At 44.8% G+C, this 141919-nt stretch overlaps 1 protein-coding gene across 1 annotated transcript; it reads right to left on the reverse strand.

Moving 5' to 3' along the window:
• Positions 1-58744: 58744 nt before the first annotated feature.
• On the reverse strand, positions 58745-103159 carry LOC137561998 (olfactory receptor 10R2-like). Its single transcript, XM_068273341.1, has 2 exons — positions 102774-103159; positions 58745-59704 (listed from the first exon to the last, which is right to left on the reverse strand). Exon 2 carries the CDS (start codon positions 59666-59668, stop codon positions 58745-58747), a length of 924 nt encoding a protein of 307 aa, XP_068129442.1. The 5' UTR covers positions 59669-59704; positions 102774-103159.
• Positions 103160-141919: the final 38760 nt, after the last annotated feature.

Genomic DNA, 141919 nt, shown 5'->3' on the forward strand with positions numbered 1-141919 from the left:
TGCAGAGTCAGCATCTGCGCACTACTTCTGAACCCGGAAGAGCCTGAAGGGGCATTTGGGTGAGAGTGGGGGGGGGGGAGGGGGAGAATGGGGGGAGCCGCGTGCATGAGGCCTGCTCCCGGTTTGTAAAATTTTGGTCAGCCCTGGTATCCTTTAAAGGGTCTCATTTATATATTTATGTATGCGTGTGCTTTTTGTAACAAATAAGAGAAAGGATTGGTGTGATGTCCATACTCTGCTCTGTTCCAGTAGTTTACAATGGCTATACCTAAAGCAGGGGCGTAACTAAGCCCCACCGGGCCCCCCTGCATAATTTCATTGCGGGCCCCCCCCCTCCCTGGGGCCTGCTCAGGGTCGTTTTGTGGGGGCTGGAGGGGTGGCAGCATGAGGGGAAAGCCTTGGCCGCAGTCGGCGGGGAGAGGGGAAGTTCCCCCCCTCTCCCTCACCTCGGGGCTCTCCCCTCTGCGCTCCCCTCCAGCTAGTTACAGTTTGGGCAGCGAGCAGCGGCAGGCAGATACATACCTTCTTCCTTGCGTTCCACCGCATACTCCTCGCTCTAGCGTCTGTTGTCACTTCCGGAAGTGACGTCAGCCGCTAGAGCGAAAAGTATGCGGTGGAACGCAAGGAAGAAGATATGTATCTGCCTGCCGCTGCTCGCTGCCCAAACTGTAACTAGCTGGAGGGGAGCGCAGAGGGGAGAGCCCCGAGGTGAGGGAGAGGGGGGGAACTTCCCCTCTCCCCGCTGACTGTGGCCAAGGCTTTCCCCTCATGCTGCCATCCCTCCAGCCCCCACAAAACGGCCCCAAGCGGGCCCCAGGGGGGGGCCCGGGCCCCCCCGCAGGAGCAGGGGCTGCAGGGCCTATTGTTATGCCCATGACCTAAAGACAAGGATCAAGGCGTTTGACATCCCTAAGAAAAGAGAAGTCTCACAGCCGACATTAACACCAACACTTTGAAGTCAATTATAGAAAAACTTGCAATCTTGGGAGTAAGATTGTTCTTTTTACAATACAGATATTACCCATATTTGAAGGGTAAATTAATACATGTACCTGAAAGTCAACTTACAGTACATCTCCGCCTAATCTGAGGCCTGGGGCCACCCGCAATTCAAGGTGATATGAAGCTCAAAGGGCTTGATTCACAAAGCCGTGATAACTTTCATCACGGTCGTGCTAGCGTTTTGCGCGCGCTACAACACCCGTATAGTTTTTTGTGTGCAAACATGAATTTGCGCGTGAAATCGCGGCCGTTTTCACGGCTTTGTGAATCAGTTATCACGGCTTTGTGAATCAAGCCCAAAGTGTGCAAGCTTCTTATCACCTTACATTGCTCAGGATTTAGGCTCGGTCCACGCTTGTCAGGTTGCAGATCGGAATGCATTGTAAATGGATCCATTTTTCTAAAAACTGATCTGTTTTTCAAAATGTTGTGCTTTTGCAGCAAACGTTTCCAGTCCTTTTAAACATATGTCAAAAACCGTGTCCTTCCTTCCTGTGTGTTTCTATTGGATAAAGAGGTCCACAGTGATGACGCTGAGGGGAGGAGCAAGCAGTAGGCAATCTGCTTTGGCATCCGTTCTGTGTGCAAAGTTCTCTGTGTAGAGGGAGATCAGTTTTTGTGTTGCCCTTCATTGCCTCCGCGGGGATCCGCTCTCTGGGAAAATCTGCAAAATCCGGACTCCCCATTCAGTTTTCTAAAATAGAGCCCAAGGATCAATTTTTTGAAGTGTGTGAAGACGGACACTATTTTTAACATTAACACAATTATCAAAGCGCTATAGCCGATCCAATCACATAGGGTGCGCTATCACCAGGTGCAGGTTATCCTTTTTGTGCAGTTTACAAATGTTCAGCGCACACCCTCATTAATCCAACTCCATATGGTCCTATATATTGTCCATATTCTTATTCCAGCATTAATGCCTCCAAGGTCAGCAACACCTCCACCGTAGACACCCACTAGTGATACACTCACCAGATGCCTTGGCCACTGTTAGACTGGCCAACCACGCTCAATTCCAGTGATCCCAGGCTCCTCAGGATGCAGGGATCCTGAGGAGCCTGGGATCACTGGAATTGAGCGTGGTTGGCCAGTCTAACAGTGGCCAAGGCATCTGGTGAGTGTATCACTAGTGGGTGTCTACGGTGGAGGTGTTGCTGACCTTGGAGGCATTAATGCTGGAATAAGAATATGGACAATATATAGGACCATATGGAGTTGGATTAATGAGGGTGTGCGCTGAACATTTGTAAACTGCACTACTATTTTTAACATTGGTGTCCGGGGCTCAGTTTTTGTCCAGGGCAAAAGAACGGAGCCACGGATACAGTTTTAAAACAAGTGTGAACCGACTCTTACTGGCAAATTCATTTGCCGGCTTCACCTGACCGATATCTGAGCATAAAGAGCATAGCTCAGACGAGTACTAGCTATTTGCCTGGGCGGAACTTCTGAATGCCAAGTGATGGGATGTGAGGTATTTTTGCTGTGGAGCTGTTCTTCAGCACCGCAGCACTGGAAATGCACATGCACCACCCGCTGTTACTTGAAGTTTGTCACTACAGCCAGCATTCTCCCAAGCTACTTACCCCACATCACTCTCCTGGCACCATCCCCTCCCATTCCTCCTGGGACCCTCTGTGACTGCCACTGATGCCATCCTCTTCTCCTTCTTCACTGGAACACCGGCAAAAGCATCTTTAAAGTTCCTAGCGGGGCTCCCCATTCATCCACTAGGTGGACCAGTGAGAATCATCCTTATTTTTACTGGACTAATGAGAATCAGGATGGTCAACTGGTCCACCTAGTGGATGAATGGGGAGCCCGGTGGGAACTTTTGCTTTTGCTGGTGCTCCAGTGAAAAAAAAAAAAAGGTGGCTTTGTTGGCTGAAGGTGTAATAGTATTTTAAAGTACCACTGTCGCAAAAATGTTAAAAATTTAAATATATGTAAACACATATAAATAAGACGTACATTTCTTCCAGAGTAAAATGAGCCATAAATTACTTTTCTCCTATGTTGCTGTCACTTACAGTAGGCAGTAGAAATATGACAGAACCTACAGGTTTTGGGTTAGTCCATCTCTTCATGGGGGGCTCTCAGCATGCCCTTTATTCTTCATAAAGACACTCCCTGAAAAAGATTTATATATAGATGCTGACCAGCCCCCCTGCTCGCAGCACACTTTTTTGGCAATTGTACAGAGCAACTGTCACTCATGGCATACTGACACGTGGAATGGACTGGTATGGTTAGTATGGCAGAGCCCCACAGGTAACAAGATGAAAGTTGATGAAATTCTAAGGGGAGGGGCTATGGAAGAACATATCCCCCTACCCTCCAAAGCTTTCATTAACCCCTTGTCACCCATGCAGGGTGGTATAGCCAGGATAGCGAGTCAACCTGCGTGGGGCTCTGCATATATGAGCCATACCACTCCCCATGGTACATGATATGGGGGCTCTGTAATAGGAGGGTAACAAATTCTCCTCCTTGCCTACAAAGCTCTTGTGGGGAAGGGGGCTTACATTGAAGGGCTTATGTAGGAATCTGGGACTCCCCTTTAATATGGTGAACCCCAGATAGTCTGCACCCTTCAGGTAAAAATATACAGATTATTGAACTTTATTGCTTTATTGTGGGGGTTGTATTTTTTTTTCTACTGGTTTTTTGTTTCTGTCACTTCTTTCCCCTTTTATTTCTTTATTCTCCATAAAGGGACACTTAAGAAAGAAAAAAAATGAGTTTTACTCACCTGGGGCTTCTACCAGCCCCCTGCAGCAGTCCTGTGCCCTTGCAGCCACTCACTAACCCTCTGGTCCCCCGCTGCCAGCTAGATTTGTTTTTGCCGACAGGCCCGACAGGGCTGGCCATGCGTAGTTTTCCCAGCATTCCTGAATGCAATTAGCGCTATTGCGAGCTGCAACGCGTACAAAGATACGTGTTGCCGCATCACCAACGCATAGATATGCGTATTTTTGTACGCATTGCGGCCCGCAATAGCGCTAATTACAGTCGGGAATGCGGAGAAGGCTCTGTGTGGCCAGTCCTGTCGGGCCGGTCGGCAAAAAACTAGCTGGCAGCGGGGGACCAGAGGATTAGTGAGTGGCTGCGAGGGCACAGGACTGCTGCAGGGGGCTGGTAGAAGCCTCAGGTGAGTAAAACTCTTTTTTTTTTCCTGGCTTAAGTGTCCCTTTTTAATATCTTGATTAAAGAGGCCTCCCCAGCGCTGGGAGGCACAGATGCACACTGCTTCTTCTGCTAGCACTTTGGCTACACTGTTCACCCCTACTGTTTGTTCATCCCACATGACATACTTAGGCAGCATGCTCTCCGAAATAGAATTAGATTTCTGTTTCGATTCTCGCTTTATGTGTGAGGCTGAGGCACACTCCAGGGGTCCCAGTCTGTATAGGAATATGACTCCACATTGATTCAGAAATAATACTCCAAGTATAATCCGAAGTATCTTTGCTTGCATTTAAAGCATACAGGGATGTTTTTTTTAGAGCATTTCCATAGGTAAAACGACAATGCGACTGCAAGGTGCATATAGGATTTCCTCACCAACTGACTCCATTCTATAACAAAATGATCTTGAAAGTGGCTTCTGAGCAGGGAGTGACAGTTGGGATAACCTAACTAGCTAAATCTAGGGGGGAACTGGAATATACTATTGTAGAAAAATATAAACCATGTTAAATAACACAAAGAGAGGCTGTTGTGACAGCACAATTAGTATTCCTTCATAACAACACGATTAGGCAGAATATACAACCATTATCATGTGCAGAGTGGAGCCGGTATCAGTTTGGTTTGTATCTGGAGAATAGTGAGGACATGTATGTGGGGATTGTGGAGAGCTTTGTAGGTTAACCACTTGATGCCCAGATTGTACAGTTGTACAGAGGCGCCAAAAGTATCAAAGTAGGATCAAATCTTATAAAAGAGAACAATGGGGGGTTAGTGGTGGACTTACCTCCCCAAAATAGACACAGAAAAATGTTGCTTAATTCAGCAAAAGCGATTTATTTACATACTCTGGATACATGCAATGCTTTTCGTGGGCACATCCCACTTCATCAGGCAAAAAATTGGAGTAAAATCGACTCGTACATTCTCAATACAAGCTTAGCGCATTGGATTTTGTTGAATTCAGCAACATTTTTCTGCGTCTATTTTGTGGAGGTAAGTCTACCACTAACCCCCCATTGTTCTCTTTTAAAACATTTTATCCTACTTTTATACTTTTGGCAACTCTGTACAACTGTACAATAAGTGTGTCCACCCCTGGTGGAGGGGACTTGGTTCCCTTTTTTCCAATCTACAGAGAGCGACTTCTTAATCCTGAGTGGGTACACTGTCAAAGCAGGTGGGGAGATTGTCCTGACCCCACTCAGGATTAAAAAGTCGCTCTCTGTAGTAGAAGAAGGAAGGGTACAAGCCTCCACCAAGGGTGGACTTGATGTAGATAATAGGATAACAGAGGCGCCAACAGGACAAAAAAACACTAAAATAACTTAAAAACCCATCTTGGTAATAGAGGAGGCAGTGGTGGACTCACCCCCTCCAAGCAGAACACACAACTGTGGATTTTCAGTCAAAACTATTTTATTGGATACTCCAAATAAAGTGCAACGCGTTTCACGGGATACAAACCCGCTTCATCAGGCAATAACAGATAGGAGTAAACAGCATCTGCCAGTATCATCAACACTGAGCGCCTCTGTGATGATGATACTGGCAGATGCTGTTTACTTCTATCTGTTATTGCCTGATGAAGCGGGTTTGTATCCCGTGAAATGCGTTGCACTTTATTTGGAGTATCCAATAAAATTGTTTTGACTGAAAATCCACAGTCGTGTGTTCTGCTTGGAGGGGGTGAGTCCACCACCGCCTCCTCTATTACCAAGATGGGTTTTCAAGTTATTTTAGTGTTTTTTTGTCCTGTTGGCGCCTCTGTTATCCTATTATCTACATCAAGTCCACCCTTGGTGGAGGCTTGTACCCTTCCTTCTTCTACTACAGAGAGCGACTTTTTAATCCTGAGTGGGGTCAGGACAATCTCCCCACCTGCTTTGACAGTGGTTGCCTACTTGGTAACCCTGGTTTGTGAGTATTAAATTAATATTATTACTCTTCCAATTATACAGTACCAGTACATACTACACTATATTGGGCTCTTGGTGTTCTCTCTTTTTCTTATTCTTTATCCCAAACAAGTCTCTTCTGCTTGTTGCCTGTCCTTAGCAGTGGTTTCCTAGCAGATATTCTACCATGAAGGCCTGATTCACACAGTCTCCTCTTAACAGTTGTTCTAGAGATGCGTCTGCTGCTAGGACTCTGTGTGACATTGACCTGGTCTCTAATCTGAGCTGCTGTTAACCTGCAATTTCTGAGGCTGGTGACTCGGATGAACTTATCCTCCGCAGCAGAGGTGACTCTTGGTCTTCCTTTCCGCATGTGAGCCAGTTTCTTTGTAGCGTTTGATGGTTTTTTAGACTGCACTTGGGGACACTTTCAAAGTTTTCCCAATTTTTCGGACTGAGTGACCTTCATTTCTTAAAGTAATGATGGCCACTCGTTTTTCTTTACTTAGCTGCTTTTTTCTTGCAATAATACAAATTCTAACAGTCTATTCAGTAGGACTATCAGCTGTGTATCCACCTGACTTCTCCACAACGCAACTGATGGTCCCATCCCCATTTATAAGCCAAGAAATGCCACTTATTAAACCTGACAGGGCACACCTGTGAAGTGAAAACCATTTCAGGTGACTACCTCTTGAAGCTCATCAAGAGAATGCCAAGAGTGTGCAAAGCAGTAATCAAAGCAAAAGGTGGCTACTTTGAAGAACCTAGAATATGACATATTTTCAGTTGTTTCACGCTTTTTGGTTACGTACTATACTTCCACATGTGCTAATTCATAGTTTGGATGTCTTCAGTGTGGATCTACAATGTTCATAGTCATGAAAATAAAGAAAACCCTTTGAATGAGAAGGTGTGTCCAAACTTTTGGTCTGTACTGTATATGTGAGTACACCTTTTGTAGGTATATGTCCTAAAAATGGAGTAGTTTACCAATAGCACTTTTAATTTCTTGGTTCCTCAGACTGTAGACAAGAGGGTTGACTAGTGGAGTCACCAAGGTGTAAAGCAATGAAAGGCTCTTGTTTAAATTAATAGAACTACTGTTAGTTGGGAAAATATATTTGGCTCCTAAACTTCCATAGTAGAGGCCAACAACAATTAGATGAGAGCTACAGGTGGAGAAGGCCTTCTGCCTCCCATTATTGGATGGGATCTTCAAGATGGTGTGAAGGATGGAAATGTAGGTTGATGTGATGAACATAAATGGACAGACAACGAGAGTAAAAAAGACAATGCAGAAGCTACCAACTCAACGGAAGGGTTATGTGAACATGAAAGTTCTACCACTGGAGAGATGTCACAATAGTAATGATCGATGGTATTTGGGCCACAGAATTCTAAATGATTTAAAAAGACATATACTACAAAGGATGCTAAGAAGCCAACCGCCCAACAAGAAGAGACTACTTGAACTTGATGGCCAAAGGCCATGATCGTGGTATAATGCAATGGTTTACATATGGCCACATATCGGTCAAACGACATGGAGGCAAGCATTAAACATTGAGCAATTATAGGAAATGCCAATAAAAAGAATTGAAAAACACAGCTTGCAATAGATACTTTCCCACCGCCAGCCAATATCAGCCATAGCATGTTGGGCACAATATTATTGGTGAAGAGGAGTTCAGACAAGGACAACTGGCTGAGGAAGAAGAACATGGCAGAATGAAGACTCCTATTGACCACAATCAAGATAACCACAAGGCAGTTGCTAACTAAGGCCATGAGGTAAATAGTCAAGAAGCTGATGAAAAGTAGAATTTTGAAGTTTTGAAGGTCTCCAAATCCCAGGAGGAAAAATTCTGTTATAAATGTTCGGTTGTTCTTATTCATCTTTTCGATATTGTACATAAAGGCTCTAAAAAGTTTTGGAAAAATAAGTTAGTAAGCATGTGTACTAAGAAAACTGGGACAAGGTAATTTGAAAATGTTATAATTTAATGAGATTTGAGGTAAGAAGAATATGAAAGTGTTGCATAATAGCTACTAAAGGCATGGCAACTCTCTTAAAGAGGAGCTGTCAGCCATACTGTCTCAGAAAAAACACACATATATATATAAGCAGATAAATACTTGCTCTACTTACATAGCATATGTATTGCACTGTCCACTTTTTGATTTTAGTTATTTTTCTACAGTAAAAAAAAAGAGAAAATCCTTTTTAGCATTTCCTATTTTAGGAGTGGCTATTTTGAAGCCAATCCTGATTTAATTTCCTCCCGTACTCTCCTCTGCCTGATTGTGTATGCATTGCCCGCCCTTCACTATAGAAAGTGCATTGTCTTAGGATGAGAAATATTGGCTAATCAGAGAGGTGTGGGAGGGAAAAACAGGAGGGAAAGAGGCTTCAGTAAATCAGGCTGCATTAGTTAAAGGGAACCAGAGATGAACCTGAGACGGGAAAATGAAAAAGATGTTATACATACCTGGGGCTTCCTCCAGCCCCATACGCTCTGATCGATCCCACGCCGCCGCCTGCATCTACGAGAACCGGGTCCCATCACTATCGTCATTGGAGCCAGCTATGTAGGAGAAGTGCACCCTCAACATATTTCTCCAGCGGCTGCTGCAGAGATACGCAAACAGCGCACTTCCCTTACTCTTGGACTGGTTCCGACTGACGGGGACCCGGTTCTCGTAGCTGCGGGCAGAGGGGGATGGTGGCGTGAGAGCGATCGGAGCATATGGGGCTGGAGGAAGCCCCAGGTATGTATAAAATATTTATTTTTTTCATCTATGGTTCCCTTTAAGTCTGAGGGGAAAGAGAGAAGCAAAAAAGGACAACCCAGCATGCACTGCAACTTCCTTTTTGTGTACCAAATTTTGTGTTTACCAAATAAGAGTCAGGTAAACTGGGGAATGATCATTTATCAACAAGAAAAGTAATAGTGATTTTAACTTTTGAATTGCCTGATTAGCATCCTTATTACTTGTTTACCAGATAAAAATAAAGAATTGATTTTTGATTTTATTCCCGACAGTTACACTTTAAAGGTAGAATGTGTGTGTGCATTTTACTGCTGTTCAAAAATTTTAGCTCTATATGTTGCTTATCCCAAAATTTCAACTCTGGTGTTTGCTGACTATGACTCTTATAAAACTGTGTAACTTTGAACATTGCTTGTTACCCACTTGTTTGAATACCTTACAACACTTAAAATAAAAATTGTAAAAAAAAAATAAAAAAAAATAAATAAAAGTACAGAAGATGCCATCACTGATTTATACTGTACTAAAATATTGGCCATGACTTAAAACAAATATGCAGATCATGTTTCCGGACCTCATTAGCTGCAATTGTATTAGACCAGAATGTCGGCATTACAAAAAGTCAGCATGACAGTCAAGTGATTGGTATTAAAAAATGGGAATAAAGATGACTGGCAACATTTTTATTATTATTTAGCATTTGTATAGTGCCGATATCTTTCGCAGCACTGTACAGAGTATATTGTCTTGTTGTCACTTAACTGTCCCTCAGAGGTGCTCACAATCTAATTCCTACCATAGTCATATGTCTATGTATGTATAATGTAATGTATGTATCGTAGTCTAGGGCCATTTTAGGGGGATAGCCAATTAACTTCTCTGTATGTTTTTTGGGATGTATGAAGAAACCAGAGTGTCCAGAGGAAATCCAGACAGACACTGCGAGAACATACAAACTCCATGCAGATACTGCCCTGACTGGGATTCGAACTGGGGACCCAACGCCGCAAGGCGAGAGTGCTAACCATTACACCACTGTGCTGCCCACAGTATCCATAATTGTCTTATTTCAGGCATCCTTTAACCATTTCTGACACCTGGACGTGAAGCTCAGGTCCAGGCAGCTGTTGCTGTGCGTGTGCGCGCTCCCAAACGCGATCGTGCGCACGCCTGCGCATGCACGTGGTGCCCCCCGTTAGCCCAGCGATCAATGTATGGGAATATAATTCCCATTCATTGATCTAAGTGCCCGCTAGAAAGACCGACCGTCTTTCTGACATAAGAAAAAAATCCTCGTCTTCCTAGTACATCCTGAAAGCGAGCTCTTGCTTTCAGGACAAAAAAAGAGAAAATGCTCACATCTTGTGGCCAAATAGTAATACTACATCTACATCCACTTTTTAATGAAATAAACCTATATTATATTATTTAAAATTAACTGTTTACCTCCCACACCAAAAATTACCAAAATAAAATTTTTAATGAAAAAATAAAAAAAAAATTACAAATAAAAAAACAAAAACAAAACATATATAGTTACCTAAGGGTCTGAACTTTTTATATATGCGTGCGAAGAGAGAATATTTCGAACATTTTTTTATTCATAAGCTTGTAAATAGTGAAGGATGCAAATCTGAGAAAATGCACCTTTATTTCCAAATAAAATACATTGTGAGAGGGACATAATTTAAATGGTGTAATAACCGAGACCAATGGGCAAATACAATACATAGGTTTTAATTATGGTAGCATGTATTGTTTTAAAGCTATAATGGCTGAAAACTGAGAAATAATGAATTTGTTTCCATTATTTCCTTAATATTCCTGTTAAAACGCATTTATAAAAAAATAATTTTAAGCAAAATGTACTACCCAAAGAAAGCCTAATTGGTGGCGGAAAAAACAAGATATAGATCAATTAATTGTGTTAATTAGTGATAAAGTTATTGGCGAATGAATGGGAGGTGAAAATTCCTCTGATGCATAAGGTGAAAAATCCCAGCGGGCTGAAATGGTTAAAGCATAACTTCTAGCTTAGTCCTTGAAAATTAGTGCAAGAGGGAAACAGAGAAATGTGACAGGAAGTGACATTTCTGAGCTCACCATTTCATGAACAAAACACATGAGGCAACACAGCAGTTCCTACCGACTGTAGGCAGGGTATTATTATTATTATTATTGATTTATAAAGCGCCAACATATTCCTGGGTGCCGTACAAAGTAAGAAACAAACATGGGGTACATAATAATACAGACGATGGTGTACACAAATACAGCATTGGTACAAAATATAGGAAGATTTGAATCAGGATGGTACTATTTATTGGCTAACTTAGCCAATAGATGGTATAATTTTGATTCAAAACTTTTTGCTTTTACTGATGGCCATCACCGTACAATTCTCTCCTGCTTCTGCAAAATGCAGAATTGATAATTTCAGAGACAAAAGTAACATGATAAATAAAATGTACTTTATGACAAATTCCAAGACACAAAAGGGTGAAAGAGCCCAGCCCTTGCATGATTAGAATCTAAAGGGATAGGTGGGAAACAAGAGGTGGGGTGGCACACAATATCCATAACTTGAGGAAGTGCGTTTTTTGGTTATCTAGTAATTACAACTTGACCAGTGGTAAAAGGGTGAATGGCCTAAGGCAGAAGGTATGCTTGTCAGGAAAAGTGAGTTTTGAGGGAGTGTTTAAAGATATCATAGGTTGGAGAGTGACGGATGTGTTCTGGAAGATGATTCAAGAGGAGGGGTAACACACGTGAGAAATCTTGAATGCAAGGAGGTGATTCTAGAGGAGGACAACAGAAGGTCACATGCAGATCTGAGATTGCTGTTGGGTTGGTATCTGGAAACTAGTGAGGAGATGTACAGCGGACAGACATTGTGGAGAGCTTTGTAGGTTAGGGTTAGGAGTTTGAACTGGATCCTCTGGTTAATTGGCAGCCAGTGAAGAGCTTGACATAGAGAAGCAGCAGAGGGAGAGCGGGTAGAAAGATGAATGAGACGAGCAGCTGCAGTCAGTACAGATTGGAGTGGTGCCAACCTGTTAGTTGGTAGTCCACAAAGCAGTATATTACAATAGTCCAAATGAGATATTATAAGAGGATGTAGTAACATTTTAGTAGTTTCCTGAGTGAGAAAAGGTCTGATGTGAGATATGTTTTTGAGTTGGAGATGACAGGAGCTGGTTAGGGAGTGAATTTGAGAAACAAAGGAATGAGAGGAGTCAAATATTACCCCTAAGCACAGAGCTTTGGGAAATTAAGCTATAGGGGTGTTATTAACATTTATTGTTACTTCAGGCAGTGAAGTGAACAGAGAAGGTGGAAAAATAATTAGTTCTGTTCACTCATATTAAGTTTTAAGAAGCGAGAGGCCATGAAAGAGCATATTGCAGACAAGCAGTCAGGAACACGTGTGAGGAGAGAGTTAAGGTCTGGGGCCGAGAGGTACAGTTGTGTATTGTCTGCTTATAGGTTGTATTGAAACCCAAATGAGTTAATTAAGTCACCAAGACCGTGCATGTAGAGGGAAAAGAGGAGGGGCCAAGGACAGAGCCTTGAGGAACCCCCACAGACAAAGGATGAGGAGAAGAGATCTGATCTGAGTAAGAGACTGTGAAGGACCTTCCAGAGAGGTAGGAAGATAAGATAACCATGTGAGAGTGACGCCCTTTATTCCTACATTTGAAAGTATTTGTAGGGGTAAGGTGTGGTCGACCGTATCAAATGCTGATGACAGATCAAAGACGATAAGTATGAGCGAAAGCCAGACTAGAACTGATCAAGCAGGGAGTTAGCAGATAAATAATGGCTTAAATCAGCATGTACCGTATATGGCATTCAAATAATTTGGATGCGAATGGAAGTAGCGACACAGAATGGTAGTTGGCGAGTTCAGTGGGATGTAGAGATGATTTTTTAAGTAGTGGTGTCACAAGAGCGTACGTTAAAAAAGGGCGCCGGGAAAAAAGGGCGCAGGGTTTTAAAAGATAATCACGAATAACGTTTAAAAAAAATTGTGTTATATTTCGTTTAAAAATAATGTTTTATAAAGTTATAAATCATTAAATAATGTGTATAAAATCGGCAATTTTAAAAACGTTAATCTTCCCTGTTTAAAAATTGAAATTTATAATAACGTTTTATAAAACATTAATAAGAATTTTACTAAAGCTATACCTAACCCTACTCTCACACAGAACCCTCCCTGTACCTATCCCTAACCCCTAGACCCCCCTGTTGGTGCCTAACCCTAAGACCCCCCTGTTGGTGCCTAACCCTAAGACCCCCCTGGTGGTGCCTAAAACTAAGACCCCCCTGTTGGTGCCTAACCCTAAGACCCCCCTGTTGGTGCCTAACCCTAAGACCCCCCTGTTGGTGCCTAACCCTAAGACCCCCCTGTTGGTGCCTAACCCTAAGACCCCCCTGTTGGTGCCTAACCCTAAGACCCCCCTGTTGGTGCCTAAACCTAAGACCCCCCTGTTGGTGCCTAAACCTAAGACCCCCCTGTGATAAGCATTAATAACGTTTAAAAAAAATATTGTACTGTTTTTCGTTTAAAAATAATGTTTTAAAAATTATAAATCATTAAATAATGTGTAATCATGAGAAACAGTTATAAAACATTAAAAGTCTCCGGGCGCCGCTTTTAAAACGTTATTTTTCTCCGGCGCCCTTTTTTCCTGTTGGGCGCCGATTTAAACGATATTTATTATGGGAGTGAATGGCGGCGCCCTTTTTGTCCACCTGCCTCATGCGCCCAAATTTCCTGCTTCCGTCACAAGAGCCTTTTTGAGTGAGGATGGAAAGATGCCAGTGGAGAGGGATAGGTTAAAAAGTGATGTTATTACAGGCATGAAGGATGAAGATCGCTGCAGAACGAGATGGGAGGGAATAGGATCCAAAGAACAGGTGCTTAGATGGGATTTGGAGATTAGAGAGGAGAGAGAATGTTCAGAGAGTGGAGAAAAGGCAGAGAGAGAGATCAATCAATAAGGGGTGGAGATGGAATATGAGGTCTGCATGGAAAAACCACTTTGTATTTTGTCAGTTCTATCAGTAAAGTATGTTGCAAATTCTTCTGGTGATAAGCATGAAAAAGGCAGAGTTAAAAGTGTATTGTGCCAAACTACCCAGACAGTCATGAAATTGGACCACAGAATGTTGTCTATAATTGGTGTACACCATTGTCTGTATTATCATGTTTGTTTCTTACTTTGTACGGTGCCACAGGATATGTTGGCGCTTTATAAATCAAATGTGTGTGTGTGTGTGTGTGTCTATATGTGTGTGTGTGTGTGTGTGTGTGTGTGTGTGTGTGTGTGTATGGGTATATGTGTGTGTGTGTGTGTGTGTGTGTGTGTGTGTATGGGTGTGTGTGTTTGTGTATGGGTGTGTGTGTGTGTGTGTGTGTGTGTATATAGAATAAATTATTGTTTGTGAGTTGTGAGAAACACAATGGACAAGTCCTTTCTAAGTAATCAGGTCACGTTGAGAATAGATACCTAAGACAAGACATGGAATAATCAAAAATTCAATTTAACCATGTTTTAGCCATTTGCTACAAGATAAGTTACTCACAAGACATGTTCCACATAAATAAAAAATACCCTCATTCTTTTTTCATTCTTCAAATATAATTATCCCACCTATCATAGCAGTAACATTTTACAGTTTTAGAAGGAGAAGAATGACATGAATTCTTCCTGGTCACAGTTGTGTAACAGTTCTCTGCATCACGCAGGCACAGCACAGTGATCAGAGCTTCCCCTCAGCCCTGCTGCTATACATCTTCTCTCCAAATCCTCTGTGATTTCTATAGACAGAAGCAAAATACCAGCGAGAGATAATCAGATCCAGGAGGGTAATGCACAGTAACAGTGTTTAACATCATTTTATGTCCCAAGTGCATTTTCAAGGGAGAATAAACATCAAGGAACAGAGTAGATTAATTATTAGTTTTTATGTATTATCAGTAGACCTGGTAGTCAGCTGTCGTGAAAGGAAATGAAATTGTATTGTTTGCATAATGGTCTAAAAGAGGAATTTTAACCCAGGACTGAACTTCATCCCAATCAATAGCTGGTACCCCCTTTTCCACAAGGCTGATATTGGCTGATATTGTGGTGAAACCCCCTCCCACAGTGTGATGTCATGATGATGGTCATGATCGTTTCCTTTCTGTGAATCTCCTTCAGAAAATTGATTTTTCTAAATGCCAAGCAAGCAGTATCTCCTTCTGTGCATAGAACTTGCAGTAATGAACATTCTGTACAGATCTGTAACGGTTGGGTGTCGCAACTCAGATGTCTGATTATTTGGTGATCTGCAGAATCACCAATAATATAGACGCTATACCTGATTATGTGTGATCTGCAGAATCACCAATAATACCAGTATAGCAACACAAAGAGCTGAGTGTTTACCTGGTGAGGTACTATCGGTACACTGACCGTGTAATAGAGTACAAACTCCAGCAAGCTGGAGATACGATACTGCGGAGACTGGATCCCCAGAGGAGCAGGTGATTCGGAGTGTACTGCAGCCGAGTGGTCACCCAAGGAGCGGGTGACTCAGACCATACTGCAGCCTAGGAGCAGGAGACACAAACAGTACTGCACTAATGATCGCCTGAGAAGCAGGTGATTCAGACTGTACTGCAGCCTAGAAGCAGAAAATGCAAACGATTCTGCACTAAAGAATAACTTCACCAGAGGAGCTGGTGAAGCTAGCACCTCACCAGTGGCGAGGGCCCACTGGTGAGTAGAATGGTCTGACAGGCAAGGTTCGGCAACAGAGAGGTAAGTATCGGTACAGAATCGTGAGGCAGGAGAGTAATCGGTAATCAGGCAGAGGTTCAGCAACTAATAAGGCAGATAGGCAGAAGTACAGAATCAGAAAGCTGGATCAGAGTCAGAGTTTTAGCTAAGAGTCATACACAGGAAATCAATACAATAAGCAATCTCCTAGTCTAGGTGTGAAGTCCTTGGCATCAACACCTGGGATCTAGCCTAAGGTCTGAGCGCTAACACACTTTGTCTGTATGTCTGGGCTTAAGAGCCCGAGGAGATCCTGAGACACGCCCCCCTGCCGCCAGCCAATCAGTAGCAGCGGAGGCCAAATGTGATGTCAGCCGACCCGGAGGTCAGCTGACGCGTCTCCTGGCTGCATAAATCTCATGACGGTGCGCGCGCGCACGCGTCAATGCGGCCCGGAGTGCGACAGTGATACCCGTCCTCGGCGTGCTAGACGCCCGAGGCACGGGGTCGGTAGAGGGTAGGAAGCCGGGGGCAGCTGCAGCAGAGGTGCCGTTCACCACAGCTGCCACAATTGTTACAAGATCACCTGGCAGAACTAAAAATGTCACCACCTGTGGTACATTTCAGAATGTAAATCAGGGAGAGGAAAGATTTTACAATGAGCAAACTCTAACTAAATAATCTATAAATGAATATTGTAAAAAAATAATTATTTTATTAATTATCTTATCTGCAGTTCCTTTTTAAGCATCATGGAAATGTGTGGGAATAAACCATAAATGATAGCGTAAAGAATACTTTTGTGGTTTGCCTCACAAAATAGATTAGGACCATGAACAAATGTATTTGTGCTAAGGAAACGCATATTTTTTTTCAGTATAATGTATTTATGTGCTGTAAAAAAACCAAGTTCATAAAAAAAATGTAAGACCACATACCCTTGCCAGTACCAGGCAGACTTAACCCTTTGGGGACTGGCTGCCTAACTAACGACTGGCTGTTAAGGACCAGGCGATTTTGCATGGGCGGTCGCATTTGGGGGGGTCAGGCAGCTGGCTCCCCAGTGTGGCTGGGTAGGTGTGTGGTCCCCTGTGTGGCCAGGTGTCCCCCCTGTAGCTAGCAGCCTTAACTCACCTCCCATGCTCCAGCGATGAGCAGCTGTGCACCCCTCCGCTCTCGCCGGCATCCCAACTCGTACTACCGCTCAGTTCCGGATCGCGGCTTGATGACGTCATCAAGCTGGGACCCGACACTTAACGCAGAGCAAGCGGGGATGTCGGCTAGAGCGGAGGGGAGCGCCAATCGCTGGGGGAACATCAGGGAGGTGAGTGGATTCTCTTCTTTCCCCCATACCGCCGCATCACTTAACAGTGATCACTAAAACAGTGATCACTATGATCTGCCAGCAATCATAGTGATCACGTGATCAGAAACCATACGTGATAGCTTCTGATCACTGAGGGGAGATGTCATCTGTCATATGACAGCTTAATCTCATCTCTCGGGTGTACACGGATGTGTCGGGAGTGTAAAGGCGGGTGGCGTAGATCCAACGCCGCATCAGGCTAGAACAGTCACAAGTGCGGCGTAGGATCTACATTACGCGGTCCGGAAAAGGTTAATTACCGCCACTCTCTGCCACTCCTGTGGCCATAAATCCTGTAGTTTCACTTTCAGTGACCCCTGTGGTCAGGATGCTGCAGCTCTGTGCTCTGTGGGTCTCATCACGGAGTGCAGGAAGGCAGGGGAACGCAGGGAATAGACGGAGGAGATGCAGAGCTGTCAGCATTTTCAGTTGTCTGCATTTTCTGGGGGTGACAGCGCAGCGCACGGGGGCAGAAAGCAGCGTGGAGGGGGCACAGAGGCATTGCATAGAGCAGAGAATATGCCTCTGTGTCCCATCAGCCCACCTCCCCCCTATGCTGTCTTGAGTACACTTTAAAAAGAAACAACTCTGATAGAGAAGACTCAAAGTAGAGAGTTGGCCATCATTGGACATCCAGATTTGGATGTTTTACTGGAGTCTGGGCTCACTTGCACCCACCCAGCAACTCCCCAACCACGCTGGTATCACTGCATGCCACACAGGCATCAAATGGCTTCTATATTGCCGACAGCTTGTCCAATAAACTGCTTTTGGCTAGTGCCCAGTCATCTGTTTGCTTTCTTAATGCAAGTCTTTCAGGAAGTTGGCCAGTTTCCTTGACTGTAAGCAAATTCTGTGGAGAAGCACGTGGACTAACGGCACTGGGAGTGGTAAGTCTCATAAATGTGCATTTGCTGTTTGCACCTTTTGCACATAGACTGGGAATCCTGAGTGCTGAGTAACCTCCCTTCATTTACATACTGTATGTGTTTAATTGTTCCTTAATGGGTGAGAAAATAAAAGACATTATTTATTAACTCTGAACTACTTTACAGGGGATCCCGGAGTCAACTGGGGTGTTTAGGGAAAAACCACTGATCTCTTTCAGAAAGGCCCCTAAACTGAATGATATATATCATGCCAAGGGAGTTCAAGGAGATAATTGGCTGTAGCAATACATCCCAACTGAAGGCTTTAGGTGTGGCACCTGTAACCACTGTGGTCAGTACAGACCAGGTAAGAGAATCCAATTGATTTTTACATATTAAATAATTTGTGCACTGGAGATCAAAATTTGTTGTATAAATGTGTTCTTGTGAACAACACTATGTGGGTCAAACAAAAAGACAGGCCTGTGATAGATTCCAAGAACATGTGAGATCCACTTTAAGGGCCCGTTTCCACTGTGGTGGAAACCGCCGCGATTCCGCAGAGTTTCCTCGCACATGAACCGCGCGGGGAAACTCTGCCATAGGGGAGAATGGCGCCGCCCACAGAATTTGCAGCGGAGGCTGCGATTCCCATAGCCGTGCATGGCACGGCACATGGGATTCGCCTGCGATCCCGCCCACCCGCAGACGCACGCCGCACAAGTGGAAACGAGCCCTTAATGTAATAAAGTATCCATTCAAGACTGGATATCTTATTTCAATGCTGGGCATTTCCCCGATCCTTAAAGGGAACCAGAGACGAAGCACCCTTGTGTATTTTACCATGTATATCAGTAAGAACATTAGAGAAAACACTTACCATGCTCTCTGTTTCCTCCTCACTGCTAAAAGTGTCTGTTAACAGCAGTCACAAGAATCCCAGACTGAGCAATTAAATCTGGCTTTGCTGGGAATGATTATAGCTGAGTCATTATAGCAAAGCCACAAGGGGGCAGGCTTGGGCTTGAAATAACACCACAGAATACAGATTTAGCTATAATCTTTCTGTAGCAAAGCTAGACGGAGCAGCCTGACTTCTCAGTCGGGGATTCTTATCAGACGTGATAACAGTCAGATTACACAGAGAACAATGAAACAAAGGGCAGATTAGGTGTTTACTGTCATGTTCCCACTGATTTATAAGGTAAAATACAAGAGGGTGCTTCATCTCTGGTTCTCTTTAAACTAAGGAACAGTCAGCTGAAGAAGTTTTGCATCCAGAAATTGGCCCAAAAATGTATGGTGTCTATTTTCGATGACAAAGACGTTATTCTGTTGGTGGGATACCTATCTCAGGGCTCTAGTATCACCAAACAGTATTATGCTAACACCCTGAACCAGCTGAAGGAGGCAATTAAGAAAAAAACTGAAAGTTGATCAAAGGAATCCTATTTTTGCAGGACAGTGCACCTGCACACACGTCCAATGTTGTGGCTGCCATATTGAACCAATTCCCCCAACCCCCCCTACTTACCTGACCTGGCCCATTTAGACTATTATCTGTACCTGAACTTAAAGATACACCTGAAGGGGAAACATTTTGAGTACATTTCTCAAGTCAAACATGCTGCTAAGAGCTGGTTAGAATCCCACACAAAGGACTTTTAATAAAGAGACACTGAAGTGGAAAAAAAATTATGATATAATGATTTGTATGTGTTAGTACAGCTAAGAAATAAAACATGAGCAGCATAGATATACGGTAAGTCTAATATTGTTTCCAGTACAGGAAGAGTTAAGAAACTCCAGTTATCTATGCAAAAGAGCCATTGAGCTCCACGACTTTCAAAGTCGCAGAGAGCTTTGTATTCTGAAGCTTCTTATCTCAAGTGTCAGTCACTGTATTTTCTTTTTCTCTGCAGAGGACAGGTCAAAAGTTCACTAGCCTGCTCTGTAAAATAATTTAGAATGCAGAGTAGTGTGTAAACTGCAAATATTAGAGAATGATGCAATGTTATAAAAAAACACTATATAACTGAAAATAAAAATATAAGAATAATTTCTTTGCTACGAATTTTCTAGTAATTATCCCTACTACGCAACCAATTCATTCTATCATAATTTTTGTTTTGCTTCGGTGTCTCTTTAAATGGTCTAAAAAAGCTGCAACATATGCTGTACCAAGTGCATCAGTCTCAGGGGCAGGGCCGGATTTAGGCCATGGCCTAGGGCACCACAGGAGCAAGGGCACCACAGCAGCAGGCTAAACTGGTGCAGCATTTGCAAGCTTGCAAATGCTGCAATGCAGCGAGATCACATACTGATTGCAGAGAGGAATGACCGCGGTACTCTGCTGCTAGCTGTCTGTGCAGCAGCCACCTTGCTCTCTGTGCACGTTTGCATTGTGGCCTTGACTTTGGCAGCATTGGAGATGGAAAGGAAGAGGAAGCTTCTGCACTGGAGACGAGCTGACAAATGAGTGACACTGATTGTTGCTGTGGTGCGAAGCGAGCTGGCTACCTATACTGAAAGCGGGGGGAAAAGGAGAAATTAAGAGAGTCATTTGGCTACCTATACTGGAGGGAAAGGGGGAGGGGTCATCTGGCTACCTATACTAGAGGGAAGGGGGGCAGTCATCAGGCTATCTATACAGAATGGAGGAAGGTCATCAGGCTACCTATACTATAGGGGAGGGTTCATCTCGCTTCCTATACTAGAGGGAAGGGGGAGGGGTTATTTCGCTACCTATACTGAAGGGGGGCAGCTGGTGACAGTGGCCTTGGGCGGTAAAGAGTACAAATCCGGCCCTGCGCAGGGGGGAATATGGTGAATAACTTCAAGTTTAACACTTGACCCTATAAAAGATAAAACCCGAGAAACTGATCATTTTAGTAGTGGTCTAACACAGGGGGATAAGTCTCAGGTGTTGTTTGGTTTCTGGGACAGGCACAGTATTTTTGGAGCAAACAAGGGCAAACAGATAACTGTTAAGTTAAAGAATAATAAAGACTGCTTACCAAATTTCTTAATTTAAACCTAAGCAGTTGAGGTGTATATGCAAAAAAATGGATGTGCAACGTTAAACCAGGACATTTCCAAATTACAAAAAAACAAACAAAAAAATAATCCTGTCACATCAACACTTTATTTGGAATTACTCTGTTCTCAATATCAGAAGCAAATCTTCATATTAGTTTGCACAGCAACCACAACCTCAGGGTCGGAGTTACCATAAGGCACTGTAGGCACGTGCCTACAGGCGCTTCATGATGGAAAGGCGGCTCACTCCCCTACCAGAGCACCTCCCTCCTTCCTTACCTATGAAGGGTCCTGAGTGGAGTGCAATGAGAGGTTACTCAGATGGGAGTCGGCATTCCACTGATGAGATCTCACTTCAGTAGAGGACAACTTAGTACTGAGGGTACCTCTGGCTACCTAATGCTAAGGGACACCTGTAGCTACCTATGATGGGCAAGGGAAGTAAGAGAGAAGTGACAGCTGGACTAGCCAGCACACTTGTGGTGCAGTTCGGTGGTGGTTTGTAGGTTTGTGGAGGGCAAAGTATAAGGTGCCAGGACATCTGTGCCTATAGGCTCCTGTGATGTAAATCCGAGCTTGCATAACCTAATTGTGTGTTAAAGGGCGGCGACCACTGTATTTAAACAAACATCTACTAATCCAAAATGGCTGGTTACCCACTTGCTCCAATTAATCCATTCCACCTCTACCCACTCAAAAAAGGCAAATAAAGGTATATAGGTGAATTAAATTTGCTGTTATGCCATCTTAGAAAAAGTGTCTGTAGGTTTCCTCTACAATACTCTAAGATTCTTATGACAGCATATTTAAAGATTTGTCTTAAAGAGAAACTATAACCAAGAATTGGACTTTATCCCAATCAGTAGCTGATACCCCCTTTCTCATGAGAAATCTTTACTTTTTCTCAAATGGATCATCAGGGGGCTCTGCATGGCTAATATTGTGGTGAAACCCCTCCCACAGTGTGATGTCAGCACCTCACAGTAGCAGGTCCCCTTTAACCACTTAAGCCCTCGGTCATTTTCACTTTATGCATCCGAGCAATGTTCACCTCCCATTCATTAGCCTATTTATCACTACTTATCACAATTAACTGATCTATATCTTGTTTTTTTCCGCCACCAATTAGGCTTTCTTTGGGTGGTACATTTTGCTAAGAGCTACCTTACTGTAAATGCATTTTAACAGTAAGAATAAAAAAAAAACTGAAAAAAAATCATTATTTCTCAGATTTCGGCCATTATAGTTTTAAAATAATACATGCCTCCATAATTAAAATACACGTATTGTATTTGCCCATTTGTCCCGGTTATTTCACTGTTTAAATTATGTCCCTATCACAATGTATGGCGACAATATTTTATTTGGAAATAAAAGAGGATTTTTTCCGTTTTGCATCCATCACTATTTACAAGCTTATAAAAAAAAAAAAAAAATTGAAATATTTCATCTTTACATAGATATTTAAAAAGTTTAGACCCTTAGGTAAATATTTATGTGTTTGGTTTTTTTCATTGTAATTTTTTTTTTAATTAAACATTTTATGTGGGTATTTTTGGGATGGTGGGATGTAAATAGTGTTTGATTTGGGGAATTATATGTGTATTTTAATTTTTTTTTAACTTTTAGATGTAGTTTTACTTTTTGGCCACCAGACGGCAACCTTAAGTTTGTTTACATGACGTCACTCTAAGCGTACAATGGAGTCATAGGACATAGGAGTCAGAAAAAGCGAAGCTTCCGAGAGAAGCTGACGCTTTTTCTGCGGGGGAGAGGAATCAGTGATCGGGCACCATGGCCCGATTCATTGATTCCTGGGCTAATGAAACCACGGCCAGGAGTGTGCATGCACACGCGTGATCGGCCGCTGGAGCACGCGGGAGCGCACATGTCCTCCTTGACGTAGAACTACGTCAAGGAGGACAAAGTGGTTAAAGTATTAATGTAGCTGACGCCTCTAAAATTACCTGTTTTTATTAGCCAGTCCTTTCCAGCATTAATTGCATAGATGAAAAGCCGCATTCCCGCAGCTAAACGAGGTCTTAATCTCCTTGGCGGTATTGATGAGCTCGGCTCGTCAATGACCGCTGGAGGGCGCCGCACAGGCCCCGCTGGTCCGATTTTGATAATTTTTTTTAACAAAAACACAGCAAGCACTTTGCTTGCTGCGTGTTTCTAATGATCGCCCCTGCTCACCGCTGATGCGCCGCTACCCGATGCAAAAGAGGCCCCCCCCCGCAGACCCCGTGCGTAGCCTGGCCAATCAGTGCCAGGCAGCGCTGAGGGGTGGATCGGGACTCTCGATGACGTCATCACGATCGTCACCACGGCGATGGGGGAAGCCCTAAACGAAATCCCGTTCAGAACTGGATTTCCAGACGAGCTTGATCACCGGCGGCGATCGGAAGGGTGGGAGGGAAGGAGCAGGGAGGGGGGAATCATGTAGCTAGCGCTAGGCTAGCTACATGATTTAAAAAATAAAAAAAAACGCTGCACAGCCACCCTGGGTGGTTAATCACTCCGGAGTCCCTGGGGAAAATTGCGGGGCTCTTTCCAGTTAGAGGCAGAGCTTTGTGCAGTAGCTCTGCCTCTATTCGCGTCAATCCCGGCGGAGCGCTGCCTCCTCCCACCCCTCTCAGTCTTCTTTCACCGAGAGGGGTGGGAGGAGGCGGAGATTCACAGGGATTCACGCAACTGGAGGCGGAGCTACAGCCCAAAGCTCTGCCTACCCTAGGCAGCAAAATCCACGACTTTGAAAGTTGTGGAATTTTGCCCTGGGGATTTTGGGGTGATAAAGGCCTCGGTTAGCTGCATGAATGTGGCGTTTCATCTATGCCATTAATGCTGAAAAGGACTGGCTAATAAAAACAGGTAATTTTCGAGGCTTCAGTGTCTATTTAATTGTGGTGTAGAGATGTCCCGAACGGTTCGCGTTCGCCTGCCAAAGGCGAACTTTCCCGGAAGTTCGATTCGCCCCATAATGCTCTATTGAGCAAAACTTTGACCCTCTACATCACAGTCAGCAGACACATTGTTGCCAATCTGACTGCACTCACTGGTGGAGCCCCACCCTTATACAAGGCAAGGTCCTTGAGCCATTTGACTCACTCGTCTGCCTATACTAATTAGTTAAGGGACAGCTGTTACACACACTCTGCTAGGGAGAGTTTAATTAGCCTCTTGTAGGCTTCTCCTCCCTCCTACCGGAGGGAGGAGGGTCTCTATCTGCCAGGGAATTCCAGTATTTCAAAAGCCAGCTTACATACCGTGGCTGGGAATTGAACCCAGGTCTCAGTGTATGGTAGGTAAATAACATATCCATTATATCACCAACACTACTAGCTAAAACTAGCCTAGCATGTACCATTTATGCTCAATCCAAGTGAAAAATTAGACAAGACAAGTAACATTTATATCACGCTTTTCTCCTGGTGGGCTCAAAGCACCAGAGCTGCAGCCACTAGGGCATGCTCTATAGGCAGTAGCAGCATTAGGAAGACTTGCCTAAGGTTTCCTACTGAATAGGTGCTGGCTTACTGAACAGACAGAGCCGAGATTCGAACCCTGGTCTCCTGTGTCAGAGGCAGAGCCCTTAACCATTACACCATCCAGCCACTGCTTAAGGATATGTAGCCAGGCATGGTCTTGCCTTTTGTGTTCAACATTTGTCCAAAGAGAACCCCAGATAGCCAGGTAGATTCATCTCTCTCTCTCTCTCTCTCATCAACACTACATGCTGAAGCCAGCCTAGCATGTACCATTTATGCTCAATCCATTTATGCTCAAAAATACAATTCCGCGGAAAGCGGTGACCATCCCTACTAGAGAGAGAGAGAGAGAGAGAGAGAGAGGGAGAGAGATGAATCTACCTGGCTATCTGGGGTTCTCTTTGGACAACTGTTGAACACAAAAGGCAAGGCCATGCCTGGCTACAAATCCTCAAGCAGTGGCTGAATGGTGTAATGGTTAAGGGCGGTGCCTCTGACACAGGAGACCAGGGTTTGAATCTCGGTTCTGTCTGTTCAGTAAGCCAGCACCTATTCAGTAGGAGGGAGGAGGGAGGTCCAGGTATTAAAACCCTTGAAACATGTTTTGTATCATTTTTCCAGTAGAAATTTTTCTAAATTTTGAAGTTCGCCTCCCCATTGAAGTGTATTGCGGTTCGCGAACTTTTTCGCGAACCGAACTTTCCGTGGAGGTTCGCGAACAGGATTCGCGAACCGAAAATTGGAGGTTCACAACATCTCTATTGTGGTGATGTCGATGTTAAAAATTATGCTCTTATCAGTCGTGCATTATATTTGTATAATTGATTTTAGCTCTGTTCTAAAATACTTGCAATGTAGCACACTGTTATGGCTCATACACACGGGGCACAACTGTCGCCACAAACACGTGGCATGCGTATGTTGCTGCGACAGGTCCTCCGTGTGTATGAGGCGCGCGCCACGAACCGTCGCCAGTAAGAGCTGTCACCAGGCGATTGACGTGGCCAATCGCCGGCAACAGCTGTCGCCGCAACTGTCGCTAGTCCGCCACGCATACTGCGTGTGTATGCGGACTAGCGACAGCAACCCATACTCCATGAACGGAGCTTCCGGCGGGGGGAGGAACCTTCGGCGACAGCTTCCGACGCATCTTTGTCCCTCTGTGCGCCGTGTGTACGGCTGCTGCACAGAGGGACCTGGCGACGAGCTGGCACTGCTTTTTTTTTTTTTTTTTGTCTCTTGTGAGCCACTGTGCCTCGTGTGTATGAGGCTTAAAAAGGAATCTGAAGTGAAAATAAACTTATGATATAATGATTTGTATGTGTAGTAAAGTTAAGAAAAACAAAAACAAAAGTTTGCTTTCTTAAAACAGAAAGAATTTGTGATAATTCAGGTTGGAGTGAGCTTGAGATGTCTCCCAGTGCAACACTGCTGAATAGAACCGCTGGAATGCAATGATGTGTCCGTTTGTTAATTTGTACAGAGCCATAATAATCCAACATGCATACAGACTGATTGTAGTTAATTTAAGAAATAGAACATTAGTAGCACACATTTGAGTCTCATATTGTTTCCAGAACAGGAATAGTTAAGAAACTTCCCTTGTTATCTATGCAAAAGAGCTTCTCTGAGCTCTTCCACTAATTTCGTCAGAGAGCAGTGCTATTTTCTGAAGCACTTATCTGTCTATACCTGCACTATACCTGTCTCTCACTGTTTCTTGTTTGTTTTACTGCAGAGCTAATGAACTTTCCTGCTCTGTTTCATAGTTTAAAATACAGAGTATAGTTTGTAAACTGCAAATATTAGAGAATGATGCAAGGTTATAAAAATGGCTATATAACTGGAAATAAAAATATGAGACACTTTTCTTTGCTACTGATGTTCTATGAATTACCCGTACTATACATACAATTCATTATATTTTTTTTTTTTATTTTTTTTTTTGCTTCAGTGTCAATTTAACACAAAGAAATAACTAGTGGCATACTACACCACATAGGAGGTTTCTGAGAAGCAAATTTCTCATTTTCGCATGATTACGTATGATTACGAGTATTTTGAGTAATTACAAAATTACAGATCATACAGATCATACAAATTACAGATCATAATTACGGCTACAATCAAACTTATATTAGATTTTGCTGGAAATTTCTCATTACAATTTTGCATCATAATTTCAAATTCTTATACCGGATTGTGATTATGCACAAGTCCAGCTCAACGGTTGTTCTCAAGTATCCAGGACACAGTGTATAAAAAAAAAGTAGGTTACAACTAGACATTTCCGTTTTTGTGTCCTTGAAGATCATTTTACACTAACCAAATGGCTGAATCTGCTCCACTGGAGTAACAAAATACTCATCAATTTCTATGCCTTTTATAGGCATACCTTATAAAGTAATGGAAGTTTGCTTATAGCACCTCTGATTTCTTGGTTCCTTAAACTGTAGACAAGAGGGTTGACAAGCGGAGTCACCAAGGTATAAAGTAATGACAGGCTCATGTTTGAATTAATAGAACTACTATTTGTCGGGCAAATATATTTGGCTCCTAAACTACCGTAGTAGAGGCCAACAACAATTAGATGAGAGCTACAGGTGGAGAAGGCCTTCTGCCTCCCATTATTGAATGGGATCGTCAGGATGGTGTGGAGGATGGAAATGTAGGTTACGGTAATGAACATAAATGGACAGACAACAACAGGGAAAGACAACGTAGAAGCAACCAACTCAACAAAAGGGTTTTTTGAACATGAAAGTTCTACCACTGGAGAGATGTCACAGTAGTAATGATTGATGGTATTCGGACCACAGAATTCTAAACTATGTAAAAAGATATATAACACAACTGAAGCTAGGAAGCCAACTGCCCAGCAACAAGAGACCACTTGAACTTGACTTCCAAAGGCCATGATGATGGTATAGTGCAATGGTTTACATATGGCCACATATCGATCGAAGGACATAGAAGCAAGCATAAAGCATTGAGCAGTTATAGGAAATGCCAATAAAAAGAATTGAAAAATACAGCTAGCAATGGATACTTTCCCACCGCCAGCCAATATGAGCCATAACATGCTGGGCACAACATTATTGGTGAAGAGTAGTTCGGACAAAGACAACTGGCTAAGAAAGAAGTACATGGCAGAATGAAGTTTCTGGTTGACCACAATCAAGACAATCACAAGGCAATTGCAAGCTAAGGTCGTGATGTAAATGATCAGGACACTGGTGAAAAGCAGAATTTTGAACTCATGAAGGTCTCCAAATCCCAATAGAAAAAATTCTGTCACAAAAGTTCGGTTGCTTTTGTTCATTTTTTCGATGATACAAATAAAGTTTCTGAAATATCTAAAACTGTTAGTAAGTATTTGGGCTCAGGAGCTTGTGACAAAAGAAATGTCAATATATCATATTTCATACCCATGTGTCTCCTCCACTAATGTCTCCACCCCACGACCCTCTAGATTGTAAGCTCACAAGGGCAGAGATGGCCTCCCAATGTTTCTTATCCTGCTGTAATTTATCATATAAACATGTACCAGTATTGGTGATGTTTCAAACTACACAACAACTATGTATGTATTTGTAGTTATATTGCTGAAAGTCCTGATTGTAAAGAGTTTTGAACTTCTCGTGTATCTATGCTCCCTACTATTGTTTTTTTTACAGCGCTATGGAAGATGTTGGCACTATCTAAATAAAAAATGAAAACAAAAATAATTGTATTTAAATGACATCTGAAGTAAGAGGAATATAAGATACAGAAGGTGACTTTGCAGACATCTTGTGGAGAATTCCACTTACTAGCTGTTGGGTGGTCCTCTGCTTCTAATACATCCTCAAACTTTGATCAAGAACAAGTGTGCTGACCGTGTGTCTGGAACTCATTAGCTGCATTTTGTTAGGCCAGAATGGGCTACAAAAATTGCTGAAGCTAATAGATCAGCATGACAAGCTGGTGATTGGCGTTTGAAACTGGAGAGGCCTATAATTCATCCCCACACCCATCATCCACTTACTTTGGTATTAACCTCCCTGGTGGTAAGCCCGAGCTGAGCTCGGGCTATGCCACGCAGGAGGATTTCTCTGGGCCGATTTGCATCTTTTTTTTTTTTTTTTGGTACACACAGCTAGCACTTTGCTAGCTGTGTGTACTGCCCGATCTGATTTTCGATAATTTCCGACAGGTCCGATCTGATTTTCGATCATTTTTCTGATCGATTTCTCATACAAGTGAATGGAAATCCATCAGGAAAACGATCTGAGAATCAACTGGACGTTCGAACGGACAGTAAATCTGATGAAAAATCTCATTGTGTATTCCCAGCATAAGGCACGAGAGGAATGTTATGTGAAGTCTGAGATCGCTTTTCTGACCACAGCTTTTCAATAAAAAAAATATATAAACATGGGGAAACATAACAGTCCCTTCCAACTGCAGATACAGTGCTGCGTTACATTCTGCATAAACTCATGATGTCAGACATCAGAACTGTAAGCTACAGGGTAAACTCCAAACATTAGAATATCCTGCAAAACTCCATTCATTTCAGTAATTCAACTTATAAGGTGAAACCAATAAATGAAATAGACTCATTACATGTAAAGCGAGGTATTTGAAGCCTTTTTTTTGTTATAATATTGCTGATTAAGGCTTACAGCTTATAAGAACCCCAAAATCAAAATCTCAGACCACCAGAATATAGTGAAACTGCCCAATACTCTAGGCTCAAAGTATCAGACTCTAATCAGCTAATTCATTCAAAACCCCTGCAAAGGGTTCTTACTGCATATATTATGTAGCAAGGATGGAACAGAGGCATCAATAACAGGGTAAAACCGTTAAAAAAATGTTTAAAAGAGGAGCTAGTGGTGGACTTACCTTCCCAGTAAGTAGACGCCGAATTGGTTGATTTAATAGTCAACAATGAAATTGATAAATACACTCCACAATGCTATATAAATAAATTTCATTGTTGACTATTAAATTAACCAATTTAGTGTCTACTTACTGGGGAGACAAGTCCACTACTACCTCCTCTAAATGTTTTTTAGCGGTTTTAGCCAGTTATTGGTACCTCTGTTCCATCTTTGCTATATTCTTGAGACCTCCCTCGGGGGAGGGGTGTTACCAGGACCGGCCTTAGGTTTCACAGCGCCCTGAGTGTAACCAAATTGCACACACACGCCCATGTGCAAGATCCCCTTTAGTGTATATAGGCAGATCCCTTTTGGTGTATATAGGCAGATCCCCCCCCCCACCTTAGTGTATACAGGCAAAACAGATTCCCTTTTAGTGTATATAGCTCGGCAGATAAATCATGTATAGTATACAAGCAGATCCCCCTTTGGCCTATATAGCCCCCCCCCCCCCCCCCCACACACACACACACACTTCCCCAACCGGGAGGCAGTTGGGGAATCTTGCTCTTCTGCTTGTAGCTGGGGACAAAAGATGGCCAAGAGTCAGGAGTGACATGCAGGTCTCTCTCTGATTAGTGTGCAGTGCAGACATCGCTTGTGAGCGAGGGGGCGGTGCTACTGGCATGCACGGCTCACACAGACTCAGCAAGAGGCAGCAGCAGGTTCCTGGAGCCTTCGCCCCATCACCCCCAGTGGCACCAGGGGGCGGAGCTAACACTCGCAGCAGCCACATACGGACCCGGAGCCCACAGCCAGCAGGTACAAATGCGGCCAGGGCACATCACGTGCACCCCCCTGGAAGCCGGCGCCCTGAGCGACCGCTCCAGTCGCTCAGGTCAAAGGCCGGCCATGGGTGTTACCCCTTGTCTCCTATCTACAGAGAGCATCTTCTTTACCTGAGTGGGGACAGGTCCTGATGCCTTTGAGGTAACCCACACTTGTGAGTATAACAGCACACATCGGCACATATGCAATTACATTTTTCACCTGAGTTTTCTCCTAGGTGAAATTTTTATAACTCGTAAATAAAATGCCCTGTAAACCACCAGCAAGCAAAAAAATACTCCAAATAATTTTGATAGTACCTTCTCATCTATTTTTTAGTACTTTTTCAATCGCAAAGTGCTGAAAAAATATTTTCAATAGAAGATGAAAAATTATCTCCTAGGATAAAACGCAGGTGAAAAAATGAATTGCATATTGGCCATTTTGTCTTTCTCCACCTCCCGGTTATACTACATACTACACTATATTGGGCTCTCGGCGGCCCTTTCTGTTTCCCTCCTAAAAGTGTATTTCATATATTAGTTCCACCTTTTAAGTTGAATTACTGAAATAAACAGTTATTCTACTGTTTCGAGTTTCACCTGTATTTTAAAACACATCTGTGTCCATTATTTTTTCCTGTTGCTATATATAATGGAATCAATAAAGCTTTAGATCAAGAGTTTGATTAAAACATTTCTCAATCCGTTATTGTTAAACTAGTTACCATTAAAGGGGGCACTATGGCGAAGAATTGTAAAATTTAAAATATGTGCAAACATAGACAAATAAGTACATTTTTTCCAGAGTAAAATGAGCCATAAATGACTTTTCTCCTATGTTGCTGTCACTTACAGTAGGTAGTAGAAATGTGACAGAAGTGACAGGTTTTAGACTAATACATCTCTTCATAGGGGATTCACAGCATGGCCTTTATTTTTTATAAAGATATTCTCTAAAAAGGATTTAAACAATGATGCTGGCCAGCCTCCCTGCTCGCTGCACAGTTTTTTGGCAGTTGGAAGGAGAAACTGCCATTCACTAAGTACTTTTGAAAATTAATAAATCCCCCAGAATCCCCTATGAAGAGATTGACTAGTCGCTTCGGTCAGATTTCTACAACCTACTGTAAGTGACAGCAACATAAAAGAAAATTAATGTATAACTCATTTTACTCTGGAAAAAAATGTACTTCTTATTTGTACATATTTGCACTTACATTTTTTTGCCATAGTGCCCCTTTTATTACAGGAAACTATCTTACGAAGCATGATACGTCCCATATAAAATAAATACAAATACTGACATTTTTTTCTGTCCTCCAAATGTAAGCACTAAATCTACTCTTGAGTTATTTAATTTTAAGATTGAAGGAGGAGAAGGATGACAGCAATGGCCACAATCCTGTTTGATTTCTGTAACATCCAGAGAGGGCGCATTGACCAGAGCTTTCACTCAGCTCTGCTTTTATACATCTTTTTCCCAACCTCTTGGTGATTTAGGTAATCAGTTCTAGGATTATTATAAATAATAACACTGTTTAAAATAATTGTATTTCCCAAGTGTGTATTCAACAGAGAATAAATATTGAGGAGCGGAGTGGATTCATTTTGTAATGTCAGGTAGTGAAAGGGAATTAAAGTGTGTGTGTTTTTTTTACTCTCAGTATTTTTGCACAACGGTCTTACAGTGACTTAAGTGAAAACAAAATGAACAGATGAACATTTGTATTTATCCTCCTACTCCTAAAAATGATTTAGATATCCAACAGTTTTATGTTATGTTTAAAAACTAAAAAAAAAACAGATGTATTGTTTTGTCTAAGCTGAATGTAACAGTCTGTGTCTTAGAGTGCCCATTAGAGATGGCCCGAACGGTTCGCCGGCGAACTTCCGGGGGTTCGCGTTCGCCATCTAAAGCAAACTTTTCTGGAAGTTCGGTTCGCCCCCATAGTGCACCATTAGGGTCAACCCTCTACATCACAGTCAGCAGGCACATTGTAGCCAATTAGGCTACACTCTCTCCTGGAGCCACTCCCCCCCCCCCCTTATAAAAGGCAGGCCCTGCCGGTCATTACACTCACTCGTGTGCTTGCATTAATTAGTGAAGGGACAGCTGCATCAGACTCTCTCATAGGGAAAGATTAGTTAGGCTCTTGTAGGCTTGTTAGCTTGCTCCTTGCTGATTCTTATTGCTAAAATAGCACCCCACAACAACTCTTTTGAGAGCTAATCTTGTTCTTGTGATCTATTTTTTTTCTGTGTGTCCCACTGCCACTTGAGTTGCTGTTGCATAGACAGCCTTGCTAATTCATACTGTGTGTGTGCCACTGCCAGGCCAAGCACATTCAGTGACTACCTGTGTGTGTGACAGGTGCACATTGTAATACCCAGTACTGCATATACCTACCTGTTGTGTTCAGTGAACCCACCTCATCACTGCATATACCTAGCTGTTGTGTTTAGTGCACCCACCTCATCACTTCATATACCTACCTGTTGTGTTCAGTGAACCCACCTCATCACTGCATATACCTACCTGTTGTGTTTAGTGCACCCACCTCATCACTTCATATACCTACCTGTTGTGTTCAATGCACTAACCTACCTACGTGAGTGCACGCAGTGTGATATACACCTACCTATGTGAGTGCACGCAGTGTGATATACCACTCCAAGCATACCTGTTAACTGCACCTGTGTGACTGCACATTGTATTAGTCAAGTCAGTGCATACCTTTCACTTCATCCCCCCCAAAATGGACAAAACAAAAGGCAGAGGCAGGCCACCTGGAAGCTCTGTTCGAGGTTGCGCTGTCGTGATTTCTTGCGGCCCTCGACCAAAGTACAGTGTTTAGAAGAAGGCACGTGCCATCAACCCCCAATATTGTCAGGACCTAGTTGACTATTTAACACAGAGCACCTCATCTTTCTCAGCTTCCGCACAGAAGCGTGACATATCTTCCTCCTCCTGCTCTGATTCTGGCACCCCGCTTAACACTGAGTCGGCCGCCACCACCAAAGTGCCATCACCCCACGGCTCGGCGTTGTTGAAATTTTTTTGTGTGTCTGCCTCAGATGAGAGCAATGCCTTCTGTACTCTCTGCCACCGAAAATTGAGCCGTGGAAAGACCAAGACCCACGTAGGGACAACTACCTTACAAAGGCGCATGATTACAAAGCACAAACTGCAATGCGATGACCACCTGAGGAAAAGCAGCACACAAAAGCAAAGCCACACACCGCAGTGGAAGATACCAGGCCGCAATTTTTTCTCAAAAAAGGCGATACCTAAACTGTACCGTGATGTTGAAAGGCAAGTGGTGACATCTCTGGCACACAGCGTTGGGTCAAGGGTCCATCTGACCACGGATGCCTGGTCTGCAAAGCACGCTCAGGCCTGCCTGAAGACTAAGGCTACGTACAGACATGCGATAACAATCGTTCATCTCAAACGACGAACGATCTTAAAGTACAGATCGTCAGATGGTCGTTTGTGCAATGTTGTCTAAACGTACGTTCCTTAACGACCGATCACCGACCGATCGTTGCGCACGCAGCAGGAAATGACTGAACACCACTCGGTCGTTTAAAAACTTTGTATACCAATGGCGTGCTTTCTAATGACTGACGTATATAGTGAGAGTCAATAGAAAAAAGGAAATGACATCTATCAAAGGCCGACATCAGTGGTAGATTTTAGGAAGTAGCGTAATTATGAAATGATCTTTGTGTAACGAACGATCGTTTACGGGAAATGACGTAGCAACACTATAAATGCGTGCAAAACCATTGGGCTACTGTGCAGTAATACTCTCAAACGTCCGTTTCGGAGGTAGCATAACGTTCGTTCGTTGTATTATATGATTTATCTGTTGGCCATGCCTAGGCATCTCTCTAGGCGCAAGAGAGCAGCAGTTGCTTTTTTTTACTTTATTGCAAGTGCATAGGAATATTATGTTGTTTTTTCAAAAGAAAAAAGGTCGTCCTTGGATGAAGAGTTGGCTCCAGAAAAGGGATTTCTTGAGTCATGATAACTTGGTTCGTGAATTGCGGCTTTCATGCCCCGAGGATTTTAAAAATTATTTAAGGATGCCAGACAGTGCCTATGATTTTTTACTTTCGGTAGTGACTGATGACATTAAAAAATGTGATACCTGGATGCGAAAAAGCATCAGCCCCGATCAGCGCCAGTGGTGCTCAAATACCCCTTTTTAAAATTCGAGTTTGGTCGAATTCGAATAGTAAATTATTCGAGGTCAGTCGAATATTCGAGTCGAATAATTTTTACTATTCGATTCGACCTCGGACTTCGAGCTGACTATTCGAGTCGGTATTCGAGCTCATTATTCGAGCTGACTATTCGAATTGGCCTTAAATAGCTTCCAACACTTGTTTTGAGGGTGAATGATGCAAGAAACGTCTTTTTTTCCAAGTAACAACAGCAAGTGATTATGTGGGGATGTTCCTTTAAAAAAAAAAAGGTGGAAAGAGAAGTTGTGTCCAGAATTTTGTTCAGTACTGTATATACTTCTTCTTCTTCTTCTTTATCTTCTATATCTTCTTCTTCTATATCTTCTTCTATATCTTCTTCTTCTATATTGTCTTCTTCTTTTTCTTCTTCTTCATCTTCTTCTTCTTCATCTTCTAATCTTCCTCTTCTTCTTCTTCTTCATCTTCTTCATCTTCTTCTTCTTCTTCATCTTCTTCATCTTCTTCTTCTTCTTCTTCTTCATCTTCTTCTTCTTCTTTATCTTCTTCTTCTTCTTCTTCATCTTCTTCTTCATCTTCATCTTCTTCTTCTTCATCTTCTTCATCTTCTTCTTCTTCATCTTCTTCATCTTCTTCTTCTTCATCTTCTTCATCTTCTTCTTCTTCATCTGCTTCATCTTCTTCTTCTTCTTCATCTTCTTCATCTTCTTCTTCTTCATCTTCTTCTTCTTCATCATCTTCTTCTTCATCATCTTCTTCTTCTTCTTCATCATCTTCTTCTTCATCTTCTTCTTCATCTTCTTCTTCATCTTCTTCTTCATCTTCTTCTTCATCTTCTTCTTCATCTTCATCTTCTTCATCTTCTTCTTCTTCTTCTTCTCCTTCTCCTTTTTCTATATCGTCTTCTTCTTCTTCACTTATTTCTCTTTCCATTTTTTTTTTAAAGAAATGCAGCTATTTTTGAGCGTAACAAATAGCTGGTGGGCGCACGCATGTTGGAAGCGCCATTGTATGTGCTCCCTGGCAGTGGAAACACACAGACAGCAGGAGGTAAATTCAGCAGCAGGAGAAGGAGGATGAGTGTGTGGCAGCAGGCAGTCAATGAGGCAGGCAGCGTGACATAATAGCCCTGGTACCTAGCGGTGATACCAGGGCTGTAAATAAACACAACAGGAGGTCCCAGACAGCGGTCGTGCAGCCCACATCGTGTCCAATACACAACTGGGACAACACAGTTTTCAACCCGGGCACCTCAGAAAAATTAAACCTTTTTTTTTTTAATGGTTTTTTGGTTTTGGTTTTACAACCAATTACACAGATATAGCTATTATTTGACGTAATAGCTGGTGGCAGAGTGGCAGCAGAAGGTAATTCTGTGTACCCTGGCAGTGGGAAACACAGACAGACAGCAGCAGCAGCAGGAGGAATGGAGGAGTAATTATGTGAGCAGCTATTGTTTGACGTAATAGCTGGTGGCAAAGTGGCAGCAGAAGGTAATTCTGTGTACCCTGGCAGTGGGAAACACAGACAGACAGCAGCAGCAGCAGGAGGAGGAATGGAGGAGGAGCAGTGTGAGTGTGGCAGCAGGTAGGCAGCGTGACATAATAGCCCTGGTACCTAGCGGTGATACCAGGGCTGTAAATAAACACAACAGGAGGTCCCAGACAGCGGTTGTGCAGCCCACATCATGTCCAATACACAACTGGGACAACACAGTTTTCAACCCGGGCACCTCAGAAAAATTAAACCTTTTTTTTTTTAATGGTTTTTTTAGTTTTGGTTTTACAACCAATATAGCTATTGTTTGACGTAATAGCTGGTGGCAGAGTGGCAGCAGAAGGTAATTCTGTGTACCCTGGCAGTGGGAAACACAAACAGACAGCAGCAGCAGGAGGAGGAATGGAGGAGGAGCAGTGTGAGTGTGGCAGCAGGTAGGCAGCGTGACATAATAGCCCTGGTTCCTAGCGGTGATACCAGGGCTGTAAATAAACACAACAGGAGGTCCCAGACAGCGGTCGTGCAGCCCACATTGTGTCCAATACACAACTGGGACAACACAGTTTTCAACCCGGGCACCTCAGAAAAATTAAACCTTTTTTTTTTAATGGTTTTTTGGTTTTGGTTTTACAACCAATTACACAGATATAGCTATTATTTGACGTAATAGCTGGTGGCAGAGTGGCAGCAGAAGGTAATTCTGTGTACCCTGGCAGTGGGAAACACAGACAGACAGCAGCAGCAGCAGGAGGAATGGAGGAGTAATTATGTGAGCAGCTATTGTTTGACGTAATAGCTGGTGGCATAGTGGCAGCAGAAGGTAATTCTGTGTACCCTGGCAGTGGGAAACACAGACAGACAGCAGCAGCAGCAGGAGGAGGAATGGAGGAGGAGCAGTGTGAGTGTGGCAGCAGGTAGGCAGCGTGACATAATAGCCCTGGTACCTAGCGGTGATACCAGGGCTGTAAATAAACACAACAGGAGGTCCCAGACAGCGGTCGTGCAGCCCACATCGTGTCCAATACACAACTGGGACAACACAGTTTTCAACCCGGGCACCTCAGAAAAATTAAACCTTTTTTTTTTTTAATGGTTTTTTTAGTTTTGGTTTTACAACCAATATAGCTATTGTTTGACGTAATAGCTGGTGGCATAGTGGCAGCAGAAGGTAATTCTGTGTACCCTGGCATTGGGAAACACAGACAGACAGCAGCAGCAGCAGGAGGAGGAATGGAGGAGGAGCAGTGTGAGTGTGGCAGCAGGTAGGCAGCGTGACATAATAGCCCTGGTACCTAGCGGTGATACCAGGGCTGTAAATAAACACAACAGGAGGTCCCAGACAGCGGTCGTGCAGCCCACATCGTGTCCAATACACAACTGGGACAACACAGTTTTCAACCCGGGCACCTCAGAAAAATTAAACCTTTTTTTTTTTTAATGGTTTTTTTAGTTTTGGTTTTACAACCAATATAGCTATTGTTTGACGTAATAGCTGGTGGCAGAGTGGCAGCAGAAGGTAATTCTGTGTACCCTGGCAGTGGGAAACACAGACAGACAGCAGCAGCAGCAGGAGGAGGAATGGAGGAGGAGCAGTGTGAGTGTGGCAGCAGGTAGGCAGCGTGACATAATAGCCCTGGTACCTAGCGGTGATACCAGGGCTGTAAATAAACACAACAGGAGGTCCCAGACAGCGGTCGTGCAGCCCACATCGTGTCCAATACACAACTGGGACAACACAGTTTTCAACCCGGGCACCTCAGAAAAATTAAACCTTTTTTTTTTTTAATGGTTTTTTTAGTTTTGGTTTTACAACCAATATAGCTATTGTTTGACGTAATAGCTGGTGGCATAGTGGCAGCAGAAGGTAATTCTGTGTACCCTGGCATTGGGAAACACAGACAGACAGCAGCAGCAGCAGGAGGAGGAATGGAGGAGGAGCAGTGTGAGTGTGGCAGCAGGTAGGCAGCGTGACATAATAGCCCTGGTACCTAGCGGTGATACCAGGGCTGTAAATAAACACAACAGGAGGTCCCAGACAGCGGTCGTGCAGCCCACATCGTGTCCAATACACAACTGGGACAACACAGTTTTCAACCCGGGCACCTCAGAAAAATTAAACCTTTTTTTTTTTTAATGGTTTTTTTAGTTTTGGTTTTACAACCAATATAGCTATTGTTTGACGTAATAGCTGGTGGCAGAGTGGCAGCAGAAGGTAATTCTGTGTACCCTGGCAGTGGGAAACACAGACAGACAGCAGCAGCAGCAGGAGGAGGAATGGAGGAGGAGCAGTGTGAGTGTGGCAGCAGGTAGGCAGCGTGACATAATAGCCCTGGTACCTAGCGGTGATACCAGGGCTGTAAATAAACACAACAGGAGGTCCCAGACAGCGGTTGTGCAGCCCACATCATGTCCAATACACAACTGGGACAACACAGTTTTCAACCCGGGCACCTCAGAAAAATTAAACCTTTTTTTTTTTAATGGTTTTTTTAGTTTTGGTTTTACAACCAATATAGCTATTGTTTGACGTAATAGCTGGTGGCAGAGTGGCAGCAGAAGGTAATTCTGTGTACCCTGGCAGTGGGAAACACAGACAGACAGCAGCAGCAGCAGGAGGAGGAATGGAGGAGGAGCAGTGTGAGTGTGGCAGCAGGTAGGCAGCGTGACATAATAGCCCTGGTTCCTAGCGGTGATACCAGGGCTGTAAATAAACACAACAGGAGGTCCCAGACAGCGGTCGTGCAGCCCACATTGTGTCCAATACACAACTGGGACAACACAGTTTTCAACCCGGGCACCTCAGAAAAATTAAACCTTTTTTTTTAATGGTTTTTTTGGTTTTGGTTTTACAACCAATTACACAGATATAGCTATTATTTGACGTAATAGCTGGTGGCAGAGTGGCAGCAGAAGGTAATTCTGTGTACCCTGGCAGTGGGAAACACAGACAGACAGCAGCAGCAGCAGGAGGAATGGAGGAGTAATTATGTGAGCAGCTATTGTTTGACGTAATAGCTGGTGGCATAGTGGCAGCAGAAGGTAATTCTGTGTACCCTGGCAGTGGGAAACACAGACAGACAGCAGCAGCAGCAGGAGGAGGAATGGAGGAGGAGCAGTGTGAGTGTGGCAGCAGGTAGGCAGCGTGACATAATAGCCCTGGTACCTAGCGGTGATACCAGGGCTGTAAATAAACACAACAGGAGGTCCCAGACAGCGGTCGTGCAGCCCACATCGTGTCCAATACACAACTGGGACAACACAGTTTTCAACCCGGGCACCTCAGAAAAATTAAACCTTTTTTTTTTTTAATGGTTTTTTTAGTTTTGGTTTTACAACCAATATAGCTATTGTTTGACGTAATAGCTGGTGGCATAGTGGCAGCAGAAGGTAATTCTGTGTACCCTGGCATTGGGAAACACAGACAGACAGCAGCAGCAGCAGGAGGAGGAATGGAGGAGGAGCAGTGTGAGTGTGGCAGCAGGTAGGCAGCGTGACATAATAGCCCTGGTACCTAGCGGTGATACCAGGGCTGTAAATAAACACAACAGGAGGTCCCAGACAGCGGTCGTGCAGCCCACATCGTGTCCAATACACAACTGGGACAACACAGTTTTCAACCCGGGCACCTCAGAAAAATTAAACCTTTTTTTTTTTTAATGGTTTTTTTAGTTTTGGTTTTACAACCAATATAGCTATTGTTTGACGTAATAGCTGGTGGCAGAGTGGCAGCAGAAGGTAATTCTGTGTACCCTGGCAGTGGGAAACACAGACAGACAGCAGCAGCAGCAGGAGGAGGAATGGAGGAGGAGCAGTGTGAGTGTGGCAGCAGGTAGGCAGCGTGACATAATAGCCCTGGTACCTAGCGGTGATACCAGGGCTGTAAATAAACACAACAGGAGGTCCCAGACAGCGGTCGTGCAGCCCACATCGTGTCCAATACACAACTGGGACAACACAGTTTTCAACCCGGGCACCTCAGAAAAATTAAACCTTTTTTTTTTTTAATGGTTTTTTTAGTTTTGGTTTTACAACCAATATAGCTATTGTTTGACGTAATAGCTGGTGGCATAGTGGCAGCAGAAGGTAATTCTGTGTACCCTGGCAGTGGGAAACACAGACAGACAGCAGAAGGGCAGTACACAGCAGCCCACTGTAGGTGTAAAATGTGTGGCTGCAGGCGACGTAATAGTCAAAGTGAACGAGGCTGGCTTAGTGAGCAGGAGCCAGGAGGTGGTAAAGGGTGGTAAGGCACATTAACGATGGTTCTAAGTTCCGGCAGCCAGTTCATGTCCCCCTATCGCCGACAACAGGGGCCAGGAACTCGCCTTCCACCCACGCCTGGTTCATCTTGAGAAACGTCAGTCTGTCCACAGACTTGTGAGACAGACGTGAGCGTTTCTCGGTGACCACGCCACCAGCTGCACTGAAGCAGCGCTCGGACAGCACGCTGGAAGGGGGGCAGGACAGCACTTCCAGGGCGTACGGCGCCAGCTCGCTCCAGATCTCCAGGCGCTTGACCCAATACTCCATGGGATCAACAGGGGCATCGCTGTCAAGCCCGCTGTAGGACCCCATGTAGTCAGCCACCATGCGGGTCAGGCGCTGGCTGTGACCGGAGGAGGATGCTGCTGCATGCACCTCCTCTCTAGTCACTGCTGCCGGAGCCTCTACAGTCCTGTAGAGCTCGTGGCTGAGAGACAGCAGGTCTGTGGGGCGCTTGCTGCTGGATGCAGGCACCTGCTGCTGCCTCTGTGCTGGCTGCTGGACAGTGGGGGTGGAAGGCTGGGGGAAGGCTTCCTCCAAGCGCTCAACAAGGGCCTGCTGCAAGCTCCTTATTTGTTGCGCTGGGTCTCCTCCTGCAGGCGGCAGGAACTGGCTCAACTTCCCCTTGAGGCGTGGGTCCAACATCATGCTGATCCAGATGGCCTCCCTCTGCTTCATCTGGATCACCCTGGGGTCCCTGCGCAGGCACCTCAGCATGTGCGCTGCCATTGGGAAGAGGCGGGCCACGTCTGCTGGCACATCAACGGCAGTGCTGCTGTCCTCATCCTCCTCCTCCTCCTCTGCCTCGTCAGCCTCATCCTCTCTCCACCCCCGCACCAACTCAGCTGCACTGTGCTGCTCCCCCTCATCAGCAGCAAGGTCAGGGACCTCCACCAAGTCCTCCTCCTCCTCCCCCTCAGAGGTGGACTGTGCAGCTGCTTGCCGCTCCTGCTGGTCCAAGGCTGCCGCTCCCTGTTCCAGCAAAGCATCGAGGGCCCTGTTCAGCAGACAAACCAGGGGCACCCACTCGCAGACCATAGCATGGTCCCTGCTCACCATGTTAGTGGCCTGCAGAAAGGGAGCCAGCACTAAGCACACCTGCTGCATGTGCCTCCAGTCATCATCGGGGACGATGGACGGGATGTTGCTGGTCTTGTTCCTTCTCTGAGCGGCGGAAACAGTGGCCAGGGCAAGGTACTGGTTGACAGCGTGCTTCTGTTCAACCAGACGCTCCAACATCGCCAGGGTGGAGTTCCAGCGAGTCGGAACGTCAAGGATCAGCCGATGGCGTGGCAGCTCCAGCTCCTTTTGCACGTCTTCCAGGCTCGCACAGGCTGCAGCCGAGCGCCGGAAGTGACGCACAACGTTCCTTGCCGTTTCCAGCAGTTCGCCCATCCCCTGGTAGGTGCGCAAGAACTTTTGCACCACCAGGTTCAGCACGTGGGCAAGACAGGGGATGTGGGTCAGGTTTCCCCTGTCTATTGCGGCAACCAGATTGGCCCCATTGTTGTCCACCACCTCTCCGACTCTGAGGCCTCTGGGGGTCAGCCAAATCCTCTCCTGCTCCTGGAGTTTGGCCAACACATGGGTTGCCGTCAGCTTGGTCTTCCCAAGGCTGACCAAGTGCAGCAGCGCTTGGCAGTGGCGGGCCTTCACGCTGCTGCTGAGGCGGGGGGTTTGGCCAGGTGTGCCGGAGGATGGCAGAGGATCGGAGGAACCTGCTGCAGTTCCCCTGACCCTGCGGGGTGGCACCACCCACTGTGTTGCTACTGCTGCTGTGCCCGCTGCTGCTCTCCCATCCTCACCCCCTTCCACCAAGCTGACCCAGTGGACAGTGAAGGACAGGTAGCGGCCTGTCCCGAAGCGGCTGCTCCAGGAGTCCATGGTGACGTGGACCCTTTCACCAACCACGTGCTCCAGCCCTCGCTCCACATTTTCCATCACAAAGCGGTGCAGTGCAGGAATGGCCTTGCGGGAGAAAAAGTGTCTGCTGGGGAGCTGCCAGTCTGGGGCTGCGCAAGCAAGCAGCGCACGAATGTCGCTCCCCTCCTGCACGAGCGTGTACGGCAGGAGTTGGGAGCACATGGCCCGTGCCAGCAAGCCGTTCAGCTGCCGCACGCGACGGCTGCTGGGAGGCAGAGCCCTAACCACCCCCTGGAAGGACTCGCTCAAAAGGCTCTGGCGTGGCCTTTTGCTGGCACGGGAATCAGCAGACACAGCGGAGGAGGCCACTGAGGACTGGCTGCCAGAACAGGCCTCAGTGTCGGCGGGAGGAGTTGCAGAGGGGGGAGGAGCAGTGCGTTTCCGCACTCCTGCTGGTGCTGCTGGAGGAGCAGGAGGGCGGTTGGCTGCTGTTGCTGCTGCTGCTGCTGCTGAAGGCTGTGCAGTGATGGGTGTGGTGCCACTGCCAGCACCAGATGCCTTCAGCCTCTGGAACTCCTCATGCTGGTGGAAATGTTTCGCAGCAAGGTGGTTGATGAGCGAGCTGGTGCTGAACTTTAAGGGGTCTGCACCTCTGCTCAACTTCCGCTGACAGTGGTTGCAAGTGGCGTACTTGCTGTACACAGTGGGCATGGTGAAATATCGCCAGATTGGTGACAGAAACATCCCCCTACGGCATGGAAGCGCTGCTGCCTGTCTTCCTGTGGTGGTTGGGGAGGGGGGCTTGGGTGCGGCTGGTGGTGGTACTGGCAGATGCTGCTGCTGCTGCTGCTGAGCCTGAGACACCAGCAGGCTGTGGGACCTGCCTACTGCTGCCAATGCTTGCAATGATGCGCCTCCTTGCAAGGCCCACAAGAGCATCCTCCTCCTCCTCCTCAGAGCTGCTGAGGACGACATCCCCTGGAGGTGGTGGCACCCAGTCTCTGTCTGTCACCGGGTCATCATCATTCTCCCCCTCCTGAAACATGTCCTGCTGGGATGATGACCCCCCAAACTCCTCTCCTGATGCATGGATGGGCTGCTTGACTGTCGCCACAGTCTTGCTGTCCAATCCCTCATCCCCCAAAGTGCCCATCAGCATCTCCTCCTCAAAATCGCCAACAACAGCAGACAATACCCTGATGGTGCCTGGGGTAAAAAGACTGCTGAGTGACAGGTCGGTGACTGACGGTGAACTGGCCTCCTCCCCAGGCCCTGCTGGGCGGCTGCTGCGAACAGGGGTGGTGGTGGTGGTGGTGGTGGTGGTGAGGGTGGAGGCCTCGGATGCAGAGCTGATGGCGGGCTGCTCATCCTCCGTCATCAGTTGCACCACAGTGTCTGCATGCTTTTCCTCAATGGGACGTTTCCGACCCGGCTGGAGGAAAATCGGAGCAGGTGCTACACGCTGCTGCTGCTGTGTCTCTGCAGCGTGAGTTGCAGATGCTCCTGCTGGGCGGCGCCCAAGGCCCCCACGGCCAGTGGCTATGGGAGGAATGTTAGCCACTGACGCTGCTGCTGCTGCTGCGGAACTGTGCATGGTGGCGCGGCCGCGGCCTGCCACAATGCTGCTCCCTCTCCTCCTGATTCCCATGCTGCCCTTCCCCTTGCTCAAACCGCGCTGGCTGCCACTTCCAGACATCTTCGATGTTTTGGGCGTATAGACAAAAGTTTTTTAAAAGGGCGGGTGAAAAGTGGGGTACTTTAATGGAGTGGGTTGGTGGGTGAGGTGACTGAGTGAGTGTCCCTAGTACAGTAAGTAAGTAGTAACAGTCAGGAAGTACAACTAGCAGTTACAATAATCAGTAGTAATCACAAGTAAATTTAGTGTGTGTACACTACAGACAGTGAGTGCACGCACGCGCAAACACGCGCAGGAGCTAGCCTATGAACAGTGACTGAGTGAGTGTCCCTAGTACAGTAAGTAAGTAGTAACAGTCAGTAAGTACAACTAACTAATTACAATAATCAATCAGTTATCAGAAGGAAATAGAGTGTGTGTAGTGTGTGTACACAGACAGTGAGTGCACACACGCAGGAGCTAGTAGCCTATGAACAGTGACTGAGTGTCCTAGACTCCTAGTACAGTAAGAGTAAGTAGTAACAGTAAGTACAACTAACTAATTACAATAATCAATCAGTTATCAGAAGGAAATAGTGTGTGTAGTGTGTGTACACAGACAGTGAGTGCACACACGCAGGAGCTAGTAGCCTATGAACAGTGACTGAGGGTCCTAGACTCCTAGTACAGTAAGAGTAAGTAGTAACAGTAAGTACAACTAACTAATTACAATAATCAATCAGTTATCAGAAGGAAATAGAGTGTGTGTAGTGTGTGTACACAGACAGTGAGTGCACACACGCAGGAGCTAGTAGCCTATGAACAGTGACTGAGTGTCCTAGACTCCTAGTACAGTAAGAGTAAGTAGTAACAGTAAGTACAACTAACTAATTACAATAATCAATCAGTTATCAGAAGGAAATAGAGTGTGTGTAGTGTGTGTACACAGACAGTGAGTGCACACACGCAGGAGCTAGTAGCCTATGAACAGTGACTGAGTGTCCTAGACTCCTAGTACAGTAAGAGTAAGTAGTAACAGTAAGTACAACTAACTAATTACAATAATCAATCAGTTATCAGAAGGAAATAGAGTGTGTGTAGTGTGTGTACACAGACAGTGAGTGCACACACGCAGGAGCTAGTAGCCTATGAACAGTGACTGAGTGTCCTAGACTCCTAGTACAGTAAGTAGTAACAGTAAGTACAACTAACTAATTACAATAAGCAATCAGTTATCAGAAGGAAATAGAGTGTGTGTAGTGTGTACACACTACACAGACAGTGAGTGCACACACGCAGGAGCAGCTAGTAGCCTATGAACAGTGACAGTGAGTGTCCTAGTACAGTTACAGTATATAACTACAATACTAATACAATCAGTAGTAAAGGACAGCAGAAATACTGGTATAGATGAGAGAAATAAACAGAGGACAGGAGAGAACAGCTGCCCACACAGGCAGGCCCTGAGGCCTAAAGCTGTAAGCGTGCAGCAGCTGTCTGAGTCTCTCTCTATGTAACACAAAAGCTACTAACTAAAATACAATGTCTAACTAACTAACAACAATATAGGTGTGTATAGGAGGTGTATGTGAGCAAAAACGCTAGGTAAATGACCACAATAGAGCTCTTGCTAAGCCAAAGCACAAAGGAGCAACTCTCTCTCTGTACAAGTCTCAGGCAAGCACGGAGAAACCTAACATGGCGGCCGCTATTTATAGGGTAGGGGCTGGCCAGGGTCCCCCTCTGTGATTGGCTGCCGTCAGAGGGCCTGGGAGCCCTCTGATTGGCTCTAAGGACATCAATCTGGGCTATGACGCTATTCGAGCTCGGTACCGAGCTCGAATAGCGCCGGTTTGCTCGAATAGCTCGAATAGTGAATGGGCTATTCGAGTGTACTCGAATAGCCCATTCGAATAGCTACAGCTATTCCGAGCTCGAATACCGAGCTCGAATAGCTGAAAAAGAGCTCGAATATTCGAGCTACTCGAATATTCGAGCTCTGCTGAGCACCACTGATCAGCGCTTGTGTGCCACTCTGCGCTATTTAGCAACGGGAAGATCGTTACAGGATCTCAAGTTTACTGTTGGCATTTCCGCCCAATCTCTCGGAATTATTATCCCAGAAACTTGCCAGGCGTTAATAGATGGATTAAGAGAGGAATATCTTAAGGTCAGTATCAAACTTTTTAATGTTTAGTTACATGTAATATGTATTTTTAGAGTAATTTGTATAAATGCCATCATATTTAGTGGCATCATCATTTCAGTGCATATGCTAACAAACCATCTTAGCGGTATGGACGAGCTCAGCTCGTCCATCCCCGCCGATGGCTGCCGCTCAGGCCCTGCTGGGCCGATTTTTACGAAATAAAAAGCAGCACACGCAGCCGGCACTTTGCCAGCCGCGTGTGCTGCCTGATCGCCGCCGCTCTGCGGCGATCCGCCGCGAGCAGCGGCGAAAGAGGGTCCCCCCAGCCGCCTGAGCCCTGCGCAGCCGGAACAAATAGTTCCGGCCAGCGCTAAGGGCTGGATCGGAGGCGGCTGACGTCAGGACGTCGGCTGACGTCCATGACGTCACTCCGCTCGTCGCCATGGCGACGAAGTAAGCAAAACACGGAAGGCCGCTCATTGCGGCCTTCCGTGTTACTTTTGGCCGCCGGAGGCGATCAGAAGAACGCCTCCGGAGCGCCATCTAGTGGGCTTTCATGCAGCCAACTTTCAGTTGGCTGCATGAAATAGTTTTTTTTTTATTAAAAAAAAACCCTCCCGCAGCCGCCCCTGCGATCTTAATAGAACGCCAGGGTGGTTAATGTAACTGTTTCCTCTGCTCCTAGTTTCCACAATCATCAGAAGAGTGGATGGCAATTGCCGAAGATTTCTTTACCTTATGGGATTTTCCCAACTGTGGGGGAGCAATCGATGGCAAGCACATTCGGATTCGGCCACCAGCAAAATCTGGATCGTACTATTATAACTATAAAGGTTTTTTTAGTATAATTTTTTTTTTTTCTTTTTTTTTTTTTTTTTCTTTTTCTGTTTTTTTTAAAAAAATTTTTAGACTCAGCGTATTATCATGCCCGGACTTCCATCAACATGACTTCACAGCCGTGCTCCTGTGTCCCTGGGCGCATCTTCACATCATAGTCTGAATCCACTTATATAGACATAACACAACAGCAACAACAACAACAACAACAAAAAGAAGAAAAATCACACGAGGAAAAATATTATAGTAGAATAGAATAAAATAAAAATAAATAAAAAAAAACAAACAAAAAAAAAAAACAACAACCACCAAAAAAAAAAAAAAAAAAAAAAAGAATGCCCTCACCGGTCTTATAGGTATATGAGAGGAAAAGCTACTAGGAATGGGTGCAAATCCAGCCGCTGAGTGTGAATCCCTGAAAGATTGATGCATTACACCACTTATAGTATCTCACAATATTTGCAGGGAAAATCGGAACCATAAATCGGAATCAGAATCGGAAACCGGATCTGCAGTGTGCAGGGGAACCCCACACTCAGGGCTGGGCCGAGGCATAGGCTGGAGAGGCTCCAGCCTCAGGGCGCAGTATAGCAGGGGGCGCACAATTCATTCAGCTGTCATTCCTAATTGTGTTTTAAGCAGAAATAAATAAGAAAAGGGGATACATAGCAGTGACTGCAAGCCAGATACCTAGATATTAAGGTGTTGGGGAGGTTGTGGGCCCTGTGGCACCTCTTAGTCTAATAGCAATCAGTGTGTGACGGCTGGGGTGGCATGGATGGAGGGGCGCACTTTGGTGTCTCAGCCTTGGGTGCTGGAGGACCTTGTCCCGCCTCTGCCCACACTGCAGCCGCTACTACAACAGCTCTAAAATATCAATGCTGCACTGTGAGTACCTCCTTTCCCCTTTCTTTTTCCCTTCTCTTCTCCTTTGTAATTAACACCATTGTGATATAAGCCTTAGATAGGGCTGCACAGTTTTTCGGTTTAAAACCCAAACCGCGGTTCGCGACAAGACGACCCAGCAATCGCCAACATCCTCGGCCCTTGCCCGGCTCGCCGCCCGCACCCGGCCAGAAGCAGCGAACATGCACTAGTGCCAATGAGCGGGGGGCGGACCCACCTGAGCGAGCGGCCGGGCACACACAGCCCCCCCAAACCGCCAGACAGCGACGGAACGACGGCAGGCGGAGCCGCACACTCTGTACAGCCCCGCCCCCCGCCGCCCCACCGCCACCCAGCAGCCGGCAAGCCGCGCGGACCCCCCCCGCCCACCAACACACCCCCACCGCTCCCGGCCAACCCGCACACAGCGGGGCTATACACAAGCGCACAGACAGCGGACCAGGCAGTGCGGGCACTATGAAAACTGCAAACACCAGATCGTCCCAACACGAACCGCCCTCCCTCCGCCCCCACATGACCACCCCCCGCCCAGGGTAATGCACACACAGCTAAATGGTCTGACAGAGCCCACCACAGCTGGGCTCCACCCCCCCTCACCACCATCACACATTCCCTGTTGAATGTTCAGACCCCTGCCAACAACCCGACAGACCCTGACCCCGCCCTCCCCTCATACATACATATATATATATATGAATTTGGGGAAGAAAAAAAAATTGGAATCGCCGAGAGAAAAAGAAAATCGCAACTTCAATCTTTCCCCCAAAAACGTGCAGCCACAGCGTTGGATATTAAAAACCCGATAGTGGTAGCTGTTACTATAACTACTAAACAGCTGTGCCGCACCCAATTTTACATTTCGCGCTCAGCAAGTAACACTTAAGAGAGGAAAAAACAAACAATAACACAACAGGGAGTAAGGTATTTGCTTCTTTAATGACCTCCTTACTAACAACACAGCAATATAAAGAGTCGTAATCCCTCTAGACATAAGTTTCTAAATTGTCCCGCAATTGCTTTATCGCCCGTAACTCATCTCTCTCCGGTTCTACGTCCTTCCCCGATTCTACATTCAAGAAGTATAATTTTAATGGCAATTGTTAATGCCAGATATGAATTCATTTATGTAGATATTGGTAAAAATGGCCGAATGTCAGATGGTGGAGTGGTGGACCAAACATCATTTATGAAAAGGTTAAAGAACAACAACCTTCATTTGCCTACTACTGCTGACACCAAATTTGGTTTAAATTTTGTATTTGTTGCCGATGAGGCATTCCCTTTACACCAACACATTTTGAAGCCATACCCTCAGAAAACTCTAAATAGACAACGTGAAGTCTACAACCACCGTCTATCTCGTGCCCGGCGATTGGTGGAAAATGCATTTGGAATCCTGGCTAACCGGTTTAGAATTCTCCACACTGCCATACACCTGAGAATTGACAAAATCGACCAAGTAGTATTTTCATGCTGTATTCTCCATAATTTTTTGCGTAAGCAATATGGTGTGAACTACTTACCTCATCAGGCAGTGGATCGCGAGGACAGTGATGCAGGACGTATAGTACCAGGGGAGTGGAGGGACAATGCCAATGTCCTGACTGCCCTACAAATAGCAGCACCCCGCAATGCAACAGCTGAGGCCAAAATCGGCAGGGATATGTATTGCGAATATTTTAATACCATTGGTTCTGTTTAGTTTTTAATTTTTCCTAATATTTGGACATGTGATTACCTGTATCTGGAGTAAAGATATAGTGTTATAATTGACTCAACTTTACTGTTATTGTTCTTTCCCATTATTTAAGTATAGTGTATGTGTGTTTCTGTGTTACGTGTGTCAACTTTTTGATTATTATACTGCATATCAGAGGTTCCCCGGTCTGTACATGCATAACATTTTTAGTTCCCACCATATTACCTCCTCACATTTAACTCTGCAGGGCTGTTCCCCCCCCCCCCCCTCCCTTTTCTCACCACCAACAGATCTCTCTTTTGGTGGTGTTGGATTGCTCCCAACATTTAATGTGACCTTTATTTCAAATGTTATTAGTTAAATGTTGTGACCAAAATTTTCTCCATTTCTTAAAATCCCTCCCTCCATACATGCAGCCAATTATGGGGATTGGCTGTCATGGGCTTCAGTCTATGAGAGTCAATTGCTCTCTTGTCCCCCAGGGGGACAGCCATGGCAGAGGGCTGTATCCAGTGCAGTGCTGCTGCTGATTGCAGTGCTACAGCATGTAACTAGATGGCGATATTGTCGTCTAACAGTCTCCATTATAAAAATAGCTGCTTGCAAACTGATTGCGAGACGGAATTCCCCCTCCCCCCCCCCCCCAAGCAGGAGATGCCTGCGCAGCATGCACGCCATCTTCTGCTAAACAGAGAGCCACGACTTTAGGCCAATTGGCGTTAGATGGTCGTGGGTGTGCCGCAGCGGCCACACCCATCGGCGTGACTTGTCTGTCCCATCAAAAGGTTAATATGTAGTACTATAATGTGATACTTCTAGGCCACACATCACAAGATGGAGCTGTATTGTGTCTATCATAACCCTTCTACAAGCATGCAGCTCACATAAAACAGTGCAATATCATTAGAAAACCATGATCAGCATGTTTGTCGCAGGTCTGTGACAGAACTTATTATTGACTCATGTTCCTCTTCAAACGTATGCAACTGGAACATCAAACAAAGGTACCCAGTCAGTCCCCACACACCGCATCTTTGCCTGCACGCCGTGTGACTGCCTGCTCCCCACACAGCATATCTGCCCGCAGGCCGCTTGACTGCCTTCTCCGCCACCACCAACAGGATCCAGGACTCCAGGTGGATTCCTGAATTTTTAAGGGCGCTGCTAGCTGCTGTACATGCCTGCCTAATTTTTCTGGCTGCACTGCAGCTGCAACAACAAAACAAAAGGCATGTACATGTGCCCATTCCCCTTCGTGATCATTACCTTGCCACGGTGAAGGGGCTTGCGTATCACGATGAAGCGATGACCGCCGGGTATATGAGTGTCTCGGGGGGTGGCACACCAAAGATAATAAGGTCGTTGCTTCATTGTGGTCAGACCAAATTTGATCAGCTGGACAGTCACTGTTGTTCTATCACTGAGCTACAACAGCCCGGCGGCCATATGGGCTTGAAAACCGCCACGGCCTCCACTCTCGCCATGGTGCGCACCAGTCCAGCACAGCCGTCACTATGCAAAACAGCTGTAGGGGGTGTTTTGCACAGTGAGTTTGGTGTGTCAGTGTGAAGCAGTACTCTAATTACACTCCCTGATTGATGTAATCACATGCAAGTTGTTTGAAAGCACGTTAGGCCTGCAATTTAGCATTCAATGTGATTTCTTCCCTTAAAACGCTGCTGTGCGTCAAATCCAGATTTTTCCCCGGGACTTTTGGCATGTATCCCACTCCGCCATGCCCCCCTCCAGGTGTTAGACCCCTTGAAACATCTTTTACATCAATTTTGTGGCCAGCATAATTTTTTCTAGTTTTCAAAGTTCGCCTCCCCATTGAAGTCTATGGCGGTTCGTGAAAGTTCGCGCGAACCGAACTTTCGCGGAAGTTCGCGAACCCAAAAATCTGAGGTTAGGGCCATCTCTAGTGCTCATATACAGCATATGAATTATTGACCTTTTTATCTAGCCTCTCCTGAAAGAGAACTGGGCTTCCTAGAGAAAAGTATGTTATCTCTTTAATTCCTTATCAGTAGACAAGACAAATAACATTTATATTGTGCTTTTCTCCTGGCGGACTCAAAGCGCCAGAGCTGCAGCCACTAGGACGCGCTCTATAGGCAGTAGCAGTGTTAGGGAGACTTGCCTAAGGTCTCCTACTGAATAGGTGCTGGCTTACTGAACAGGCAGAGCCGAGATTCGAACCCTGGTCTCCCACGTCAGAGGCAGAGCCCTTAACCATTACACCATCCAGCCACTAGACCGACTGGCTCCCAAATGGAGAAAAACATTTGCAATTAAAAGTAATTTGCATAGTTGAATATTAACTCTTTCAGGCAGAGAAAGAAGAAAAGCATCACAGAGTATACATTAGTGTCCTAGGCACTGTACATGTCTATCTCATCATGTCACATGTCACGTAAGCTTCCCTTTAAGCATCATAGAAATGTGTGAGGATGGCCTGCCAACAATGGAGAAGAAAATTATTTGCTGCTTTGCCTTGTGTGTAGAGTTTACTGCATGTGTAAAGAAAAAAAAATTTTTTATGAAATCGATCAATGGGGAAATTATTTTGTTCATAGTAAATGATTATTGTTTTTTAAAGTGCAATTTATTTATGTGTATTACTAAAAAAAAATACATCACATACATAACAATATTTTTTAAGACCCCCCCCCCCCCCCAAAAAAAAAATACCAGAACTGTGTTTTTATTTTCATTGGAGATTCACTTGATGGCATAGCTACATTTGTCGGCAAGCCACAGAGGCCCAGGACTAGGGTGGCATGAGGGATGGCACAGTGTTGCAGCTGGCAGCCGATCAGCTGTTCCATAATTACCTGTCTGTGAGGTACTGTAGTCGTTCTTGTGCATGTCTGCTCTCTACCCCTCCCCTACACTCTGATAGGGGAGGGGCGGAGAGCAGAGCGGGAGACTCAATGCTACTAGGTTCTGTGCTGCACTTCCTGGTTTATTGCTGTTCCAATCGCTAGAGTGCTGCCTTTCTGCAGTAACCCTGCCTGCTTGCCTATTTCCCCATAAGTAATATTCTTTCTAAAAGTGCCCATATATCTAGCAATGATTGGGCAGATCAGATCTCTCTCTGATTGAATATGATTGGAGAGAGATCCATCCATACACTGCATTGATTCTTATCAGAAGCTGGCATGAAAATGTGCCACACTGTCTTCCCTGTGTGGCACCAGGTATGTGAGTGATGTCACACAGATATGCCAGGTGCCACACAAGGGAGACAGCGGAGGAGACTGGGAGTCATGGCAGCTCAGGAGCGCTCCATAGTGTAAAACCAATTATAATAAATTAAAATGTGCATAAAACAATTGCACTTACTAGAAAGTAGATGCATACAAGCATAGCAGATAAGGGCAAAGCCCTGTCCTGAAACCCTGGGAAGCCGCCTTCTATGACCTCCGTGGCCTGCGGTGTTCCAGATGGAAGGGATGGGGGTGGCTGGCCCTGGGGACTTGAGCGTCCTGGCAGCATCACAACGCGTTTCGGCGAATGCTCACCTTTTGTGTTTTTTCACAAGAATGCCTACCAGCCGGGCATGAAGGAGCTGCAACTGTGTGAAACCATATATTGTTTGCCCATACATCCCCGGTCCATCCTGTTTGTTGGTCCTCACGATAACGCACACGGTTACCGCTGTGCACCCAATCGACAATATCGGACTGAGATCTTCCAGCTTGCTCGAATGACACATTTGACCAATTTTGCATTTGGCCAAGTCCTGCAGGGTAACCGTAGTTAGGTAGGTGTACTTGTCTCCTGTGTATGTGGTGGGGGGGGGGGCTTGTTTAGTTTAAGAGAGTGGTAATAGATTGGCTTATAGAGGCTGAAAGAAAGCGAGAGATCTACCAGGCCTCGCACAATGACAGCCTGAGGTCTTTAACTCATGAACATCACCAAATGTTAGGTTTCTTCCTAAATAAGTGTGTCTAAAAATTATAATGAAAAAACTGGGAGGTGAAATAATTTTGCATTGCTGACTGTTGGGTAGGTTTTTACTCCTGGCACTGCTTTGCTGGCTCCTGCAAAAGAAAAGCCTGCTGCACTTGTTACCCCAGAGGCCCAGTCCACAATCTTCTCCTCATGCTTTGGCTGTATGGTCTTATTCTGCCCTCCATTTTGCACACCTCTCAGACCTGTTTGAGAACGTGTGCTGCAGTTTTATTTTTTATCACCTATCAGGTGTAGTCTTTGCTGGTGCTATAAAACTGATTAGTGACTTAAACTGTGACAACACTTTTTTTATCCTATCACCTATCAGGTGCGATGTTTGTGGCACAACTGTGCAACAGGTCAGTGGTTTAAAGTGGGATAAAACTCTGACATAACATTTTTCTACTTTTTATCACTCACACAGTCATCCTATTTCCTTTTGTGCATACGTAGTATTGTCTGTTTACAAAGTACAAATTCCCAAAGTACAGTTTATCTGCTCTGAAAGCTGCCATTGCATTGTATTGCATAGCTGCTGCATTTATATCTTGCAATCTATCTAGTGATCATTCCTCTGCTCTTTCTGCTTCTCAGCTCAGTACAGCTCAGTCTCCTCAGTTTGTTAATATTTACTAATTGTATCAAAAAGAATACAAAAGAATGTAAACAAAAGATAATGATATCACCTCTTCGGTTACAGCCAGAAGCTTTCCACTGAAGCAAGGAGCTTTCCACTAAAGAACAAAGTGCTGTGTTTAACAATCTGAATGCTGTTCTGTTACTTTTTTTGTAGTAGGAGATTTTATGCTTTAAATAATGTTAGAGCAAAGATGAAATGCTGAGTTTCAAAACACTTTAAACTGTTAAATAAGTGAAATTTTTTTATAACCTTTGGCAGTGGTGTAATGCTTGGAGTGCAACTCTGTGAAACCTTAACTACTTAAGTACCAGCGGTCTCTGCCCCCTTAAGGACCAGAGACCGCTGGTACAGAAACGTCGGAATAGGCGCACATACCCACCACAATCGCCATCACCGCCGCACGTCGAGATCCTGGGCCACCCACTCTGCCGTCTCTATGATGGCAGAGTTCCTGTGAACTGTTCAGGAACCGCTTTCATTGGCCCCTGACCCTGTCTTTCAATATAAGCCAATGGGAGTTGCTTACATTGAAAGACAGGGCCAGGAGCCAATGAAATCGGCTCCTGACCCGCTCACAGGGCTCTGCCGTCATAGAGACAGGCAGAACAAGTGAGCTGCGGCAAGAGACGTCGGAATTCAGCGGCGAGATCAGCGGGAGCGACGGAAGCGGCGGATGCGTGCAGCGGCGGCTGATTGAAATCTAAGCCCTGCCAGCCAGGCAACCACCAAAACAGGGCGTAGATTTCAATCAGCTTGGTCCTTAAGTAGTTAAAATCCACAATATGTAACAGTCACCCTCAATGAAAATGTCACTTGGAATAAAATTAAGCTGATTTCATTGGGGTGGGCAACGGACACAGTATAACACAATTGCTTTCAGGGCTTGTACACTAATGAAATAAGTATGAAATCAGCACACAATGGGACATATGCTATTAACCTTTTTTCCTTAAAGTCTTCTCCTAAGTGATATTTTCCTTACCTTAGAAATAACACCTTTAAAGGGGAACTGAAGAGAGAGGTATATGGAGGCTGTCATGTTTATTTCCTTTTAATCAATACCAGTTGCCTGGCAGCCCTGCTGGTCTATTTCTCTGCAGTAGTATCTGATTAAAACCAGAAACAAGCATGCAGCTAGTCTTGTCAGATCAGACTTATAAGTCTGAACCACTGAAACACCTGATCTGCTGCATGCTTGTTCAGGGGCTATGGCTAATAGTATTAGAGGCAGAGGATCAGCAGGGCTGCCAGGCAACTGGTATTGTCTAAAAGGAAATAAACATGACAGCCTCCATATACCTCTCTCTTCAGTTCCCCTTTAAAGTCACCAGCAAGCAAGGAAATACTCAGAATAATTTTGGTATTTTTCCAGCTGTAGAATGTTGAACAGTTATTTTAAAGAGAACATGAAAATTATCTACAAGGAGAAAAAGTGAATTGAATAAGGGCCCAAACTACCAGCTATCTGACCCTGAAGCATACAGTTCTCTCACTGGCCCATATGCAATTCCCTTTTTTACCTGAGTTTTCTCCTAGGTGAAATTTTCTTGTCAATAAAATGCCCTTCAAACCACCAGCAAGCAAACAAATTCTCAAAATAATTTTGATAGTACTTTTTTACATACTTTTTGGTACTTTTTCAATTGCAAAGTGTTGAAAAGTTATTTAAAGAGAAGCTTAAAAATTATCTCCAAAGAGAGAGGTCAGGAGAAAAATGTAATTGCATATGGGCCCCTGTCTCTAGCATCTAACACACTAAAATAGCAAGAGCGAGTGAAAATAGCCCTAAGGCCTCGCTGCAGGGTTGTACAACTCAGCACACAAGTGATCCCCCCTCTTTTCTGCCCACCAACAGACCTTCTGTTGGTGGGCTTTGATCCTACCAGGATGTTTATTTTATTTTTTAATAAATATTTGTTTCCTTTTTTATTTATCAATAATTTTTACTATTTATTTATTTTTTTAAATCCCGCCCTCTTCCCCCCACCAGCCAATCAGCGGGATCGGCTGTCATAGGCTTCAGCTTCCCTGCCTCCAGAGAGTACAGCCGCGTCACACGGCTGTCCCCAGTACATCGCTGCTGTAGATCGCAGCGTTGTACAGTGTAAATAGATGACAGTTTTGCCGTCTAACAGTCTCCTAGCGGAGATCGCCGCTGGGAGACTGATGACGGAGCATCGTCATTCAAGCGGAGATGCGCAAATTGGCGCATTGGCGTTAGGCATGCCTAGGGCTGCCGCCGCGCTCACGCCCATTTGCATGAGGCGGTTGTTTAGTAGTTAATGTTCTAATGTTGAAAACAATATTTATCCCGTGCCATTTTCTCTGCTTTGGGCAATGTAATAACGATGAATGCATTATGAGTCTATGGAGGTGCCCAAATAATCCATTAGCCGCCGGCGCCCTTTTTTCCTGCTACCGTTTTTTTTAAAGATCATTTACTGTCTTGAGAAAAGTACTTTATAAAACTACTGTACAAAAGCCACACTATGTCAGGTCAGTGTTTGGTTAGCATGTCCTTGATATCTGCCTTAAACATTCACGTCCCATACTGATGTGGGTAACACTCCTCTATTATTTGTCTAGTCCAATTGTCTAGTTCATACTATGATTGTTGACTATTACATCTATGAGCATTTCACACAAATATCTATTAAGCCAAGAAAGTGAAACAATGGATTTATTGTCAACTCATAATCATTTATTGGACAGCGAGGAGAGCGCCAGCGCATACCACTAAGGCTGCATCTGAAATGACAACCAGCTGCAATTGACTGGTTAATCGCATAGGCATACACTGCCTCTATTAGACTGAAAAATGCATTCCCTGCATCCAAAACAAGTGCTAACATTTATTACTGAATTGAATGCGAAGTGTGCCGAAAGCCTATTAGAGGTGCTGCACACATGAGTTGTCATTTCAGATGCAGCCTTAGTGGTATGCGCTGGGGCTCTCCTCGCTGTCCAACAAAATGTAAGTTACACATTTTTTTCTGCTTAGCTGCTCCCAAGGTTTTAAATTTAGGTTAGGTCACTTGCCCGGAGGTTTGCCTCAACGTGGCGCAAGTGTCTAGTACATTATACTTTGCATGCAAACCATATTGGAAGCTAAAGTCCCTCCTAGTGTAATAAATGTTAGCACTTGTTTTGGATGCAGGGAATGCATTTTTCAGTCTAATAGAGGCGGTGTATGCCTGTGCGATTAACCAGTCAATTGCAGCATGTGTTTAGGTATGCACAGCCTTTCCCCCACTTTTTCTTAATCATTTACAGTGGTGTGAAAAACTATTTGCCCCTTCCTGATTTCTTATTCTTTTGCATGTTTGTCACACTTAAATGTTTCTGCTCATCAAAAACCGTTAACTATTAGTCAAAGATAACATAATTGAACACAAAATGCAGTTTTAAATGATGGTTTTTATTATTTAGTGAGAAAAAAAAACTCCAAATCTACATGGCCCTGTGTGAAAAAGTGATTGCCCCCCGTGTTAAAAAATAAGTTCAATTTCTGTAGTCACCCCCAGGCCTGATTACTGCCACACCTGTTTCAATCAAGAAATCACTTAAATAGGAGCTATCTGACACAGAGAAGTAGACCAAAAGCACCTCAAAAGCTAGACATCATGCCAAGATCCAAAGAAATTCAGGAACAAATGAGAACAAAGTACTGTAATTGAGATCTATCAGTCTGGTAAAGGTTATAAAGCCATTTCTATAGCTTTCTGACTCCAGCGAACCACAGTGAGAGCCATTATCCACAAATGGCAAAAACATGGAACAGTGATGAACCTTCCCAGGAGTGGCTGGCCGACCAAAATTACCCCAAGAGCGCAGAGAAAACTCATCCGAGAGGCCACAAAAGACCCCAGGACAACATCTAAAGAACTGCAGGCCTCACTTGCCTCAATTAAGGTCACTGTTCATGACTCCACCATAAGAAAGAGACTGGGCAAAAAACGGTCTGCATGGCAGATATCCAAGGCGCAAACCACTTTTAAGCAAAAAGAACATTAAGGCTCGTCTCAATTTTGCTAAAAAAACATCTCAATGATTGGCAAGACTTTTGGGAAAATACCTTGTGGACCGACGAGACAAAAGTTGAACTTTTTGGAAGGTGCGTGTCCCGTTACATCTGGCGTAGAAGTAACACAGCATTTCAGCAAAAGAACATCATACCAACAGTAAAATATGGTGGTTGTAGTGTGATGGTCTGGGGTTGTTTTGCTGCTTCAGGACCTGGAAGGCTTGCTGTGATAGATGGAACCATGAATTCTACTGTCTACCAAAAAATCCCGAAGGAGAATGTCCGGCCATCTGTTTGTCAACTCAAGCTGAAGCGATCTTGGGTGCTGCAGCAGGACAATGACCCAAAACACACCAGAAAATCCACCTCTGAATGGCTGAAGAAAAACAAAATGAAGACTTTGGAGTGGCCTGACCTGAATCCTATTGAGATGTTGTGGCATGACCTCAAAAAGGTGGTTCATGCTAGAAAACCCTCAAATAAAGCTGAATTACAACAATTCTGCAAAGATGAGTGGGCCAAAATTCCTCCAGAGCACTGTAAAAGACTCGTTGCAAGTTATTGCAAACGCTTGATTGCAGTTATTGCTGCTAAGGGTGGCCCAACCAGTTATTAGGTTCAGGGGGCAATTTCTTTTTCACGCAGGGCCATGTAGATTTTGAGTTATTTTTCTCACTAAATAATAAAAAACATCATTTAAAACTGCATTTTGTGTTCAATTATGTTATCTTTGACTAATAGTTAACGGTTTTTGATGAGCAGAAACATTTAAGTGTGACAAACATGCAAAAGAATAAGAAATCAGGAAGGGGGCAAATAGTTTTTCACACCACTGTATAATGTGTGCTAAAAGCTTTAAAAAACTACAACATTTCAAATAAGCCATTAACAAGAACCTAGACTCCATAATATATTTAATAGTGCTTTAGATGACTTTTAGGTATACTTTTTTTTTTGTATATGTAAGTGCTGTAGAAGGATAATTGTTCTAAAGGTGAATTAATTTACCAATGGCACTCCTAATCTCTTGGTTCCGCAAACTGTAGATTAGAGGATTGACTAAAGGTGTCACCAGAGTGTAGAGCAAGGAGAGACCTTTGTTCATGTTAACAGAACTGCTGTTTGATGGAAAAATATATTTGGACCCTAAGCTTCCATAGTAAAGACCCACAACTGTCAAGTGGGAGCTACAGGTGGAGAAGGCCTTCTGTCTTCCATTGGTGGATGGGATCTTCAGGATGGTATGAATGATGGAGATGTAGGTTGATGAAATAAACATAAATGGACAAACGACAACAGGAAAAGCTAACACAGAAGTGACCAACCCAACAGAAGAGTTTTCTGAACACGAAAGTGCAACGACGGGAGATATGTCACAGTAGTAATGGTTGATAGTGTTCAGACCACAGAATTCTAAACTATTTAATAAAAAATACAGTACCAAGGATACCATGAAACCTATCAACCAGCATGATGTAACAATTTGAACTTGTGGTCGAAAGGCCATGATGATGGCATAATGCAAAGGTTTACATATGGCCACATATCGGTCAAAGGACATGGAAGCCAACATTAAGCATTGGAAGACTGTTGGAAAGGCCAGAAGGAAGAATTGGAAAATACATCTGGAAACAGAGACTTTGCCGGCACCCACCAGAATCAGCCATAGCATGTTGGGCACAATATTACTGGTGAAGAGGATTTCAGACAAAGACAACTGGCTGAGAAAGAAGTACATGGGACAATGAAGACTCTGGATCACCACACACAGAACAACCACTAGTACATTGCTAGCTAAAGCCATGACATAAATGATCAAAACGATGGAGAAAAGCAGGATTTTCAAATAATAAAGTTCTCCAAATCCCAGGAGGAGAAATTCCGTGACCAAGGTTTGGTTTCTCTCGTTCATCGTTTGGAGACCATAAATGAAGTTGCTGGAAAGATGCTAGGACAAAAAATAATAAAACATGGTAAAAAATTTGCAAGAAATGTCACATGAATACATTATGTTTAAAGTTTTTTGTTTTTTTTCTTCTAAAAATGTTGACAAATATATGTGAATGTGAAGATTAATGGTTCTCTATAATCTTTAAAGTGCTGCAAAATATGTCAAAAGTTTATCTTTATTCCAGGACTGTCGACAAACTTTAGAATCATTTGCTCTGTTCAACCTCTTGGGTATTCTAGCAACAAGGAATCTGATGACCACAAGTGTTACCAGTCTATCAACCCTCATGGGATGCTATGGGGAAGACCAAGGTGGGCCTACATCTGTTAGTATAAGTTCTATCCCTTTTTGACTCTACATAAAACAAAATACATCTGGGGCTCTACGTAAAATTACCTCTAAATTCCAGAAGGCAACAGTGGATTGTATTACTTTCAAACTTTTGTGTCTTGTGCAAATGCGGACAGTACTTTGAAATCCAACCTTTATAAAATGTATAAGAAATATAAATAAGGTAAATAGATTAAAATAAACTTTGTGGTACTCCATTTTCCATCTCACAAACAGCAGAAAAGTGCTTTGATAAAAACAGGACGTCTCCTCATGCACCACTCTGGTCACATCCTGCTTTTAGCTCCTCCCAATGCAGTTCATCATGAAGTTTCATCTGAAGAACATGGCAAAAATCAAACACCTCATCCCCCCAGAAGTTAGTTCATGCCTTCATCACATCCCGGCTGGACTATTGTAATGCTCTCTACATTGGCATTCCAAAAAAGGACTTGTACCACCTACAGCTGATGCAGAACACTGCTGCCAGTCTGTTAACTAACTAACCCCGTCACTGCCACATAACACCAGTCCTGCACGCTGTCTATTGTCTACCTATAAAATGGAGGATCCTATTCAAGATCAGACTACTGACATTTACAGTGGGATGCGAAAGTTTGGGCAACATTGTTAATCGTCATAATTTTCCTGTAAAAATCGTTGGTTATTACGATAAAAAATGTCAGTTAAATATATCCTATAGGAGACACACACAGTGATATTTGAGAAGTGAAATGAAGTTTATTGCATTTACAGAAAGTGCGCAAAAGTTGTTTAAATAAAATCAGGCAGGTGCATAAATGTGGGCACTGTTGTCATTTTATTGATTCCAAAACCTTTAGAACTAATTATTGGAACTCAAATTGGCTTGGTAAGCTCGGTGACCCCTGACCTACATACACAGGTAAAGCCAATTAAAAGAAAGAGTATTTAATGGGGTCAATTGTAAGTTTCCCTAATATTTTACATTTCTCTGAAGAGTAGCAACATGGGGTCTCAAAACAACTCTCAAATGACATGAAGACAAAGATTGTTCACCATCATGGCTTAGGGGGAAGGATACAGAAAGTTTTCTCAGAGATTTCAGCTGTCTGGTTCCACAGTTAGGAACATATTGAGGAAATGGAAGACCACAGGCTCAGTTCAAGTCAAGGCTCGAAGTGGTAGACCAAGAAAAATCTCAGATAAACAGAAGCAACGAATGGTGAGAACAATAAGAGTCAACCCACAGACCAGCACCAAAGACCTACAACATCATCTTGCTGCAGATGGAGTCACTGTGCATTGTTCAACCATTCGGCGCACTTTACACAAGGAGATGCTGTATGCAGAGGAAGCCTTTTCCCCGCCCACAGCACAAACAGAGCCGCTTGAGGTATGCAAAAGCACATTTGGACAAGCCAGTTTCATTTTGGAATAAAGTGCTGTGTGTAACGATTGGGGAATTATTTCCGTGGTCAGCGCACAAGATGCGCGCTGACACTACGGAAATCCTCCACAAGCATATAAAATAACAGAACCCAGCTATGGTGCAATGCACCTGTAGAGGGAAATTCCCACCGGCAGATGGAGCTGTGGAGTGCAGAGGAATAAACCCTGTGCACTGCCACAGATGCCAGATGGGAATTGTACGAGGTGAAGCAATACAGGGCAAGATAGCCCTTGGAGAGAGAGAGTGAGCACAGAGACAGAATGTATGTGTGTCCACCAATCTAGTCGCCACCCGGCGACGGTGAACACACTACAGCGATAACCAAGTGGGAACGCAATCGCAAGAATGGCGATTGCTAATAGCGACACCAGACTGAGTAAGACAGAGCAAAGGAACAGAATAAAGACAAAACTGATAACAAACTGCAATCCAACACACAGGAGCAGACAGGACTAACTACACGTGGTCACCACACGTTAAGCGCAATAGCGACAAAGCGCGTGCGCGGCACGGTCGCCACACGAGAAGCGCAATAGCGACAAAGCGTACCAACCCTGACTAACCAAAGAAGCACGAAAACAAAAGAGAACGCGAACGCTTGCTAAACGGTTACCTCACCGAGACGACAGCAAGCGTTCATTCCAGACAGACAGACAGATGGAGCAACCAGTAGCAACCGCTGCTCTGGCTACACACCTAAGGCAGAATACAGAAGGAACCACCGCCTCTACCGCTAGGGCGAATGCGATCCCAACAGACAGACAGATGGAGCAACCAGTAGCAACCGCTGCTCTGGCTACACTCCCAAGGCAGATTACAGAAGGAACCACCGCCTCTACCGCTAGGGCGAATGCGTTCCAAACAGACAAACAGATGGAGCAACTAGTAACAAGCGCTGCTCTGGCTACACTCCCAGACAGAGTACAGAAGGAACCACCGCCTCTACCGCTAGGGCGAATGCGATCCAAACAGACAGACAGATGGAGCAACTAGTAACAAGCGCTGCTCTGGCTACACTCCCAGACAGAGTACAGAAGGAACCACCGCCTCTACCGCTAGGGCGAATGCGTTCCAAACAGACAAACAGATGGAGCAACTAGTAACAAGCGCTGCTCTGGCTACACTCCCAGACAGAGTACAGAAGGAACCACCGCCTCTACCGCTAGGGCGAATGCGATCCAAACAGACAGACAGATGGAGCAACCAGTAGCAACCACTGCTCTGGCTACACTCCCAAGGCAGAATACAGAAGGAACCACCGCCTCTACCGCTAGGGCGAATGCGATCCAAACAGACAGACAGATGGAGCAACCAGTAGCAACCGCTGCTCTGGCTACACTCCCAAGGCAGATTACAGAAGGAACCACCGCCTCTACCGCTAGGGCGAATGCGTTCCAAACAGACAGACAGATGGAGCAACTAGTAACAAGCGCTGCTCTGGCTACACTCCCAGACAGAGTACAGAAGGAACCACCGCCTCTACCGCTAGGGCGAATGCGATCCCAACAGACAGAGCGATTTCCTGTCGACCGCCTCTGGCGACAAGACAATCGCAACAGATAGACAGTACAAAGCAATACAGGTAACAAACAACCTGACTATGCTAGCAGGAATGCTAGGGCACTCCCAAGGAACTACTCTAAGATAGAAATATTAGCAAACAACAAGCAAAGGGCTGAGACTACAGGTAAGTTAACAGGAACAAACCATCATGACCAGCAGGAAATTCTGGGAGGAAATGGTATTTATACTGGGAGCCATCAAAGGAAGCAGCTAAGCAATTTGCATGACAAGTGGATGCAAATTCCTCACCAGAACAGCAACTCTCCAACTTGCAGAGTGGAGACAGGTCTCTTTTCCAGGGACCTGCAGCACTCAGACCTAAGAAATGGTCAAAAAGCTGTCTGCCTGTGCAGACAGCAGAGCAGATCATTACACTGTGGATTGCTGAAACTAAAATTGAGTTATTTGGGCATAACAAGGGGTGTTACGCATGGAGGAAAAAGAACACAGCATTTCAAGAAAAACACCTGCAACCTACAGTAAAATATGGTGGTGGATCCATCATGCTATGGGGCTGTGTGGCCAGTGCAGGGACTGGGCATCTTGTCAAAGTTGAGGGACACATAGATTCCACTCAGTATCAGCAGATTCTGGAGATCAATGTTAAGGAATCGTTGACAAAGCTGAAGCTGCGCCGGGGCTGGAGCTTTCAACAAGACAATAACCCTAAACACGGCTCAAAATCCACTAAGGCATTCATGCAGAGGAACAAGTACAACGTTCTGGAATGGCCATCTCAGTCCCCAGACCTGAATATAATTGAAAATCTGTGGTATGAGTTAAAGAGAGCTGTCCATGCTCGGAAGCCATCAAACCTGAATGAACTAGAGATGTTTTGTAAAGAGGAATGGTCCAAAATACCTTCAACCAGAATCCAGACTCTCATTGGAACCCACAGGAAGTGTTTAGAGGCTGTAATTTCTGCAAAAGGAGGATCCACTAAATATTGATTTCATTTATTTTTTGTGCTGCCCAAATCTATGCACCTGCCTAATTTTGTTTAAACATTTATTGTGCACTTTCTTTAAATCCAATAAACTTCATTTCACTTCTCAAATATCACTGTGTGTGTCTCCTATATGGTAAATTTAACTGACATTTTTTATTGTAACAACCAACGATTTCTACGGGAAAATCATGACGATTAACAACGTTGCCCAAACTTTCGCATGCCACTGTACATCTCTACATAATCTGGGCCCTGGGTACATGGAAGAAATGTTGCAGCTGCGTAGCAATCTAAGATCCCCAGGTTCCAATAATCTAGTCATACCTAGAGTCCACCTAAAAACTTTTGGTCACGAGGCCTTCTGTCATGCCACTCCTACATTATGGAACTCCTTACCTCAGCAGATCAGGACAGCTCCATCTCTGGACATGTTTAAAGAGACACTGAAGCGAAAAAAAAATTATGATATTATGATTTGTATGTGTAGTACAGCTAAGAAATTAAACATTAAGATCAGATACATCAGTCTAATTGTTTCCAGTACAGGAAGAGTTGAGAAACTCCAGTTGTTATCTCTATGCAAAAAAGCTATTAAGCTCTCCGACCAAGTTAGTCGTGGAGAGGGCTGTTATCTGACTTTTATTATCTCAACTGTAATTGAAATGTTTACTTTTCCTCTGCCAGAGGAGAGTTCATTATGTCACAGACTGCTCTGAAAGACTCATTTTGAATTCTGAGTGTTGTGTAATCTGCACATATTATAGAATCATGCAATGTTAGAAAAAACACTATATACCTGAAAATAAAAGTATGAGAATATTTTCCTTGCTGCTAATCTTCTAGTAATTATTCATAGTACACAACCAATTCATTATATCATATTTTTTTTTCCGCTTCAGTGTCTCTTTAAATCCAGACTGAAAACCCACCTGTTCAGTTTGGTATTTGCAGAAGTATAGTTTTTGTTGTGTTAATACTACCAATTACTGAATCAGAGAGAGCCTAAGCGCTTTGAGTGTTGTGGGAGAAATGTGCTATAGAAATGTTATTGTTATCATCAGACTCATCAAAGCACTTTTCTCCTAATGTATGTGATTCTTATGTCATAAGATCCTTATGTTTTATGAATAAATGTTACGGGAAAGCAGGGGATTGGAGAGTGGAAGAGGGGAATCTGGTATAATTTATTGCAAGCATTCAGTGTTTGATGACCACACAAAGTGTCTAACCGAATACAGCGGTCTGTGAGGATGGGCAGCATGTAAAAAGGATGAGTAGGAGACACTTTCAGTGTGGATGTGATGGGTATAGTGCTAGCCAAGAAGCTAGTTGTGTGGTCTTCTAGAGCCTAGTTTCTCAACATGCGGTACGCGTACCCCAGGGGGTACTTCTGATGGTTCCAGGGGGTACTCAGGCTTGATATATTTGACCAAGAGTAACACATTTAGAGTTTTTTTTAGAAAATGATAATCCTATATAAACACCAAATTAGTATTTTTTTCTAATTAAAAGCAACAGTAAATGCTTGGAAATTGTTTAGAACCAATTACTATGTACTACGATTAAATATGTATTTGTTAAGGGGTACTTGTGATAATATTTACTATGCCAGGGGGTACTTGGTGAGTACAGGGTTTTATAAGGGGTACATACCAATAAAATGTTGAGAAACACTGTTCTAGAGGATAAGGACATAGTTGTACAATTATTTTTTCCTTACTCTTCTGATGTATATTAAAGACGCTACTGATTTAATCTTGTTGATGACCAGTGAGTGGTACTAACAGGCAAATATAGCAGTCTGCGGGTCTGGACAGCCAGAGAACCAGGTGAGTGTGCCAAGGTAAATGATGGTGACCCACTCAAAGTACCACAGGAGGCTTTTTTTATTGGGCGGTGGAGCCTATAATCATCCATTCCAAAACAGACCTTACTATGTATTGCATTGTTTCTTCTTCTGAGGTTATTGTCTGAAAATTTGACTTCAGTGAAAAGGAAGTGTATCACTAAACAGGACATGTTGCTACAATTGATGTGGACAATTTAATAATTTATCCGGTTTATTACAAAACAACCTGATGGAACTTCGCAGTGTATTTTAACACAAGGGCCAAGAAAGTTACAAAGCATAGCAACGATATCATGATCTGGATCTTTATTTCTAGTGTTTATTTTTTTCATGTGAATAACTTACTAAATAACTTAATAATCATTTTCATCAAATGGTAGAAGGCTTACATTACTTACTATTATATTGAAATCGCAAGGAAAAACCTTGAAATTACCTTGCACATTACCTTCAACATGTTAGTGGCAAAACAAGGACTTTTGTTACAAATAAAATCAAAAAGACCCACTCAAAATATATTTATCCTCTGAATGTAAATATTTAATAGCTTTAAATTTAATTGGTAATACATGTATTTTAAAGTTGTATTTAATACCTTACCATGTAATATTATATGACTTATGTGAGATATATCACACAGGTTCTTTCTTGTGTTGGTCATACTTTAATCACCTGCAGCATTTAGTGTTTTCCAGTTTGTATTTTCTCAAGATTCTATGTAGATTGTTATTGCAAGAATGTTTAAATAGACTGTGCCAAATGCCTGCCATCATTAAACACATTTAGGATCATAATAAATGGTGGTTTCATCTAGGATGCTTTTATTCCAGGAGTATAGTCAAGAGAGTAAAATCCACCAGGATCTGAACAAAGACAAATGAACACCATGTATTGTCAGTAGACCAATAAGATAATTGTTGTTAAAAAAATGTATAATGTTTTATGTATAATTATTTTATTTACTTAAGTTTGGTGCTAAAGATTGATTTAAATGAAACCATGTAAAATTACAAAATGATTCATTTCAATAATTTTTCAATAATTTTTATTAAATCTTAATATTTGTTTTCTTTTTTTTTATTTGCATGCTTTGTTGTAAGTAAAAAAAATGCCTTTTTTTCTGTGGTAAACAAGTATGTAATGCTTCAAAATCCAGTTCTCATGCTTAATTGTTAATCCTTATTCCACATACTGTAGAATTATATGATCTTTATAGCACAGCAAAAAAATAAAATAAATCTGGTTATTACTCTAAGCAGTCAAGCCTGTGATTAATACTTCAAAAACACTGAAACTTTGTTATATGCAGTATATATATATATATATATATATATATATATATATATATATATATATATATATATACATATATATTTCCCTGGTGCTTCCATGGCAGCATACTATACTATGGGTGCCAGCCCCGCCCCCTGACCCCATTGGACACCATAACTATACGTTTTTTGCCAGGACATAGACCCACCATTCTTTTTCCTTTGTCCTCCCCTCCTCTTGGACACTATTTTTACTATCCCTTTTTTCCTTTCTTAATGCCTGCAGGGTTTATCCCTTTCCCTGGAGAAGTCTCAAATAGGTGCTAAATGCTCCTCTTGAGATCCCGGTTAATAGTCCCGGTGGTTTAATAACTTGTTAAATACAGGTTCTTTATGCTGCAACTGTCTATACATTCTGTCTCCCTTCTTCTTAATCTAATAGTCTGTCTACCTTTAATATCATAGCGGTGTGGCGTTCTGTCATGCCCACGTTGTGCTGTAGTTGCCAGGAAGTCTGGGGATGGTCTGGGGTTAAAAGGAAAAAATACGCAGAACCCAACTGCACCCAAATATATCTCAATGAGTCATAGTCTATAATTATAAAATGTAACAAATTTATTAATGCTCTTAAAAATGTATTTCACACATTAAAAAACATTATCTGGAGATCCGGATAGCTGGGCAGCTGGAGGAAAAGTATTACAACATTTGGAAAAAATAAAGAACATATATATCTTGTATGGCATAATAGCATTTGTAGAAGCAAGCCTGCAAAAAAGAAAAACTATGAGAGATACAGTTCCACAGAGAGTATTTCCTTATGAAATGAGGGCCAGATGTTATCCACTAGGACTGGCTGACCAGAGCCACACCACAATTCCTGTCATGTATACGCAAAGTCACAATCCACATATGGATAGCACACTTCCCAAAAATGGTGCCTCTATGATAGATGAAAAGGGCTATCAGCGAAAGGCTGATCTCCAGCAAAGTTCCTGTTGCGGAGTTGAAATATGCTGTGATGTCAGTGAAAGGCTGACCTGTAGCTTTCTTGTTGATTAGAAGCAAGCAATTTTGTGCACCTTAAAGCATGAGAACATGATGCAGTGGCAAGGCAGCATGTATACATACATGTTCCGTTTGGAGACATCCACAATGAAGGTATAAGGTATAACAGCGAAAGGCTGTCTATGAGTATTGTGCAGTTTAGCAGCAGCATGTAAATCCACAAAACTTAGAATGTATCACAAGTGGCATCATGACAGCGTCCATAGGAGCAATAAAACTCAATGTGAGCTGGTGTATAAAGTCCCAATGTGAGGCAAACTTGCAGGCCTCAGAAGAAAAAAAGCAAGCTTACGTGTCCATATGAAGATAGGCCAGAGCCTTGGTGTATAGATAAGCCGGAGTCCCACCAAGGTGGGATACCTCAAATGCCCAGTATGATGATAAGATGTCCAAGGAGGTTCCAGCAGCTGCCACAGCTAATGTCTACCGGTTTCACCGATTATCGGCTCATCAGGACACAGACCGCCAGGTTTGTATGCCAGTGTTTGGTCTCCATGCGCCTTAAATGGCGCTTACGCCGAAAAGCCCGGAGCCACATCACTTCCGTGGGCGCGGCTCCTGCACTCCATCGTGGTTCGTCCAGCCGGAACTTGCAAAGGGCGCATGCCCACTGCATCTCCGCTGTTTCGGCTGGTAGCCTGGCAATACCAAAGTGGGGCAGAGACCAGGGCCGGCCTAGATGTGTCGGCCGTGTCCCGCCCCTTGCCAGGCTAAGTGTCCGTACAGTAGGACAGCGCAGGGCACACCGTGAATGGGAGGGGAAAAAGAGAGGGGAAAAGGGGAAAGGGGAGGGACAATGGACAGGGAAAGAGTAACATAGAGCACGGCATGCCCCGCGCATAACCCCGCACAGCACAACGAACTCTTAAAGGAGAACCAACACTGTAAAAGAGGAAAAGACAAAAACATTTTTTTCCCATTACAATAATTCATTATTCTGTTTTCCAAGTATTTAATATCAAAGGATATATTCTATCCAAATATAGAAAAAATAGAAAAAATGATGATGATACAAATAACAAAAAATAAAAATAATAAGGTATTATCAAAAATATATAAGTATACAAAGCCTGCCTAATACAAAAATTTGTGCAGACTATATTGGAGGCGCCGCCTGTGGACCCACACCCCAAAGAAGAGCACCCAACACAAAAGTGGGGACAAACTGCATCCAATCCCCCTACCCCACCGGAGCCACAGATGCACCAAAATACACCCACAAGACCACACACAGGAAGAGGGAGGGGGACCATGCCAATCAAGACTTCCTATAGGAATGGGGCATACTTAAGATTATCATTTAAGCCCGGAGGGGTTGTAGCTTTAAGATTGAAGATCCAACGACACTCACGTTGTGTTAAAATCTTGTCAAAATCACCGCCTCTCAGGGGTGGATGTATTCTATCCACCGCACTGAAGCATATATAGTTTGAAGGGTTAGATTTGCAAGCTATGACATGCTTTGCGACAGGAGAGCCAAAATTATGGCTGTCCACGTCGTTTACATGCTCATAGATGCGTCGTCGTAAATTTCTAGTAGTTTTGCCTATATAGAAGGCGCCACATTTGCACCAAAGTACATATATGACGCCCTCAGTGGAACAGTTGATGAAATGTCTAATCTGAACTGTTCTATTTACATTGGGAAAAGCATTTTGTCGACCCACTTTAATATAAGGACACTGGTTGCAGGAGCCACATTTATAAACTCCCCAGTTGGTACAAGGTCACCACGTCCACCACTCTGATAGAGGCTTCTGACAAGTTTATTTGAAATAGTGGGGGCTTTACAAAAAACCACTTAAGGTTTATCGGGAATGCACTGGCGAATTCTCACATCATCTGTGAGGACAAGCCAGTGTCTTTTTAGAATTCTGTAGAATTGATACTGTTGTTTGTTATATTTTGTGACAAGTGGGACAATATCGGAGAAACTGTTACCCCTTGTCAAACTTTTTCTAGCAATCAATGTATCTCGATCCGAATCTCTTGCTCTACGATATGCCTTTTTGATACTTGATCCAGAGTATCCTCTTGCTTTAAATCTTGAGTTCAATTCTGCAGCTTCCAGCTTGAAATCATCAACTGTAGAGCAGTTTCGTCTAGCTCTTAAGTATTGACCTGTAGGTATACTATTTATTAAGTGGGCGGGATGAAAGCTACCCGCATGTAATATTGTATTGGTGATGTAGGCTTGCGATAAAGTTTGGTAGTAATATTCCCCTGCTTTCCCATCTCCACTAGGAGATCAAGAAATGGCAATGATGACATATCATATGAGCAAGTTAACTTCAGATTCAAGGTTTTTGTATTTAGTAGCTGAACAAATTCTAATAGTAGCTCCTCCCCTCCCGTCCATAGCATAAAAATGTGGTCAATGTACCTGTGCCACACCTCGATGTGACACAGGTACTCGATGATGTCATCATTTGAAAAAATGTCAGCCTCCCAGCCCCCCAGGTACAGGTTGGCGTACGACGGGGCACAAGTTGTTCCCATCACCGTCCCCTGCACCTAGAGGTAATGGGTAGTACCGAAAACAAAATGATTGTGTGTCAACTAAAAATTCCAAAAGCCGAAGAAGAAACACTGAATGATCTGTTTCCGTGCATGTCAAGGTATTCTAATATCTAGCCACTGTGCGGAGACCTCCATCATGTGGTATACTCGAATATAGGGCCTCCACGTCCAGTGCGACCAAAAGGGCCCCAGGCAGTGCACACACCCCATCAAGGACCCGCAGCATATGAGATGTATCCTGTACATAGGAAGGTAATGATTGTACATGTTTCTGCAAGTGAAAATCTAAATACTTGCTGACATTTTCCGTTAGGGAACCACATGCCGATATAATCGGCCTTCCAGGAGGATAAGTCATAGATTTATGAATCTTGGGCAGCGCATAGAATTATGGGATGTTGAACTTTAAGAAAGGCATTTATTTGCGAAGAAATAACTCCACGATTTGCTGCTTGGTCAATGATGGAAAAGAGCACCGCCTGGTCCCTCAGCACACTGGATGCCGAGGCCCTTGAATACCATTCACGATTTTTCAATATACGCAAACACATATTTTCATATTGTTCATTGTCCATGACAACGACGTTGCCCCCTTTATCAGAGGGTTTAATCGTGATCTGCGACATCTGGGACAATTCCTGTAATGCTCTGAACTGAGTATCAGTGAGATTATCACCACGGAGGGTTTAATCGTGATCTGCGACATCTGGGACACTTCCTGTAATGCTCTGAACTGAGTATCAGTGAGATTATCACCACTGGTCTGGGGTTGCTCTGGCTCCCTGGCGTGGTGTGGCGTCTCATAAGGCGGCGCATGCTGCGGAGAGGGGAAAACAGTTGTTTTCCTGATCGAGCCGGATACTGACTAGGTGGGTTCTTCTACCCTTCCAGAGGTCCGCCTTAGCTCCGCCCCTGTTCCGCCCTCAGAAACAGTGATGGCCATCTTGGATTTGGGCAAATGCGTACTGAGCATGCCCAAACTCCCCAGTCAATATTTAAACAGCGCTTTCTGGGCGAGTGGCTGCTTTTTATTGAGCTCTGCTGCCTAGGAAAGCCTGGAAATGCTGGATAAGTTATTACCTTCTGTTGGAAGGTATGTATTTATTTAAAAAAAAAAAAGATTAATGGAAAGAAAGCAAATGTTTTTTAATATATAAAAAAAATTTATTTAAAAAAAAAAGTTTAAGAAAAAAGGGGGAATTAGTTTTCTTTATGTTTTTTCTATCTCTTAATTATATCTTTTCTTTCTTGCAGCCTGACTATTCATGCGCTATGGATCGTAAATCGGGCCAAGTGAAAGCTCACAGGTAAAAGTGTGAGCATTAAAAAAAAAAAAAGGAGGGTCTTGTAGCTTTGTGGGTACTAATTAGTATTCCCCTTTAGCCCTTCTAGACCTAATCGCATTGAAGATCGGCGATCTTCGCAGCACCGTTCATCAAGAAGAAGCAGAAGTAAATCAAGGAGATGGAATGAAAGATCACCATCGTACAGATCCTACTACAGATCTAGATCAGGATCAAGAAGAAGTCCTTCTCCTCGCTATTGGAATCCTTCACCACCAGGACCTAAAAACGGATATTGCTGGATGTGTGGAAGAAGATCTCTTCCAAATAAAATCGTTTGTGAACAATGTTTCGAACAAAAATCATCGTCTAAGACTGAAGATTCTGCTAGAGTCTTGGATCTTGGAGCAAGCAGTAAGAGAAGAGCTATCCTCATAACTTCCTGTTCTACCTTCTACATCTACTCAGGATGATACGCTCCTTCCCGTGGAGCATGTACTAGAGGATTCTTCCGGTCAACAAAATCCTCCTGTGGACTCAGCCTCTGATTCTGAGGCACCAATTAATTTTCAATTCTCGTTAGTGGAGCCTTTGGTAAACGCAATTAAGGAAGCTTTGCAGTGGTCGGATCCCCAAGAATCTGTTAAAGATGTAGGAAAAACACAGAGGCGCTCTACCTGGTTCATGACCTGATTTTGCACCCTCCAAAAATCGTTTGTCTGAAGAAGCGGGACTGTTACCCGTGAAACACGTTGCACTTTTGAAGTTACTAATAAATGTTACTTTAGACTGTAAGTAACCTGTCCATTGTCCGGCCTTTTTTTCAGAGTCCACCCACTTCCCCCTTTTTAACAATTTTAACTAATTTTATTCTGCTTGGCGCCTCTGTTATCGTATATCAATAGGAAAATATTATCCTCATCTTACAAAATCGGGACCGTCTTTTCCATTATTGAGATCAAAGGCGTAATTGAAGATGAATGGAGTAAAATTGAAAACAAGTCTTCCTTCACGAATAGATGGGCAAAACTCTATCCGTTTAAAGAACTTGATACAGAATCCCTTCAGACAGCTCCCTTAGTTGACGCTTCCATAGTGAGTTTAGCAAAGCATGTGACGCTCCCCATGGAGAACTCTGTGTCGTTCCAGGATGTTCTTGACCGTAAAATGGAGAGTGAGTTAAAGAAGATGTATTTAGCTTCAGGAGCAGCATGCAAAACTTCAATTGCACTTACTTCACTTTCAAGGGCCATGAGAATTTGGATGAACAATATAGAAGAGGCAGTAAAATTGGGAGCAGAGATAGATCAAATAGTTTCCGCTTTAGAAGATCTGAAAATAGCTTTGGATTTTGTTGGCGAGGTGGCTATCGATGGGGTCAGAGCATCATCGAGAGCAATGTTGTCTTCTATTACCACCAGGAGAGCTCTCTGGTTAAAAAAACGATTCTGCTGGCCGTCCGGCTCAGGGTAAGTCCTTTTAGTTTCAAAACTTTTTATTAAGTTTTTTGAAAAAGTATAATAGCTTTTACATTAGCCCAAAACATAGGGCATAACAATCTTTTGCATAGATAACAAACATTTACATAGAAAAGTATGCAAGACATGTTTAGTTTTTATATAAAGGTAAATATTGTAGAGTATTCATGGTCCCTAGAAGGAGAGGGCACAGGAGCGTAATCCCAGCGAGGCTGACGCTGTTAACCAAGGTTGCCAGGTTCTGATGAATGGTAGGGTGGTATCATTGACTATGGCCAACATTCTTTCCGAGATTAGGATGTCTGTGATTATAAGGTCGGTAAGTTCTAGTGAGAGGTTAGGCTTTAACCACTGTCTGGCATTATGGAGGCGCGCTGCTTTAGCAATGTGCTGGGCCAGCCTGTGCTGTGGGTATTTCCATTTCACTGGTTTGTGACCTAGTAATAGTTGAAGTGGGTCTGGGGAGACGGATATCTCCAGAGCTGTGCCTATGACAGAAGCAACTTGGGCCCAGAATTGTTTGGCTATTGGGCAAAACCACCAGACGTGGGACACATCTCCTATTTGGCCGCATCCTCTAAAACAGTTAGGGGAGTTATGTTTGGAGATGTCGTGCATTTTCTTGGGGGTAATGTAAGTTCGGTGTAGTATTTTATAATTTGTCTCTATATGGGAGAAGTAGCTACTTCCCTTTGCTATTGTAAGACAACAGTTGGTCCATTGTTTGATGGACATTGTCTGTCCCAAGTCTTCCTCCCATAGAGTCATTGTTTTAGTTTTAGTATGCTCTAAAGGTTGTGAGATAACGGAGTATAGGTATGAAATGAGTCCTCCTTCCAGGGGTCTGTGAAGGCACCAGTTTTCGTACGTAGTATGCGTGAGAGGCGCCGTGTTAGATCCTATAGTTGTTTTGATATAATGATATATTTGAATTGCTCTAAAATATTCTTTCGGCGGAAAAGAGGTAATTTCCCTAAAGTGAGGCCAGGATGGCAACCTGTCAGCTACAATAAATTTAGATAAGGTTGTAAAGCCTTGAGTTATCCACCATCGGAAGGCCTGTGTGTCCCAGCCTGGTATAAAGTCAGGGTTATTGAATATTGGTATTTGAAGGGGAGTTTGGGATTGGAGGTTTTTGAGGTATCTCAGTTTAGCCCATATATTAAGAGAGTGTACTGTTATGGGAGATTGATGCTTGTACTTAGTTCGTGGTGCAAGTCTAGACCATTGGAGAGCCGCTAGTGTTACCTGTGCTAGGAGGTCGTTTTCAATATCTGTCCATATGGGGTGGTTGTGTTCTGAATGGAGTTGGGCTAATTGGGCAATCTGGGAAGCTCTATAATAGCTATATAGGTCTGGGACGCCAAGTCCACCTCTCGTTCTATTAAGATACATAATATGCTGGTTGATTCGGCTTTTTTTGTTATTTGTGATAAATTTAAAAATGGAGATTTGTAGGTCTTTAAGGGATGCTTTGGTCACTTGGATAGGTAATGTCCTGAAAAGGTACAGCAGTCGAGGGAGTAAGTTCATTCTTACAGAATGAATCCGGCCAGTCCAGGATACCGTTGGTGTGTTCCACCTTATCATATCCTGTTTGAGCTGGTTAAGCATCGGTTTATAGTTTAGTTCAAATAGTTCGTTTGGGTTGGCCGATATTTTTATGCCAAGGTAGGTGATATATTTAGTTTGATGGGAGAGACCCAGTTTATTAGCCAGAGCTTCTGCGCTTTGTTTGGTGAGGTTCGTAAACAGTACCTCTGATTTGTTGATATTTAATATTAGGCCTGACAGTTTGCCAAATGTTTTGACTAGGTGGAGCAAGTTAGGGATCGAGGTGTGTGGTGAGGAGAGGGTTAGCAATAAATCGTCAGCAAAAAGGTTTGCTTTATATTCCGAGCTTTTAAGCTTAATGCCCTGTACGTCTAGGGAAGATCGAATTTTATTGGCTAGGGGCTCTATTGTTAAAGCGAAGATAGCGGGGGAGAGGGGGCAGCCTTGCCTGGTTCCCCTTTGTATCGGAATAGGGATAGGATTATTAGTAGGTAATTTAAGGTAAGCCATTGGTTTAGAATATAAGCAATTGACAGCTTGTAGGAAAGAGCCAAATATTCCTGCTCTATGTAGGGTTGTGTGCATGAAGGTCCAGTCTATAGTATCGAATGCTTTTTCCATGTCGAGGGATAAGAGGGCGGTAGGGATTTTATGTGTTTTAATTATGTGGAGGAGGTTAATCACTTTTCTAACATTGTCTGGGGCTTGTCTGAGTGGAATGAACCCGACTTGGTCCCTATGTGTGAGTGGCCCTATTAGTTTATTAAGTCTAGCTACTAGTATAGTTGTGAGTAATTTATAATCTAAATTTAGAAGGGATATAGGTCTATAATTTTTTATATCTAAGGGGTCGCGTTTGGGTTTGGGGATGACTGCAATTGTTGATTGTAGAAATTCAGGAGCCGGGGTTTTACCATCTAGAATTGAGTTATATAGCTTTTTAAGGTAGGGAATTAGTATCTTCTTAAATTTTTTATAATAGATGGCGGAGAAGCCGTCTGGGCCAGGAGCCTTGCCGGTTTTTAATTTTTTAATAGCTAAGAATATTTCTAAGTCAGTGACTGGGATATTAAGTGTAGAGGCTTTTTCAGGGCGCAGTTTTGGTGTTTGTAGATTGTGATAGAATGAGGCCTCGCTAGAGCTTGTAGCTTCTTGCGTTTTGGCTTTGTATAATGCTTTGTAGTAGTCTGCAAATTCGTTGTGTATTTTTAATGGGTCAGATGTAATAGTGCCAGATTTCGTTTTTATCTGAAGGATCCTATTGTTAGAGTGTACTTGCTTGAGTTTCCTGGCTAGCCAAGTATTAGGTTTATTATATTGTAGGTACACTTTTGATTTGGACCATCTTATGGCTTTTTCTGTTCTAGCTGAGAGAAGTATATCTATCTGACTTTGGATATCTTGGATCTGCTTATATAGGTATCTAGAGGGGGATGTGGAGTGAGCTCTCTGCAGTTGTGATAGCTTATATTCGAGGTTGAGTTGATTGGTGGTTTTTGCTTTTTTCTTTTGAGTGGCTATTTTAATGATTTGGCCTCTGATGGTAGGCTTATGAGCCAGCCATAATATATCGGGTTTAGTATGTTCTACGTCATTGTGTCGAAAATAGTTTGTAAGGTGTTCTTCTAGCTCTAGGACCACTTCCCCATCTGACAGCAGACTTTCGTTCAGTCTCCAGGGTGGGCGCGCTATTGGGGTTGTTAGAGATGAACAAGCGGTCCAGACAATGTCATGGTCTGACCATGCGCTAATGACATGTCTAGTGAAAGTCAAGTTTGGTATTAGTGTGGAAGATAGGAAAATTGCGTCAATCCTAGAGTACGTATGGTGAGCTGCTGAAAAGAAGGTATAGTTGCGGGAATTAGGATTATGTTCTCTCCAGGTGTCCACTAGATGGGCTTCGTTTAGACTTTCATAAGAGAGTTGGAAAGTTGCCGCTGTCTAGATGATGGGGGTTGTTGTGACCTGTCAAGAGTTGCATTGGGGGCGATGTTGAAGTCACCTGCCCAAATAATTTTATAGTTGGAGAAATTTTCTAAGTGTTTTAGAATCAGCAGTGGTGCTCAGCAGAGCTCGAATATTCGAGTAGCTCGAATATTCGAGCTCTTTTTCAGCTATTCGAGCTCGGTATTCGAGCTCCGAATAGCTGGAGCTATTCGAATGGGCTATCCGAGTACACTCGAATAGCCCATTCACTATTCGAGCTATTCGAGCAACTCGGCGCTATTCGAGCTCGGTACCGAGCTCGAATAGCGTCATAGCCCAGATTGATGTCCTTAGAGCCAATCAGAGGGCTCCCAGGCCCTCTGACGGCAGCCAATCACAGAGGGGGACCCTGGCCAGCCCCTACCCTATAAATAGCGGCCGCCATGTTACGTTTCTCCATGCTTGCCTGAGACTTGTACAGAGAGAGAGTTGCTCCTTTGTGCTTTGGCTTAGCAAGTGCTCTATTGTGATCATTTACCTAGCGTTTTTGCTCACCTACACCTGCCATATACACCTATATTGTTGTTAGTTAGATAGACATTGTATTTTAGTTAGTAGCTTGTGTGTTACATTAGAGACAGGCAGCTGCTGCAAGCTTACAGGTTTAGGCCTCAGGGGGGCCTTGCCTCTGTGGGCAGCTGTCCTCTGTTTATTTCTCTCATCTATACCAGTATTTCTGCTGTCCTTTACTAATAGTATTGTAGTTATACTGTACTAGGAGTAGGACACTCACTGACTGTCACTGTTTATAGGCTACTAGCTAGCTCCTGCGTGTGTGCACTCACTCACTGTCTGTGTGTACACACACTCTATTTCCTTCTGATTACTGATAGATTATTGTTAGTTAGTTGTACTTACTGTTACTACTTACTCTTACTGTACTAGGAGTCTAGGACACTCAGTCAGACAGTCACTGTGTTCATAGGCTACTAGCTCCTGCGTGCGGTCACTCACTGTCTGAGTGTACACACACCACCCACACTCCATTTCCTTCTGATCGCTGATTGATTATTGTAATTAGTTAGTTCTACTTACTGTTACTACTTACTCTTACTGTACTAGGAGTCTAGGACACTCAGTCACTGTGTTCATAGGCTACTAGCTCCTGCGTGCGGTCACTCACTGTCTGAGTGTACACACACCACCCACACTCCATTTCCTTCTGATCGCTGATTGATTATTGTAATTAGTTAGTTGTACTTACTGTTACTACTTACTCTTACTGTACTAGGAGTCTAGGACACTCAGTCACTGTGTTCATAGGCTACTAGCTCCTGCGTGCGGTCACTCACTGTCTGAGTGTACACACACCACCCACACTCCATTTCCTTCTGATCGCTGATTGATTATTGTAATTAGTTAGTTGTACTTACTGTTACTACTTACTCTTACTGTACTAGGAGTCTAGGACACTCAGTCACTGTGTTCATAGGCTACTAGCTCCTGCGTGCGGTCACTCACTGTCTGAGTGTACACACACCACCCACACTCCATTTCCTTCTGATCGCTGATTGATTATTGTAATTAGTTAGTTCTACTTACTGTTACTACTTACTCTTACTGTACTAGGAGTCTAGGACACTCAGTCACTGTGTTCATAGGCTACTAGCTCCTGCGTGCGGTCACTCACTGTCTGAGTGTACACACACCACCCACACTCCATTTCCTTCTGATCGCTGATTGATTATTGTAATTAGTTAGTTCTACTTACTGTTACTACTTACTCTTACTGTACTAGGAGTCTAGGACACTCAGTCACTGTGTTCATAGGCTACTAGCTCCTGCGTGCGGTCACTCACTGTCTGAGTGTACACACACCACCCACACTCCATTTCCTTCTGATCGCTGATTGATTATTGTAATTAGTTAGTTCTACTTACTGTTACTACTTACTCTTACTGTACTAGGAGTCTAGGACACTCAGTCACTGTGTTCATAGGCTACTAGCTCCTGCGTGCGTGCACTCACTGTCTGAGTGTACACACACCACCCACACTCCATTTCCTTCTGATCGCTGATTGATTATTGTAATTAGTTAGTTGTACTTACTGTTACTACTTACTCTTACTGTACTAGGAGTCTAGGACACTCAGTCACTGTGTTCATAGGCTACTAGCTCCTGCGTGCGGTCACTCACTGTCTGAGTGTACACACACCACCCACACTCCATTTCCTTCTGATCGCTGATTGATTATTGTAATTAGTTAGTTCTACTTACTGTTACTACTTACTCTTACTGTACTAGGAGTCTAGGACACTCAGTCACTGTGTTCATAGGCTACTAGCTCCTGCGTGCGGTCACTCACTGTCTGAGTGTACACACACCACCCACACTCCATTTCCTTCTGATCGCTGATTGATTATTGTAATTAGTTAGTTCTACTTACTGTTACTACTTACTCTTACTGTACTAGGAGTCTAGGACACTCAGTCACTGTGTTCATAGGCTACTAGCTCCTGCGTGCGTGCACTCACTGTCTGAGTGTACACACACTAAATTTACTTGTGATTACTACTGATTATTGTAACTGCTAGTTGTACTTCCTGACTGTTACTACTTACTTACTGTACTAGGGGACACTCACTCAGTCACCTCACCAACCAACCCACTCCATTAAAGTACCCCACTTTTCACCCGCCCTTTTACAAAACTTTTGTCTATACGCCCAAAACATTTAAGATGTCTGGAAGTGGCAGCCAGCGCGGTTTGGGCAAGGGGAAGGGCAGCAAGGGAATCAGGAGGAGAGGGAGCAGCATTGTGGCAAGCCGCGGCCGCGGGCGCGCCACCATGCACAGTTCCGCAGCAGCAGCAGCAGCGTCAGTGGCTAACATTCCTCCCATAGCCACTGGCCGTGGACGCCTTGGGCGCCGCCCAGCAGGAGCATCTGCAACTCACGCTGCAGAGACACAGCAGCAGCAGCGTGTAGCACCTGCTCCGATTTTCCTCCAGCCGGGTCGGAAACGTCCCATTGAGGAAAAGGATGCAGACACTGTGGTGCAACTCATGACGGAGGATGAGCAGCCCGCCATCAGCTCTGCATCCGAGGCCTCCACCCTCACCACCACCACCACCACCACCCCTGTTCGCAGCAGCCGCCCAGCAGGGTCTGGGGAGGAGGCCAGTTCACCGTCAGTCGCCGACCTCTCATTCAGCACTCTTTTGACCCCAGGCATGATGAGTCAATTGTCTGCTGTTGTTGGCGATTTTGAGGAGGAGATGCTGATGGGCACTTTGGGGGATGAGGGATTGGACAGCAAGACTGTGGCGACAGTCAAGCAGCCCATCCATGCATCAGGAGAGGAGTTTGGGGGGTCATCATCCCAGCAGGACATGTTTGAGGAGGGGGAGGATGATGTTGATGACCCGGTGACAGACAGAGACTGGGTGCCACCACCTCCAGGGGATGTCGTCCTCAGCAGCTCGGAGGAGGAGGAGGATGCGCTTGTGGGCCTTGCAAGGAGGCGCATCATTGCAAGCATTGGCAGCGACCCACAGCCTGCTGGTGTCTCAGGCTCAGCAGCAGCAGCAGCAGCATCAGCCAGTACCACCACCAGCCGCACCCAAGCCCCCCCCCCCAACCACCACAGGGAGACAGGCAGCAGCGCTTCCATGCCGTAGGGGGATGTTTCTGTCACCAATCTGGCGCTTTTTCACCATGCCCACTGTGTACAGCAAGTACGCCACTTGCAACCACTGTCAGCGGAAGTTGAGCAGAGGTGCAGACCCCTTAAAGTTCAGCACCAGCTCGCTGATCAACCACCTTGCGGCTAAACATTTCCACCAGCATGAGGAGTTCCAGAGGCTGAAGGCATCTGGTGCTGGCAGTGGCACCACACCCATCACTGCACAGCCTTCAGCAGCAGCAACAGCAGCCACCCGCCCTCCTGCTCCTCCAGCAGCACCAGCAGGAGTGCGGAAACGCACTGCTCCTCCCCCCTCTGCAACTCCTGCCGCCGACACTGAGGCCTGTTCTGGCAGCCAGTCCTCAGTGGCCTCCTCCGCTGTGTCTGGTGATTCCCGTGTCAGCAAAAGGCCACGCCAGAGCCTTTTGAGCGAGTCCTTCCAGGGGGTGGTTAGGGCTCTGCCTCCCAGCAGCCGTCGCGTGCGGCAGCTGAACGGCTTGCTGGCACGGGCCATGTGCTCCCAACTCCTGCCGTACACGCTCGTGCAGGAGGGGAGCGACATGCGGGCGCTGCTTGCTTGTGCAGCCCCAGACTGGCAGCTCCCCAGCAGACACTTTTTCTCCCGCAAGGCCATTCCAGCACTGCACCGCTTTGTGATGGCCAATGTGGAGCGAGGGCTGGAGCACGCGGTTGGTGAAAGGGTCCACGTCACCATGGACTCCTGGAGCAGCCGCTTCGGGACAGGCCGCTACCTGTCCTTCACTGTCCACTGGGTCAGCTTGGTGGAAGGGGGTGAGGATGGGAGAGCAGCAGCGGGCACAGCAGCAGCAGCAGCAGCAACACAGTGGGTGGTGCCACCCCGCAGGGTCAGGGGAACTGCAGCGGGTTCCTCCGATCCTCTGCCATCCTCCGCCACACCTGGCCAAACCCCCCGCCTCAGCAGCAGCGTGAAGGCCCGCCACTGCCAAGCGCTGCTGCACTTGGTCAGCCTTGGCAAGACCAAGCTGACGGCAGCCCACGTGTTGGCCAAACTCCAGGAGCAGGAGAGGATTTGGCTGACCCCCAGAGGCCTCAGAGTCGGAGAGGTGGTGTCCGACAATGGGGCCAATCTGGTTGCTGCCATAGACAGGGGAAACCTGACCCACATCCCCTGTCTTGCCCACGTGCTGAACCTGGTGGTGCAGAAGTTCCTGCGCACCTACCAGGGGATGGGCGAACTGCTGGAAACGGCAAGGAATGTTGTGCGTCACTTCCGGCGCTCGGCTGCAGCCTGTGCGAGCCTGGAAGACGTGCAAAAGGAGCTGGATCTGCCACGCCATCGGCTGATCATTGACGTTCCGACTCGCTGGAACTCCACCCTGGCGATGTTGGAGCGTATGGTTGAACAGAGGCACGCTGTCAACCAGTACCTTGCCCTGGCCACTGTTTCCGCAGCTCGGAGAAGGGACAAGACCAGCAACATCCCGTCCATCGTCCCCGATGATGACTGGAGGCACATGCAGCAGGTGTGCTTTGTGCTGGCTCCCTTCCTGCAGGCCACAAACATGGTGAGCAGGGACCATGCTATGGTCTGCGAGTGGGTGCCCCTGGTTTCTCTGCTGAACAGGGCCCTCGATGGTTTGCTGGAACAGGGAGCGGCAGCCTTGGACCAGCAGGAGCGGCAACCAGCTGCGCAGTCCACCTCTGAGGGGGAGGAGGAGGAGGACTTGGTGGAGGTCCCTGACCTGGCTGCTGATGAGGGGGATCAGCACAGCGCAGCTGAGTTGGTGCGGGGGTGGAGAGAGGATGAGGCGGCAGAGGAGGAGGATGAGGACAGCACTGACGTCGATGTGCCAGCAGACGTGGCCCGCCTCTTCCCAATGGCAGCGCACATGCTGGCGTGCCTGCGCAGGGACCCCAGGGTGATCCAGATGAAGCAGAGGGAGGACATCTGGATCAGCATGATGTTGGACCCACGCCTCAAGGGGAAGTTGAGCCAGTTCCTGCCGCCTGCAGGAGGAGACCCAGCGCAACAAATAAGGAGCTTGCAGCAGGCCCTTGTTGAGCGCTTGGAGGAAGCCTTCCCCCAGCCTTCCACCCCCACTGTCCAGCAGCCAGCACAGAGGCAGCAGCAGGTGCCTGCATCCAGCAGCAGCAAGCGCCCCACAGACCTGCTGTCTCTCAGCCACGAGCTCTACAGGACTGTAGAGGCTCCGGCAGCAGTGACTAGAGAGGAGATGCATGCAGCAGCATCCTCCTCCGGTCACAGCCAGCGCCTGACCCGCATGGTGGCTGACTACATGGGGTCGTACAGCGGGCTTGACAGCGATGCCCCTGTTGATCCCATGGAGTATTGGGTCAAGCGCATGGAGATCTGGAGCGAGCTAGCGCAGTACGCCCTGGAAGTGCTGTCCTGCCCCCCTTCCAGCGTGCTGTCCGAGCGCTGCTTCAGTGCAGCTGGTGGCGTGGTCACCGAGAAACGCTCACGTCTGTCTCACAAGTCTGTGGACAGACTGACGTTTCTCAAGATGAACCAGGCGTGGGTGGAAGGCGAGTTCCTGGCCCCTGTTGTCGGCGAGAGGGGGACATGAACTGGCTGCCGGAACCATCGTTAATGTGCCTTACCACCCTTTACCACCTCCTGGCTCCTGCTCACTAAGCCAGCCTGGTTCACTTTGACTATTACGTCGCCTGCAGCCACACATTTTACACCTACAGTGGGCTGCTGTGTACTGCCCTTCTGCTGTCTGTCTGTGTTTCCCACTGCCAGGGTACACAGAATGACCTTCTTCTGCTGCCACTCTGCCACCAGCTATTACGTCAAACAATAGCTATATTGGTTGCAAAACCGAAACCAAACAAACCATTAAAAAAAAAAAGGTTTAATTTTTCTGAGGTGCCCGGGTTGAAAACTGTGTTGTCCCAGTTGTGTATTGGACACAATGTGGGCTGCACGACCGCTGTCTGGGACCTCCTGTTGTGTTTATTTACGGCCCTGGTATCACCGCTAGGTACCAGGGCTATTATGTCACGCTGCCTACCTGCTGCCACACTCACACTACTCCTCCATTCCTCCTGCTGCTGCTGTCTGTCTGTGTTTCCCACTGCCAGGGTACACAGAATTACCTTCTGCTGCCACACTGCCACCAGCTATTACGTCAAACAATAGCTGCTCACATAATTACTCTCCTCCATTCCTCCTCCTGCTGCTGCTGCTGTCTGTCTGTGTTTCCCACCGCCAGGGTACACAGATTTACCTTCTGCTGCCACTCTGCCACCAGCTATTACGTCAAAAAATAGCTATATATCTGTGTAATTGGTTGTAAAACCAAAACTACAAAACCATTACAAAAAAAGGTTTAATTTTTCTGAGGTGCCCGGGTTGAAAACTGTGTTGTCCCAGTTGTGTATTGGACACAATGTGGGCTGCACGACTGCTGTCTGGGACCTCCTGTTGTGTTTATTTACGGCCCTGGTATCACCGCTAGGTACCAGGGCTATTATGTCACGCTGCCTACCTGCTGCCACACTCACACTGCTCCTCCATACCTCCTCCTGCTGCTGCTGCTGCTGTCTGTCTGTGTTTCCCACTGCCAGGGTACACAGATGATTTACCTTCTGCTGCCACTCTGCCACCAGCTATTACGTCAAACAATAGCTGCTCGCCTACTCCTCCATTCCTCCTCCTGCTGCTGCTGTCTGTCTGTGTTTCCCACTGCCAGGGTACACAAAATTACCTTCTTCTGCTGCCACTCTGCCACCAGCTATTACGTCCAAAAATAGCTAAATTGGTTGTAAAACCAAAAACCAAAAAACCATTAAAAAAAAAAAAAGGTTTAATTTTTCTGAGGTGCCCGGGTTGAAAACTGTGTTGTCCCAGTTGTGTATTGGACACAATGTGGGCTGCACGACCGCTGTCTGGGACCTCCTGTTGTGTTTATTTACGGCCCTGGTATCACCGCTAGGTACCAGGGCTATTATGTCACGCTGCCTACCTGCTGCCACACTCACACTGCTCCTCCATACCTCCTCCTGCTGCTGCTGCTGCTGTCTGTCTGTGTTTCCCACTGCCAGGGTACACAGATGATTTACCTTCTGCTGCCACTCTGCCACCAGCTATTACGTCAAACAATAGCTGCTCGCCTACTCCTCCATTCCTCCTCCTGCTGCTGCTGTCTGTCTGTGTTTCCCACTGCCAGGGTACACAAAATTACCTTCTTCTGCTGCCACTCTGCCACCAGCTATTACGTCCAAAAATAGCTAAATTGGTTGTAAAACCAAAAACCAAAAAACCATTGAAAAAAAAAAAAAGGTTTAATTTTTCTGAGGTGCCCGGGTTGAAAACTGTGTTGTCCCAGTTGTGTATTGGACACAATGTGGGCTGCACGACCGCTGTCTGGGACCTCCTGTTGTGTTTATTTACGGCCCTGGTATCACCGCTAGGTACCAGGGCTATTATGTCACGCTGCCTACCTGCTGCCACACTCACACTGCTCCTCCATACCTCCTCCTGCTGCTGCTGCTGCTGTCTGTCTGTGTTTCCCACTGCCAGGGTACACAGATGATTTACCTTCTGCTGCCACTCTGCCACCAGCTATTACGTCAAACAATAGCTGCTCGCCTACTCCTCCATTCCTCCTCCTGCTGCTGCTGTCTGTCTGTGTTTCCCACTGCCAGGGTACACAAAATTACCTTCTTCTGCTGCCACTCTGCCACCAGCTATTACGTCCAAAAATAGCTAAATTGGTTGTAAAACCAAAAACCAAAAAACCATTAAAAAAAAAAAAAGGTTTAATTTTTCTGAGGTGCCCGGGTTGAAAACTGTGTTGTCCCAGTTGTGTATTGGACACAATGTGGGCTGCACGACCGCTGTCTGGGACCTCCTGTTGTGTTTATTTACGGCCCTGGTATCACCGCTAGGTACCAGGGCTATTATGTCACGCTGCCTACCTGCTGCCACACTCACACTACTCCTCCATTCCTCCTGCTGCTGCTGTCTGTCTGTGTTTCCCACTGCCAGGGTACACAGAATTACCTTCTGCTGCCACACTGCCACCAGCTATTACGTCAAACAATAGCTGCTCACATAATTACTCTCCTCCATTCCTCCTCCTGCTGCTGCTGCTGTCTGTCTGTGTTTCCCACCGCCAGGGTACACAGATTTACCTTCTGCTGCCACTCTGCCACCAGCTATTACGTCAAAAAATAGCTATATATCTGTGTAATTGGTTGTAAAACCAAAACTACAAAACCATTACAAAAAAAGGTTTAATTTTTCTGAGGTGCCCGGGTTGAAAACTGTGTTGTCCCAGTTGTGTATTGGACACAATGTGGGCTGCACGACCGCTGTCTGGGACCTCCTGTTGTGTTTATTTACAGCCATGGTATCACCGCTAGGTACCAGGGCTATTATGTCACGCTGCCTGCCTCATTGACTGCATGCTGCCACACACTCATCCTCCTCCTCCTGCTGCTAAATTTACCTCCTGCTGTCTGTGTGTTTCCACTGCCAGGGAGCACATACAATGGCGCTTCCAACATGCGTGCGCCACCAGCTATTTGTTGTTACGCTCAAAAATAGCTGCATTTCTTTAAAAAAAAAAAATGAAAAGAGAAATAAGTGACGAAGAAGACGATATAGAAGAAGATGAAGAAGAAGAAGAAGATGAAGAAGATGAAGAAGAAGATGAAGAAGATGAAGAAGAAGATGAAGAAGATGAAGAAGAAGATGAAGAAGAAGATGAAGAAGATGAAGAAGAAGATGAAGAAGAAGAAGAAGAAGATGAAGAAGATGAAGATGAAGAAGATGAAGAAGAAGATGAAGAAGATGAAGATGAAGAAGATGAAGAAGATGAAGAAGAAGATGAAGAAGATGAAGATGAAGATGAAGAAGATGAAGAAGAAGATGAAGAAGATGAAGAAGAAGATGAAGAAGAAGAAGAAGAAGAAGAAGAAGAAGAAGAAGAAGATGAAGAAGAAGATGAAGAAGATGAAGATGAAGATGAAGATGAAGAAGATGAAGATGAAGAAGATGAAGAAGAAGATGAAGAAGATGAAGAAGAAGATGAAGAAGAAGAAGAAGAAGAAGAAGAAGAAGAAGAAGAAGATGAAGAAGATGAAGAAGATGAAGATGAAGAAGATGAAGAAGAAGATGAAGAAGATGAAGATGAAGAAGATGAAGAAGATGAAGAAGAAGATGAAGAAGATGAAGATGAAGAAGATGAAGAAGAAGATGAAGAAGATGAAGAAGAAGATGAAGAAGAAGAAGAAGAAGAAGAAGAAGAAGAAGAAGAAGATGAAGAAGATGAAGATGAAGAAGATGAAGAAGAAGATGAAGAAGATGAAGATGAAGAAGATGAAGAAGATGAAGAAGAAGATGAAGAAGATGAAGATGAAGAAGATGAAGAAGAAGATGAAGAAGATGAAGAAGAAGATGAAGAAGAAGAAGAAGAAGAAGATGAAGAAGATGAAGATGAAGAAGATGAAGAAGAAGATGAAGAAGATGAAGATGAAGAAGATGAAGAAGATGAAGAAGAAGATGAAGAAGATGAAGATGAAGAAGATGAAGAAGATGAAGATGAAGAAGATGAAGATGAAGAAGATGAAGAAGAAGAAGAAGAAGATGAAGAAGAAGAAGAAGATATAGAAGAAGAAGAAGAAGATATAGAAGATAAAGAAGAAGAAGAAGAAGAAGTATATACAGTACTGAACAAAATTCTGGACACAACTTCTCTTTTCACCTTTTTTTTTTTTTAAAGGAACATCCCCACATAATCACTTGCTGTTGTCACTTGGAAAAAAATATGTTTCTTGCATCATTAACCCTCAAAACAAGTGTTGGGAAGCTATTTAAGGCCAATTCGAATAGTCAGCTCGAATAGTTAGCTCGAATACCGACTCAAATAGTGAGCTCGAAGTCCGAGGTCGAATCGAATAGTAAAAATTATTCGACTCGAATATTCGACTGACCTCGAATAATTTACTATTCGAATTCGACCAAACTCGAATTTTAAAAAGGGGTATTTGAGCATCTATGCAGATGTTTTGTGACTGAATTGAGCCGGCTAAAATTATGAATCGTCCTTCATCGTCTAGTATATCTCTTTCCAGGACAAAAGGAAAGGAGTTTTTTAAGAGTGTAAGTACCCCTCTATGTTTAGAGTTGGCGGAGGAGGCAAAGTGTCGCTTATAGTGGGAGTGAAAATATTTGGGGTGGGAGGTTTTGGTGAAGTGCGTCTCCTGTAGACATATGACGTCTGGGGAACACTTCTGGTAATCTAAGAAGGCCTTACGGCGTTTGAAAGGAGAGTTGAGGCCTTTGGTGTTATGTGAAATAATATTAAGTTGCGTCATAATATGGTAAGAGAATAGGCTGTTGTAAAGATGGATCAATCACTGGGCGACACTGTGCCTCCCTCCTCCAGGGGGACATCCATGAGAACATTTTTATAGAGTCTTGCATTGAACATTTATAACTGTACATAAACCTGGGCCAACATGGCCCGTCACATTGTAATGGGAAGATAATACAGGTGATTGAGGACAAAAACCTCAACTGAATGAAGAGGGCTGAGAGCAATATTAAAACGCCATCAGCTCTATTCATTATCGTGGGGACAGCACTTGGAAAAGATCTCGGCCATCACCATCATTCCTATGGTATTCTAATAAACATTTTTTCTAAAACAATAAGTAGTCTTACTGCACCATCTAGTGGTATATCCTGAGAAACCACATAAACATTTCAGGTAATATGGCATGAGGGAAAGGAAAGAAAGGGAAAACTTAAGGAAAGGAATGGCATGTTGCCCATTGCTGTTATGAAGAGGCGGGCATTGTTAAACACAATAATCATCTGGCTCGGGAGGCTGTATTAGTTCCATGGAGCTGCTATACGGAGTGTGGCACCAACCAGATGCTGGTGTTATCTCCTAACACAGATATCTTGGACTTTTCTTTGATATATTTATCAGTTTTGCAGCTGAGCGTAGGGACCCTCTGCCTTATTTTTAAAGGGGGATAGTAACTGAATGACAGTTCCCAGAATGAAGATATTAAGCAAGGGTGAGCGTGAAGGAATATGCAGAGATGCATGGGTCGCAACTCATGTTGTGGTCTATGTCATTATGCAACTATGTTGTAAACTATGCCGTTAGAGAGTCAGTGTGGAGCGAGCATGCTGGTGGATAATGGAGCAAATAATATAGTCAGTGTTCCTTGGTGTGCTCTGGTGCATAGTACAGGGTGAAAAGTTATACAGTTGTGATACGTTTTAGTACTCACGCCATTCAGGCCTTGAAGTGGGGGTCAGAGTCCTACGAGGTTAGCTCAGGGCTGCATAGCAGCTGCAGTACCTGTGTGGAGATAAGTGAATGAACATGCCGACCTGTGAGGACCTAGCATCTTGTAGCATTAGTGTAGGGAGGCAGGGGTTCACACATCCTGTGAAGTACGTTGGCGATTTTTCCTGGACGACCAGACTCTCGAAGGGCGAGAAGGCCGTTGTGGTAGAGGAGCAGGTGGCATATGTTCCATCTGGATGCCCGCAGCTTCAAGATGTCTCCGTCCTTCCTCGAGGGTTCGGCACGAGTAGAGAGTGCCATTGTAGGTAAATGATAGGGAAAACTGAAAACCCCAGCGGTATTTCACCGATGCTTTTTGTAAGGATAGGGTTAGCGGTCGTAGGTTTCTTCTGCGCTGGATAGTAGTCGGTGCCAGATCAGCGTATAATTGTACTGTGGTTGGTACCCCTGGTAAAGCTGAAAGATTCCGTGCTGCCTCGAGGACCATGTTCCGGACCTCCTCGTACTGGAATTTGAGAACAACATCGCGGGGCAAGTCTGGGTTTCGCATTTTAGTTAGGGCCCTGTGGATTCGGACCATGCGAAACTGGGCATGGTCAACTTGTGGCAGAAGTGAACTGAAGAGGTTCAGTGCGACCGGTTTCAGGTCGGTGAACGTTTCCGGAAGGCCTCTGATGCGGAGATTTGCTCTCCTGCTCCGATTCTCAGCGTCTTCCAGTTTTAGTTCCAGGAGTTCTATCTTCTCAGCCTGCTGATCTAACTGAGTTTTATCAGCTTCTTGTGCGTCTGTTATATCGTCCACCTGTTTTTCAATCTCATCAACTCTGTGGCCTAGTTCTCTTATTTGGCAGGTAATATCCCTGACCGCCTCTTTAAGCTCGAGTCGGAAGACTCGCTGTATATGTGTGATGAGGTCCTCATGCTGTGGTGGGAGCTGAGGAGTCAGGTCCAGGTCTGGGTTGTAATCCGCCATTGTTTGTGGTAGGTTGTCTGGTGAGGAAGGACTGCGTGGTGGAGTCTGGGTTGAGCCGTCGGCCATCTTGTTTTTGTTTCGCCGGGCGGTGCCTGGAGGAGAAGCTTTCGCTACAGGGGTGGAAGTTGTTATTTTCTGCCCGTTTGCTTCTTTTCCTTTTCCTGGCATGCTTAGGAATGTGCGGTGCTAGAAAATGGTGCTGCAGTTTCAATTTTAGTTGCTCTTTTTAGTGATGGTGTTCGGCCGAGATGCGGAGCGGCTAAGGATCACATGCAGTCCCGCCAGCGCCGCGCATGCGCCCCAGGGTAAGTCCTTTTGAGCCCCTGTCCGTCCACACTCTTTCAGTTGGAGCAAGGCTTATGGCTTTCGCTCGAGTGTGGGCAGACAGGGTTTAAAATCCTTGGGTCTTGGCGACCATCAGCAAAGGACATCGTTGGAGGTTCAAGACTCATCCAGGAAACATGTACTTACCTACTTATCTACCATACTCAAAAGAGAAAAGAAAATGTTTAAATGACTACATTAAACTACTGGTCTGCCAAGATGCAGTACAGGAAGTACCTCGCTCTCAAAAAGGCAAAGGTGTCTACTCGCCTCTATTTTTAGTGGCCAAGAAGACGGGCGATTGGCGGCCAGTAATAGACTTGAAGAAATTGAACAAAAACATTCTGCTTCCAAAGTTCAAAATAGAGTCCCTGCAGTCCATCATTCTGTCTGTGCAGCCGAATGATTACCGTATATGACGTCAATGAACTTGAAAGACGCATACTTTCACATACCAATACATCCTCGCTATCAGTCTTACCTCAGGTTTGTTCTTCAAAATATACAACTGCAGTTCAGAGCTCTTCCGTTCGGGCTTTCAACTTCTCCCAGAACATTTTCCAAAGTTCTTCAAGCGACCATAGCAATACTCAGAGAAAAGGAAATCAGAATATTTCATTATTTGGACAACATCTTAATCTATCAAACTCTCGTCGATCCCTGCTTCAGCAAACTCAGACTGCCTTACAAGTATTAGAAGAGATGGGTTGGAAAATCAATCATCAGAAAACTCAATTGATTCCGTGCAGACAGATGGTGTATTTAGGGGCATATTTCAACACACTAAACAACACGGTGTCACTGCCCCATGCAAAGATTACTTCTATTGCTCAGTGGATATTGAAGACCCTTTCAGTCCAGCACATGTCGGCCAGAGAATGCTTGCAACTTCTGGGTACATTGGCAGCCACAACTTCCGATGATCAGATGGGCGCATTGCCATATGAGAGGTTTCCATTGACCATTTCTACTCCAGTGGGACAAACAAAACTTACAGCAAAGAATTATGATATCCCCATCAATTAAAGATTCTCTCCTTTGGTGGTCGGAAGAGAAACATCTTCTAACAGCTTTCTCCTTACTTCCAATACAGTGGGAATTTGTGACAACAGATGCCAGCCTATTCGGTTGGGGGGCATGGTACCAAGACCAGATGGTGCAAGCCCGTTGGCCATCTCAGCCTGCCTCACAAAGTTCCAATCTCTTAGAATTGCGAGCAGTTCGACTAGCCTTGCAAGCCTTTGCTCATCTTCTGAGGGGGAAAGCCGTGTGTGTCAAGTCGGACAACACAACGACAGTGGCCTATATTCAGAACCAAGGGGGAACGCACAGCACAATTTTAGCCCACGAAGTAGCATCTCTTCTTGCATGGGCAGAGAAGAACCTGTTATATCTCAGAGCAATGTATGTGCCGAGGGATCTCAATGTGAAGGCGGATTATCTATCAAGGAATATAATAGACAACGAGTGGTCTCTAGACCAGAAAGTATTCCTTCAGTTGACACACAAGTTGGGGAATCCAACAGTGGACTTGTTTGCTTCGGCTCAGAATCACAAGCTCCCTCTATTCTTCTCACGGAATCCGTGTCCTACAGCATGGGCAGTAGATGCTCTTCTCCAGCTGTTGCCATCTCATCTCCTCTATGCCTTTCCTCCAGTGCCGTTGATTTTCCGGTTCCTGCACAAGTTGATGGGTGTGAAGAAACGCGGAAAAGCCGCCGTCTCTCAAGGTGAGGCGGCTGTTTCTGCATCCAGCATGGCGTCACAACGCGGAAAAACCGCCGCATGCCGCATAGGCAGAGCGGCGGAATCCGCATTGGGAGCGGCGGAATCCGCATTGGAACTGGATACATTGCAAGACAGTACTGGTGTGGCTGGGACTGATAGTCCACCAAGATTCAGAGTGACACGCGCGAGTGCACCTAGGCAGATGGAGAGCTATGCTCGCGCGGGCCTGAATTCAGGACCTTTATACCTGCAGAGGAAGTGTCAGCTGATCAGGAAGGTCAGCTGATTCCTGCAGGACTCATGATTGGCTGAATGGTTCGGGCGGGGCAGCAGAGTCCAGCAACTATATATTCTGCTGCTTATTCAGTTGCTGGTTGTCTGGCGTTGCAAACACATACGTGGGAGAACTCAGACCTGTAGTCAGATCCGTTAGTGTGCCGGGACCAGCTGGAGCTGTAATCCTACACTAAGCTAGATTCTGTTGATAGCTTAAAGTACTAGTTTGTGATTATCTGTTATGACCCTTTGCCTGTTTGACTATCCTCCTGAACTCTGATCTTGTACATTGCCTTTCTGATACTCTGTTGCCGAACCCCGGCTCGTCCTTAGACTCTGTTTCTGCCTCCTGATCTTGTACCTCGATATTTCTGATACCTGTTGCCGAACCCTGCCTGTACCTAGACTTGCCTCTGCCTACTGTATCTGTACTTTATCTGTCCGTGTGTTTACGACCTGGCTTGTCCGACCTAGAGAACCGACCTTACTATTGGAGGTGGTTCCTCGTCCTGTTAGTGACACTTCCTCCTGAGTGTCACTCTCAGATTATCCTTCCTACTCTCAGCCTGACTCCTCCCGTCTAGGAGAGTCCAGGTCTTCGGAAGGAATCCGTGCAGTACTCCCCTCTGCACTGAGGCCTAGTCCTCGAAGTGTTACTGTTACACCAAACACTACACTCTACTCAGGTGAACAGAGGTTAGCTGGTATATCGGATTATCGGTGATACTGCAGATCACCGGTAATCAGATCCTCTCTGCGCTTCACCGATCGTTACAATGGGAGAGAGTGCTACAGTACTGGCAGTACTTCCCTACTGGCCGAACAGGATCTGGTTCCCCCTGCTATTACAACTAGAGCAAACAAAAACAATATTTTTTCCGAATTCATCGACCCTCTTGTCTCAGGGAACAATATTCCATCCTGCCCCGCACAAGTTACACTTAGCTGCATGGATATCGAAGGGTAAGGGCTCTTGAAATTAGGATGTTCAAATGCTGTGGTACAGACTCTACTGAAATCAAGAAAAACATCTACAAACACTGCATATAAGAAATTTGGGATGAAGTTTATAGATTTTGCTGAAAAACGTACGTTTGATCCTTTATCATCTTCAGTGACTAATATACTGGACTTTCTGCAAGCTGGTTTAGATATGGAATTTATGCTACAACACGCTTAAAGTTCCTGTGACAGCCTTGTCCTCCTTGTCAGGTCAAAAATGGACTTTTAATCCGCTGGTACAGCAGTTTCTGAAGGCTACCCTGAAAATTAATCCACCGAGAAAGAATATTTATCCAAAGTGGGACTTACCAGTAGTGTTAGACTATTTCAGTGCTTTCTCTTTTTGCCCTTTAGATACTTGTTCAACTACTAATCTGACTTACAAATTGGCTTTTTTTGTTAGCCATAACATCAGCGAGAAGGGTGTCGGAGCTGTATGCTTTAGGATACAAGGGTCCTTACAGCACGGTGGTGTAGTGGTTAGCTCACTCGCCTTGCAGCGCTGATTCCCTGGTTCGAATCCCAGCCAGGGCACTATCTGCAAAGAGTTTGTATGTTCTCTCTGTGTCTGCGTGGGTTTCCTCCGGGCACTCCGGTTTAATCCCACATTCCAAAAACATACGGATAAGTTAATTGGCTCCCCCTAAATTGGCCCTAGACTACAGTACTTACATTACATAATATAGACATATGCCAATGGTAGGGATTAGATTGTGAGCTCCTTTGAGGGACAGTTAGTGACAAGATATATATATACACTGTACAGCGCTGCGTAATATGTCAGCGCTATATAAATACTAAATAATAATAATAATAATAATAATAATCGTGTTCTATCAAGATCGAGTAACACTAAGACTTATAGCAAAATTCTTGCCAAAAGTTGTAACGGTTTTTCATCTTGACAATGAGTGGACTCTTCCTGCCTTTCTAGATAAAGATTATCCTACAGGAGAACATCCTTTGGACTTGGTGTCTTTGTTAAGAAGGTATCTTTCTATTTCAGAAACCTTTAAAAAGTCAGAACATCTATTACTTATTCCTTTAGGAGGCAGGAAAGGTAAGGAAGCTTCGGCAAGGACTATTGCTTCATGGATCTGAACTGTCATTTCTAAAGCATACAAGGCAAAAGGGCTTACTTTGCCCACTCACCCTTCCGCCCACTCTACTAGAAGCATGGCTTCTTCATGGGCATCTTATGTAGGAGTATCTATGTCAACCATTTACAAAGCTGCAAGATGGTCTTCATCTAATACCTTCATTGAGCACTATAGGATTGATCCATCCTTGCTTACTTCTTCTGGGTAGTGTAATGGTTAAGGGCTCTGCCTCTGACACGGGAGACCAGGGTTCAAAGCTTGGCTCTGCCTGATCAGTAAGCCAGCACCTATTCAGCAGGAGACCTTGGGCAAGTCTCCCTATAACTGCTACTGCCTATGGAGCGCGTCCTAGTGGCGGCAGCTCTGGCTCTTTGAGTCTGCCAGGAGAAAAGCGCGATATAAGTGTTTTTCTTTGACTTCTGTTGTTGGTCGTTCTATTATTAATGCTGCTTCTCCTGTTTAAATAGTGTTATGCATTCCCTCCCTGACTTGTTCTTGTCTAGTTAGATCCCATGGTATAGTATGCTGCCATGGAAGAACCAGGGAAACAGGAAAATTAATACTTATCTATCGGAAATGTTCCTTTCCTGGTGCAATTCCATGGCAGCATACGGTCCCAACCGATGTCGGGGAGTACTATAGTTATTAGAATGGTGGGTCTATGTCCTGGCAAAAAACTTATAGTTATGGTGTCCAATAGGGTTAGGGGGCGGAGCCGGAACTCATAGTATAGTATGCTGCCATGAAATTGCACCAGGAAAGGAAAAATTCTGATAGGTAAGTATTAATTTTCCTGTATATTTTAGATGTCCCTGACTAACAATAGTCATAATATTTTTATATGTTTTATATTTTGTATTGTTAATTCTAAAGATGGACTCTTAAGAAAAAGTAAAAAATTGTGTAAGCATTACTTCTGTCTGACGTAATCAGTTGCAATAGTGTTTTTTAAATAACACATTTCTGAAATATTTTAGTAATTACTCTATCCCCACTAAAACCCCTTTTAGACCCATTTTAATAATGTAATATTATATTGCATGTAGGATTTGTTGCCATTTTAAAAAAATATATATACAGGTAGTCTCCGGTTAACGAACGAGATAGGGACTATAGGTTCGTTCTTAACCTGAATCTGTTCTTAAGTCCGCTTTCCTAAAACAGAAAGAATTTGCGATAATTCAGGTTGGAGTGAGCTTGAGATATCTCCCAGGGCATCACTGCTGAATATATGCAAATTAACCATTGTAAGGGGGCTTTTAGGACCATTGTAGTCCCTTACACACTCCAATGAGTTCTGGGTCACCATGAGCTTGCTGGTTAGTCTGTTCTTAAGTCGGAACACTGTGCCATCTCTGTCCCCTGTACCTCCTCTGTGCCTCCAGTGTCCCCCTCTGTGTCAGACCCTTTGTACCTGTCTATACAAGTTTAAAAGCCATTTTTCTTAGATTTTTTTAAAATCGATTTTCTCAAAAACTACAAGTTCAATTTGAATTTTTTTTTTACTTGTTCCCATGGAAACAGAGAATTCATGCCGTTCATATCGGCGGGTCGTTCGTAAGTCGGGGGTTCAAAAGTCGGGGACTACCTTTATCTACAAGCCAATTGAGCCGTTCTTAGCATTTTGAAATTTTGATTACCACCAATACGGCCAGACTTCTTGTATTATTGTGAGAGCACTTAGGGAGCTATTTTGAGTTGCTGTTTCCATTGCATGAAACCAGTGTATGTTAGGATTAGATTTAGCTGCTACTCCTAGGGATTTTGGGAAGTGTAGTCTTGTTTCCATCTCAAGTTTGGCACCTGAGGCAACCCGAGTCTCCGAGTCCCTCTTTTTAGCTATCATAAGATATTAAAAGCTATGTGAGGTCTTTTCAAACTGTTTTTCCAGAACTTTAAAGTGAATATTATCAGAAGACAGACTTGTGTACTAGGTATTTCCTTTTAAATGGTAAAACAGAAGAGTTCAGTGAATAAATTACTCGGTTTAACGCCCTGCAGAACTATACAAATAAGTGGAAGGTTTTGCACATAAAATAAATAAATGATTATATAAGCACTAAAGGGGGAAGATTCTGAAATAATGGATTTGTGTTGTGTCTGTGCTAAATATGGAATGTCAGGTGAAGCAGATTTCTTTAGCTTTGGAGAGATTTGAGCGGTGTTAACATTTTAGATTTTTACTGCTGCCTGTGCTTCTTCTGCTCCTGATCTCTAGCTCCAGTCATTGACTCCTTCTGCACAACTTCTCTGTCTGTTGTTGATCTCTACCTGTTTACTGGCTGCATCTTTCAAGGAGTTTTAAGTGATGGTGCTGGTGGGGGGGGGGGGGGGGGGACACTTCTCATTCTTTTTTGTTTGTGGAACTATCACTTTTGAGGATGTATCAAGTAAGACACACAAAAGAAAAAAACAGATTCCTTCAAGTTTAACCACTTGAGGACCACAGTGCTAAACCCCCTAAAGACCAGGCCTTTTTTTTTTTACTAAAATGGCCACTGCAGCTTTAAGGCCAAGCTGCAGGGCTGCACAACACAGCACACTAGTGATTCCCCCCCTTTTCTCCCCACCAACAGAGCTCTGATCGCCCCCAGTTGTTGTTTTTTAACAAATATTTATTTCTATTTATTTTTTATTAAAAATTACTATTTTTTTATTTATTTGTTTCCCTCTCCCTACTGCCCACCCCCCTCCAGCCAATCACAGTGATCAGCTGTCATAGGCTTCTACCTATGAGAGCCGATCGCTCTCTTGTCCCCCAGGGGGGCAGATGTGTCACACGGCTGTCCCTAGTACAGCGCGCTGAACTGTGTAAATAGACGGCGATTACGCCTTCTAACAGTCGGAGCTCGATCTCGGAGCGCGCAATCTCCTTCAGTAGCCGGCTCCAGGACCTGACGCCAATTGGCGTTAGGCGGTCCGGGGGCTGCCGCCGCGTTCACGCCCATTGGTGTGACGCGGCTGTTAAGTAGTTAATTGACCCCTCACACTAAATTTTGTGATGGCAGTGTATTTGGACCATTTAGTTAAAGGTCCACCAATACTAAAAAGTAACAATTAAAATTTTATTTTACATATTTATTCATAGTATTTAAAAAGCGGCAACATATTGCGCAGCGCTGACCATTAGTTAAGGTTACAGACAATATTTAGGGGTGACATATAGCAATAAGACAATACAGGAATACGTGCAAACCAGATCACGCAGTACGGTATGCGTACAAGGTAATGCTTAGTCACTGGATGGGAGCATGGAGATTAGGCAAGTCGAGTTCACTCAGATCCATAGGATGGGTGTACGGTAATGGAGGTGAGTGAACAGGTAGGAGACATAAGGAGGAGGACCCTGCCCGAAGGCTTACAATCTAGAGGGAGAAGTAGGGACACGAAAGGTAGGGGACTAGAGTTCAGCTGCGGGTTTAGAGCACTAGTGAGGGGGGTAGTCTAGAGTTAAAAGGAGAGTTTTGAGGGCCTTCTTGAAGATGTTGAAGGAGGGGGAAACCCTAATGGGGGGATTTAGGGATTCCCATAGTGTTGGAGCAGCTCTTGAGAAGTCCTGGAGGCGTGCATGGGATTGGGTGATGCGGGGTGCATCAGCAATGCAATGCTAACCGGGCAGTCCAAAAGTTAAAATCACTATTACTTTTCTTGTTGATAAATGATCATTCCCCAGTTTACCTGACTCTTATTTGGTACACACAAAATTTGGTACACAAAAACGAAGTTGCAGGGCATGCTGGGTTGTCCTTTTTGCTTCTGCTTAGTGGTGGCTGGATGGTGTAATGGTTAAGGGCTCTGCCTCTGACACAGGAGACCTGGGTTCGAATCTCGGCTCTGCCTGTTCAGTAAGCCAGCACTTATTCAGTAGGAGACCTTAGGCAAGTCTCCCTAACACCGCTACTGCCTATAGAGCGCGTCCTAGTGGCGGCTGCTCTGGCGCTTTGAGTCCGCCAGGAGAAAAGCGCGATATAAATGTTATTTGTCTTGTCTTGTCTTCTCTACTTCCCCTCAGACTTAACTCATGCAGCCTGATTGGCTGAAGCCTCTTTCCATCCTGTTTTCCCCTCCCACACCTCTGTTCTTCTCTGATTGGCCAATATTTCTCATCCTGAGACAATGCACTTTCTATAGTGAAGGGCGGGTAAATCAGGCAGAGAAGAGTGAGGGAGGAAATGACATCAGGATTGGCTTCAAAACAGCCACAGTTAAAATGTGAAATGCTAAAATGGATTTTCTCATTTTTTTATGGCAGAAAATCACTAAAATCAAAACTTGGACAGTGCAATACATGTGTTATGTAAGTAGAGCACGTATTTATCTACTTGTATATATTGTATTTATCTACTTATATATGCATTGTTGTTTTTTCTGAGATAGTATGGCTGACAGCTCCTCTTTAAGTTAATTAATGTCTTGTTTGCAGTGTGTAATTAATTCTGGAAGTCCCCTGACAATACACAATGCTTACAGTAATTAAACGCAAGCTCTTTCCATACAGGGGTACCCTTAGGAGAATAATACATGAATATATACAAAAGGAATAGAAAATCATGCGATGGTTATTGTGAATATTTTCTAGGACAGGAGGTGAGACAATACATCAGGTTTGAATTAATGTTTATTAATATTTGCACTTTTTCTGATTTTTATTTTTCAGGTAATTACTGGTTTTATGTTAATGCCATTTTAAAAAAAACAAAACAATAATTATATATTTATTTATTTTTTATATGAAAGCATTTTAAAGCTAAATAGGCATGTTTCTTTATTATTTAACTTTGGTCTTGATTAGCCATCCATCTTAGAAATGTGCTTTCAAATCTCTTTTCACAGGAAAGCAGAAAAGCAGAAAAGTAACCATATCCTCAATCCAAGTAAGAAATTAAATCAAGTCTATCAAATTCAGAAGCTGCTGATCGATTTTCAGGCAGCTGATTAGTAAATCAGCAGCTAGAGGCTGTTATTATCTCACTTGCATTCCTCCCCTGGGTCAGATCACATTTACATGTCAATTGAAAAAATATGCTCATCAGTCAGCTCACAGGAAACTCCAGTCAGCTCACAGGAAACTCAGTCAGCTCACAGGAAACTCAGTCAGCTCACAGGAAACTCAGTCAGCTCACAGGAAGCTCTAGTCAGCTCACAGGAAACTCCAGTCAGCTCACAGGAAACTCAGTCAGCTCACAGGAAACTCCAGTCAGCTCACAGGAAACTCCAGTCAGCTCACAGGAAACTCAGTCAGCTCACAGTTCATAGTGCAAATCCTAGCTTTCTAGCTACTGATTCTACTCCAGTCTTCGTGTAAAAAACAGGTATGTGCTGATAATCTCATTATAGAAGAAAAATCATGAATGCAATACATTTACATGTAAATATTATTAACCTCTTCCCTACCCTGGTAGTTTTAACAGTTCAGCCCAGCTATGATTACTTTGTCTTTGGCAATAGCTTTATCAATAATTATCACAACTAAATTATCTATATATTGTTTTTTTCAGGACAAATTAGGCTTTTTGTGGCTGATATTTGTTTTTAGTAATTACCTTATTTTCTATGCATTTTAAAAGGAAACTGAGGAAAAAAGTGCAAAAATACACAATTTATCCACTTTCATACATTATAGCTTTAATGAACACAGTTCTATTGTACATTAAACTCACACATTTTTGTTTGTCTATCACTCCTGTTTATTGCAGTGTTTGTCAGGGTATGCCAGTGCATATAAGCTGTGTTTTTCAGTGTTTGTCAGGAACTAGTCCAACGAAGGCTTTTTATAAGCTGAAAGCTCACTGTTTATCCATCTCTAAGTTAGCCAATAAATGGTATCATCCTGATTCAAAACTCCTTACTCCTGTTTATTTAAATAGTTCATTTGTTTTTATAATGTATTAGTAACACATTGTATACCCAACTCAATAGTTACATATGTCTGTTCCTGAAATGTTTATTTTACACTTGTTTACTCCTTAGCCCTGCTATTAAATTCCCTGAGGGAAGGAGAGGGGTTTGCTGTCATTCCTTTTCAACTGTATAGCATTTTTATCAGCTCAGAGATAAATAAATAGTGTTATCTAGGATTTTGTAGGGAGGAGAGTGCAGTAACTTATTTTACGTCATATGGTTGGTTAAGCAGGGACTACTTTAAAGCCTTTTCTTGAACACATTGTAAAAAAAAAATCTTCACCAAATGAGCATTTTTTTCTTACATTTTGTTACTTAATTATTTCATCTTGTATACTGCCAAAAATAAATTTGCCATTCTATTTATTTCTATTATGGAAAATATGATTTTTTTAATGAATGCTTTATTTCATGGATCTTTATCTGCTAGTCTGTTTCATACATTTTGCATTTAGGATTTGTTTTTAATGTTATCATGTATGCATCTTTATAAGGAAAAATAAGTCTAGACTTGGGGCCTGATGCATTTAACATTTTTATAAGTTGTATCAACTTATTTATAAAACTAGTAGACCCAAGCCCGTTAGACCCGTCTATGGTCTGTTTCTCGCCACCGCCCGCCGCATGTTACTGCGCACGCGCGCGCACTCGCCGCACACACACCCGCCGCACACCCGGCCGCCCGCTTACACGCCCGCCCGGCTCCCTGGCCCTGTCTTCTTGTCTCTGTGAGGCTGGGTCCGTGCTGCGCACTTGCGTGGTAGCAAAAAGCACGGACCCAGCTACACTGAGACAGCACACGCAGGGACACAGGGGTTTTAACTATAGCAAAACATTCACTTAAAATACATTGTTCATGATTAAGTTAGCTTTGCTATTACATTACTACTTTTTTTCCAGTACTTTTTATTGCTGTGTGTTGGGTGTTAAAATTGTTTCATAGATAAGCTGAATACAATAACAGATACATGAGGAAATTCATTTTGTAATGTAATAAAAGCAAGTTACTTTTTCTGCTGATCAAACTTGTTAAACAGTTTAATTAAAAAACAAAGTAATATTTAATTTGTTTCACATAAAAAATACTAGTAATTATAAATCAAAATACAATTTTATATATTTGCTGTATCTAAATTGTATTCAATTTTTTTTATCTGTGAAACTTGAATTACCTCAATACAGTTTTTTAAGCCTTTTTTTTTTTCAGCTTACCGATACTTCATGTGAATTTTAAATTGTATTGAATAATAAAAATAGTATACTTACCAATCTGCAATTTTCCTTTCCTGATGCAACTCCATGACAGCATACAAATGGGAAGTTCCTCTTCCTATCTGCCCTACAGGACCTGCCTGAAACTTTAAAATGTATCCCCCTCCCATATCCCAGCATTCTTGACTTTGAACACCAAGACGGCCCAAGGTGGGTTCGTATGCTGTCGTGGAGTTGCACCAGGAAAGGAAAATTGTCAATAGGTAAGTATACAATTTTCCTATTTCCCTGGTACCTCCATGCAATTATACAAATGGGCCTGCACTAATTTTTGGTTAAATTTCCTTCTCCTATGTCACGCTCTGGTACTGCCTACCACTCCCTCGAACTTACTTCCTGGTTGGGGTGGTTGCGCGGCCGGGAGCACTCTGCACATGCGCACTACATCACAACTACTCAGTTGCACATGCACAGAAAGATCCAGGCCACAGTCCACAGGCACGCGGTCAAAGGACACATGTCACCGGGCATCGCCTGCGCAGTCAGTGGCAACCACCCCGACCAGGAAGTAAGTTTGGGGGGTCAGTAGGCAGTACCGGAGGGGGACAGAGAAGAACGGGGGAGCAGTGGGCATGAGGAGAGCCCACTACACACCCCGTTTAAATTCTTTTTGCGCTAAGGTATCCGTTAAATTGATGGTCTGTATGTACAATCCTTGCATCTAGACTAGATTGTGTGTCCCCCTTTGAGGGACAATTAGTGACAAGACAATATACTCTGTACAGCGCTGCATAGTATGTCAGTGCTATATAAATACATACATAAAAAAAATCATCTGTGTGATTTTAATTTATATCAAGCCCAATGCTCATAAAACCCATGTGGATCTACATGGGCTGTTTTTCAATATTTCCAATATAACATATTACCCTTTTATTTCTGGTAACTCCAATAGGCATATTTTTATGATGGAACACATTGGTATGATAGGACACCCGTCATCACAACTTCATATTTTATACTTGATGTTATGACCATTTTTTATCTTTGCTTGACATGTTGTCTGTTTATGTGTTGGTATATAGACAATGATGTGGACAATGATGTGAACTTAGTATTGAGCATTTAACAATTTTAGGCACTTGTAATGGCCCGAGGAAGCAGGCTCAGACTTGTGAAATGCATTTCCTGTGCAAAATAACTTTGTTGTCTTATGAGACTGTCGCTACTTTTCTCGATCTTATTCGTTTTAATTCCACCCTGAATGCCTCTTTACCCCTACTGAATCTAAAAAATGTGTTCTTTCAATTATCATGTTTCAGCTTTTTAATGATAAATATTGTATTCATTTGCTTATTTACCTGTGTCTTTTGTTCTTGAGGTGGACTCTTAAGAAAAGTCTCAAAATTGGCACACCGTATGTCATCTTGAAATTTGTCTTTTCTGTAGAGATCTCCTGAAGATGTTTGGGAGAAACCTCACGTTGGTCACAGAATTTTTCCTTGTGGGATTCGGAGAGGTCGGGGATGTAAAAATTCTGCTTTTTGTCTTCCTTCTGATTATTTTCATCACAGCCTCAATGGCAAATATACTTGTAACGGTATTGGTTGGAGTCAGTTCAAATCTTCACTCCCCTATGTACTTCTTTATCAGTCAGATGTCCATGTCCGAAATTCTGTTTACTAGTAATATTGTGCCAAATATGTTAGGGATGGTCCTAGTGGGTGGTGGGAAAGTATCTACCGACAGATGTTTTTTCCAGTTATATCTACTAACAGTGAGCACGTTTGCCCAGTGTCAGTTATTAACCGCTATGTCCTTTGACCGTTATGTAGCCATTTGTAAACCATTTCATTATACCATGATTATGACAGTCAGTCTCCAAGTTCAAATTGCTGTTTTAAGTTGGTCGGCAGCTTGTACCTTATCACTTCTACCATACATTTATTTGAACAAGTTGGAATTCTGTGGTCCAAATATCATCAATCATTTTTACTGTGATATTGATCCTGTTTTACAACTCTCGTGTTCGGACATCTCTTCTGTGCAGCTGGTCACTTACATTCTGTGCATCCCTGTTGTTGTCTGGCCATTTGTGTTCATCACCAGCACCTACATTGCCATCTTCCACACCATCCTGAAGATGACTTCCACCCTCAGATGACAGAAGGCCTTCTCCACCTGCAGTTCCCACCTCACCGTGGTTTGTCTTTATTTTGGAAGCTTGGCGACTATCTACATTTTCTCTCCAAAGAACAGTTCTGGTGATACAAACAAGTACCTGTCTTTGTTATATATCTTAGTGACCCCGCTATGCAACCCTCTAGTCTACAGCTTGAGGAATCAAGACATTAAAAGTTCAGCCATTAAATACATCCACATTGTGTGCAATTGTCCTCTTGTGTGAGCTTTAAGGCACATTGCCTTACAGCTCTGAAGTCCTAGATTGCCACCAAGGATACCATTTGGACAGTATGTAGCTTGTATGGTTTACTGGTAAATTTATAATTGTGCTTATACAATATAAACATATCAGATGTTTCTGACATTTTGCAGATGCAGAAGTGAGGTCGTTGCTCATTTCTTGCATTAGAAGTGCTGCTCTCCTCTCTTCCAGTTGCCGCTGCAGGCGTGTGAGTGTTGGGGATGGGGGGGGGGGGGCTGCAGGAAGCTATATACATCCCTGGGGGGAGAGGGGGACATTACAATTAGCTACCTATGCTGGGGGTCAGTGGTGCTCATCTGAGCTAGGATATCTGAGATACTCGGATATCCTAGCTCTTTTTTCACTATTCGAGCTCGAATACCGAGCTCGAATAGTATTAGCTATCCGGGCTGTGCTATCCGAGGGCACTCGGATAGCAAGCAGATATCTGGAGATATCCTAGCTATCCGAGCTCGGATAGCGTCACGAGCTCGGATAGCGTCACCAGCTCGGATAGCGTCACGTCTGACGTCATCTCGAGTCCTCACAAGCGAATCAGAGGGCTCCCAGCCCTCTGACTGCAGCCAATCACAGAGGGGGAGCCTGGCCAAGCCCCCCTCTATAAATAGCGGACGCCATCTTGCCTCACTCGTCCTGCTTGCGACTTACTGACTAACTGTACTGAGAGACTGCTCCAGTGCTTTTTGTCTGTGTCCCACCCGCCTTTACATACATAAGTTTTTTTTTAATTTGTATAATATTAAAAATATACGATGTCTGGCACTGGCAGCCGCGGTTTGGGCAGGGGCAGCAAGGGCATCGCCAAGAGAGGAGGTCGTGAGCGTGACAGCCGCGCCACCACCACCAGTTCTGCGTCTGCACCAGTGGCTATTCCGCCATTAGCCGTGCAGAGACACAGCAGCAGCAGCGTGTGGCGCAGATGTTCCTCCCACCGCCAGGTTGTAGCCGTCCTATTGAGGAGAAGGACGCAGACTCTGTGGTGGAACTGATGGTGGATGAGCAGGCCACCATTAGCTCTGGAACCGAGTCCTCCACCCCCGCCACCACTCCTGTTCGCAAGAGCAGCAGCAGCCGACCAGCACTGCCTGGGGAGGAGGAGGAGGAGTGCAGTTCTCCAGCCCCAGCGGGCGACACCAGCACCCTGTCACTCAGCACCTTCTTATCCCCAAGCCAGTTGGGTTATGGAGTGCTGTTGCGGCAGAATTGGAGGAGGAAGGAATGCTCATGGGCACTTTGGGGGATGATGCTTTGGACAGTCAGACAGTGGTGACTGTCCATCCGCCCATGCATGCAGAAGGGGAGTTTGTGGGATCCCAGCAGGACATGTTTGCGGAGGGGGAGGATGATGATGACAGGGTGAAGGAGAGAGACTGGGTGCCACGTCCTGGGAGTGGGGATGTCATCAGCTCTGAGGAGGAGGATGCGTCTGTGGGCCTTGCTAGAAGGATCAGCATCGCAGGCATGGGTAGGATCACAAGTGGGCGTGGTATGCAGGCCACACAGCGTGCTGATCCGGAGACGAGTTCTGCCAGTGTCACCACCGGCCGAACCAAGAACCCCCCCCCCCCCCCCCCCAACCACCACAGGGAGACCAGCGGCAGCAGCACCTTCCAGCCGAAGGGGCAACTTCCCCTCCCCAATATGGAATTTTTTTCACCCTGCCATATGTGGAGTGCAAGTATGCCACCTGCAACCAGTGCTGCCAGCAGCTCAGCAGAGGGAAGGAGCCCTCTGCGTTTGGCACCACCTCTCTGGTCAACCATCTTGCAGGGAAACACTTTCATGAGCATGAGGAGTTCATGAAGTTGAAGGAAGCTGGCAGTGGCAGTGGCAGACCCGCCACCACTGCGAAGCCGTCGGCAGCAGCCACCCGCCCTCCTCCACCTCCTCCAGCAGCACCAGCAGGAGTGCGTCAGAAACGCACTGTTCCTCCTCCCTTTGCAACTCCTGCCGCCGACACTGAGGCCTGTTCTGGCAGCCAGTCCTCAGTGGCCTCCTATGCTCCCTCCACTGATTCCCATGCCAGCAAAAGGCGTCGCCAGACCCTGCTCAGCGACACCTTCCAGGGGGTGGTCAGGGTTCTGCCTCCCAGCAGCCGTCGCGTGCGTCAGCTGAACGGCTTGCTGGCACGGGCCATGTGCTCCCAACTCCTGCTTTATTCCCTTGTGCAGGAGGGGAGCGACATGCGTGCGCTCCTGATGTGTGCAGCCCCCGATTGGCCAATCCCCAGCCGACATTATTTCGCACGCACGGCCATCCCTGCACTTCACCGCTCTGTGATGGCCAATGTCGGGAGAGGGCTGGAGCACGCGGTGGGTCAACGGGTCCACGTCACCATGGACTCGTGGAGCAGCCGGTTTGGGACAGGCCGCTATCTGTCCTTCACCGTGCATTGGGTCAGCTTGGTGGAAGGGGGTGAGGAGGGGGGAGCAGCATCGGGCACTGTCAGAGCAGCAGCAGCACCAACAACGCAGTGGGTGGTGCCACCATGCAGGGTCAGCAGAATTGCAGCAGGTTCCTCTGATCCGCTTCCATCCTCCGGCACACCAGCCCAAACCCCCCGCCTCAGCAGCAGCGTGAAGCCCCGCCACTGCCAAGCGCTGCTGGAATTGGTCAGCCTGGGGAAGACCAAACTAACGGCGAACCATGTCCTGGCCAAACTCCGAGAGCAGGAGAGGAATTGGCTGACCCCCAGAGGCCTCAGAGTTGGAGAGGTGGTGTCCGACAATGGGGCAAACCTGGTTGCTGCAATCAGCAGGGGAGACCTGACCCACATCCCCTGCCTGGCGCACGTCCTGAACCTGGTAGTCCAAAAGTTCCTGCGGACCTACCAAGGGATGGACCGACTCCTTGAGGCGGCAAGGAAGGTTGTGCGTCATTTCCGGCACTCGCCTGCAGCCGTAGCGAGCTTGGAAGAGGTGCAGAAGGAGCTGCACCTGCCACAGCACCAGCTCATGATCGATGTTCCAACTCACTGGAACTCCACCCTGGCGATGTTGGAGCGTCTGGTTGAACAGAGGCAGGCTGTGAGTCAGTACCTTGCACGAGCAACAGTTGCCTCCATCACTGCAACTGGGCGCGCTGCCACCAACCTCCCGTCCATCATCTCCACAGAGGACTGGGGGCACATGCAGCAGGTGTGCTCAGTCCTGGCACCCTTCCTGCAGGCCACCAACATGGTAAGCAGGGACCATGCAATGGTGTGCGAGTGGGTCCCCTTGGTGTGTGTGCTGGACAGGGCCCTGTATGCACTGCTGGAAGAGGGAGCGGCAGCCTTGGACCAGCAGGAGCTGCAGGCAGCTTCACAGGCCACCTCTGAGGAGGAGGGCTCGGAGTTGGTGGAGGTCCCTGACCTTGCTGCTGATGAGGGGGAGCAGCAGAGTGCAGCTGGACTGGTGCGGGGGTGGAGAGAGGATGAGGTGGAGGAGGCAGAGGAAGAGGAGGACAGCACTGTCGGCTCTGGGGCTGCCGATGATGTGCCAACAGACGTGGCTAGACTCTTCCGAATGGCAGCGCACATGCTGAGGTGCCTGCGCAAGGACCCAAGGGTGATCCAGATGAAGCAGAGGGAGGACATCTGGATCTGCATGATGCTGGACCCACGTCTGAAGGGGAAGCTCAGCCAGTTCCTGCCTGCAGGAGGAGACCGTGCGCAACAAATGAGGGACATCCACCCCCACTGTCCAGCCAGCAGCAGGTGCCTGCATCCACCAGCAGCAAGCGCCCGCGCACCACAGACCTGCTGTCTCTGACCCAAGAGCTCTACATGAGTGTAGAGCTGCCAAGGACTAGAGAGGAGGTGCCTGCAGCAGCATCCTTCTCCAGTCACAGGCAGCGCTTGACCCGCATGGTGGCTGACTACATGGGGTCCGTCAGCGGGCTTGACAGCGTGGCCCCTGTTGATCCCATGGAGTATTGGGTCAAGCACCTGCCGATCTGGAGCGAGTTTGCGCAGTACGCCCTGGAAGTGCTTTCCTGCCCCCCTTCCAGCGTACTGTCAGAGCGTTGCTTCAGTGCAGCCGGTGGAGTCGTCACTGAGAAGCGATCTCGTCTGTCTCACAAGTCTGTGGACAGACTGACGTTTCTCAAAATGAACCAGGCTTGGGTGGAAGGCGAATTCCTGGCCCCTGTTGTCGGCGAGAGGGGGACATGAAGTGGCGCACACACATTACACCTGCTGCTGCTGCTGCTTAAATTTCTTCCTGCTGTCTGTGTCTCCACTGCCAGGGAAAACATTACAAGGTGCTGCTGCCCATGCGCCACCAGCTATTACGCTCAAAAATAGCTGCCTGCCCTGCATTATTTATTTTGAAAAAAAAAAAATTAATTATTTTAGAGGTGTCCGGGTTGAAAACTGTGCTGTCCCAATTGTGTATTGGACACAATGTGGGCTTCACGACCGCTGTCTGGAACCTCATGGTGTTTATTTACGGCCTTGGAACCACCGCTAGGAACCAGGGCCCTATTATGTCTCGCTGCCTGCCCTCCTGCCTGCTGCCAGTCTGCCACACACTCAACCTCCTCACGCTGCCTGCTGTTGTATTTCCTCCTGCTGTCTGTGTCTCCACTGCCAGGGAACACATTACAAGGTGCTGCTGCCCATGTGCCACCAGCTATTACGCTCAAAAATAGCTGCCTGCCTGCCCTGCATTATTTATTTTGAAAAAAAAAAAGAATTAAATTATTTTAGAGGTGTCCGGGTTGAAAACTGTGCTGTCCCTATTGTGCATTGGACACAATGTGGGCTTAACGACCGCTGTCTGGAACCTCATGGTGTTTATTTACGGCCCTGGAACCACCGCTAGGAACCAGGGCCTATTATGTCTCGCTGCCTGCCCTCCTGCCTGCTGCCAGTCTGCCACACACTCAACCTCCTCACGCTGCCTGCTGTTGTATTTCCTCCTGCTGTCTGTGTCTCCACTGCCAGGGAACACATTACAAGGTGCTGCTGCCCATGCGCCACCAGCTATTACGCTCAAAAATAGCTGCATCAATTTGAAGAAAAAAAAAATTGTAATTAATTTAGAGGTGTCCGGGTTGAAAACTGTGCTGTCCCAATTGTGTATTGGACACAATGTGGGCTTCACGACCGCTGTCTGGAACCTCATGCTGTGTATTTACGGCCCTGGAACCACCGCTAGGAACCAGGGCCCTATTATGTCTCGCTGCCTGCCCTCCTGCTGCCTGCTGCCATATGCCAGTCTGCCACACACACATTACAAGGTGCTGCTGCCCATGCGCCAACAGCTATTACGCTCAAAAATAGCTGCCTGCATTATTTTGGGGGAAAAAAAATTGTAATTAATTTAGAGGTGTCCGGGTTGAAAACTGTGCTGTCCCAATTGTGCATTGGACACAATGTGGGCTTCACGACCACTGTCTGGAACCTCATGCTGTGTATTTACGGCCCTGGAACCACCGCTAGGAACCAGGGCCTATTATGTCTCGCTGCCTGCCCTCCTGCTGCCTGCTGCCAAATGCCAGTCTGCCACACACACTCATCCTCCTCACGCTGCCTGCTGTTGTATTTCCTCCTGCTGTCTGTGTCTCCACTGCCAGGGAACACATTACAAGGTGCTACTGCCCATGCTCCAACAGTTATTACGCTCAAAAATAGCTGCCTGCATTATTTTTGAAAAAAAAAATTGAAATTATTTTAGAGGTGTCCGGGTTGAAAACTGTGCTGTCCCAATTGTGTATTGGACACAATGTGGGCTTCACGACCGCTGTCTGGAACCTCATGCTGTTTATTTATGGCCCTGGTACCACCGCTAGGAACCAGGGCCTATTATGTCAGTCAAATCACACTGCCTGACACACACTACTCCTCCTCCTGTAGCTGCATTGAGCTTCTGCTGTCTGTGTGCTGCTACCACTGCCAGGGAGAACAGAAGAAGAACTATTTTCTGCTGCCACCTGCCCACCCACTCTCCTACCGGCAGCTATTACCACACTACAATAGCTGCAACTACTTCCTCCTCCTGCTGATGTCTGTGTTTTACCACCGCCAGGGTACACAGAAAAAGGCGCTGTGGCTTGCAATGTGCCACTACCTATTATGCCATCAACACAAATATAACTATGGTGTTGTTATTAAAAAAAAATATTTCCACAAATGAAGTAAAAAAAAATATTACAAAAGAAAGGAAAACCAAGACACATAATATAATGATAGAGAAGAAGAGGAAGAAGAAGAAGATATAGAAGACGAAGAAGAAGAAGATATAGAAGACGAAGATGAAGAAGATATAGAAGAAGAAGAAGAAGAAGATAAAGAAGAAGAAGAAGAAGATATAGAAGAAGAAGATATAGAAGAAGAAGAAGGAGAAGGAGGAGAAGGAGGAGAAGAAGAAGAAGAAGAAGAAGAAAATATAGAAGAAGAAGAAGACATAGAAGACGAAGAAGAAGAAGATATAGAAGACGAAGATGAAGAAGATATAGAAGAAGAAGAAGAAGAAGATAAAGAAGAAAAAGAAGAAGAAGAAGATATAGAAGAAGAAGATATAGAAGAAGAAGAAGGAGAACGAGGAGAAGAAGAAGAAGAAGAAGATATAGAAGAAGAAGAAGATATAGAAGACGAAGAAGAAGAAGATATAGAAGACGAAGATGAAGAAGATATAGAAGAAGAAGAAGAAGAAGATATAGAAGAAGAAGAAAAAGAAGATGAAGGAGAAGGAGAAGGAGAAGGAGAAGGAGAAGGAGAAGAAGAAGAAGACTTACAACCATTTTGGACACACCTTCTCATGCAAACACTTTTCATGAAGTTAATTTACTATTTTTGATACCTTTTTTATAACTACTACATCACCACCTAATCACTTGATGTTTTTCTTCATAAAAAAGGTGGTTTCATGCATCATTGACCTCCAATACAAGTTTTACAAGCTATTTAAGGCCAGCTCGAATATTTTACTCGAATACAGACTCGGATAGTGACGTCGGATATCCGAGGTCGAATCGAATATTCGATTAACTCGGATATTGAACTTCGAGTGAATTCGGATAGTTTACTATCCGAATTCGACCAAACTCGAATAGGATAATGAGGTATCCGAGCAACACTGCTGGGGGTGGCTACCTATTCTAGGCGGACACTTTGCCTACCTTACTGGATGTGGGTGCCTATACAGGGAGGTTCATCTTTTGCTATATACAGTATCAATGCAACCAGTTAAATCATAACTTTTGCAATCTCTTTATATAATTTCCCTGTGTCCCTGCATCGCATGTCCCTGTGTCAGTGCGTTTGCGCTACTGCGCATGTCCGGCACAGGGTACAGGATGGGCCAGGGGGCGGACCGGCCATACGGGCGTGTGTGTGCACATGCAGTGGGCGTGTGCACGTGTGCTGTAATGCTGCAGCAGTTACAGAACTTGAGCCCTGAACAAGCTTAGGTCAGCTAGTCTAAAATATAAACGCAAGTTTAATTATGCCATTGGAATGCCTCCTTCATTCTTATCTTGAAAAATGTCTGTGGACTGGTGACCCACAGAGGAATTCCGGGGGAGGACTGGCCATGGGGGAGGGGGGAGATTTTCCCCCCAGGCCGCCTCTCATTTAATAATTTAGGACTGGTGCAGGACCTGCTGCATTAAGTTTTTTGTATAAGGCAATGTGAAGCACTAGGCTGGCTGAGGAAAATAAATGCCCAATTACAGAGCAATTAGAGGGCGGGTAAGCTGGTAAATGTTCACAGCAAGATGCAGAGCAGAGGCTTGCCTGCAGGGTCCATAGAAATAAAACTCTGTCTGCTCTCTCACCATCATAGCTCCCAACTGTCCCTTTTTCGGAGGGACAGTCCCTCTTTGGACATACCGTAAGTGTGTGTGTGTGTGTGTGTGTGTGTGTGTGTGTGTGTGTGTGTGTGTGTGTTTGGGTGGGTGAGCCTTGGGGAACTAAGATGGCCATTTATCTGTCAACTCGGCGATCAACCAAGTGTTTTGATAATTACTATAGAATTGGATGAAAATAGGTGCCACCACAAGCATGCCCAATCGACAATTTGACTGATTTTGGGCAGAAATTGGTTGAATCTGAGATGCTGGGAAATCTCAGGCTGATGTGGTTGATCGAGTGCGCAGCGGAACAGCATGTGCTAATCGCGAACGAAGGACACGACGGAAACCCCTGGCTGTCATCCCTCCAAATGTATTATGTTCCCCAGATGCCTGTGCATTTATACTTTACCTGTCACGCTGTCCTGCAAGTGTCCTTGCTGTATTTCCCCATGGGCGACTTCCGGCATATAGCAAGTAGGACGCGTGTGTGACGCCATTTGGGCTGAGGCTGCCATGAGCGTGGGCCTCTAGTTTGTGTTTTCCCCCCAGGCTGAAAGGTCCCAGTCCCCTGGAGGGATTGCACACCAGGAGACACGCCTGCTTATTGCACTCGATCCATTGCAGAGTGACAAATGTGAGTGGCTCCTATTTATAAAATAGAAGCCATTCACTGTCAGTATAGCGGTGAGCGGAGAATGGACAAAAAATGTCAACTCACAGCTCAAATGGGAACACAGCCTTACAGATGTATCCAGTTGTCATTGAGAACAACACATAAAGCGTAAGCAATAGAAATAAAAAATGTTCACCAGTTTGTAATAAAATTAGAATGTTTAACTAAATTTAGGGTAAAATAAAATGAGTCTATACATGAGGCTTTACATTTTTGCCCAATTGGTTCTAATTCTTTAAAAAAATATATGATTATTAGTTATTGTCATACTGGAGAGATGAAGTGCAGAAATAATTTCCAAAACAGAGATGTTATTTCTTAATTGCCTTTATATGTTTAGTTCATTAAAGTCCTAATTGCTGTGTATGAATTTTTTGAAGAGTCCAGTGACAATACACAATGCTTCATTAAATGCGACCACTAGGGGGTATTAACGCCTTCTGAGAATAATGAATGGATATATCAGGAAGGAATATAAACCGCTGCAATGGATGTTGTTATTACTTACTATGATACATACAGCGACATTAATCTATCAGAGATACATCACAACTACAAGGGAATATTTTCATTTATTTTTGTCCAGGCAGTCGGTTTTATATTAATGCTGTTTAATTATGTTATTTAGTTTCCTTTTAACATACAATTATTCGATGAAAATATTTAATTTTCTTTTCACGTAAAATTATTCCATGAAAATATTTATTTTTCATTTACCATAAAAGCACTAAAAACTAAATAGATATTTCTTTGTGGAAATATTTGACCTTGTTCTTGATAAGCCAAAAACCTTGAAAATGTATTCCCAGATTTCTTTTCACAGGAAAGCAGAAAAACAACCATGTCCTCAGCAGTGATGGTAATATGGTGCACTGTTCATTATGTAGACCAGTACCTACACTATCTGTATACAAAATGCTCAGGTCATAGTGATGAGAAAAAAAACTCTCTAAAGGTGCGTAAACACATCTGATTTTTCCAAACGACCGGTCACTTAGACCGGTCGTTTGGACGTCAAGTCAGACGTGTGTACAAACAATCGTTCCGCCAAGCGGATCCGTCAAAACCAGTCTTATCAGCATAACGATCGTTTGTACACACGTCTGACTTGACGTCCAAATGACTGGTCTGAATGACCGGTCATTTGGAAAAATCAGATGTGTGTATGTACCTTTAACATGTACATTTCCACAGACCCAGGAAGAGAAAGAAATGAAATCGAATCCATTTTCAGGAAATGAAGTCTTTGGCTGATTTGAATGCCTTCCCAGAGTCAGCTCATCTTCACATGTTAGGAGATAATTTCTACTCATCACTATCAACTGTCACTCAGGTCACAGCAAACTAAGAGTGGCTCCTAATTTTCCTGCCCCTTCCTGCACCACCCCTCCCGGATATTCACTGCTGCCTGCCTGGGTGTCACCCTGGACTCTGCTCTCTCCTTCACCTGCCATATCCAGAGCCTGCCACTTTCACCTCCGCAACCTCTCCAAGACCCTCCCCTTCCTGACCCCTGGCAACTACCAAGCTTCTCATCCAAGCCCATCATCTCCCACTTTGACTATTGCACGTTTGCAATGCCCTGCTGTCAGGCTTCCTCTTGAACCCCATTGCCCACTTTAAGCAGTCATGAATGCAGCAGGTAGACTCATCCATTCTTCCCACCGCTCTACTTCCACGTCTTCCCTATGCAAAGCCCCCTCCCACCCTCAGACTCTCCTCTTCCTTCAACACCTTCAAGCAAGCCGTCAAAACACTCCCCTTTAAAGGGTTACTTAATCCTAGATGAAAAATTCAGTTTTACTCACCTGGGGCTTCTACCAGCCCCCTGCTGCTGTCCCGTGCCCTCGCAGTCACTCACAGATCCTCCAACCGGCCAACAGTCTCACTGCATCTGCGCAAGCCTGGCTACGCTTCTCCTTCTTCTCGTTCCCATCCGCAATAGCGATATTGCAGATGGGACTGCGAAGAAGACTATGCATCGCCATGCCTGTCGACAAAACAAAACTATCTGGGGGCGGGGGACCGGAGGATCCATGATTGACTGCGAGGGCACGAGGTGGCTGCAGGGGGTTGGTAGAAGCCCCAGGTGAGTAAAACTGATTTTTTTTCATCTAGTTTTAAGTAAATCTTTAAGATGGCCTAACCCCCCATCTACCACACCTTAACTTTCTCAGCCAAGCACCTAGTCCACAGCCCCCTCTACTTCAGATTGTAAGCCTTTGCCAGGGTCCACCCTTCTCCCAGTGTGTCCTTCCTGATCTTGGCACCTCACCATTGACAGCCTTCCCATGGACTGATTTGGACTTGAATTACTGTATCTCTGTAAAATCACATGATCGTGTATCTTATACCCTGTTTGCGTGTATAACCATGTGCTATGTTGCATGTTGTATAACTCTGTGCTACCTCTTTCAATACCAATTGGTGACATTGTATGTATCCCTGTGTATTGTCCAGTGCTGCATAATATGTTGGCCCTCTATAAATACAATTATTAATAATAGTAATAATAATAATAACAATAACATTTCTATAGCGCTTTTCTCCCATAGGACTCAAAGCGCTTAGGCTCTCTCAGATTCAGTAGTTGGTAGTAGGATGAAGTAGGGACTAGATTGTGAGCCCTTCTGAGGGACAGTTAGTTACAAGACAATATACTCTGTACAGCGTTGCGTAATATGTCAGCGCAATATAAATACTTAAATAAATAAATATTCACACAACAAAATTATATTTCTGCAAATGCAAAGCTGAACAGGTGGGTTTTCAGTCTGGATTTAAACATGTCCAGAGATGGAGCTGTCCTGATCTGCTGAGGTAAGGAGTTCTATAACGTAGGAGCAGCATGACAGATGGCTCTGGGACCAAAAGTTTCCAGGTGGACTCTCGGTATGACTAGATTATTGGAGCCTGTGGATCTGAGATTGCAGGGATTGCTACGCAGCTGCAACATTTCTTTCATGTATCCAGGGCCCAGATTATTCAGTGATTTAGCGATATTAATAATAATGAAAAAAGTTCCAAGGTTGTGACATCATGGTCTCAATGTGACATTTTGTGGTATAACAGAAAATGTACAACATGCCACAAATCAGGGGCTGCTACTCAGGGGTGTTACTCTAGAGTACCAGCCCCTGCAGCCACAGGGGGCCTAGAGCTCTGGTGTATGAAGCAGTTGGTTTTGGCACATGAAGCTTAGCACTGAGCGCCAAAGCTGGGTGCCGCTATAGCACTAGTGCTATAGTATGTGCCCCATGCAAGGGTAATTGAGGGATCCGGCAATCGCTGGACCCCAAATTACTTCTCCCTCCAAGGAGTTGCTACAACTCAGAGGGTGAATAGTATTTAATACCACCAGGATTTTGAGCATCAGTAGGGTGAGCTGTCATTTGGGGATGGGTCTGAAGATCATGATAGCTACACTTTTATGAACCTTGAAAGATGGACCCCCAGGCTTTGAGGATCTTCAAAGGTGTGTATGAACATTGGTGGGCCCCCATTATCCCACTGGCTGCAATGTTTCCACAATGGGCACATTTACTTGCATCCGTGGTACATCCCGTTCCATTGTAAGAACTTAAAGTGAACCTTAAGTGTCCAAAATAAATTGAGTTTTACTCACCTGGGGCTTACCTCAGCCCCCTGCAGCTGATCGGTGCCCACGACGAGTCGCTCTGATGCTCCGGGTCCCGCTGGCGGCCACTTCCGGTTTCGCCGTCAGGACCCATCAGGCTGGGGAACGCGGCTGATACTACGCGTTCCCAGCCAAAATAGCACCCCTATGCGGCCATATGTCCGCATAGGCACCCGTATGCGGACATATGGCCACATAGGGGTGCTATTTTGGCTGGGAACGCGTAGTATCAGCCGCGTTCCCCAGCCTGACGGGTCCTGACGGCGAAACCGGAAGTGGCCGCCAGCGGGACCCGGAGCATCAGAGCGACTCGTCGTGGGCACCGATCAGCTGCAGGGGGCTGAGGTAAGCCCCAGTTGAGTAAAACTCAATTTTTTTTGGACACTTAATGTTCACTTTAATGCTACTTGACACTATGCACATTACCCTGATGTTATGTAAGTGAATGGTGATTTGGCACTGTGAGTTGCAATGTGCATGTTACTGGAACACACTAAATCTGAAATCTGTTGCAATGTTTTTGAGCGTAGTCTTAGGCTATACTATAGAGGACGGTACTTCAGAGGCAATTTCCTCAATGGGAATAGCCCACCCCATAGTTCCTGTCATTGACATACATTATATATTAAAAATGTCCACTAGGACAAAACCACTGCTCAACTTGCCCAGGCACAATAATGGAATATTATTGGTACGGGATTATACAGACTTGCAAAATCTTTATTGAAGCAAGTACCAAACATGGGATGCTTGATTACATGTTTTAGCCCTAAACTGGCCCTTAATTCTAGGCCAGACATAGAAGTGTATAAGTGATGAGCAAATATTCTTCTAGTTCAGAGGTGGGCAAACTACGTCCTGTTTCCAACACCGGAGTCCCTCAGGGGTGTGTCCTGTCACCTTTCGTGTTCTCGCTCTATACCAACAACTGTTCCTCCGAGGTCAACTCTGTTAAGGTTATCAAATTTGCCGATGATACCACCATTGTTGGCCTCGTAAGTAATGGCAACGAGCAGGCTTATCGAGGGGAGGTGGACAGAATCTATCACTGGTGTAGAGCGAACAAACTGGTGCTAAATACCACCAAAACTGTGGAGATGGTTATTGACTTCAGAAGGCAGAGCTCTACTCCACGCCCAATTCTTATCGACGGGGCTGAAGTTGAAATCGTTCCCAGCGCCCGACTCCTGGGTACAACCATATGTGATGACCTGAGCTGGAAGATGAACACCATCACGACCCAAAAGAAGGCCCAGCAGAGACTTTTATTCCTGCGTCAACTAAAGAAGTTCGGCATGGCCCAAGAACTTCTTAAATCCTTCTACTCGGCCACCATAGTGTCTGTCCTCTGCACCTCTATACTTGTATGGTACGCTGGCGCCAGCGACAGACACAAAATTCAGAGGGTCATCAGATCAGCGGAGAAAATAATCGGGAAACCCCTCCCCCCTCTGGAGCTCATCCACAACTCTAGGATGTGCTCTAGAGCAGCAAAGATTGCCAATGACCCATCACACCCAGGTCATCGCTTCTTCCGACGGCTCCCATCGGGACGGAGGTTCAGGTCTATCCTCACAAAGACATCAAGGCATAGAGACACTTTCTTCCCCACAGCGGTGAGATTCTTGAACGCCCTATAAATCCTATGCGGAAGCACCTACTTAGCTGCCGCTACCCATGGTACAAGAGCGGCTACTGCACTGGGATCTTTCCACGTATTTTGCTTTGCTTCTTGATGTGATCCTGCCTCGCGGGTTTTCTGCACCGTATGTTTCTGCTGTAACTTATTGTTTGATTACTGTTACGTTCACTGTATGTTTCTGCTGTAACTTATTGTCTGATCACTGTTTACGTTCATGCCTCTGCTGTAACTTATTTCTGTGAAGCTGCCCTGTGATGCTAAAACCAATTCCGGGCATGACCCAGTCATGCTTGGCAAAATAAATGATTCTGATAAACTTAGTTTCGTACTTCTATCCGGCCCGCCGATAGGGTAGAATGCTCTTCTCCCTGATAGTGTTAAGTCAACTTATGCTCCGAGTCAGAAACAGTATGTGCACCCGTGCCTCCGTGAAGGTAGACAGCTCTACATACATGGTGACCACTGCGGGTTATGGGGCAAAGTAAAAGGAGCCAAATCTGATGATCCACACCCCTCCCTTTGGCTTAGAGCTTCGTATGCATTGTAATGGAGTCACACTTGTGTATACTGTTTCTAACTAGCATAAATTGACATGACACTGGGAAAGAGCCTACCTACCTACTACTGGGGACTTATCTGTCTGTCAAACTGCATGGGGGGGGGGGGGATCAACCTAATACTGTGGGGTCACCTATCTATAGTAGTGGAGGGACTACCTTATACAGGGGCACATCTGGTTATCAATATTGGGCGGGGGGAGACCTACCTAATACTGGGAGGGGGCACCTGGCTATCTATACTGGGCAGGGGCTAGACCGACCTAATACCAAGGCACACCAGGCAATCAGTACTGGGCAGGCGGGGGAGACCTACATTATACAGGAGTCTTAACTGGATATCTATACTGGGGGTGACCTACCTAATACTGGCGACACATCTGGGGAGGAGGGCTACCTATATTGAGGAGAGTCATTTACCAAACACTCAGGGCACTTTTGACACCCATATTTTAGGGCAGGCACAATTTGAGGGGGAGGGGAGGTCTGGCTCCTCTGTCCAATTTAAGAACCCATTTCGGACCCCAAGTCAAAAAGTTTTGATCACCCCTGTCCTAGAATATAGATTTCCACAGACCCAAGAAAAAGTTAATTATGAAGATTTCATTGGCTGAATTTAATTAATTTCCTGGTAGGTGGAGATGATCATGTGATGATCATCTGACAAATGCTAGTGACTTTCTTCCTTTGGCTAATCTCTGTGAGGTCAGTTTTTTAAAACAATTCACTTCAACTTTCTAAAAATAAGAGTTGTCCTTTAAAAGATTATATTTTAGCTGTAATTTATCCAGATTTTGGTAAGTACTTTTTATCTGCTGTTGCTCTCCAGGTGATGCTCAGGAAAAGTCTGAAATTTGTTATACTGTTAAGAAATCTTTACATTTACCTGCCTTCTTGAGATCTCCCGGGGATGGTTGAGGGGAACCTCACATTAATCACAGAATTTCTTCTTGTTGGATTTGGAGACCTTGGGGATACAAAAATTCTCCTTTTTGTCTTCCTTCTGCTAATTTTTATCATGACCTTAATGGGAAATAGCCTTGTAATGGCATTGGTTGTGGTCACCTCAAGTCTTCATTCTCCTATGTACTTCTTTATCAGCCAGATTTCCCTGTGTGAAATTTTCTTTACTGGTAATATTGTCCCCAATATGCTATGGCTGGTCCTGATGGGTGGTGGGAAAGTCTTGATCAAAAGATGTTTCTTCCAGTTATATCTACTTACAGTTAGCACCATTTGCCAGTGTCTGCTGTTAACCGCTATGTCCTTTGATCGTTATGTAGCCATTTGTAAACCATTTCATTATAACATGATTATAACAGTCAGTCTCCAACTTCAAACTGCTGTTGTGAGTTGGTCAGCAGGATTTATTCTGTCACTTGTACTCTATGCTTTCTTGACCAAACTGGAATTCTGTGGTCCAAATATCATCAATCATTTTTACTGTGACGTTGATCCTGTTTTACAGCTCTCATGTTCTGACATCTTCCCTGTCAAGTTGGTGACGGTCATGCTGTCTACCCCTCTTGTTGTCTGTCCATTTCTGTATATCACCAGTACCTATATTTCCATCTTTCACACCATCCTGAAGATGACTTCCACCCTCAGACAACAGAAGGCCTTCTCCACCTGCAGTTCCCACCTCACCGTGGTTTGCCTTTATTTTGGAAGCTTGGCGACTATATATATATTCTCTCCAAAGAACAATTCGGTTGATACAAACAAGTACCTGTCTTTGTTATATATCTTTGTAACCCCGTTATTCAACCCTCTAGTCTACAGCTTGCGGAACCAAGATATTAAAAGTTCCTTCATGAAATATACCCACATGTTGTGCAACGTCTTCTAATGTAAGCATTTAGGTGCCTTGGCATACAGGTTTGAGGCCTGGATTGCCACCAAGGGAACCATTCGTATGTAGCTCGTATGGCTTTCTGGTATTTTTTACAGTCGGATTTCTTTGTGATGATTATCAATGTTTGTGGTCTGGAAGTGGACTCTGCATTTTTCAACAACCAGTTGTTTTTTGGGGGACTGCAGCCCCCTCAGGTGGTATAGGTGGTTAGGAGGAGTATTTAACTTCATGTCTGTGGGTTTGTATGTATGTTTAGGGGGGATTTGTTTGTAGTGGTTTTATATATGCGATTTATATAATAAAGAAAAACATTTTTTTACTCTTTTCCATGCACCTAAGAGCCAATCCTCATTCTTTTTGCTTTTTTATTGGTATTTTTATACTTGTTGTCATACAGTCAAAACAAGTCCATTAGTTAATAGATTCCAATGGAAGGTAATGAATCCTGAATTTGTTATTGTTAAATATTGGGTTAAGTGAGCTGTGAGAACCTCTTCTAGGTTATTACTGCTGTGTATATGTCACTGGGTAAATTCCTTTCAATTGTCACCTCAGTAGCATTAAAGGAGAACTCTGGGATTAAAATACTCCCATCCCCAGTTACTCTGGGAATAAAGTACCCCCACTGTATCAGTTGAGCCCCTTGCACATTGGCACACTGCGTCACACCGCTGTATTCTTTCCTGCTGCAAGGGTCATGCAAGTGTATGGAGGCTTGCACACTTTATGCGATGCATCACGGCATGAGGGAAGTACCCAAATCACTGCAATGCCCACCGCATGCTTATGCAGTAATGCAAGTCAATGGGCAATACAAAAAGTGTGTACGACAGGACCGTGGTGTGGTGCATGCACATGTGCAGACCAATGGAAAACCCAGGCCCAGCAGGTAGTACATCACTAACCAGGGGGCGTGCCTATGCATATAACCCCACCCCCGCACCGTGGCGCAAAGTCATATGAAGCCTCATTTCTGTGGTGCAATGTGGTGCCTGCCCCACATTGCATTACAAAAATCCAGTTTAAAACTGTCTTTATTGTTATTAATCTCTGAATGCTGTTTTTGTCATACTTATAAAAATAGTAAATTTTAGTGTTGCGCCTTCACAGAATAGAATGTTTGCAGCAGCAGCTAGTGAGAGATAGGGGTACCCCCAACCCAATAGATAGCAACCGGATAATAAATAGGTTCATACAGCACTAATAGTCATTTTACAAGACGTATAATATAGTCAGTAGAGTGTGCAAACTTCGAAACAGTAGCTCACAAGTTAATTGTCAATTAACTTTGTGTGAGTTTTATTGGAACCTGTTTTGAACCTTTTTTTAAATACGTGTTTAAAAGATAAACAATAAACCCAATCTACTCCTGAAACCACTGCATAACCTTGAAATTAAACTGACTTATTTCTATGGTCTTGTTGTGTTAATAGTTCACTTAGGCAGTCTCTTGTGTTTAAAATTGGTCCTTGCAACTGAAAGGCAAGGTTATTATTAGTACTACTAGCAAATATACTCACTTATGAGCCTAATTTTTCAGCAAAAAAAAATGTGCTGAAAAGTGACCCCCTCGGCTTATATGCGAGTCAGTGCAGCAAAACAGATGGTGGAACTGGTTCTGTTAATGGCAAAGGAGCATAAGGCTTGTGCACTAGTGGTCCGGCTCTTACTTATTTATTTAATTTATTTATTTATTTTAAGTATTCATATAGCGCCGACATATTACGCAGCGCTGTACAGAGTATATTGTATTGCCACTAACTGTCCCTCAGAGGAGCTCACAATCTAGTCCCTACCATAGTCCTATACCTATGTATGTATCATGTAGTGCATGTATCCTAGTCTAGGGCCACTTAGGAGGAAGCCAATTAACTTATCTGTATATTTTTGGAATGTGTGAGGAAACCGGAGTGCCCGGAAGAAACCCACACAGACACGGGGAGAACATACAAACTCCTTGCAGATGTTAGCTTGCACCCTGCACTGTCGTGCCCCCCATCCCCTACAACATGGTGTGCAGAGTGTGCTGCTCAAGACTACCTGTGTCCCCTGGCTTGTGGAGAAGAGCATGCCAGCAACGTTTCAGCAGTGCAATGATCTGGGATTCTTCCAGATTGGGAATCGCTGTGTCTCATATCTATGATGCCATCTAGTGGCTTCTTGAGACACAGCTGTATAATCCTGGGGCACATCTGGCTATGGGGAGGGGGGCTTACATGCACTGGGGGAACATCTGGCTATTGTTTAGAGGGCTATATTGGGGAGGGGGCTTATACGTGAGTCAATCACTTTTTCCTGCTTTCTGGGGGAAAAGCAGGTCCCCTGGCTTATACACAGGTCAGCTTATATGTGAGTATATACAGTACATGCCTGATGGGCACAGTACAGGCAGTCTATGGGGAAGAGAGCTGTAAGTATGTGAGTGCTGTTTGAAGAGCAGGGTGGTGTGGGGATATTGCAAGTGAAAATGGTGTCCTACTATATTTATTCTGGCAGACCTAAGATGGAAGTGGGGGGGGGGTGTAGTAACAATGTAGTACATAATGATGGTGTGCTCAAAAACATGGATGAAGAGATGGCCTGAACTGTTCGCCGCTAAGCAGTATTCTGTGAACATTTGGCGTGTTCGAATTCCCCCTATACATCATCATTAAGCTAAACTTTGACCCCTTACCTCTCTGTCAGCAGACACATGGCAGCCAAGTTAGCGAGAGCAGGATCAGACTTGCTGCAGATAGGTAGGGAAAGCATTAGCTAGGCCTGTGTTCTTGTTCCTCACTTGCTGTGAAAGCCATTTTGAGGGCTAGCACATCGGTCTCCTGTGTTTTTTTTTGTGTGACACTCCACAGCCCACTAACACCCAGAGCTGCATGCACACTACTGCTGTTACCTCATTAACCCTTTCCAGACCGACGCATGTAAATCCTACACTGCTGTAACGATTGTGGAATCGTCTCCGTGGTCAGCGCACCAGACGTGCGCTGACGCGGCGGATTTCCTCCACAAGCGTATAATTGAGGACACCCAGGCTAGGTGCTATGCACCCGCAGAGGGCAATTCCCACCGGCAGATGGCGCTGTGGAGTGCAGGCGAACACAGCCGCTGCACAGCCACAGATGCCAAATAGGAATTGTACAGATCCAGGACAAGGTACACTCAGGCAGGGCTGGATAGCCCACAGGGAACAGAGCAAAGGGACAGAACCAATGTGTGCCCACCAAACTAGTCGCCACCCAGCAACGGCGAACACACAACAGCGGAAACGAAGTAGGAAACGCAATCGCAAGAATGGCGATTGCCAATAGCGACACAAGACTGAGCAGGACAGAGCACCAGGGTAGCAAAGGCACAGTAAATCATACAAAGAGAAAGATAAGGAAAATAACAAACGCTAGCTGAATGCGAACACCGCACACATTCGCAACAGTGCACGCGTTTGTGCGCGGTCTCCACGTGATAAGCACAATAGACACAAGCACGCCTAACTAACCAAGACAAGACAGACACCACACAAACGCGCTTACTACACGGTTGCCTTATCGCAGGCCCCAGCAAGCGCACGCAAACAGACAGACAACGAGAATCGATCAAACAGGAACCACTGCTCTTACCGTCAGAGCCAGTGCGAACCAGGTATCAGAAAGATCCACTGCTCTTGCTGTCAGAGCAGTGTGATCCAAGCACACGACAAACAGAAGGAGTAACCAGCAGCGACCACAGCCGAGGTTAGCTCCAAGATCCAGACCAGAGGAATCCACTGCCACTAACGCTAGGGCAAGTGCGATTCAGACAGACAGAACAGAAGGATCCACAGCACTAGCTAAAGTGACTAGCGCAATCCAGGAAGACAGAACAGAAGGATCCACAGCACTAGCACAAGGCGAGTGCGATCCAGGTACAGAGTAGCAGGACAGAAGGATCCACAGTACTAGCGAAAAGAGGCTAGCACGATCCAGGGAAACAGAACAGAAGGATCCACAGTACTAGCGAAAAGAGGCTAGCACGATCCAGGGAAACAGATCAGAAGGGGCTACCAGCAGCAACCGCTGTTCCGGTTAGCACCCAGACACACAGAACGACTTCCTATCGACCACCGCTGGGACAGGACAGTCGCAACAGACGAACAAACAGATAAGCAATCCTGACGGCACTAAAGAAACTGCCTAGTGCAGTCCTCAGAATGACTCCAAGATAACTTCAACAAGAAGTAGCATGGCTGACACTCTCAAGGAGTGTTTACTACAAACCCTGAAGGAATGACCAGCCAAGGACTGTGGGTAATCCCAACCTTTATACTGCCAGTCATCACAGGAGGCAGGTAGGGGATTTGCATAACGAATGTATGCAAATTCCTCAGCAGCAAGCTGCAATACTGACAAAAAGTCCCTCTTAAAGAGACCTGCAGAATGCAGACCTGAACAGTGGTCAAAAAGCTGCCTGTCTGCACAGGCAGCTGAGCAGATTCTCACAACTGCACTTGTGGCTGTCTAAGCCTGATGCAGCGTAGCATTTACGCGGTCTGCTGTTTCTGCTCCCGATGCGATCATGCGCACCCGAGAGGGGAGATTAAGCTGTCATATGACAGCTGACATCTCCCCTCAGTGATCAGGAGCCATCGCAATTGACTCCTGATCACGTGATCACTACGATCATGGGCGGATTGTAGTGATCACCGTAAGAGCTGCAGCGGTAGGGAGGAAGAAGACGATCCACTCACATTCCTGATGTTCCCCTGGCGAACGGCGCTCCCCTCCGCCCTGGCCAGCATCCCCGCTTGCTCTGACGTAAGTGTCAGGTCCTGGTTTGGTGACGTCATCAAGCTGCAACACGGAACTTAGCAGCAGTATGAGCGGAGATGCTGGCCAGAGCGGAGGGATCCACAGCTGCTCATCAATGGAGCCTGGGAGGTATGTGAAGGCTGCTGGCATCAGGGGGGGGGACACCTGGCTAAAGGAGGGACACCATGCCCAGCTAGCCCTATCGGGGATCTGGCTGCCTGACCACCCCAAATGCACCCCCCCCCCCCATGCAAAATCACCAGGTCCTTAAGGGGGGTTAGGCAGATGGTCCCGAAAGGGTTAAGTTGCAGGCACAGAACCACTCCAGTGCATTATTAGTTCACTGTATTCTGATAGTACTATTACATTTCTCTCTTTGTGACGCTCCCCAGCCCACTGACACCCAGAGCTGTGCATAGTGTGATTCCTGCCCTTTAGGGATTAAAACCCGACTTTGCGTCAACTCTGTAATTTTTTGGGGGACTTTTGGCATGGATCCCCCTCCGGCATGCCACAGTCCAAAAAAACAACAACTTTTTCATCACTTTTGTGGCCAGAAACAGTCTTTGTAATTTTTAAAATTCGCCTGCCCAATGAAGTCTATGGCGGTTCACCAGATTCTATGTTTGCAACATCTCTAATGAAGAGTATCAGCTCAGTGACAGACAAATATATGGAGCAAAAAGACAATCAACTGAAGCTTGCTTTCCTGTAAGTCAATTAGATCTTACAATGTATGTGGAGCACGCTTGTTACAATCTGATGACACAATTGACAAGTTAAATAAACAATGACTGGCGCTCCTGACCCTAATGCAGTAGGACCCACACAGATCAAATGGTAACCTGACAATGTTCACAAGAAATAAATGTCCTCTTTCAACACATCCGTGGTCTCATGGTTCCTCTGTTTATCTTCCTTTCAGGCCAACACATCACATGTAAAAACACAAATAAAAACCAATAGTGTGATTCTGTAAATAACAATCAGGTCCCACCACCTTCTTCAATAATGGCCAGTCACCGTGGGTTGCTATTAAAATTAAACACCTTAGGTGAGCACAGGCCTGGATTTACATCACAGGAGCCTATAGGCACATCTGTCCTGGCAGCCTAGACTCCGCCCTCCATGAACCTACAAACCCCCACCAAACTGCACCACAAGTGTACTGGCTGGCCCAGATGTCACTTCTCCCTTACTTCCCTTGCCTGTCAAAGCTATAGGTGTCCCTTAGCATTAGGTAGCAAGATGAACCTCAGTATTAAGTAGCTAATGGTGCCCCCAACTGAAGGGAGATCTCATCAGTGGAATGCCGAAAGCTGGGTGAGTAACCTCTCATTTACGCTCTGCTCAAGACTCTGCATAGGAAAGGAGGGAGGGAGGCACGAGAGGATGGGAGTGAGCCGCCCTTCCATGATCAGGCGCCTGTAGGCACGTGCCTACAGTGCCTTATGGTAAATGCGGCCCTGGGTGAGCACCTAGACACTCCCCTCAATGTCCGCACTCACCTCGTAATCCTCCTATACTCTCTGGAGGCAAAATTGGCAGCTTTTCAGGGGATTGGCTCCACCAATCCAAATAGGGTTCATCAATCACTGTACTAAAAGTACAGCACATAGCGTAAAACCATTTATTAAAATCAAATAAAAGAACATAGATTGCACTCACAAGTGTAGACTTTGGGTAAGAGCGATATATACACCGTTGGGTCCTCGGGTGACCACTCGCATGTTAGCCGCTTCGAATCCCAGCATCTCCACCTTGTAGTTCCCTGTCTCTCCTTGTATGGCCAGTAGTGTCTGACGTAGCTCCGCCCTAAGGCGTTTATTTATAAGAGGACATTTCTGGTTGGCATTGTCAGGTTACCATTTGATCTGTTTGGGTCTTGCTGCATTAGGGTCAGGCGCAAGGTTATAGGTTATTTCCCCTAAAAAACAACAGCAATTTTCACATCACAATTCTCCCATTCATTCGCCAATAACTTTATTGCTACTTATCACACTGAAATGATCTATATATTGTTTTTTGCAGGGCAAACTAGGCTTTCTTTAGGCAGTACTTTTTCCTAGGAATTATCTTATTTTACATGCATTTTAAAGGGAAGAAGAAAAAAAATGAAAACATTTATCATTTCTCAGGTTTCAGCCATTGTAGTTTAAAAATAAAAAGTTCTACTTTTGATAAAACCCACACATTTTATTTGCCTATGTGTTTCAATCATTACAACATTTAAATTATGTTGCTAGTACAATGTATGGTAACAATATTTTATTTGGAAATAAAGGTGTATTTTTTCAGGTGTATGTTTTATTTCATTAATTTACATTTTTTTGCATCTATTTAAACATAAGATTTAGGCTAGAGAAAAAGAACTAAAATACTGTACTAAAATACTGTAAAATAAACATAATATAACATTGCCTTTCCAAAAATAGTAAACACACACCTTCTCTCAAGCTCCTGAGATAATGAAATCTAAAAATAAAAAATAAAGAATTATAGAACAAGATTTTAAAAAGTACACAACCAAGGTTTTTTGTTTGTAATGTTAATTGAAAATTGTAGAAAATAAGAGGAAAAAATATTTAAAAATACACAGAAAAAATAATTTCAGATGATATATTTATTTTTTTACATTTTTTGGACAACATGAGTTTAAAGAGACTCTGAAGTCTCTTTAAAATCCTCTTTTTATTACAAAATCCTGTTTAACATGTTAGCCCTACCTAAACCGCCGCATCCCCACCGCTGTAATCTAACTCATCCCCCCTAACTCCCCCTCCCTCTCCCCCGCAAAATCCACGACTTTCTTGGTCATGGATTTTTCCTGCTGTTGGAGGCAGAGCTATGAGTCGCAGCTCTGCCTCCATGCCCCGTCTATCAGCGGCGTATCTCCGCCTCTCTGAGTGAAGGAAGACTGAGAGGGGCGGGGGAGAGGCGGCGATCCGGGCTGACAGACGCGCTGAGAGGCAGAGCTGCAGCTGAAAGCTCTGCCTCTCATGGAAGCGCTGCCCGGATTTCCCCCCGGGGAGTTAGAGGGGATTTAGTTAGATTACAGCGGCGGGGATGTGGCGGTTTAGGTAGGGCTAACATGTTAAACAGGATTTTGTAATAAAAAAAGATTTTTAACCTCCTTGCCGGTTATCCCGAGCTCAGCTCGGGGTAACCTGCGCAGGAGGATTTCTCAGGCCCCGCTGGGCCGATTTCTATGAAATAAAAAGCAGCACACGCAGCCGGCACTTTGCCAGCCGCGTGTGCTACCTGATCGCCGCCGCAGCGCGGCGAAAGAGGGTCCCCCCAGCCGCCCGAGCCCAGCGCAGCCGGAACAAACAGTTCCGGCAAGCGCTAAGGGCTGGATCGGAGGCGGCAGACGTCAGGACGTCGGCCGACGTCCATGACGTCACTCCGCTCGTCGCCATGGCAACGAGGAAAGCGAAACAAGGAAGGCCTCTCATTGCGGCCTTCCTTGTTACTTCTGATCGCCGGAGGCGATCGGAAGTGCGCATCCGGAGCGCCCTCTAGTGGGCTTTCATGCAGCCAACTTTCAGTTGGCTGCATGAAATATTTGTTTTTTTATTTAAAAAAAACCCTCCCGCAGCCTCCCTGGCGATTTTAATAGAACGCCAGGGAGGTTAAGAGACTTCAGAGTCTCTTTAAAGTAGCCAGAAAACATAGTTTTCATGTGCATGCTGGGTAATCTTCAGCCAAGGAAATCACTGAGGTCACCTTGGCTGAGAACAGAGCTGGGACAAGGTCCTCCGCCACCCAGGGCTGAGACCACAAAGTGCGCCCCTCCCATCCCTCCCACCCCAGCTGTCACACACTGATTGCTATTAGACTAAGAGGTGCCCCAGGGCCCCCAACACCTTAATCTCTAGTTATCTAGCTTGCAATCACTGCCATGTATCCCCTTTTCTTATTTCTCGCTGCTTCAAAAACAATAAGGGAATGATAGCTAAGTGAGTTGTGCGCCCCTTTCCTACACTGCGCCCTGAAGCTAGAACCTCCCTCTGCCTCGGCCTGGCTGAGAATCGTATGTGTGTGTGCAGCTTTTCCATAATTTAATTTAGTAATCCACTTAGGTAGAAGCAAGTGTCGTATTGTCCTATTTTGTTCACTGTGGCACTGGCTTATTTGCTGTCCATCACTCCTCCTCCCCTCTCTATAGAACAGCACACGCTGTTCAAGTGTAGCTCAACTGTATAGCTCCGTACACACACCTGATGGAAGGCAAGACGGGTCCGTCGTCACCTCCTACTGGGCGTGCTTTTAGCAGACAGTACAGCGTGTGTACAGTCTGTCGGTAGACTGATAAGGCAGAAACAGCCTTATCAGTCCACCAACAGACTGTACACACGCTGTACTGTCTGCTAAAAACACGCCCAGCAGGAGGTGACGACGGACCCGTCGTTGCCTTTGATCAGGCGTGTGTACGGACCTTAAGTCTTCAAAGTGACACTAAGGACGCTTTTGGCTTTTTTAAGCGCCAGCAATTTTCAAAATCTCCCTAAAAGCTCTTGTGCAATGATTCCCTATGAGAGTGTTCACATATGAGCAGTTCGATTAAGATCCGCTCACCAAAGCGCTGCCTGTACCATTTTTGGGGTGATTTGCCTCAATGGAAGGTATAGGGAAATCGCAAAACGCTTGAAAAACATTACATTGTATTTATTATTTTCCGGGTCAAAGAGTTCACTTCCTGACTTTCTTCAGGAAGTGAAAAAAATAAATTGCTTTACAAAAGCGCTTAGGAAAGCGCTTTACAAAAAATTGCAACACACAGGTAAGTGCTGGGAGGTGCTAAAAATAATTGCACGCAAAATCGCCAAACCCGGGAATCAGCGATTGCGAATTTAGGTGTTAACAAAGCCTAATAACTTTGACATTAACTATTGATTGATGGGCTTTAGAACTTTAAGTATTCTTTGAAATGGTTAAACTGGAAAGATGAAGTGCAAAAATGACTACCAAAAAAACGAAACAATCAAGTTAGAGTTCTCATTTTCAGATGTGCCATTGTTTCCAGAGTGTTAAAGCATAATTTTGTCTTGTTTTTGTACAGAGAGAGTCCACTGATAATACACAATGGATAATTACGGAAAATGCTAGCACTTCTGATAGAGACTATTAATCCCTTATGAGAATAATGAACGGATATATAAGGTAGGAGTATAAACTGCTGCGATCAATATTTTTATTATTTAATATAATACATGGAGGGACCTTAATACATCAGGTAATAATGAACTTTAAGGAACTATTTATTTTTTCAGCAATTATAATTTTTATATTCATGCTGCTTGTTTGATGCTTCAATAAATATATATTTTTTTTATTTATTTATTTTGTAAGCAGTGAGGGCTCGTTCCCACTAGTGCGTTACAGAATCGCGGCGAATCACAGCAGGCGAAATCGCATGCGGGTGCGATTCCGCATGCGTTTTTGCCGCGATTTTGCATAGGTTAGGGTCATGCGATTTTAACCATGTCACTGCCTGTGTGAATTAACATGGGTACCTATGCGAAATCGCGGTAAAAACCCATGGGGAAAACGCATGCGATTTCCCTATTCAATACATTGCGTGCGATTCACCTGCATTCCACACGCGAGGGAATTCTGAGGGCTCTGCCATGCAGAAAAATCCTGCACAGAAAAACGCACAGTAAAACTGACAAGTGGAAACAGGCCCATCCACTTTTACTGGCTGTGCAAATCCGCATGCAGGAAACGCATGCAGATTCGCGATAGTGGAAACGGGCCCTGAAAGCTGAATTGATATATTGTTTAGTTATTTTACTTTAATCTTGAAAAGCCAACAAAGTGTAAGCGCTTTCAACAGGAAAACAGAAAGACAACCAGGAGCAATAGTAATAAAAAACTGTTAATTTTAGCAAACCAGTACCCGGCTAATAAATTTCATTAAAGAGAACCCGAGGTGGGAATTACTTATGCTATTGGGGCACAGAGGCTGGTTGTGCACACTAAGACCAGCCTCTGTTGCCCCATGGTGTGCCTCCATGTCCCCCCTGCGCGCCGCTATACCCATGGCAGTGCTGGCGACACGCAGCGCGTCGCCAGCACAATGTTTACCTAAGCGCTGTCAATCAGCGCCGCTCCCCCGCCTCCTCCGCATCGGCGCTACCCGCCCGCGTCACTTCCCTCCTATCAGCGGGAGGGAAGGGACACAGGCGGGTAGCGCCGATGCGTAGGAGGCGGGGGAGCGGCGCTGACAGACAGCGCTTAGGTAAACATTGTCCAGCACTGCGGGGTCTATAGCGGCGCACAGGGGGGACATGGAGGCACACCATGGGGCAACGGAGGCTGGTCTTAGTGTGCACAACCAGCCTCTGTGCCCCACTAGCACAAGTAATTCCCACCTCGGGTTCTCTTTAAAGCCAAAAAAAAGTATTAAAATAACACCTTTTCAAGTTTATATTATTAACAAAGATCTAGTTTTAAATCTTTTCTTGAAAAAAAAAATAATAATGACAGGGGACACATTTGTCAGTTTTTTTTGCGCCTTCTTCTGCATGCGTTTTCTGCACATCATGCGTGCTTGTATGCAGAAAAACATGCACGTTTTTTTACAGCATCTAATGTAATTGATAGAGAAAACGCACACAATGTGCAGAATTATGCCGCAGGATGTCAGGTTTTTTTTTTCAAGAACAGTTCTTGGTTTAAATCAGTTTTTCTGTGCAGAAAAGGCATGCAAAGATAGATAAGTGTGTCCCCTGCCTAACTGAAAATGTCATCGTACCTGCATGTTTTTGTTTTTGTTTTTCTTATCCAACAACAGAGAACGACTCACATCACATCTTCAATGGTAAAACTAACATTTTATTGTCTGCATTAAAGATAAACTATAAAATCACATGTACCGTACTTTTGCAGAATTTTACTTATTTTTCTCAAGCCCATAGACTTCAACACATTGGTCACACCATGTTTTTGTATGCATGCCCCATACATTTTTGTGCCTATACTCATCTGAATGAAAATGTGTTTACTTATGTCCATATATTTTTGTGAATATTCTTTTCTGTGCAATTTGCGCACATCTGAGTATTTGTGCAAAATGTCATGGGGATGAGCGCAAAAACACATTTTTGACAAATACATTGAAGTCAATGGACGCGAGAGAACATATTTTTAAGAGTGTTCTTAATTTTTACAAAAATTGGTATCTTGAATAAAATTCCATTATATTTTAAAGCGGAATGAAACCCAGCATTTCTTCTTTGCTTTATTAGATTATTTACAGCATATTATATACAACCAGCATTTTTTTTACTAGAATAGCATTCAAAGGGTTACACACAGGACTTAGAAGTTCCCTGCCAGCAAAGCTGGACGCATCTGAACGGCTGACGTCAGAGGAGACTCACGGCGCTTCCGATTGGCTGACGGGAGTGGGCGTGGCCGAGGGGTCTCCTCCGCTTCTTAAGCCTTCTGGAGTCACTCGCAACTCGTCTGCTGTTGCGAATACTACGTGTTAGCGCTCAGACCTTAGACAGATCCGGTGTGCTTTGATCCTGGAGGAAACCGGGGATTTCACACAAGACTAGGAATTATTTCTATTATTGTTATATTGCTTGATATTCTGTGTTTGACTCTGGCTCACTTCTGACTTTGTTTTCGCTTATTGATTCTGTACTTTCGCCCATCTGATTCTGTTGCTGACTCTGCCTGATTAATCACTATCCTCTTGCCTGCCGATTTTGTACTGTATCTGCCTGTCTGTTGCCGAACCTATCTGTCTGACCACTCCACTCACCAGTGAGCCCTTGTCACTGGTGAGGTTCCTTACTGATAGTACCCACCAGCTCCTCTGGTGAGGTTTTGTCAAACTGATCAGTTATACAGTTGCACCAAGCACTATACACGTTTGTATTTACCTGTTAGCTATACTTGCATTATTGGTGATTCTGCAGATCACCACATAATCAGGTATAGTGTCTGGATTATTGGTGATACTGCGGTTCACACAATAACCAGACTCCCGTGTGCTACACCAATTGTTACAGAACAGCAGACCACACAAAACATGGAGGGTTTAATTCAGTGTTTAAACACAGCCATAGATCAACTAAATCATTCAGTTGGTCTACAGCAGGATAGACTGGATTTGTTGTCTGAGGCTATGTGTAATGTGAAGAAATCTACATCTTCATTACCTCCCACTCATGTCATAGAGCCTAAGATGCCTCCTCCTGAAAAGTTTTCAGGGCACAGGTCTGATTTCCAGAATTTTAAAAATCTTTCGTATTTTGAGTTACGTCCTACCTCTTCAGGTTCTGAGAGTCAGAGAGTTACTTTTATAAAAACATTATTATCCGGGGATTCACAGACATGGGCCTACAGTCTCCCCACTGACCGTCAGGCATTAACCTCAGTTCAAGAATTTTTTAAAACTATGGCAATTATATATGACGATCCTGATTTAGCAGGGACCACAGAAAGGGAACTCAAAACTCTCAGACAAGGGCATAACACCGTTGAGACATATGCTGCAGAATTTAGAAGGTGGGCTGTGTCGGCCAGATGGGGACAGTTTGCTTTGTTAGACTGTTTTTTATCGGGATTGTCTGACGTTGTTGCTGATCTTATGTTGAGTCACCCGGAACCTAAGACTGTTGACGATGCGGTCTCATTAGCTGTTAAGATAGATCGTCGGGGTCGCTATTAAAGGCAAACTCGAGGTAGATCCCCCCCCCCCCCATCACTTTCTCTCCTCCAGCTCCTTCTCTTCCTCAGGACAAAGCGATGTCAATCGGACACTCCAAATTGTCTGAGGTAGAGAAAAACAGGAGGCGTACTGAGAGAACTCTGCCTGTACTGTGCAGAGAAAGGTCATGTGGTACAAAATTGCCCCAAGAAAGCGATTCTGTCCTACCTCTAAAGAATAATCGCTTACTCCTCCCGTGTTCGATTACCTGGGAAGATCAAGTCCAGTCTACCCATGCCTTTATAGACTCGGGCTCTGCAGCCAATTTTATGGATTATGATTTTGCTGTTAAGTTTGGCTTTCCTCTTCTTTCTTTGGGACGTCAGATTGTTGTTACTGCAGTGGATGATTCGCCACTGCAGGGGAAACAACCTCTCTCTCAGACTCCTGTATTGTTATGTCAGGTGGGAGCTCTGCATAAAGAACAAATACAATTCTTTGTACTGAAGATGGCTACCTCCACTGTGATCCTTGGTATGCCGTGGCTTCAAAAACACTCCCCTCAGATCAACTGGGGTTCCAGACAATTGTTAAGCTGGTCCTCCTTTTGCCATCATCATTTTATGGAGAAAGTCACGGTATGTGCTACCGAGGTTCAAGTGGAGGGGTTGCCTACTCAGTATTCTGACTTTGCTGATGTCTTCTGTCCCAAGACGGCAGACAAACTTCCCCCTCATCGAAGTTTTGACTAGAGTTGGGCCGAACCTCCGATTTTAGGTTCGCGAACCGGGTTCGCGAACTTCCGCGGAAGGTTCGGTTTGCGTTAAAGTTCGCGAACCACCATAGACTTCAATGGGGATGCGAACTTTGAAAAAGAAAAAAAATTATGCTGGCCACAAAAGTGATGGAAAAGATGTTTCAAGGGGTCTAACACCTGGACCCCCAGGTGGAGGAGTGGGATACATGCCAAAAGTCCCCGGGAAAAATCTGGATTTGACGCAAAGCAGCGTTTTAAGGGCAGAAATCACATTGAATGCTAAATGACAGGCCTAAAGTGCTTTAAAACATCTTGCATGTGTATACATCAATGAGGTAGTGTAATTAAGGTACTGCTTCACACTGACACACCAAACTCACCGTGTAACGCACCGCAAACAGCTGTTTGTGTAGTGACGGCCGTGCTGGACTGGTGCGCACCATGGCGAGAACAGGTATGCAGTGGCGGGTTCACTGAACAGAACAGGTATGCAGTGGCGGGTTCACTGAACAGAACAGGTATACAGTGGCGGGTTCACAGAACAGGTATGCAGTGGCACGTTCACTGAACAGGTATGCAGTGGTGGGTTCACTGAACAGGTATGCAGTGGTGGGTTCACTGAACAGGTATGCAGTGGTGAGTTCACAGTACAGGTATGCAGTGGTGGGTTCACAGAACAGGTATGCAGTGGTGGGTTCACAGAACAGGTATGCAGTGGCAGGTTCACTGAACAGGTATGCAGTGGTGGGTTCACTGAACAGGTATGCAGTGGTGGGTTCACAGAACAGGTATGCAGTGGCAGGTTCACTGAACAGGTATGCAGTGGTGGGTTCACTGAACAGGTATGCAGTGGCAGGTTCACTGAGCAGGTATGCAGTGGTGGGTTCACTGAACAGGTATGCAGTGGTGGGTTCACTGAACAGGTATGCAGTGGTGGGTTCACAGAACAGGTATGCAGTGGCAGGTTCACTGAACAGGTATGCAGTGGTGGGTTCACTGAACAGGTATGCAGTGGTGGGTTCACTGAACAGGTATGCAGTGGTGAGTTCACAGTACAGGTATGCAGTGGTGGGTTCACAGAACAGGTATGCAGTGGTGGGTTCACAGAACAGGTATGCAGTGGCAGGTTCACTGAACAGGTATGCAGTGGTGGGTTCACAGAACAGGTATGCAGGTACTGAACAGAACAGGTATGCAGCCAGGAACAAGCTAAGCCTAACTAATCTTTCCCTATGAGAGACAGTCTGCAGCAGCTCGCCCTACTCTCACTAACGCAGGCAGTGGCACACGAGTGAGCGTAATGGCCGCCGCTGCCTGCCTTGTATTGGGGGGGGGGGGGAGTGGCTCCAGGGGCTAGTGTAGCCTAATTGGCTACACTGGGCCTGCTGACTGTGATGTAGAGGGTCAAAGTTGACCCTCAGGGTGCATTATGGGGCGAACCGAACTTCCGCAAAAGTTCGCCTGCGGGACGCGAACGCGAACCACTGAAGTTCGCATGGAACCGTTCGCAGGCGAACCGTTCGGCCCAACTCTAGTTTTGACTGCCCCATTGAGTTGAGATCAGGTTGTATGCCCCCTAGGGGCCATTTATATAACGTTGGAAGGGGCTCAGGCAGGGAAGCAATAGGGAGAGTCGGCACTACAGCTCTCTCTGCGTGGCATGAGGGAAATGGCAGGAAGCAAGCCTTCTTACCCTTAGGTGCAGACAGCGTGCTCAGGCTTGAGGTATACAGGAGAAGCAAGTTGTAAAAGAAAGTGGATCGCTTATCGATTCTGTACTTTCGCCCATCTGATTCTGTTGCTGACTCTGCCTGATTAATCACTATCCTCTTGCCTGCCGATTTTGTACTGTATCTGCCTGTCTGTTGCCGAACCTATCTGTCTGACCACTCCACTCACCAGTGAGCCCTTGTCACTGGTGAGGTTCCTTACTGATAGTACCCACCAGCTCCTCTGGTGAGGTGTTGTCAAACTGATCAGTTATACAGTTGCACCAAGCACTATTCACGTTTGTATTTACCTGTTAGCTATACTTGCATTATTGGTGATTCTGCAGATCACCACATAATCAGGTATAGTGCCTGGATTGTTGGTGATACTGCAGATCACACAATAACCAGACTCCTGTGTGCTACACCAATCGTTACAGTTTTACTTTTCTGACACTGCAGGCTCTGCTGAACAAAGTCAGACAATCAGAAAGCATTTTTGCTTATGTTAGAACATGAATAAAGCAGTTATAAATAAAATGTCAAAAAAAATAAATAAAGTCAGCTCTCAGGGCAAAAAAAGTGTACTTTGGGAACTTATCATTTCTAAATGAATAATAATACTTATGAACAAAAGCAAATATGATAACCGTATGGCATATAAAAAGTAGGAAAACTTGTTTTATTGAATATTATGTCAAGATTTTATATCGCTTTAACAAAAATAAAGAGCGAGGTGAAATGACAAATTTTGATACACAAATGACTTTGGCAAAAAAATTCAAGCTCACCCCTACTGCCTGGCATGGCGTGTTATAATGCAGACTTGCTATTTTACTAGTAACCAAACCTAGTGAAGAATCTGCAACTAGTGTTGGTGTTTGAATTAGGGCTGTCCTTATATTCAACTATATTCAAATATGGCTGTTCACATTCGGCAAATGCCAACCTGAAATAGTGCAATTTGTCATCACAAATTTGCTGCACCAACGATGCCCAGCGCCTCCTCCTCTATAATACCCAGAGCCCTCCAATCAAAACAGGGATCCTCTTCTCCATCTTTGTGGTGGTAGGCAGCAATTTGATTGGCTGTCTGCAACCACATGACCCAAAGCAGCCATAGTTTTATATAAGGCCAGGATTTGGCTGCAATTCAGCACTGGTGAGTCATGACTGCTAGTGAGACACTGCTCCTCTGAGCTGCTGGCAGACTATTTAGTTAAAATCAATGTTAAAGAAAGAAAGTGCAGTTTCATTGTTGATTATTTACTAGATTCATTGTTGAATATTTACTAGATAGATAGATAGATAGATAGATAGATAGATAGATAGATAGATAGATAGAGATAGAGAGAGAGAGAGAGAGATAGAATCATAATAATAGTAATTCTAACATTTGTGTAGCGCTTTTCTCCTGTTGGACTCAAAGCACTCAAGAGCTGCACTATCTATCCAGATAGATAGATACTGTAGATCAGGGGTGTCAAACTCAAATACAAAGTGGGCCAACATTGTGCACTGGGACATAGTTGCAGGGCATCCTCAATGTCTACTGGCCACCTTCCTCCCTTATAAAGTTCCCAGGTGTCTAATGGCCCCCCTACCAACCCCTATACAGTTCTCTGGTGTCTAGTGGTCCTCCCTCCCCTATACAGGTCCAAGGTGTCTAGAGGCCCCCACCCTCCCCTATACAGTTCCCTGGTATTTAGGGCTTTTCCCTCCACCTCCCCATATGGATTTCCTGGTAATCTAGGGCTTCACCTCCAATATAGCTTCCCGGTGGTCTAGAGTGGGCCAAACATAATGCAACGTGGGGAAACCACTTGAGGATCAAATGTAATGACTCCGATGGCCAGATTTGGCCCACGGGACGGAGTTTGACATGTATGCCGTAGATGGATAGATAGATAGATAAATACATAGATACATAGATTTCTTGGGTAGACAGGTAGTATGGAATTGTATATACCCCAAAAGAATCTACAAGACTTCATACTGTTTTACTGACAGACATCTTATTTACTGTGTAAATGCTTCAAAATAACATTTTTTATAATAAATGATGCATAAAGGAAAACATATACAGGTAGTCCTTGGTTAACGAACAAGATAGGCACTGTTGGCTCGTTCTTAACCTGAATCTGTCCTTAAGTCGGGACATCCACCTTTGCCCCCATTTTTAATTAATTACCTTCCGCTGCACCTACTCTGCATTAAAAACGGCAGCAGAAGAGGTAGTCCCCGGCGGCGTGACGTCATTGCGGCGGGTCGTTCATAACTCGGGCGTTTGTAAACCGGGGACTACCTGTATATACACTTTAGGCTCCCCCAGCAGTGAAGAGGAGCTCCATTACAGAAAGTGATGTGCGTAAGGAGGAGCTCCACCACCGCAGTGCCTAATGACCCCCTGAAAACCCGGTGGAACTAGCAACACTTTGGCCAGGTATTGCTGTACAGCCGCAATATTGCTGATTACGGATCCCTGACAAATTTAGCTGTGATTTGGCTACTAAAAAAATACATTTAAAAAAAAAATAATAATGTACTTCCCTTCCTTAAGCCTCTTTAACTCTTTGTCACCCAGGCTGGGATAACCACATTGAGGAGCATGGGCCGCAGCCTGAGCTATACCAGAACCACCTGATCCATGGTATGGGGGAGGCTCTGGAAGAGAGGAGTGGCCAAGCCTCCTCCTCTCCCCCAGAGCCCTTTCCCAACTCTAGTGCTCAGGGGGAGGTGGGAGCACCGATGCCCTGGGGGGGGGGGGGGTCATGGTGGCATCTGGGAGTCCCCTTTAAGAAGTGAGCCCCTAGATATCCACACTGTACTGATATACACCTTACCCATTTCCACAAAGACTTAAAATGCCTGACAAATGCCAGAGAATGCTGCATGCGTGTATCCCTGCCTTGATGACTGATGAACAAGCCCTGGACTTGCTATACTAAGAACATTAACCCTGATCAGTGGGGGTTACCCCTTGTTTCCACTGTTCTCCTTCACATGCCCTGCAAATGTGATGATTCTGGCATGTATGACGGCTTTGCTGTTAGCTGCTATAGTTGGCAGCCATGGACATTAAAAAAAAAAAAAATTACAAAAGCGTTTGCGTAAAATATATATTTTTTGCCGCCATTGATCCCCCTCCGTCATGCAACTGTGCGTGTTTTTTTGTACACTTTGTACACCTTTTTTTAAAGAAATTGTGACTGAATAGATGCCCTGAAGGTTTTAGAAGTTCACCTGCCATTTAAAGTGAACCACCGGACTAAACATCTACTCAGCAGAACTGAAAAGGCTTGGTGTTTCTTTAACAGTTTAACAGCATCGGAACTTTGTTTTTCTTGCCAAAGCATCATTTTTAGCTGCATTTTTATCTAAGCTCCACCCATCAAAGAAAAAAAGCCTGGGCTTTTTTTCCCTGATGCTGTGCAAAGCATGATGGGATTTCCTATGTTGTTGTTCACGTTGCCTAGCAACTGGGAGAGGTGCTCAGGACACAGGACAGTTGGAACTGTGTCTCATGCTCCCTGTCACCTCTTTTCAACCAAAAAGATGGCTGCCCTCATGAAATCACAAACATTTGCCTGTTCTTTTAAAACAGGGTGGGTTAGAGATTATATTACCTATCTATTTTAATTAACATAACTAATGTAACTTAATGACAGTATGTTTGTTTAGGCTGGAGTTCCTCTTTAAGTATATGGGGATTGTGGTACCATTGTGATGTTCTTCCACCACTGTTTGACGTTGGATCGACCCGAACAATATCAGCCTGTTCAAACGAACAGTGAATCTAGCACAGAGGTATTTATCCAATGCTATCCACAACAAACAAGATCCTCCGATCTTCCAAATACTTTACTGAAGCAAGTACCAAATATTGGGGACAGGCTTTAATGTCTCAGGCCCTAAACTTGACCTTACTCATAGCCTAGATGCAAATGTGTACTTAAAGTGAACCAGAGACGAAGCACCCTCGTGTATTTTACCATATAGATCAGTGGGAACATTAGAGAAACCACCTACCATGCTTTGTTTCATCCTTCACTGCTCAGCTTGCTTCTAATCAGCCCTGATAAAATCCCCGACTGAGCATTCAGTCTGGCTTTGCTCAGGAATATTTATAGCTCAGTCTGTGTTTTCTGGTGTCTTTTCAAGCCCAAGCCTGCCCCCTGCTGGCTCTGCTCAGGAATCATTATAGCTGAGTCCTTATAGCAAAGCCAGACTGAATGCTCAGTCGGGGATTTTATCAGGGCTGATAACAAGCAGGCTGTGCAGTGCAGAATGAAACAGAAAGCATGGTAGGTATTTTCTCTAATGTTCCCACTGATATATATGGTAAAATACATGAGGGTGTCTTGTCTCTGGTTCACTTTAAGCAAATATCTTCTAACATGCATATTGGTGACTTTTATTCATCTGCTGTATTTTGTCTTTTAAGTGTACCTGAAGAAATAAAACAAAACACCCCCCCCCCCCAAAAAAAAAAAAAAACTAGATACAGAGGAATTCTCTGGACATCTACAAACTGTAGAATTGGTCGCTCATTGCCGTGATCTTGTTTAAGTAAAAGTGTGAACATGCTGCACAAGCACCAGTAGTGTTTGCGCCTGTGTAGAAGCGAAAAAGCTCATGCACATATTTTTCTTTCTGGAATGAGCGGCCTCACGCTACTGCGCAGGCACAAACCCTACCCGTACCCGCACAGTATAGCCAAGCACAGCCATGAAGGTGAAGAGCATCGGAGGGGTTAGAAAGGATCGGGGAAGCCTCTGGGCTATTAAAATGCTATTTAGGTAAGTATCTGCTTTCTAAAAATGTTCTGCTTTCAGGTTGACGTTTATGTGATGAGCAAGAAAAGTCTGAAAGTGGCCACAGTGTTTGTCACCGTGAAATTTATCTATTCTCCTGAGATCTCACAGTGATGTTTGGAAGAAACCTCACATTAATCACAGAATTTCTTCTCGTTGGATTTGGAGAGGTTGGTGATCTAAAAATTCAACTTTTTGCCTCCCTCCTGATTATTTTTATCATGGCTTTAATGGGAAATAGCCTTGTTACGGTATTGGTTGTGGTCAGCTCAAGTCTTCATTCTCCAATGTACTTCTTTCTGAGCCAGATGTCCCTGTCGGAAATTCTGTTTACTAGCAATATTATGCCCAATATGTTATGGCTGGTCCTGGCGGGTGGTGGGAAAATATCTATCAACCGATGTTTCTCTCAGTTCTATCTACTAGCAGTGAGCACAGTTGCCCAGTGTCTTCTGTTAATTGCTATGTCCTTTGATCGGTATGTAGCCATTTGTAAACCATTTCATTATGCTCTCATTATGACAATCAAGCTCAATTTCCAAATTATCATCTTGTGTTGGGTAGCAGGATTTACCTTATCACTTGTGCTGTATATTTTCTTAAGTAGGCTGGCATTTTGTGGTCCAAATATTATCAACCATTTCTACTGTGACATTGATCCTGTTTTACAACTCTCATGTTCCAATATTGCTACTGCCAAGCTGGTTACTTCCATGCTGTCTACCCCTCTCGTTGTGTGTCCATTTGTGTTCATCACCAGCACCTATATTTCTATCTTCCATGCCATCCTGAAGATGAGTTCCACTGTCAGACGACAGAAGGCCTTCTCCACCTGCAGTTCCCACCTCACCGTAGTTTGCCTTTATTTTGGAAGTTTGGCAACTATCTACATTTTCTCTCCAAAGAACAGTTCTGATGATACAAAAAAGTACCTGTCCTTGTTATATATCTTGGTAACCCCGTTATGTAACCCTCTAGTCTACAGCTTGAGGAACCAAGACATTAAAAGTTCCCTCATTAAATACATCCACATTTTGTGCAATTGTCTTCTCACGTGAGCATTTGGATGCAGTGGGTAACAGCACTGAATTCCTGGATTGCTTCCGAAGATACCATTAACATGTAGCGTGTATGGTTTTGTGGTATATTTATAGTTGTCCTCACACAGTCAATCTATCAGTAAAAGCCAATG

The sequence above is a fragment of the Hyperolius riggenbachi genome, chromosome 3 (assembly GCF_040937935.1).
Source record: "Hyperolius riggenbachi isolate aHypRig1 chromosome 3, aHypRig1.pri, whole genome shotgun sequence".
Classification (NCBI taxonomy): domain Eukaryota; kingdom Metazoa; phylum Chordata; class Amphibia; order Anura; family Hyperoliidae; genus Hyperolius; species Hyperolius riggenbachi.

Excerpts from the sequence above, each read along its gene's own strand:
- LOC137561998 (XM_068273341.1), bottom strand. The coding sequence starts at position 59,668 with ATGAACGAGAGAAACCAAACCTTGGTCACGGAATTTCTCCTCCTGGGA.